The sequence below is a fragment of the Rhamphochromis sp. 'chilingali' genome, assembly GCF_963969265.1.
Source record: "Rhamphochromis sp. 'chilingali' genome assembly, chromosome: 11".
NCBI classification, from domain to species: domain Eukaryota; kingdom Metazoa; phylum Chordata; class Actinopteri; order Cichliformes; family Cichlidae; genus Rhamphochromis; species Rhamphochromis sp. 'chilingali'.
Genome location: NC_137938.1, coordinates 34,209,672 through 34,353,850, shown reverse-complemented (window position 1 = coordinate 34,353,850; position 144,179 = coordinate 34,209,672). Strand labels below are relative to the sequence as shown.

At 40.3% G+C, this 144,179-nt stretch overlaps 6 protein-coding genes and 1 long non-coding RNA gene across 14 annotated transcripts; 5 read left to right on the top strand and 2 right to left on the bottom strand.

Moving 5' to 3' along the window:
- Positions 1 to 20,655: 20,655 nt before the first annotated feature.
- On the top strand, positions 20,656 to 24,090 carry LOC308405781 (uncharacterized protein; the record flags this gene model as incomplete). The annotated part of the gene is made up of 2 exons (XM_080896525.1): positions 20,656 to 23,514; positions 23,740 to 24,090. The coding sequence occupies exons 1-2, from the start codon at positions 22,117 to 22,119 to the stop codon at positions 24,088 to 24,090; spliced, it is 1,749 nt and encodes a 582-aa protein (XP_080752651.1). The 5' UTR covers positions 20,656 to 22,116.
- A 10,967-nt stretch (positions 24,091 to 35,057) lies between these two features.
- On the bottom strand, positions 35,058 to 65,338 carry LOC308406323. Of its 5 annotated transcripts, none has more exons than XR_013973512.1 (8): positions 65,198 to 65,338; positions 43,622 to 43,676; positions 39,802 to 43,529; positions 39,195 to 39,260; positions 38,688 to 38,844; positions 38,143 to 38,235; positions 37,690 to 37,845; positions 35,058 to 35,818 (listed from the first exon to the last, which is right to left on the bottom strand). It is a non-coding gene; the product is annotated as an uncharacterized lncRNA (long non-coding RNA). The 5 variants fall into 5 exon arrangements; XR_013973513.1 differs by having other exon boundaries at positions 39,958 to 43,529; XR_013973511.1 differs by having other exon boundaries at positions 39,195 to 43,529.
- On the top strand, positions 53,399 to 62,641 carry LOC308405505 (uncharacterized protein; the record flags this gene model as incomplete). Its single annotated transcript, XM_080896179.1, has 3 exons — positions 53,399 to 54,115; positions 61,638 to 61,750; positions 62,536 to 62,641. 3 exons carry the CDS (start codon positions 53,399 to 53,401, stop codon positions 62,639 to 62,641), a joined length of 936 nt encoding a protein of 311 aa, XP_080752305.1.
- LOC308406321 (ubiquitin-conjugating enzyme E2 E2) lies at positions 65,323 to 104,275 on the top strand. Its single transcript, XM_080897261.1, has 6 exons — positions 65,323 to 65,462; positions 68,174 to 68,357; positions 70,723 to 70,773; positions 98,201 to 98,333; positions 101,065 to 101,212; positions 103,689 to 104,275. Exons 2-6 carry the CDS (start codon positions 68,182 to 68,184, stop codon positions 103,784 to 103,786), a joined length of 606 nt encoding a protein of 201 aa, XP_080753387.1. The 5' UTR covers positions 65,323 to 65,462; positions 68,174 to 68,181; the 3' UTR covers positions 103,787 to 104,275.
- A 4,053-nt stretch (positions 104,276 to 108,328) lies between these two features.
- On the top strand, positions 108,329 to 123,587 carry LOC308406322 (ubiquitin-conjugating enzyme E2 E1). Of its 2 annotated transcripts, none has more exons than XM_080897262.1 (6): positions 108,329 to 108,474; positions 110,507 to 110,690; positions 111,175 to 111,225; positions 116,677 to 116,809; positions 120,533 to 120,680; positions 123,288 to 123,586. In XM_080897262.1, exons 2-6 carry the CDS (start codon positions 110,536 to 110,538, stop codon positions 123,383 to 123,385), a joined length of 585 nt encoding a protein of 194 aa, XP_080753388.1. In that variant the 5' UTR covers positions 108,329 to 108,474; positions 110,507 to 110,535; the 3' UTR covers positions 123,386 to 123,586. The 2 variants fall into 2 exon arrangements, with proteins under 2 accessions (XP_080753388.1, XP_080753389.1); XM_080897263.1 differs by having other exon boundaries at positions 108,362 to 108,470; positions 123,288 to 123,587.
- Positions 123,588 to 128,871: 5,284 nt separating this feature from the next.
- Positions 128,872 to 140,025, top strand: nr1d2a (nuclear receptor subfamily 1, group D, member 2a). 2 transcript variants are annotated; one of them, XM_080896708.1, is made up of 8 exons: positions 128,872 to 129,569; positions 136,234 to 136,470; positions 136,557 to 136,645; positions 136,748 to 136,892; positions 136,993 to 137,687; positions 137,793 to 137,978; positions 138,446 to 138,656; positions 138,781 to 140,025. In XM_080896708.1, the coding sequence occupies exons 1-8, from the start codon at positions 129,539 to 129,541 to the stop codon at positions 138,978 to 138,980; spliced, it is 1,794 nt and encodes a 597-aa protein (XP_080752834.1). In that variant the 5' UTR covers positions 128,872 to 129,538; the 3' UTR covers positions 138,981 to 140,025. The 2 variants fall into 2 exon arrangements, with proteins under 2 accessions (XP_080752834.1, XP_080752835.1); XM_080896709.1 differs by lacking the exon at positions 128,872 to 129,569 and adding an exon at positions 135,975 to 136,103.
- On the bottom strand, positions 131,136 to 134,680 carry LOC308405911 (zinc finger MYM-type protein 1-like). Of its 2 annotated transcripts, XM_080896707.1 has the most exons (3): positions 134,359 to 134,675; positions 133,429 to 133,578; positions 131,532 to 131,644 (listed from the first exon to the last, which is right to left on the bottom strand). In XM_080896707.1, exons 1-3 carry the CDS (start codon positions 134,441 to 134,443, stop codon positions 131,634 to 131,636), a joined length of 246 nt encoding a protein of 81 aa, XP_080752833.1. In that variant the 5' UTR covers positions 134,444 to 134,675; the 3' UTR covers positions 131,532 to 131,633. The 2 variants fall into 2 exon arrangements, with proteins under 2 accessions (XP_080752832.1, XP_080752833.1); XM_080896706.1 differs by having other exon boundaries at positions 131,136 to 133,578; positions 134,359 to 134,680.
- Positions 140,026 to 144,179: the final 4,154 nt, after the last annotated feature.

Below are 144,179 nucleotides of genomic sequence, written 5' to 3'. Positions count from 1 at the left end.
TGACGGTGGATCGGGTCAGGGCCATGGCCACGAGGATACTCAGTGAGCTTTTTTAAACACTGCCATGGCTGTGATTTTATCCCCCAGGGTCAGACTGTCAATGCCAAGCTCTACTGTAGCGTCCTAAGAGAAAGCGTTGTGGCCGCAAACGACTTGAACTGTGCCCCTCACAACACTTTGAAAAGACACAAACACGACTTTCGCTCACAACCAACCCTACATGCCACATTTGTCTGCAACTTTGTCTGCTTCAAGTTCAGCGATCTCCATTTTCTGATCTAATTCAAACAGATGTGAGTGCAAGCGTTCAGAGCGGGACTTTCACAGAGCAGCAGTGCTGGAAGTGTTGCAGCGGTGCCCCAAGAGACAAACTTGAGGAGTGATTTGCCAATTTTTAATCAGACACAGTGTTTGCTTTTTTATAGGGTGTTGAACTTTTTGATTCCACTGCTCGTTTGTCTCACATAAAAGTGCAAATCTGGAGGGCAAGCTGGAGCCGGAAATATTTCAACTAGTCTCTATTTGTTCTTTAGAGTGGACATATTCTACTTTTCCTCATTTTCAGTCGAAAAATAAAAAATGCAGCATTGACAATGAGCATAAAAGCCACCCTTTAAACATCATCTTCAATGTTTATTAACATAGAAACACCAGAATTTCCCATAATCATTATTTCATAAAACTGTGTTTTTGGTTACTGTGGGGAAAAACGAGCCTGGGGCATTAATCAAAGAATTTTCAAAACAAAACACAGCACTGTAGCCACAGCATTTATCCTGAAATTAAACTGAATCCATCCATCTTTTCCTACTCTGGAGTTCAGGGGCACCAGGGATCACTCATACCAGCTAACTCCTGTAGGTCTTCACAGGAATGCCAGGCCAAGAGATGTAATATATGTCCAGTGTGTCCTGGGTTTACTCCAAGGCTTCCTCCGAGTTGGACACGCACAAAAGGCCTCATATGCCAGAATCACCTAGTAAGACATAGTAAATGTTTAATTTTTGTATCATCAAAAAGAAAATGCCTAATGAGGAGGTTTTAATGCAAGACTGTTTTTGAATGTGTTTGGGAGGTACCTCATATCAGAGCCAGTGATTTCCTGTTTGCTTTCTGTGCTCTTCCTGTTTTCTGTCTTCTGTCCAAAACCAGCTGATGGAGATTGCTGCCCTTGCCTGAGGATGGTTCTGCTGGAGGTTTCTAATATTGCAGGGTCTTTATATTAAATCATGAAACTCCTTGACAACAACAACTGTTGCAAGCTGGTGCTGTTTTTCTATGTGATTAAACACAACACAACTTTTAGTTTATTTATAATCTGTATAATGTCAACAGTTTCAACCTCACAAGGATTTTATTTACAGAAAAAAAGAGACAGAACACTGAACTTTTCCTGTGAAAGTCTACCAGAGGGGCTTTGTGATTAGCACTAAACATCAAAACAGCGTGTTTTTACCCGTGTAGGAAAATAAACATCAACATTGTCTCAGAGCATATCTCAGAACCAAGATCTGAGGATGCAGCATTAAAAAGTGAAGGGGAAATTTGAATGATGGAGGTAAAAACTAATCGGGGCAGATGTAACTTTCCCTGAGGAAAATGCCTCCCGTCTTCCCATCATCCCTCACCATGCACAGATGAATGTTTCCAAGGCTGCTGGTTGGAACACACCATGCTATCTGTTTTGATCATCAGATTTCTGACAGCACTACTGATTGTAGATCACATACCATGTTTGCAGCCTCACTACCTCCTCCGCTGCCTCGACTCTTGATTTGCCTCGCTTGCAGATTTTTCCTCCATATGCAGCACTTTGTTGGATGGCATGCATCGCCTGATGAATGGGGGGGAAGACCTTTGGCCCCTGCAGCAGTGTTTGAATACGAGTGGAAGCAATGAAAGTCGAGTGAAGCTGCAGGCTATAACTGGTATGCAATCATTCACCGCTGACATCAAATACACCCCCCTGGAACAAAAGAGGGTAAAAAATTGTTGCCTACAAAAAAATAATAAATGTGTTAATTATCAAAATTCAAACAAAATTATCTGCATTGTCAGTGTTCACCACTTGATAATAAAAAAAAACACAAACATGACAAAATAAAAATAAATACAGTTGCTCGCCTCATGTTGCCAGTTTTTGCACCGAGGCTATAAAAATCAATCTGGGCCTGTTTTCTCTTTGCATTGTTCCAAGCTAGGAACACTTTGCCAGATTCACTCAACCTGAACAATTAGAGCTGACCCGTAGTCAGTCGTAGCAGAGCATTATACTAGTGGTTTGGCCCCGTGCTTCAGCCTGGCTTTGGCACAGCGGGTAAAAACGAGAGAGTGCTGGTACTGCCCGGCTTTCCATCACCTCAGCTTGTTACAGCACACAGAATCACCCATATGGAATCCATATGCATGGCCGGCATTACTCTCAATGGGTTTATGCTGGTCATGGCCAGGTTGTCATACTTCAGAGGCAAAGAGGCTTTGATGGAGCAGCTTTTGGCTTAACAGCACAGCCGCCGGGAATCCGTCAGACAAACCCTTTCCTGGAACATCTGAGGTATGTTCAGAGCTTCAAGCTGTGATCTTGGAGGCATTGTGTTTCTTTTATGTTCTTGGCTTTGAGAGGAAATCTCCCCGCACACCAAAGGCCAAAGATAACTGCCTAAAGTTTTTTTTTTATTTTGGAGGTTGTTGAGATGTTTTGGCCTTTAAGTTTTGATCTTACAAGCATTTTTGTAGTTTTTTTTCCCATTCTTGTAGTTTTTCTCTTTGTCTCTGTATGGCTTTTTCTGTTTTTTCATGTCTCTGTTTTAGTCACTTTACTTTCACGTTTCAGATGTTTTTGTCTGTTCACCTACACTGAGAGTGACTGTGGTTGAATAGTCAATTTTGCTTAGGACAGTTCCTAACTGAGTGACGTCACCCAGAACTTTCTTTGTGGACAAAATAAAGGACAAATCAAATCCTCTAAATACTTTGGAAAGGTGCTTCACTATTTCCTGTCTTTCTTCCAGTTAAGAAAACTGGAACACCCTTTACAAGTAAAGTAGTTAATGACATCCCACAATTCAAAGAACCAAAAAAAAAAAAAAACACCCAACATAACTGACAAACGACACAGATCATCTTGTAAGTTACTGCTGCTTTTTTCATCTCATAACTATCTTATTTTCAGCAATCTCCACATTAACATTACACAGCTTTATTAAAGATCTTTTTTAATGGAGTTGTTCCCCTGGTGAAGCACTCTGTGACAGTTTTTATGCTCTGTAAATAAAGATAATTGGCTATAATTAAATAAAAAAATATATAAGTAAACCGAAGGCTGTAGTGTAGCTCACTTTGCACTGACTATGTTCTGATTTGGGGCATTGATGTATTGCCAGCTTTTGGGATTATCATAAAATTATTCAATTCCGAAGTCCTTCATAAATCCAGGAGTTAAAGTGAAGTCGTTTCTTAAACGTCATTTTTTCAGCGGGAACAAAACTACAAGCGGACAACACTCGCTTTGTTCCTGGGAAATAAGTTGCGTTATTCTTTGGGTTTTTCACATTTATACCACCTGCATAAAACAAGCCAGGGAAAGCACTTGGGGTGAAATATCTAAAATGACACCATTAAGTAGCCTCATGGCTCCTTGAACAGCTCTTCTCCTTATTCTCTCTCTCTCTCTCTCTCTCTCTCTCTCTCTCTCTCTCTCTCTCTTTTATTTATTTATATATATATATATATATATATATATATATATATATATATATATATATATATATATATATATATATATATATATATATATGTGTGTGTAATTTTTTTTTGTTTGTTTTTTTTTGTTTGTTTTACATTTCTTCCATTTAGGAAAAATAGAAGTGTCAAGAAAAAGAAATAGGAGCTCTTTTTTTCTTTCTTCACAGCATTTTTTGTTTTTCGATTGTTAGTCCTCCACTGGACTTTCTTTCTTTCTTTCTTTCTTTCTTTCTTTCTTTCTTTCTTTCTTTCTTTCTTTCTTTCTTTCACACACATGGTTCAACAGTGTTTCATTTCCTACATTCAAATCCTCTTTCTCATTAATATAACACTGCACCCATGGGTGAAAAGGAGCAGGAAGAAGAATTAATTCTTATTACCACTTCCTGCCCCCTATCTGCAATCTAATTATTCTTACAAGAGGGCACCAACAACCCAAAAATACCCTCTAACATGTATCAATATGTAACAATGCAAAACTAAACAACAAATCAGTATGATCAACAATATACAGCACTACTACATGGCAATGAAAATTATTCCTTCCACATTTAGCCCAAATTACTTTCATGTTCTTCATATTGATTTATCCTTTTAAGTATGTAACACATTTTAAAACGGTGCATATTTGTACAACTCTTGAGATTATTTTGAAGAGAATTCCATATTCTTATACCTTTAACTGTCGGACACATTGGCCTTTGTGTGGTCTTAGCAAACTGATGCTTAAAGTCAAACTTCCTTCTACTGTGCCCACTTCCTGAACACAATACAAACAAACTTTTTAACTTAAGAGGTAATGCATTACTTCTTGCCTTGAACATGAATAATAATGTCTGTAATTTCACTAAGTCTTCAAATTTCAACAATTTCGATTTTATAAACAGATTATTTGTATGTTCTCTGTATTTAACATTATGAACCATTCGTACCACTTTCTTCTGTAACAAGTATAAAGGATTTATATTAGTCGCATATGTATTCCCCCACACTTCAGCACAATAACTGAGATAGGAGAAAATTAGTGAGAAATATAAAATACGCATTGCCTTATAATCTAGTATATCTCTGACATTACCCAAAATATAAATATTTTTAACCATCTTTTTTCTAACATGTTTAATATTAGATTTCCATGTTAATTTATCATCCAATACTACCCCAAAAAAACGGAGTTCAGTAACTCTCTCAATCGGAATTCCATCAATGGACAGAGTTACTTCATCCTCTGTTACCCGATTTCCAAAAATCATAAATTTCGTTTTTGTCAAGTTCAAAGATAATTTGTTTACATCAAACCATTTTTTTTAGTTTTTCCATTTCAGAAACCATTAATTCAGCCAATTCTTTCAATTTTTCCCCAGCACAATAAAAAATTGTATCATCTGCAAAGAAAATGAAATTTAACATTTTGGACACATCATAAATATCATTTATATATTTGTTGCGCATGCTTCCTGCTTCCCTTTAAGTAATCACCAGCTTAAAACTACAGCTCGCTTTTTGGTTCATTTTGCTCCACAGTCCTGTGTTTGTTTCCTCAATCTGACTGTAATGCAAAGTGCAGTGTGTGTATTGCACTTTGCTATATTGTACATTTGGGGCCTTACAAATAGCGTTTATGTTGGTGTGATGCTCCTCCGTGGCCATTAGTTTTGCATGGAAAAACCACTCTGCTTTCCACACCGCAGTCTCGTTGCCCTTATAACTCTTCAAAAGAGTTCATGCGCAGCAGAATGGGCTAATTGGGTGGAAATGTGTTGACATTTCACCAACACGTCTCTCCAGTCCTACGGCAGTATGAGATGTATCCAATCAATTATTCAGATGATCTAAGCATGAAGAAGACAAGTATGCACCCGGGCTCTGCTGGACATCCACTGGCCCCCGCTTCAAAAACTAATGGTTCATTTAGAGAACGTCTGCTGCACCAGCCTGGTATGCTGCATGAAAACTCTCTCACCTGGAACATAGAGTTTAAACTCAGTAACTGCTCTCTTTCCATCTGGCCTGCTGCCTGTAGTTCACTGTTAATCCTGATCTCTTTATGTTGACATACTTGTCACGTTAGCTTCGCAGTACAGTTGAGACTAAGGCTAAAAATATCTTTGTATTACCATGGCACATGTGCATCTGTAGGTGGGGGTATAGTTGTTTACAAAATGTAATTAATAGAGGACGTCCAATTGGAGTAACAGGTAAATACAGGAAAAGCTTATCAGGATCTCGAGTACAAAAGAAATATGTGTAACTACTCCTCAAACTTCCTGTTTGCCAAATTCAAAGCAGAAAGACGATGGAGCCACAAGGCCATCACACAGTCTAGGAAGGACATGCATGCTGGCTGTTAAGCTTTATAGTGCTGTGTTGTATTCCAGCTCTAAAAGGTAACATTGTTGTTTGCAGGTATACGTGCAACCACAAGCATGTGTGCTTGAATATCTGGAATGCCTTGCCATCATGAGGGAAATTGATTTTATGCTGCACTTTTAGCTAATAAATGTTGAACAAGAGTTACTTTCAGTGCAATATAAGAATGAAAACAGACTTAAGAATCAACACTGATCCATACAGAGACTGTCAGAGCTTTGAAAATTGATCTTTTGAATGTTTTGCAAAAATGGAGCATGTCAGCACTGCTAAAACACAAGCTAATGCATAGCATAATGACTAAATCAATTATATCTTACTTATCTGCAGTATTACTGATCAATATACACTGGTTTTTACTGCCAAAAAAGTAGTAATAAAGATCAGCAAAAAGGCAACGGGTGTTTACATTTGTGGCAGGAAGCCTGTAGTCTGAGGCATACAGCATAAAGCTACACTGTAGCCTAGCTCACAGATTTAACATAATGCTATTAATCATTACAATGTAAAAGACTTTGGCGCAGACGGTACATATCAGTCCTATTGTGGGGATCAAGAGAAAGGGTTTTAAAACTATCAATATCAACGAGCAGAACAAGGTTGGTTGTAGCAATGCCAAATGTGGTATGAGCCAGATGTGGCCCAGAAATCATTAACTGGACTTGACATGGGTTTGGCCCAAATTCCACAACACACCTGACATTCAGCCTGTATAATACGGACCTTCAGCGTCAGTCGCAGCCAAATGAGACCCAAGCAAAACTGATTGTGCACATTTGTGCCAGAGAGTGATTGAGGTCTGTGTACGCTGAAAGGATGCTCACACAGGAAAAAAATGCAACTCTTTTAAAAGCTCTTCAGCTCCTCATTGTCTTTTCAGTTAAATACTGCATGTCTGTCCTTTTTAACGCTCCTGTCTAAAAGGCTTCTTCTTGTAGGCACGATCTAAAACATGACTGGCCAAGATTTCAACTTTCCCCGTGCTTCTGAGTGGGATTCACACCTCGCCTGAATGAGGAAGCTTGTTTAGTATTTTTTTAGTCCTGGTCCTGCACTGGTGTCTGTCAGCTTAACAATTTGCAGAGAGAGGGACTGTGGAAACTCAGCCTGTTCAGAGGCTATGGAGTCCTCCAAAAAGCCAGCAGCACATAGCCCGATGGCGACGATACTTGCTGTAGGTAAGGTGTTGATTTTTGTTTTTAAATTGTTTTTAACCAGATAAATTCTTTATTAGCTCTGACTTCTATCCTTTCCATCAAAGTAATAAAGCTAAAGGATCAGCAGCAGCACAAACATAAACATGAACAGCCCACATTACCAGGTCTTCCGCATATTTTTGACACTGCCCTCTGGTAACAGTTCACAGCTAAAACATGTAGATGTCCATCTGTAAAGCTCCGTATAGAGCCAGTGGATGCAGGGTGGGTCCAGAAAGGAGCTTTTTTGGAATTCCCCTTTTCACATTAGGTTAGCTGGTGATTCTTAAGTGTAAGTCAACGTGAGTGTGAGTTGTTGTGTGTGTCTGTGTCTGTGTATTAGCCCTGCAATGGCGTGTCCAGCGGGGTGGCCTGGGGGGGCACAGGCCACCCCCCCAACCAGACTGGCCACCCCAGGTGCCACCCCAAAGGTAAAACAATAAAATTCAATCAAATATCAAATGTACGATTATGTTTTCACGGTGAAGCTCAGATATCCGAGTGTAAGTGAATGCAGCATCGGCTTCTGCGCTATGCATCACGTTAGCAAAGGTAGGAGAGCCAAGCACGAAGGACAACACTGCAGGAAACAATTTTTCGGTGAAAGAAAATGAGGACAGAATAAATGTCCCGGTAAGTAATATCAAGTTTGTTGAGTTTAGTAAACTTCGGTGAAATTAGAATACCAAGGAAAAAATAACACTTAAAGAATTATTGCAGCCGTCGAATATTTCAGACAGTATGCTACTGAGGGCAGCTAACATAAGAGTTATGAGTTATAAGATGCAGGTCGATGTGTAAAAATAACTCAGTGGTTTGGTGGTGGCTATGGTGGGGCTTCCACAGAGGCCAGCAGGTGGATGAGGGAAGGGGAGGCAGGAGGAGAGCCCCGAGGCGGCCACCAGTCCGAGTGTCAGGTGAACTGAACTTCAGGTAAGAAGTTATGAGCTGCAGTCTATCTGGGTCAGATATAAACCAAGTTTAGGTGGAGTTTATTTTCGTTGTGCTGACTTTTTACAGTCAGTTACAATAACTCATACTGTGTGAGCTAGCATGACAAGTTTATACAGATGTTCGGTTGCTATGATGTTACTGATAGTGAACTTTATTTTATTCATAAGGTTAGTTAGTAGAGTTGCCAACAGCTCCTTAAAAATGGAATGGTCCCTCATTCATAGAAAATATTACGCGTTTGGTATTGAGCTGAGAAGAGACGCAGTTTGTCCCGGACTTCAGCTAGGATGGAAAAAGACACAAAGCTGGAGTTATTCTGTCTTTACGCTGCACAGCTGCCTCTTCTCCTCTCATTCTCTCTCCTCTCTCTCCTGTTGCTACTTCAATCATGAAACTGATCAATGATCAGCTGATCGTCTCTCTTGTTTGTTTATCACCCACTTTGAGCCAGAAAGAGGAAACCAGCAGATGTCGCGCTAAACAGCAGCAGCACGTTTAAGCTTGATCAGCTGTTGTTAGAATTTATTTAGTTAGAAGGTTTGCTGGAGCCACAGCTGTAAAGCTGCTGGTCATGATGTCGGTTTAGATATGTGGTGAGAGGGAAACATGAAGATGAAACCAGGAGATGTCCTTACTGAACCATCAGAGCTGAACAGGTGATGGAGAAACAGGTTTACCTTTTAGGTGACATGAATGAGTTGAAGTTATGAACTGTTTCTGAGAGACAAATAACACCAGGATCCTTTTTTTATGTAGCTGACAGCTGGTAACTGTGCAGGGGCGGGTCTAGCAAAGTGTTGCCAGGGGGCAGGTAGGGCATTAACAGGGAGAGGAGGGCATAAAGAAATACTTTTCTTTTTTATTCTCATTTAAAATATCTAGCTTTTATTAAATAATTATCTGAATCTTGCGAAGAAAGTTTTTATCTGACGTAAAATGTATAGAAATCATACATATACCAAAAAGACTATACATCACTGTCACAACAGCATTTGTTTTCATTCAAAGGCTTTATGGCTTTAATACCTGGTGGGCCAATCTGTAGTGAAAATGCCCAATTTTTTGTCCCAGTCCAGCCCTGCAGGTTATACTGGCAGTGTCACCATGCCAGCTGACTGCATTTCATCATCAGCCAGTGTTGTTCTCAATATTACCAAAGTAAGGCAGCATATAAAGTATTTACTTGCTTTCAGGTTTTATTCAAATGTTAGTCTTTTCAGTTGTTTCTCCACTTTTTTCCTGTTTCAAAATCAAACACCAGTTTGTGAGAAGATTATCTTCTTTTTTTTTTTTAACAGGCATTGGTTTTGCATTGGAATTGGCTAATTTGCCAATTGTATGTTAAAAATGTTCGTATTTTAATATTCAAAAATGTTTTTGCCCAAAACACATGTGCACTACATGTCAGTAAAAATACTATGCAAATATTGATGTCCTTGAATGCTGAATAAACACTGACTGATTGTATCTCTTGTACTTAATCAACACAGTATCTAAACACTTTGCACCGTAGTGGTTAAAATCTCATTCTAATAAGGTTACGGTTATTAGGTTTACAGGGTTATTGAATTATGGTTAACGGTTGGTAGAATTGTTTTTAACATTATCTGCCAATTACATCTGCCACCCTTCTCCAAATCTGTGCCCCTACCTGGCCCCCCCAACAAAAATTTTCTAGACACGCCACTGTAGCCCTGAGATGGACAAGGTATACAGGGAGTCCTTCGCCCAGTGACAGCAGGACAAGCAGTGGATGGATGGATGGACAAACGGACCTTTAAGCCTAGATGGTACAAAGGACCCTAGTATGGAGGTAAGAGTTAGCATCCCAGGCTAAACCTACTGGTCCCTGGCCTTCATGTCTTAAAATACTGATTCTGGTTCTCTTTAGTTTATTTTTGGCCACAAGATGTGTTACTGCAGTAGTCTAATGGGCCTTTTGGAAGTGTAACAGCACTACTTGTGCACACCAGATGGGCAAAAATTCATTCATCATCAACTTTTGACAAGGTTCATTTGCTAATTGAAAACTGTAAAGTTTCACAGCTGCATCACAGCTTTGTCTTGAGACAGCAGTGGCATTATTATTTGTTTTGGGTTTTGTTTTTTTTCCAAATGTGTATTTGCATAGTTCTAAGTTCTCTTAGATGTAGCTATTTAGCTTTTATATTTTATGTATTTTACTTACTGAACTGTCAACACTGTTTGTAAACACGGTTACAGTTCTTTCCACCAACAGGGGGATAATGATGCTGCTGCAGATGTGTGTTTTTGCACCCGATGCTCATATTTATAGCTTGTTAGATATCATGTAAACACGGCAACAAAGATTAAAGAAAATTCTTTTTTTTTCAACCACTGACTCCACTGCATAAATCTGCAAGATGACCTGGATGGTGGAGCCCTTCGTGCCTCTGAGAAGCATTTTCAGCACCTAAAAGTACCTCAGATTTCAAAGGCTGATATGAGTCCCAGATTTCTGCTCACATTTCTCTTTGAGCAGCAGTTGCACGCCGCCACATCGCCACTCTGTCCCCCCATCTGTTCCTGTCCCTTCCTGTTTTACAGCACACTGTCCTTGGATAGCCTGATAGGTTCTTAAAGTCCAATTTATCATTGTTATGCATTTCTGCGAACAGCCTCCAGCAATTATTCAAATGAGGACGGCGAAGAACAGACTCCTCGTGTGGGTTCAGACTCACTCTGATGGAGTCAGTGGAGAAACCGAATCTGATCCTCTTAAAAAGTGATTGTTTCCAAATGTAACTGCGATTAAAAGGAAATACTGTATATTTGTGCGTGTGTGTGTGTGTTAGGTGGAGAAGGGGTGGGGGTGCTGCTCATGGTGTGGTCATAAACAGGATGCAGTGTGGCTGGGGGAACGGAGGAGGGGAATTGGGCTGATGGTGACGTTCATTACACGCACTGGTGCACACGCATAACCCTGGCTGAGACACACAGCCATCATTCACACACACACACACACACACACACGAATACAAACTGGCCACACACACACACACATTACAGATATTCCTGCAGTTTTGGGTTTTGTTAACGTGTCCGCTCTTTGCATGTGACATTAGCTTTTGACTCACTAAAAGCCTGTTTAGTTGTGGGAAAGTGTTTAGTTTGAATTATAGTATGCTGCTACACATTAACCCTGCACAGTGGAAAAAACAAAGCTTTCCAGCATGTTTAAATAGAGCATCTGGCCCATTCCAGTACTGCCTTATTCCCAATGTCGCTAACTAATATTAATAAAACTGCAGTTTTTCAAGAAAAATGTACTCTATGCAATGTAAAGAACTGCAACAATGTGTCCTTTACTAAAGATAAACAGCTAATTGTTTGATGTTTTATACATTTTAAACAATTCAGATTGTGCTATGGAAATCTAAGTGGGCTATTTATTAAGGATTTTCTGGTGGTTTGTATCATTTTTGTGACCATGGTGCATACTCATCAGCTCAGTATTATTAAAGTCCTTAAGGGGACTTCAACATTTTAAACAAAGATCTTTTTATTTGAAAGCTGGTCAAACCAGACTGCTGTGATCATTAAGATAATCTATCTCATACACGCCTGGAGCTCGCTGCCTTCTTGAATCTATTGACCGTGGAAGGGGCCGGGAATTTTGTTGGTTTCCATCACTGCTCTGCTCCAACCCATTACAACAGATTCAGGTCAAGGAACATGACAAATGATTGGCTGTGTTTTGGTGACCCTCCAGGCCAATCAGCGCAGCACATGTGGATGAAATTGCAGGGCAGATAATGTTGCTGGCAGACTAATCATTAATTACTGCCCTTCTATCAATATCTAATTATACTGGCTGTCTGGCTGTGCAGTAAGGAAGATGAACCTCATACTGGAAGTCTGTATTGGCAATATAGCCAGCAATCTGTGATGCTGTCTGTCTGAAAGCAGCTGTTACCCAGCCAGGTCATCACTGCCCAGAGCTCTGCCGGATTTCATTTTAGCTGTTTAATCACAGACTATTTTACTCTTGGGATGCCAAGTGAATGCAATTAATTTCCATTAACCACCTTGCAGGACAGATAAAAAAAAGCAGCGGTGATGGATTGAGAAATGCCGCTTTAAAACACGCCCTTTCGCTCACAGCTCGTGTGTGTGTGTGTGTGTGTGTGTGTGTGTGTGTGTGTGTGTGTGTGTGTGTGTGTGTGTGTGTGTGTGTGTGTGTGTGTGTGTGTGTGTGTGTGTGTGTGTGTGTGTGTGTTGGGTTGGCTCCTGTTCATTTTCACCCTATATTTGTAACAGCATGACAAGTTTGAACTGGGAAAAAAGATTTTCGCACGGATGCTATCCTGCCATACGCTGCAAAAGATAGCAGCCAGAGTTTAATAAAAACAAGATGCTCTTTTAATATACTGCTTAGAAGATCATCCAAGTCAGAAAATAAAGCAAAGATTCCTGCTGAAAGAGGCCCATAGACTGGATTTTATGAATATTTAGGTCACACTTCCCTTTAGAGGAAACCTAAGAATATCTTTTGACTAGTAAGTAACCAAACTGTGTACATTATGTTGGGGATCTAACCACAAAAATGCACAAAAAACTATATAAAACCATTTTTTTTGGTTGCCAGTGGACACAAGATGCATAAGTAACCCTCTTTTATATATTTATAGATATTTTCCACACCGCCATATCAATCACTGATGTTCTCTGCTTCAGCTGCCCTGAAGTTGAGAATTTTTTCAACTCAGTACTTCTCTCTTCATATCACTGTTATTTGCCTGTCATCAGTACATGGAGCTGCGTTTCACTGAGATTGCATGTCTCTTGTAGCTATATCACTGAGAGTCTCTTTCAAACAGCAACCTCTGGAACTAAAAATAAAGCCACCGTGGACGTGCCACAAGTCAGTGATAGTTTGCCTCTTCATAACAGCTGTGACAGCTGGTTTATTATTGTTCATTTTCATCCATTTGGACACTTGTAAGGTTAGGGGCTTGGAGACTTTAATTGGTGGGTGTGCCCGCACAGGCAGCTGTAGCTGATTGATAGCTGTCTGCTAAGTCTCACCTCCACCAACTGGAGTCATTAAACTGGAACCCTCCAATCATGTTTGTGGTTTTGGAAAATTTTGGAAAATTTTTAACAGAAGAACCTGAAGAATAATATGATGTGGTGAGTGGTGTAGGCTGACAATGAAGACTTTAGTTTTCAGAAGTTCTAGTTTGTTTGTTTTTATTAGTCTTAGTTCTAATAGGCAATCAGGCGACACGGCTTTAATCAAAATGCTGACATTGAGGACTCAAACCAAAACCAAAGTCTGTTGCTGTTACAGTCTGTTGACTTTCTAAACCTAACCAGATACTGCAAGAAAAATATCTAAGTTCAAAACAGCTTAGAAACAGAACATGCTGACAAACGTCTGAGTTGCTCCACAGCTGCCGATCCACCATCCAAAGGCAGACTTTGACACTCTTTATCTCTCCTTGTATACAATACTGCAGCTGCACAGACAACAAAGGACACCCTGTGCATATCTCTGCAATGCCAGCAGCATCGCACAGAACTGTACTTCACACACTCAGATGACACTGCGCTGTATTGTTTTTCACAGAGAAGCCTAATAAATCTCCAAAAGTTGATTCTGTTCATCTGGACGTAGCGTTTTCAGTGGGAAAACGTTTCGTCACTCATCCAAGTGACTTTTTCAGTCTCAGCTGACTGCAGGTTTCCCCAGTCTTATAAACAGACATGAGAATTTGCATGATTATGATGAAGGTGACCTCCCAGTCCATTGTTCCTTCAGTGGGCTGGTTTCAGTCATTATGCAAATGTACTGTTTATAAGATCAGCTGCAGTCAGCTGAGACTGAAAAAGTCACTTGGATGAGTGACGAAACGTTTTCCCACTGAAAACGCTACGTCCAGATGAACAGAATCAACTTTTGGAGATTTACTTACCTGGATGATTGAGAATGCATCAAGACCTAATAAATCTAGATCCCCAGACTTTTTAAACAATATAATATTGTTAAATAACAAACTGAAAATATTCCTATAGATTTTTTGAGGGGGTGGAATTTAGGATGCGAAAGGTATCGATTTAAGATCTGGAAATTTGGAAAGAAAATGAAACCCCCTCTCACAAATGGTGCCATAAAGTCTTGAGGAGTTATAGCAGTGATAAACCTTAGCTATTTATTTTTATCAAAATAGATGTTTATGTGGTGTATAATTTCTCAGAAATACAGTTCTTTGTATATTACATCAATAAAAACCGTTGAGAAGAAAGGTACTGCCAGATGAAAGTTTGGACCTGCAACAAAAACACCATTAAGGTTTTAATCAGCGTGCAGTGGGCAGAGACACAGTGCATTAACTGAGCTACGTAGCACAGAGCAGGCCAGTTATTTTGGCAGTTAGATCATTGTTTCATTAATGTGTTTTCCTCAAGAGGACAGTGCAGCTGTCCTTGAGTAAAGCACTTAAATGCTATTGCTTCAATAAGCACTCGGCTACTGAGCATTCAAACAAGGGAAAAGACTACAGATGGACGGCCCTGCTGTTGTGCTATACACGAGAGTCGGGTTAAAGAACGAGAGCAGGATTTAATAATGTGCAATATATTTAAATCCAGATTTTATGAGTGAGCAAACGTGGTTAAACCTCATAGTTTCCACCAGAGATTGTCTGAATAAAATAAGCTTGAATAAATAAAAACATGCAGGGTGCCGCTTAACTGTTAGTACAAACAAACACCAGATTCTCACAATATGGTGTTATGGTATAGAGTCAAATTAAACTAGCTGGCGAAACTATGTTAATCTTATCAAAAGAATATGGTCTTCACAACATGACATGCTGACAACAGGTTGGAAAATACAGCAGTAGTAGGGTCAGCCTAAGACAATGCAAAGTTTCTCATTTTCTGTTGTTTTTTTTATTATTATTATTAATGCATTTAATCTAAATGTTTTTTTAAAAAGCATGAATAGGGCCTCTATAGATAATTTTCTCCTTTATGACGACTGTACAACAGTCATTTGTCATATATTTCACCTCTTTAAATGTTTTGAACAACAGCAGACTAAGTTGACACTAGTGCCTTCGTTAAGTGAATAATTTTGTGGGCTTGATTTCCTTTGATGCATTTTTAGTTCAGCTATCTGACTTAAAGATTAGTGAATTTCTTTTTATATATTTATTTAAAAAAAAATACTAGACAAACCCAAGGCTTAAGATGCCAAACCCAAGGCTTAAGATGCCAAACCCAAGGCTTAAAAAGGCGACAAACTACTGAATGCGTCAAGGTGGCTGTGTCTATCCTTTATATCAGTGACCTTGCATCGGGGGAAACGAGGCAATCGATGCTTACCCTTTAAAATCTGTGGATCTGCAATTTTAGGTGGTTGTGCTTTTATATGAATGTATTATCGTGTTGGTTTTTGATCACCATTTTTATGGATATGTCAGGGCAGGAACTCAGAGCTTTTAAGATTATGCAGAATTCGTGTTGGCAAAGCCTAAAAAGATGCATTGTCCTCAGCACTAATATAAATTATGATTCAGTTTTGGTGGCATCACAGATGACTCGTTACACGACCAATTCAACGACCACATTGGGCATTTTGCATCTAAAACAGCACTCTTGTCCTCTGAAGCTTCTCCTGTTGCCTGTTAGTAAATTACTGCCATCTTGTGGCTGCAGTTGGATCTTGTCTCTGGAAGCAGGTTTAACTCTGCTGTTCAACTGGGATCTTCAGTTTCGAATTTGTTAACAAAGTCTTGCAATAAAGTTGAATAAATCCTGGACGCAGCTCAAAAACTTTCAAATTCTCATAATAATTAAACAGTGCATGGATTAACTCATATGATGTTGCTGTTATTATAAAACATATTTTAAAAGCAAATAAACTATGGCTAAGGTTAAGGTTAGAGGAAGATAATGATTACAACTAAAACGATAAAAAGTCAAATGCTAATTTGATGTCTGTGACAAGACAGCAGCTATTCGGCTGAAGGTTGAAGTAACTACGTAAAGGGCACACCACTTCCTGTGTTGGCCAATATGGAAATGATTCCCAGGACACTTGGGCTGAAAATGTCAGAAAGGGAAAAACGCCCAAAGTGGCAGCAGTTTAATGTGGAAGTTTTGACCAATCAGCAGTAAGGAGCCAGAAGTTTCCGGCTTGTTGGAACATTTTCGCCCTTCAAAGCTGTCCTCTTACATGTGATTCAAAAACATTTGAATTTGCGTGCTTTTGAAATGTGTAGCTTTAATCCCACAAACATCTGATGCAAAATCATTGCACAACTAAATGTTCAACAGATGTTTCAAAAAAAAAAAAACATTCCCAAAATACCGCTGGTAAATTTATTATAGCGCTTGGTTCATTTGACGTCTATAATGTGGAAGGGCATCATTATTTAATGTATGTTTGCTGATATAGAGACAGGGTATCTGTGAATTTAATTCTACTAAAATTTCTCCACTTTCTTACTTGCCAGTAATCAATGCTGCTGATTTTTTTTTTTTTTTTTTTTTTTTTGTCCGAGTATCAAAATGGCAGAATGTGAAGGAGGGAAATTGAGAGCTGTAGCTGCAGGCGACTGAGCAGAGGATTAAGGTTCATTCTATTCCACTCGCTGTATAGAGAAAAATGTGAGAAATGAGAATCAGCAGAGCGGCGTTTCCTCGTCTGCAGGATTATCTCAGCCGGCCGTGTTGTATGAGGCACTCAGACGTGGTGTTCCTCGTTCTTCCTGCAGACACTTGACCTTAGGGGAAAAGACACACTTGACACCTCAAAATCCATGTCTTTGTCAGTCACACTACCAATCTGAAAGGAATTAAAGCAGCTCCGTATATATGACACATCTCTGTCTCATGAATTCTGGCTCCAGTGAGGATTGCCAGTTTGTGAGCAAATCACTGTAATTAGTGCCTGTGGGATGTAAATATAATAAGTCTTTTCTCAGCAGAGCACCAATGCCTCACTCAATTTAAGGTACAGTTTACCTTAAATAAATGCAGCCATCATAACTAGATTTTTTTCATTTTTAATCACACAATTTGCCAGCAGTCATTGAAAACTTCACGTTTCATGACCTGTTTTTAATATTTGCTGCCGTGATTATGTGTTATAATAACATTTTATTCCAAGAGGAGCAGAAAAACAATTTGAAATAAATTAAAACTTTTATCCGTGTTGGACCGAGTTATACACGTCACGTTTATCAGGGCAGAGATAATCACTGCATGAATTCAAGTTCACTGCATGTTGTTTTCACAAATCAGACTTGCGTTCTACATTATTGTACCGCACAATATTTATGAGCCTTGCATTTGCATCATTACGTAAAAGTCTCATGTAAATAAGAATATCATCTGTGTTACGCAATAATAATAATCGCTCTTGGGCTTCACTTGCCAGTGGAAAGAAATTACCTCAGCAGTAAGATCAGTCCTCAAGATAACATTTTAATGTTTATACAATGCAATTTTATTCTTAAATAAACTGTAAAAGCAGACGGGCTTGCTCACATGTATTGTTAAGAAAAACACTCAAAGCATGAGATGTGTAAGTACAAAATTTCCAGCATAATTCTGCAGCCAAAATCAGCATCTGTGCCTTTCCTTTCAGCAGCCACAATCTCAGACTGAACTCCAACCAGCATTAGCCTGCAGTCATTTCCGATGTTCAGATTTTCCTCTTGCAAGATAAGAGGGGAATGAGACGAGGCAATTTTATTTCCAAAGCGTGTTTCCTACACAGAGGTAGGTTCAAGGTACAGAGAAAAGAAAACAGAAAAGCTAAATCTGTAGTATGAAAAAAGGATAAAAGAATGAAAATTAATTAAAATTGTCAGGAATGCAAAATGTTACCTTAAAACCTTCTAAGTTAGTTAAAGGCATTTGAGAGATGTCTGGCTATAAAGGTGGACTTAAACTCCAGTGCATAGTAGCAACACATGTTTCAGAATAATTCATATATCTGTGTTATATTTTGTAATATATAATTTCTCATTTAAATTACAGTAAGCAGCATGTACAGTAGCTGTTATTTCCCAGTTTAGTTTCTGTAATCTACAAAATCTGTCAAACTGTAAATAGTAAAAACTATTATCCCCGTCAGCTGTACAGAATAGGACGTTTCTGTTTTTGTTTTATTGCCATATGCGTTCTGTTTGCCAATCAGAGACCAGCTATTTATTTTTCTTTGACCATTTATTCAATTTAGTGTCTTGGAGGAAGCTGGAGCAGTTTTTCCCAGGCGTGAGGAGGGTACACCCTGGAGAGGTCTCAGTCTGTGTGGCACACACCGGTTACCAGATTGTCTTGTTACTTTCTGCAATCAAACAGTCAAGCGATTTCTACAAATATTGTTTTTCCTTAACTGCCATCATTTCCCTGTAGTTCCTCTCGTGTATGACATTTTACCTGGTTTATAGATCATGCTTTGTTGCCCCTTAATGAAAGTGTTTGCTAACTGAACGCCTGTCATAGACCTCATTATGTTAAAGATTCTAATAAAAATAATTTATCTATTGATGCAGCTTCTCTGTGGTACCTTATCATGCCATATTCTGCCACTAGAGAGCTTCACTTTTAGATTTGTGAGTCCAAGAGTCTCCAAATTAAAGGCAAAGCTTCCAGGTCTCAGACACCCTCCCTAACTTTAAGATTAGATTTTAAACTTTCCTTTCAATAAATCTTATATTTAGAGCTGGATCATTCCTAACTATAGCATCCCTTAATTATACTGCTATAGCCTCATAGTGCTGGGGGACTTCCGATGATGCACTGAGCATTTCTTATCTGCTCGCCTCCTTTTTTTCACTCAACTAACAAATGCCATTATCTTTGTCTTATCTCTGCTATAGTTAATATTAGGTCCCTGTCTCCCTTTGCTTACCCCCACCCTCCCCCCTGTGTCTCATGTCAGATGGCTGCCCCTCCCGGAGCCTAGTTCTGCATAAGGTCTCTTCCTGTTAAAAGTGAGTTCTTCCTTCCCACCTTTGACAAGTGTTGCCAACAAGGGATTGTCTGATTGTTCAGAGTTTCACTCTAATATTGTAGGTATTGTATTACTTCGCAGTATAAAGCACCCTAGGATGACTGTTTTTGTGAATTGTTGTCACATAAATGAAATTCTATGGGCTCAAATTGTGGTCATAAATATTTTGTACTTGTAAATTAAATGCATAGTTGTGAACTGAGTTTTCAGGACCTGAAGCTCAGTAAAGCGCCCCACCGACAGCCAAACCCATCTGTTCTCTGACTGGATTGTGAAATTTGTGATTGACATTACATTGACCAGTCAGCTGAAGGAAGAAAAATTTGGTTAAAATTCGTACTTGTAAGTTGAAACTCACACACAGTCAGGGAACTTGAGCGCAGAGTTTTGCACATAACAAAAGAAAATTGTAACTTGTGTAAAAACATTTTTTTTTATCAAACACACAAATTCTCATCTATAGATGCACAAACATAAAATTTTCAGACATTTTGGTTTACAAGGTTACAAAACTTAGTTCTCAGCTACACTTTTGATTTACAAGTACAAAACATTTATGACCACAATTTGAGCCCCGTAAAATTCTATTTAATTTAGCCGAACTGAACTGACTTGCTCCCTCCAATTGCAAGGAGTGCATGTTTTAATACCATAAAGATGAACACTTGTTCTCAGTACCAAAAACACTAGAAACTCCGCATACTGTATATTAACAACAATCAAAGTGTAAACCCAGCATCTCTCACTGCTAAATTAATATTTTTAACTGCAAACATTCCGTTTGAGTCTTTGTTTTCGACAGCAGGAAAATGTTTAATGATCAGAGCGACTGCCCACCCCCAGGTTGCTACGATATGTTGCGTTTCTTTACATTTACTCTACACCAAATGATGGAGTTTTATATAAAATGATTTTGGTCAGATGCTGAATTTTGGTTGGATTCAAGCGACAGAGCAAGACTCAAGTCTGGTTTAATTGAAAACAAATGCTGCTTTATAGCAAGATTGCTATACAGTAGCTTGCTTTTCCTCGAAGGCATCAAAGTTTACGATATCCAGCTGTATTCACAAAGAACGGCACATTGCAGTACAAAAAGTACCATATTTTTACAGTAATTTGTAACAGTAAACTGTTGGAACATTTCAAAGACCATCCAGCAGTTCATTCAAGCATTGCGCTGCATCATGACTAAGAGCTGCTGCTCCTTCCTTTGATTTTGCTCAAGCAAAGCAACAGCATCAACAGTCCTCTCACACTTGAGAGGACTGTCAGGGCTATATTGTTCAAAGACACTGATGATGTCTTACAGTCATAGCTTGTCCCAGAGTCACCTTCTTTCCATTTCAGTAATACAGCAAAACCTTTATTACAGTGCTCACTGATAGGCAAGGCAAGGCAAGGCAAGGCAAGTTTATTTGTATAGCACAATTCAACAACAAGGTGATTCAAAGTGCTTTACAGAGACATTAGAAACAAGAACAAATAAAAAGCATGATTTAAAATTGAATAAAACAAGCAAATAAACTAACTAACTAATTAACAAACAAACAAACAAACAAACAACAGTATATAAAATCAAAACAGATAAAATCAGAACAGTAGATAAAATCAGTAGTTAAATGTAAGTTTTGAAATTTAAGCTTAAAGTGTGGATTTGGTGCTTTATTCAAATGCAGCTGAGAACAGGTGAGTCTTCAACCTGGATTTAAATAAACTGAGTGTTTCAGCTGATCTGAGGCTTTCTGGGAGTTTGTTCCAGATATAAGGAGCATAAAAGCTGAATGCAGCTTCTCCGTGTCTGGTTCTGACTCTGGGAACTGATAAAAGACCGGATCCAGATGACCTGAGGGATCTGGATGGTTCATACTGGGTCAGGAGGTCATTGATGTATTTTGGTCCTAAACCATTCAGAGCTTTATAGACCAGCATCAGAACTTTAAAGTCTATCCTCTGACGGACAGGCAGCCAGTGTAAAGACCTCAGAGCTGGACTGATGTGGTCCACTTTTTTGGTCTTAGTGAGGACTCGAGCAGCAGAGTTCTGAATGAGCTGTAGTTGTCTGACTGATTTTTTAGGTAGACCTGTAAAGATGCTATTACAGTAATCAAGCCTACTAAAGATGAATGCATGGACTAGTTTTTCCAGGTCCTGTTGAGACATCAGATCTTTTATCCTTGATATATTCTTGAGGTGATAGTAAGCTGACTTTGTTATTGTCTTAATGTGTTTTTCTAAGTTTAGGTCTGCATCCATCACTACACCCAAATTTCTCGCCTGGTTTGTGGTTTTTAGATGTATAGATTGAAGTTCTCTGGTGACCTGTAATCGTTTTTCTTTGGCGCCAAAGACTATTACCTCAGTTTTGTTTTTGTTTAGCTGGAGAAAATTGTGGCACAACCAGTCATTGATTTCCTCAATGCATTTACCAAGAGCCTGTACAGGGCCTCGGTCTCCTGGTGACATTGTGATATATATTTGTGTGTCATCTGCATAGCTGTGATAGTTTATTTTGTTGTTGTTTATAATCTGTGCCAGTGGGAGCATGTAGATGTTAAACAGAAGGGGTCCCAAGATCAGTGATGCCGGTAACGCGTTGCTTAGTAACGCGTTACTCCGAATATGACCCCTTTTTCAGTAACGACTAATCTAACGCGTTACTATTTCCATAACAGTAGTCAGATTAAAGTTACTTGTCCAAACCACTGTGCGTTACTATTTTTTTTAAGCAAAAAGATTTGGTTTTTTCTTTTCGTCTCAGCGGATGACAAACGCATACGTGTCGTGAAACGTCACATAAGCGACAGGTCACGTTTCCCGCTCACAAGCAGCCAGCGACGTAAAAAAGTGTAAACAACAATGGAGGGAGAGAGATGTTCGTTCTTTAGCTGGAAATATGGTCACTATTTTGAGTTTCTGTCAACTAAAGATTTAAATATTAAGGTTCGTTGTACACTCTGTGTTGGCGAAAAAGTGTTATCTACCTTCAAAAACACTACGTCAAACTTAAAGAAACATTTGGAGTCGCAGCACAGCACAGTCAAACTCACAGAGAGAGTCCCACCAAGTGGTCCGAAGCAGAGAGCCGTGACTTCCGCAGAAGGTCCTACACCCCCCAAACAACAAAAGTTGGACTTTGGTGCAAAACCAGTAAGTGATGAAGAATTGAAGAAGTTGGTCGCGCAGTATATTGTAGAAGAAATGCTACCTATAAACACTGTTGACTCGCCCTCGTTTCGTGCCATAATAAAAAAGATCCCTACTTCTGTTAATGCCGAGCTGCCTCACCGAACGACTTTTACTTCTTACTTGGAGAAGGAGTTTACAGAAATGGAGAGAAATTTGAAGGCCACACTGAATGAGATTGACTTTGTTTCAACTACCGCGGATATTTGGACTGCTAACAACAGAAGCTATATGGGAGTAACGCTCCACTGGATCAGTAGAACCACATTAGAGCGTCACAAGGTTGCATTAGCATGTAGGCGAATTCGTGGTAGACACACGTATGATGTCATTGGTACAGAAATCGAAAACATCCACTCCTCTTATGGATTACTCAACAAAGTAGTTGCAACAGTTACTGATAATGGATCCAACTTTGTTAAGGCGTTTCAAGTTTATCATCCTGTCACGGAGTCCGATGATGAGACGGAGGAGGAAGAGTCCAGCCCCAAAGACGATGATGTCACTTTTTCTGATCTGTCAGAAATCCTCTCGGCTGAGAATGAAAGTGATGGTCAGCTGTCTCTTCCCCTGCACCGCAGGTGTGCTTCGCACACCATCAACATAATTTGCACACGTGATGTGGAGAAACATTTAACAACCAATGCAGAGAGCAGGGCTGTGTATAGGAGCAGCACAGCAAAATGCACAGCTCTTTGGACCAAATCGAGTAGATCTACACTTGCATCAGAAACAGTGGAAGAAATCAGCAAAAGAAAGCTCCTAATACCAACATCCACAAGGTGGAATTCCTTTTTTGATGCTGTAAAGAGAATTGCAGAAATCCCCATGGGTGAGCTGAATACTCTGTGCACAAAGCTAGGACTGAAGTGCTTCAAAGATCAAGAATACCAGTTCCTGCATGAGTACTGCATGGCCATGAAACCTCTGACTGCAGCACTGGACATTTTACAAGGCGACTGTCCATATGGAACTTTACTACCAACACTTGAAGTTCTGATGCAGAAGACCCAGGCTGTGAAAGATGACCTCTCCAGGATGACTGCAGGCCTTCCAGATGCCATTGTACAGGTACGCTCTATCTTGAAATTAGTCAGATTTTTTGCTTCATACAATTCACAAACATGGAACAGAATATTAATTATCATTGAAAAATAAGATTAAAACAATTAAAATGTTTACAAGTAACCTAAAACAAAATTAATCCATAATACTGATCTCATATTAGGCATGGTTTGCAAATAATTCAATAACATAATAAATTGTAGGCATAAAAATATCAATTATGTTTTTTAGGCTATTCAGACTCGTTTCGCCGGTGTGCTGGATGACAAAGATGCCCTTCTTGCAGCTGCCAGTTGTCCAAAATTCAAACTCCGATGGCTGAGAGATGCAGGAAGGAGGGAGCGAGTAAAACAGCTTCTGACAGCAGAGTGTTGCACCACTGCTCCTCTGGCAAAAAACCCTGCCAGTGTGCCCAGTGCTACTACATCTAGCAGCCAAGGTGAGATGGACTTTTTCACTTTTGAGACAGAGCCAGAGGAGGAGACCTATTCTGCAGAAAAAGAAGTCATGGACTACCTGATGTCAGGCTACGACCTTCAGATTCTGCATAAATTTTCAAGCATAAAGACAATTTTTTTTTAAAGTATAACACTCCAACCCCATCAAGTGCTCCTGTGGAGCGACTTTTTAGTCTGGGAGGTTTGGTGCTCACGCCTAAAAGAAATCGACTTTCTGACAAAAGGTTTGAGAAGCTTCTGTTAATGAGGTACAACCACTGGTTTACTCGCTCCACTCTACTGTTTCCCCCATAACATGCGATGACAACATATACTGAAAAAACAGAGAATGGGGAATCCAATTTAAATAACTATTTACAAGTAATTGAATTAAGTTTATCAAAGTCACTTAATAAACTTATTAAAGTTTTCAAGTTGATTAACTTAAAACAATTACCTGCAAGGAAGTAAGGCAATTTAAGTTGGACCTGCAGTCTCTTTTTTTTTTTTTTTTTCATAAGATTAGTCCAAAGTTACAAAAGCGGACAATAGTGCTTACATGTGGATGGTATAAAAAGTATCTTAAGGGAAGTCAAGAAAGACTCTTTGTTTGTTTGTTTGTTTGTTTTTTTATAAAAAGTATTTATGTTAAGTGAAGTAACAAGACTGTCTTTATTTTCATACAAACAAGTATTTCTGTCAGGAAAAAAGTTTTAAGTTCAACTTCAAATGTCAGGAGATATATTGTTGACATTACTGTTAAAATACACTTCCAATAAAGTGAGTATTGGCAAAATCGGTTGATGTTTTTATGTTGAGGCAGTGGGGAGTGTTATTGGAAGCTTCTGAAAGTAACTAATAAAGTAACTAGTAATCTAACTTAGTTACTTTAAAAATAAAGTAATCAGTAAAGTAACTAAGTTACTTTTGGAAGGAGTAATCAGTAGTCCGTAATATATTACTTTTTCAAAGTAACTGTGGCAACACTGCCCAAGATGGAACCTTGGGGAACTCCACATGTGATACTTGTCTGCTCAGATGTGAAGTTACCTATGATACAAAGTATTTCCTGTTTTCTACGTATGTGTCATGGCTACTGAACGGACCCACGCGCAGACAGTTCTTTCAAGGAAACAAAAGGGGATTTATTTACAATAGGGATCACCTTAGTGCAAAATATATGTACAGTGAGTTGGGAGGGGGTCCAGGGCTCCAGGGAGAGAAGGGGGGGGGAATCCACACACACGCTTCCTCTTCCACTCAGTCACCGCCACCACTCCTCCGCACACACGCACTCCTCTTCAGCCGCACTCGCTCCAACACTCCACACACTGCCCCACTTGGACAGGTCCGGTGATTCGGTCCAGAATCTACAGACAGAAGGTCAAAGGTTAGTTCCACAACATAAAACACGTGTAAGCGATTCTTCTTTGAATATGCCGCGAGCACGAACTCAGGTGGTTCGACGTTCCAGCGGTGAGCTGCTCTGTGCCACTGCCTTAAATAGCAGCTGGGGAAATCAGCCAGATCAGCCGCAGGTGGACACCATCCACAGGGGTGCGTGGGCCAAGAGTGAGAGCCCGTAATGAGCTCCACCCAGGCAGAGAGGAGGAGGAGAGACAAAAAACTAAAACTAACAACAACAAAACCTGTAGCCAGCGTGGGCCAACCAGAGAGACACGGGGACCGTGACAGTATGTTTTGAACCAGTTTAGTACAGTTCCTGAAAGACCTGCCCAGTTCTCCAGTCGTTTGAGTAATATGTTGTGGTCAACTGTATCAAATGCTGCACTGAGATCCAGTAAAACTAGGACTGACATTTTTCCACTGTCTGTATTCAGACATGTCATTAAACACTTTGGTCAGAGCGGTTTCAGTGCTGTGGTTCTGTCTAAAACCTGACTGGAAGGCATCGTAGCAATTATTCTGTTTTAAGAAGTAACTGAGCTGTTGAGAAACTGCTTTTTCAATGATCTTACTTAAAAACGGGAGATTTGAGATCGGCCTGTAGTTGTTCATTTGTGTCTTGTCAAGATTGTCCTTTTTCAGTATAGGTTTGATTACAGCAGTTTTTAGTGATTCTGGAAACACACCTGATAATAAAGAAAAGTTGACGATCTGTAACAGGTCTGACTCTAAACTCTTTGAGACCTTTTTGAAAAAACTTGTTGGCAGGACATCTAAACAGCAGGAGGAGGAGTTCAGTTGACCTAAGATGTCCTCCAGGTCTTTGCTGTTAATAGGTTGAAACTGTTTCATGGTGTTTAAACAGTTTTTTGGTGGACACAGTACATATCCTGGATCTGCTGTTGATGTACCAATTGCTTGTCTAATTTTTTGGATTTTTTCAGTGAAGAATTTGGCAAAGTCATTGCAGGCCATGGTCGAATGAAGTTCAGCTGCCACTGACACAGGAGGGTTTGTTAGCCTGTCAACTGTAGAAAATAAGACCCGAGCATTATGGCTGTTTTTAGTGATGATGTCAGAGAAGTAGGACCTCCTTGCATTCCTCAGTTGTAAATTATAATTGTGAACAGAAAAAATAACCCTGAGTGAGTCTAGGTTAGCTCTTGGGGTTTGGTTTTTTCTGCAGCTCCTGGCCAGTTATTTAAATTGTAACCTACAATTGAATAAAAATCTTTATACAGACAATGTAGATAACACAGGCTGAGTAATACTCCAGTGGAATCACTGCACGTCCGACAAACATTATAACTCAAAATTGGATTCAAAACACAAAACACAGCAGCTATTAAAAAAGACAAAATCTGTTTCTCATAATGGCACAAAACATGGAATAAATAATTTACTGTTTCAAATCATATTAACCACATGCTGGGAGAACAAACTCAAAAAATAAGCTTGAACTATTACTGTCGGCCCACTTTTGCCATTTCCAAGCTGAAGATCACACTACGACGAGTTCTAGCTTGCTATTCAGTTTTATCCTTATTTTATTCTGCATTATTGTGAATAAACTCTATGTTATTGCTGTTATATGAGAGTTTATTTACTGTTACATTTAAACACTCATTGCTTCCCTTTCTGCATGACTTCACCTCCATTAACAGTTCTTGACAGACGCTGCAGCGGCTTTTAATGCAATCATTTGTTTCTGTTACTAAAGAAAAGTTTGGTCGCGTCAGTCCTCTGAATGTAAAGGCGCTCGGGAAGTCTGATGTACGGCCGTGTGTGTCACCAGCAGCCCGGTCTCTCAATGTCCCGATTCAACAGGCCCTCAAGGACAAACCACGCAAGACACATAAAGCCCGGAGCATTAATTATTCAGAAAGGAGACGGTTGTCGGAGGCAGATAAATGTGTTTTACAATTCCACTCTTGCTTTTCACTGCAATTTAAGCTGGAGGGAGGGGAAAACGGGGCTGTAGTTGTCCATTATCATGTACTTTATCTCCTGAAATGAACAAACCCTTCAAAACAAATGCAATTCAGTAAATTGAATGGCAGCAAATCCAGACAGCCATGAGATGGGAGGGCTTGGGAAAGTTAGCATGCACATGGGAACATTTCATGATCAGGAGAAAACACCTTGAAACTTTTACTCATGCGTGTTGATGTGAGAATTTTGGTAAACGTAGGTTTTTCTGAGCAAAACCTGATATTTTGAAAAGGTCCTTCCAGAGTAAAGATATTCAGAAAAGGCTCTGTTATTTCTGCATTTAAACGTGGACAAGGAAAACAAATTTGCTTCCGACTGTCAATAATGTGTAATGTGATTTTATTTGTAGGCTTCTGATTGGCCTACATTTCTTGAGAGAGGGTCATGTCAAACTCGTTGCTTTTATGTGTACTTGAGAGCTGCACAATGTTGTTTTTTGGGTGGGTGTTTGTGTAGACAGAGCAGATCTACATGTAGATTTGTTAAGACTTGAATTTGTAAAACCAAAAAATCTCAAAAGGCAGAAAATTCCTGCAAAGGCACAACCCTATACCATTATTATGGGCGAAACTCATGTTCCCCACACTGAAGCACCCTCGCCCTTTCCCCACCACTTGAGATTCACATCATACTGTGTTGTTGCTACTGACCTGGAATATGAGAAAATATGTTTGCAGTCTTTGAGGTTTCTCTTTCTACCTGCAGTCAAAGAAAACTACCAGTCAATTAAGCATAAAGTTTGAATAGTCTCCACAAATGAATGAGAGAAAACTGATGCCAAAGAGAGGGGATATCATTCATATTCTCTGGCTATCAGCTCAGAAGGCCCATCCACGTGCTGATCTTCTAATTGGGAGGAGCAGCCAATCACAAGAAAGTTGGTTTACAAGGGATGTGACCTGAAAGACAAAGGAGCAGGCTTGTTGCAGGCAGCAGATGAACGGGTGGAGTGCAGAAAGCCCCAGTATAAGGCAAAAATTATAATGAACTTGCAAAGCTACTCTAGTGCAGACCAATCATAAAGATACGGAGCTTTAAATGAGCACAGGCCCCCTTTGATGTTGCAGGTCATACAGGTGGAGGTAATCTTCTCTGTATACTGCTGGCTGTCTAACATGGACGTACTGAAAGATGTAACTACTCTAGAAAAGCTCAAGTATCTGAAAGGTGTACTGACATTTAGCACTTGAGTGTTTTTGCACTTTCCTGAAAACATGTGAAGCATGAGGCTTTGAAGTTGTTAAAAGCCACTTTAGTGTAACGTTAATTATGCCTCTGCTTTTGAGTACTTTAGCCTGCTCTTGTTACCCTGATATTTGCTGTTTTGTGTGACTCCTCATTTCCTACAATCTCTAGAACAGAATCAGAAAGTGCTAAGCAACCCTGGCCTTGACCCACACAGCCACAATAGCCTGATTAATGAGCAATACACCAGGAAGTAGACAAGGATTATCCTCCAAGCTGTGCCAGGTCCTTTATTTTCTGTCATTTTCATGCGACCACTTGTGGGTTCTCACTGTATCGTAATTCAGCTGCCTGGCAGTATTAAAAGAAGGGTTTGAGTAATCTTTTCTCCACTTTTATAAGTTCTTATAAATTTTAGCCCAAAACTAAGATCACTTTGCATAGTAAAACTCAGCGGTATTGAGAGCAGGCTGTGTACTAATCCCAGGGTTAGAGGTTTAAACCACAGCCACTCTGCATGCTGAGGTGTTGCTTCAGTCTTTGTGCCTTCTGTTTGAGCTCGAGCTGCTGAGTTTAAAGCTGCAGTTCAACCCAAAAGAAATCGTAATGCTTTTTCTTGCTTCTATGATGATATGCATCTCGATTATTTTGCTTCATAGTGACAAAAAAAAAAACATCCGCAGGCTTTGATGCGAGTAGTTTCACGTAAGAACTATTTTCTATTTTACTGAACTGCACTCATTAATCCTATCACTCTGCAGATGCTTGTGACAACATGCCAGGAAGTAAATACCGATAACATCACTCCCTAACGCCAAAGTCATTCAGGCCTAGAGGACATTGGGAAAGCTCTGTAAGGGGAAAATGTTGATGGGGAAAATGTGTGTTCCCCAAACGGTTGGTCAGTGGTTGCTGGAGGTTGATGGCTGGTGCTTGGTAAAATCACTTGTAAAGTGGATGTTACAACAAAAATCTCCTTTGGGTTGCTATGGTCACCCTCAGCTTGTTTGGAAGATGCTGACTTGTAAAGAGATGTTGCTGCTGAGTGTTTTTAAAGTATTTTTGGATTCTTGCGTTTGTACAGCTAATTATATTTATTCATTGTTTAGTTCTTTGATACAGCTGTGGTGTGTTGTAGACATTAGTATCAACTAAACATTTTTAAATATTGCCGTTAAACAGCTGGTGTGAAATAATAATATTAATAATAATATCCTCACTGTTTAAAAAAAACAGCCTAATATATACCAACGCAAACCTCCATCAGCTGAACCTACATATTTTAAACATAAACACTCAAATCTAGAACATCTTAAACTTAAAGGGGTGAATAATTATTTTAGGAATTATTTTGGGGTGCATTTTTCCAACATCACCATCAATCATACGGCAGCATACATATAACCCTTCAAACAGCATGCCTGCCATGTAACAGCCTTCCTTTACAGATCCTGATGAATTCCGACTCAAGCCACAGGAGACGATTCACTCTAAAAGTAGCACTTCCCATTACTGGTTAACTGGCTTTGACATGGAAAATTGATGGAGGTCTCCCTTATAAATACCACAATTCCACAATCAGAGTTAGGCTGTGAATGAATTCATTATTTAATGCCCAAGAATCAGAACAACTGTATGCCTACCTCTTTTAAGCCTTTCCCTCCTGACAGCAGTCATGTGTAGATTATGCCGTTGTCTGAATATGCACGGAAGAGTGTCTAAATGTTTATACGCTTTCTGATTAGCGCTGCATCTGCGAGCTGTTTCAGTTGTTGCGTGGGCAGTAAGATCTCAGCATCTCTGCATGCTCTGTCACAAAGTGCTCCACCTAAATGCCTCTACTACTTATCTTCCTCTGGGGATTACAAAGCATTGCAAATAAATGCCGAGTGGCGTAACTGACAACAGTCACATTATTGCAGCATGCCTGGCGATAAGGCCCACTGTGCACTGCGGGGCTCTCTGTGTGGCCTTTCTGCAGCTATTTAAAAGTGGAACACACACACACAAAGAAACGAGAATCTTTGCAGTACGAAATAGTTTTGATGTGATGATTAATGTTCCTCTCACAGCCGACTCACCAGAAGCCAGAGACGAAGAGCACAAGTGTCACTGGACCTACTCATTATTTTGCCTGACAAATAAAGCAAACGGGTTTCTCTGCCAGATGCCCCTCTCTACATATAATACAATTAACTCACATCTCTTCCACTTAATTTCCCCACCATCACCTCATCATTTTCTTCCTCCGCCCGTCGCTGCCTGGCCACGGCTCCGCCTCTGGCCACAACACTGGAGAATGCCCTCAGTAAAGGTTATTACAGAAGGAGACAAACTTACACTGTGATCTTTAGCAGCAGGAGGCTTATCCACACAGGATTTTACACAATGTTAAATCTAACACATGGGCGTCTACTTAGGTTATGATTAGCATTCTCGCACAGCCGAGGGCGCACAATTCTCTCTGTGGGAGGTGTTTTAAAGGCAGCTGAGGTTTTCAACAAAAAAATCACAGAACTTGTCTCTCTTTCCTGAATACTTTCAAGTAATAAAACATGGCTTCATCAGATGGCTTCCACTTCAGCCAGCCCAATAAAAGTAAACTAAAGTGGGTGATGTGTGTGACCTCTGGCTTTTAAAAGGCCCCCTTAAAAACCTCTTACACTCGGCAAATAAAGTACCTTGTTGTACAGCTTGTCACTGTGGTACTATCCTTTGTGGTATAGCCGTTATCCCTTTGACAGGGTGCACTTATGTGTATTAGTTTGTGCCTTCTGTGATACAAAAACTGACCTGGTGTAGTGCTGTCAGCGTTAATCTCGTTAAAATGACGTTAACGCCTTAACTGCATTAACGAGCTAACTGTGCTAATGCGTTAACACCATGCAGCCCCACGCACTGGGTGATCTGCGCTAACTCGCTAACGGAGATTTGCGGCGTTAATGCGGTTATGCCGTTAATGTCATTTTAACTAGATTAACACACTAGAATAAATATAAAATATTGTATTGTTATTATGCATATTTGTTATCATTCAGCTGCTCAGAAATAACACATTTCTAGCCTTACTGACCGCTCAAAGCCTTATCTGTCTCACATCTGCACCTACAGCTACCTTAGAAACACCAGTTATATTTATATTGCTCATTTGGGGCCATCTGACTGTCGGGGCTTTAGCTGAGGCAACTGTTGTTGTGATTCAGCACTATAGAAATGAAACTGAATTAAAATTTGAAGTGAATTGAAAATTTGCACATCTGGGAAGAAAACAGAGCAACCAGAGAGAGCTCACCAGGCACAGGAGTACATTTAAATCTACAGCCTAGTTGATGTGACAGATTCATAGTTATTCATTCAATTTAATAAAATAAAAGAACATCCATTTATTAGTTTTCTTCAGTTCTTATGAAATTCAAAGGTACCTCAGCTGTCGCTGGTGCACCTTGGACAGATCACAGAATAACAAGACAGTAAAACTGTACTTTTATCTTATTTTATTTCCTGTTTGCTTAAACACAGTCTACCTTGTCAAGCACTTAAAAAGAAGAAGAAGAAGAAACATGCACAAATGTTCACTTTTTAATGCTTGGGAACACTTATGTACCATTTTGGGCCTCAAAAAGGTCCAATTGGGCTAATCAATTAAACTTCCAGTTGTAAAAACATACATTTCTGTAGATTGTACCCTTAAGGAGAGGAATGGCCTTTACCCCTACTTCTAAGAGTGTAGCTGTAAATTGAACTGCTGTAAGTAATCTTTTTGTCTGCTGAGTTACCTTACATGGCTGCTGCTGTTGCCGTGGAGAGAGGAAAATAACAGCCAGCTGCTCCAGAGGTGGAGCCGGTACGCATGAATGTAAGGCAGGCTGTCACTGGAAAACAACATGCACGCTCAGCATAAGTCCTGGCCGGGTGAGGTAAGGTTAATAAAACCTCACAGCTTCCCAGAGCAAAGTCATGAAGGAACCTTGTTCTGTGCCGGAGGTTTCTACCAATTATATCAGATTATCTGCACTTGAATGCATTGCTCTGTGAGCAAAATCGCAGAAAACTCCCCAGTATCCCAGTTACTTGATGCAAACCTCTGTTTTTCCCTTTGTTTCTCCCCCTTTTGAGCCAATGAACCTGTCAGAAAACATCTCCATGAGCTTGTACACAGAGAACAGAGAGGACCTAATTTTACATGTCGCTGTTTTAAACCCAAGGGGGAAGTCAGCAATTTCACTGCTTTCCTGCAGCGGAGAAAAACACAGCTTGAGTCTGGTGAGAACAGCAACAGTCAGGGGGGTTAGTTGCTCCCTTCAGCATTTCAAATCTCAAAAGACATCAATGGGGTTACGCAGAGCAGTGAACGAAATGTCGTCTATTTTGATTGAGATGGATTTTTCCCCCCTTTGTACTTTTCCCAGATCTGCTGTAAATTTGTTTTTCATGGTGACGTTCATTCTGACAAAAACCTCGGTGCTGCAGGTTCAACAAAAAGGGCACAGAAGAAAGCACAGAGCACTAAGCTGGCTGAAACACCGCTGGTTTCTGGAAACAGCTTGCACCAAAGCTAATCAAAGTTTTGTTTGTGGAAGTCTGGAAATGAGCTAAAAACTGGCCTGTTGAATTTTCATCACATTACAATAAAGATGATTCGGTTCTCCTTATTCTTCACGGTGCACGTGTTTGCATTATAAATATGCTACTGCTGTCACCTGCAGGGCAAACATAGCACTGCATGTCATCCTCTCTGGGTGTCGATTTGTTTTCCTGTACCAGAAAAAAGTCAAATTCATTAAAAATAGATGGGGCTGGAAAAGAGCAAACATCTTCTCCTCTGTCACGAATTATGTTTGCACAGATTTCTCTCCGCAAATAACATCCAGCGGCTTGTTAATGACAAGTCAGCAACAAATTCAAGTTTCCCTGATGGGTTCCCAGAAAACAAATTTACTGCAAAGAACAGGATGTACGGCTTTAGTAATGCAAAATGCAGCAGAAGGCAGACTTTAGATGTTAATCAGGAAAATTAAGACGCACGAATATCCTCACTGATCCCAGTTAATCAGGACGAAGGTAAAATAAATTTAGATCCAGGTGGATTGTGGCATTTTGACTTTGGGCTGCTCCACTTGTGTTACAGTCTTTGAGTTTGTTTGTTTTGTTAAGCAGCTCTAACATTTAAATATCTGTAACTGACTGGATTAGACAGCTGCTGCTGAGGCTGCTGCTGATGATGAAACACATCTGAATCCACCTTCTGACAGAAACACGTTTGCTTGACAGTGAACGCAAACACCAGATTGTTTAGTGTGCAGATATCGCTGCCATTACTTGATAAGACGATCTGTCAGGCAGCGCGGCTGAGAAACTCGCATGCACCTGATTGTATCGCCCTGTTTTATTTCAAACTTTTATCCAAACAAGTTGTGGTGTTTCTTCTCCGTGAATATAAAGCAGATTGCGATTATAACTTATCATCTTCTTCTGGGTCTTTGCTTCCAATTAAACGATGTTTTGATGATGAAAAAATAATTTCCTTTTGAAATACGGACTGATGAATTTTAGATTGTAGAAATTAAACCTTTCCCTTTTCCAAACACATTTATTCACTGATCTGCTCTTTCATTACGCAGATAAGCCAAATAATTAGCATGTAAAGCTACATCAAGACCGTTCTCTCAGTCATCTTTTTTTCATTCATCGCCTCTTTCAACAACTGATACCAATTATGTTCGAATTCAAAAGGGGATTATGATCATGTTGTTGGGCTTCAAAGGTTGATGTCACTCTGTCCTCGGGGGCTAATGTGCAAACTAACCAGCTTTCAGCAATGAATAAACAAACATTTCCACATCTTCTCCTGCCAGACATTTTGCTTGGTTTCAAAAATAACATCATTTGAAATGATACTGAACAGCTTCTGCTCACCTACCAGGCTCTCCCAAAGAGACCAGCGGAGCAGAGTCTGGAGCAGGATTTGGAAGGGGGGGCTCAAGACAGCCCCACAGTCATGAAACTTTATTTCAGTGCCATATCCCAAAAATAGCACAGCTGAATATGATTTATTATCCTGCCAAACCACACGTTTTGAAAGTAAATACTTTCATGTGGCTCAGTTTGTTTTATTGCCAACCAAATAATTTTTGCTATAATCCAAAAATATAATAATGGGACAGAAATCTCTGTGAAAACTGCTTCCCAGAACCACCTTCCCCATGACGGTGCTCCATTTCTGAAACTACCGCTCTAACATTTATATCCACCTCAGATGGTGACCGGCCATCTAGTGAAGGCGAGGCCGGAGCTCCGGGCTCTACTGGCTGTTTTATTTATCACTCAGCTATCTGTTTCTCTTTAAACATAGATTGCATATAAAAGATGGATGTAGGCATCATTAAGACCTCACGTGGGTACTTTTGGGGGTATTTCCTGTTGTCAACTCAAGTTTTTTTCTATCCAGACGAGACCACAGTTGGACGAGAGGACAGAGACATAAAAGAGGATAAGATAAAATACAGTTTATTTATCCCAAAAGACCAGAAATTATTCACACAGCGCACAACAGTTAAAACATTGAATACACCCTATAACAAATAAAGCTTAGACACATTAAATAAGCTCAATAAAAAATAAATACAATATAGATATAATACAATAAAAAACACAATAAATATCATCAATCAAAAACACTGGTATTCCCAGTGGATGTATGTTGAGCCCAACGCACCATCTGCACCTCTGATTCCATAATTAATCATTGGCTTAATTTCTTTTTAGGATGAAAACAGCTACAGTCTGGCAGTGGACCATCTGACTGAGTGCTGTAGAGACAATGATCTGGCCCTAAACACCTCAAAAACAAAAGAGATGATTATTGACTTCAAGGGATCTGGGGTCAGGAAACAAAATCTCCCACTCCACATTCATGGTGAAATAGTGGAGACTGTAGAGAGCCTTAAGTACCTGGGAGTCACCCTCACAGTGCAGCTGACATGGTCCACTAACATCTCCCAGCTGGTCAAGAAGGCACAACAAAGCCTCTTTATCCTCAGAAAGTTAAAACAAGCCAAACCTTTACAGAAAGTGTGCAGGAGTGCAGTGAAATCCATCCTGACAAATAGCAACAGTGTGGTATGCCAGCTGTGCTGCTGCAGAGAGGAAAGAGCTGCACCGAGTGGTGAGAGCATCAAAGAGCATTGTTGGGACGGAGCTCGCACATCTGGACTCCATCTCTGCCATCAGTTTGACGAAGGCAGACAGTATCAGCAAGGACAGTACACCCCGATCAGTCTCGAACAGTTCTGAACAATCAAGACAGAAACAGGAACAGTTTTTACTCTAAAATGACAACTTCCACCACACTACACACTTTACTGTAAACATGGCACTGAAATACACACTTCAATACAAACACATATAATATGTGCATACACTCAAAAAAATGAAACGTTGACTTTAATTAAAATTATTTTGTCAACAGGTTCCACGAAATTGAATTATGTTAGTTTAAAGCAAAAATCTTTAGTTCATCTAATTTAAAAAAACTACTTAAGATTAACAAGACATATTTAAGACTAACTAAATCAAGTTATGTTGTATGAACATAGATGATATATTTTCAGGTTAGATAGTTTAGATTAGTTACTTCAACACATTTCTTATTTGTGGCAGTAAAATGTTAAATTTAAGTTAGATTAATTCAAATATTATATTTTCAGCCACCTTGTGCTTTATTAATTAGTTTTACATAAATCTATTTTGTCAACAGGTTCCACACAAATGAATTAAGTACATCCAACTTATTTTTTAAAATTTATTTTATTGCCAACACATTCAGTGAGCATTTGTGTAAACCCAGTCCAAAATAAAACACAACAGCTCATTAGGGTTAGTAATTAACAGTATGTAGACAGATGCAACATCAAGACTTTAAATTAAATGTCTGTATCTACCAGAAATAGAAGAGAAAAAAAACGCATTGAAGATCACATAACACATTGATAAGATGACACTTGAGTTATGCACATGTGATGCTAGTAAGGTCTGTGAGTGTTTTTTTCTTTTAGTGTCTAAAATGGATAGCAAAGTTGCTATTTGCAATGATTGCTTAGGGTCAGTCCAGTAACACAATGCCAATGAAGTGCTTTCCTTTAACAATGCAAAGTGAAGTGTCCACCTCAACAGCCACAATTTAAAAAAAAAAAATGTAACAACAACAATAATAATAATAATAATATTAATAATAATAATAATAATAAATAGTCCACTGATATTAGCAATCAAAGAAAATTACATCACCATCCCAAATAAAACTTTAACAAAACATGCCAACATTATGGTCTAACAATAAAACAGCTTGTCAGCGTTCAGTTTTTTTGCAACAGCACAGCAGTAACCACTTAACACTCGCCACTGTCAACATTTATTTTACCAGTGTTTGGGCAAAAAACTTCAGATGTAAACATTTTAACATGGAAACAATTGTTCGTCTTTAAAAGTCCACAAAATATACATTCATCCTGCATTCCCAACTTGGATGATCTGATATCCTCGTGTTGGTGTTGTTCCCAGACCATCATGAAAATGTTGTTCCAGGTTCAACATTGCAAGTGACCAATCACATTGTTGTGACGTTATTCTATTCCAAGCCATTCGTGCATTTATGAAATTCCAATGTTGCAAGGACAATATCAATTCTGCTTACTGTTTATTAAAGGGTTACGGTTAGGGTTAGGGTCAGTTGATCGGCGGACAGAGGCGGTTTCACGCAGCTTAAGTACAGTTTTTTGTTTTACGCCGGTTTTTCCCGAAGTCGCAAAAGTATGACGTCACAACATTCTGATTGGTCACTTGCAATGTTGATCCTGGAACAACATTTAGTATGATGATCTGGGAACAACACCAACACGAGGATATCAGATCAACCTCCTAACTTACCCTTATTTTTAGTATGTATTGCAATTACCTTTACAATGCACACAATGTAACACAAACTGAATATGAACATATTTCCACCTCATAACAATATGCCTTGAACGCTAATATACACACCACCCTTCAACATTTCTGGTGCAGTATCATCTCTCAATTAAATCCTTTAAATCTCAATGCTTTTGATTGTCTCTTAGCTTTAAGTCTTGAGGTTAACTGAGATTCAGTGCATATATCCTACCCATTAAGAGTGCACATGCAGAGGCCAGGTCTTCCAGGTCATGCAGGACACACTAGATGGTTATACCCACATCGGCTGGAGGAGTGCTGGCATCAGCTCTTTCGATGGTAAAGATAGCAAGGGTAATTTGTTCCAGCTCCCTCTGAACAGCTGTAGCTTAGACACAAAAACAGAGAAAAATGGCATCCAGTTTTAAAAAAAGAAAGAAAAAGGGCCAAAGCTACCCTTTAATGACGTAAACACAATATTAGGAACATGCACCCCAGTGCGCCACTATTTTAGACTACAGATTCAACGATAAATAGAAATAGTTTGGGTATACAAGAAGATTTCCCAAAACATTTAAACAGGTTCCATGCAAATTACAACAACAACAACATTACAACATGCAACAACATTAGTTATTCAAAATTTGGTTTAATACAGATAAAAAACTAAACTAAAATTACCAACCAATTATTCTTTGAAGAGGATGCTTGGGTCTTCATTCAGGTAAAAAGGTAGTGCCCTGAGGACACACTCCCTCCCCTTTTCAATGGTTTCCTTCTGTAGAGAGTGGCAGAGATACAGGAAGAGAAAACAGATATACTTTAGGATGACAGAAACTCACATTATACGCAAAATGAATGACATATCCACTGCACAGATAGACATGTACACAAGACCAACTAATCATCACATGGACATGAATAGTTAACCTGTTGGGCAGGGTTTCCACCACATTATATATGTCCATAATGGAGGTAAAGACAAACTAATACATCATCTTTTTTGCATTCAAAACATAACATAAAAACATTCACTTCTGGTTTAACCTAAATCAAGGGATCAGATTTTACATATGTTTAGGTAATTTAAATTTTCCAACGTTTTGAGTACCAAACTTTGTCTTGCTTAATATAAATGTAAGTGCACTGTGCAGCTACCATACACTAGCTGTTTAAATTTGAAAATGATCTTATTAGCCATAATATTTTGCTACCAACAGAATAACGCACCTGTGTGGCTGGGGCCAAAGTTTGTCTAATTTTCTTCCCTGCAACGCCTCCTTTTTTTCTTGAAGACTTTTATGAGCTGGTCAGTGTATTGGTCAAGTTGTGTAAAAAGCCTTGTAACATGTGCAGCAGTAGTAATCCTCACATATTCTGCTTCCACCTGAAAATATGTCAACAAACACAACATACTGTACTGTAAATATACATACTATATGTACACATATACAAACTAAAACTAATGTAGTAAGACCTCATTAAAGCTATAATTTTAACACAAACATTTACACAAAATGCTAATGGAGCCATTACAGCTTTTATTGTTATTTATCAAGTTCCAAAAAATATTGATCACAGCTGATCTGAAAAGAATTTCATGCCTCAGGCCCTTGAACTGCAACCTTTACCATGGTTCAGATGTGGAGAAGAAATAACAGGGGCATGGGATGGGTCACAAAAGAAAACTTAACTTATAAAACAGTTTTGTTTTTAAAAGTATAACAGTTCACATACCACATACAAGCTCAGCAATACCACATACACCACATCAGTATAGGAGGGAGCAGGTAAAGGCAGGATCTGAGATTTATAAAGAAAAAAAAAATTAATTCCTTAATTTCAAGAAGCAAATTATTGTTTGAATTACAACTAAATAAAATACTACTCAGAAGAAAAGCAAGAGATTGACACTGCCATGTGCTAACTTTCTATAGAAGCAATTATCACCAGGTCTGTCGACCTCCATTGTCTGTCCACTCATATGTCTTGAATAATTTTATTAAAAAAATTAAGTGTGTACTTTCACAAACTGTAATTTATAACTACATTGATATGTATAACTCCGCTAGGAAACATGCTGTATTTACAGACCATTTTTACATAATACAGATTACTGATAGAGCAGAACAATGGTGTCACAGTGGCTTTCGCCCTTGACTTTTTGGATTTTAAATGTCACTTTATGCTATCCTTGCTATCCTATTCGATATTTCCGACTCTCGGATTACAGAAAAGGAATCCCAAGAAAGCAAATGGAAAAATAACCCCTTGAAAGAATAACCCCATGAACCCCTGTAGCTAATCCCTTAATAAAACAAAAAACAATAAAAATGTTTCTTACACAGTCCACAAAATAAGCATGTCCAGGACCCAGTAAAACTAATGTAAAACAAGCACACGCAAACGATATAACATGTCTTGTAAGACAAACGCAAAATATAACCATGCTGGACATATAGATACTACACAACATAGTCAAAGAAAAAAGTGGTCTTACCTCTCAAAGAAACAGCAGCTTGGCGCCAAAACAGCCTTTTTCAGTTAAATTTGAAGTCTTGTGCATGAGCAGGCACAAGCCGTGAAACCTTCTTGTTCTGCGCGGTTTCATTACAACTGTTTTTGCATTACTGCCACCTTGTGGATATACAAGGTATATCGATCCTAATTGACTTAACTTAAATGTTATGCGATCAAGTAACACATTAGTATTATGTACAGGGGCGGAGCGGGGGGGTGGCTTACGGGGCTTAAGCCCGGGTTGTTTTGTCAGAAGCCCGGGGTATTTTGGAGTGTAATTTTTTCATAGTTAGATGCCTGGCTGACAACTGTATAAAACAAAAAGTACACACAATATTCGAAGCACATAGTGCACACTGTGGGAATTTACGACTGTGCGTGAATCCCCCCCTGATATTGGTATGATCCAAGCTCAGGCACTAAGCGACTGAGCGAGGGGGCGGGGCAGCTGCTGCCCGTGAGTGCGCTGTTGGAGAGACGGAGCCAGCCATACTAAGGAGAGCTTAAGTTTGACCAGGTACCAAAGCAAATCATTCGTACCGTACAAATAATGTAAATATGACGGTGCATCACGAAAGATTGATATCAAACTGATCACTTGACCAATATTACGTTACTCGCTCTTCAAGTGAATCAACAAATGGCAAAATGAAAAGCCGAACAAATGCTATTTTTTTTTAGAGTCTTAGCTTACGTGTGTTTATTTCATATTCTCAGTTCTTACCCTCCCGACTAAATCGGTTTCAGTTATGTACTGAAACATAAGAATGGACATTCGAGGGTTCTTTCAAAGAAAAAACTCAGGTAAATGTTATTTTATATATTATGCTTTGTATGTTGTTCAGTATATTTCTATGCAAAACAAGAGGGATTTCAGTACACAGCAGGATATTCACATTTGTAACCAGATATTTACATACACTTTAGGGAGAAAACAAAACATTTTTACTGTACAACAGAGTAAATTTTTGTTTTAGATAAATATTGAAATATATTTTGAATTAGTTAAATTTCAGAATAAAGAGAGACAGAGCTATTTTTATCACTTTCATCAAATTTAGGAGTACATGTACACTAAATTTATTGTTAATTAATAAGAAAACTCCAGACGATTCCATTCTGAGCTGAAGAAGCTTCTGATAGGTTAGTAGAGTCCATGTGAGTAAACTGGTGGCACAGCTGTGGATGCATATAAGGCAAAACACAGAGCCTGTTTCTTTGAAATGGGAAAATCAAGAGATATCAACCAAAACACCAGGAAAAGAACTGTGGAGCTCCATAAGTGTGGCTCAAGTTTGAATACAATTTGGTGCCATTTGCAATTAAGAAATACAGATAGTTTCTCTCTTTACTCTTAAAGTTAACAAATATGTTTTTATATTTATCAATCTAAAGAAATAAACATTTAGTCTGATTTGATGTTACAATTAAAAAAGTGTTTTTATCTGAAGAGTAAATATCTGGTTTCAACTGTATATTTGATGATTGTCAGCACAAAGAGGGAGAGAGAGGAGAACGAGGACAGACAGGTCCTCATGTATCTCGTACCTAGTGTTTCTTTTTAGGTTTGTTATTTTTCAAATTCTGTATTTATTAAGTTCTGCAGGCTTGTTTGCACAACAAGGCTAAATAATTATATAAACTTTTCTCAATCTAAATAGTGGACTTTGGTAGAATTAAAAAAATAAGTGTAGTGCAGGTCTATGATGATTTTTAGTGCTATCATCTAGTTCTGATTCTGGTTCTGTCTTGGTTAAGTCCTCAGTAGTCCTGATTTTGAACTGTTGTAGTCCTGTTTTAATTCAGGATCAGTTCTGGGTCTGGTTGAATTGGGGTTTAGTCCTCGTGTCTTGATGCAGCCCTGACCTTGTTCTGCCTTGCTGCTTAATTAAAAAACTAGTTTAAGGTGTCCTGCACATGTGATATATATTTTTCCCTATATGAAGTCATTCTTTTTTGAACAGAGCCTATTAATCTTTCAGTCATTTCTACACCCCCCCCCCCAAAAAAAAAAAAAAAAAATCCCACATGCATACTACTCTTTGGGCTAAGCCCCGGGTGTTTCAAATGTCTGGCTCCGCCTCTGATTATGTACGTTGAATAATAGACACAATTACGTAGACTTGATTAGAAAAACATATGTTAACTTAACAAAAACATATATTTTAAGTAAAATGAAAATAAATAATTAATATACACTGAACAATCCACCTCATTCATTTTTTTGAGTGTAATGCTGCTGTTTCCCTCCTCTTTTGGTTGTTTTTATTCATTCTATTTACTTATTGTTTTTATAATAAAGCCTTTTTACTATGTTTATTGATAATAAATATTCATTCAATCATCCGTATGCAGTTAAAATATAAAAAAAAACTTCAAATGCTGTCTTTTTCCAAATAACCACTTGAATTCCTTTATTCTTATCTCTTTAAATTTAGCCTAAAAAAACAAGCACAGAAGCCTTCATCAGGGAACGAAAGTGGGACTCCGTGGGAGTCCATATTCACCACAGCTGCAGTTGTTTTGATGACCTCAGTGTCAGACTCAGATTATCATCCCTGTCTCCCTAAAAGTCCCAAAGCCAGATGCTGTAGCCTACAAAGTGCAGCATCATCTCTGTGAAACACACTGTACTGCATACTGTAATATAATGCATAATATAAAACCACATAATAACTATATGCAGTTTTTGTGCTAGAGAAAATGAAAATTGACAAGCAAAAAAAAAAAACTTTTGGAAAACTGATGACGGTTGACGGTTGGAAGGTCGGGTAGTCGGGTATAGTGCTGCACCAAAAGTCTCCCTGTGACTGTTTAGTTGTAAGCAGGTTGCTGCAGTCGCCAGTAGTTTGCATGGAAGACGCCGACTTGTCTGCAAACACTCACTAACAGTTCAAAAGGTAGTGAAACTGAAAGGTGGTGAGAAACAAAGACCATTTATATTTAAAGTAAACATTATGCTTCTTGAAATATGTTGTTTGCAGCAGTAAAGCAGGCCATTTAATCTGAAGGTTTCAGGGTTTTTGCAGGTTTTGTCTCAAGTGTTTGCAGAAAAGATGCCGTCGTCTATGCATCGTCTAACGGCATCCACTGCAACCTGCTAGAGATCAAAGTAATCGTAAGGACGTTTTTAGTGTTGCAATATTTTTGGGGTGTTTTCATCTGATGAACAACATCCAGCAATGGCTCACCAACCAGTCCAGGAGTATTCAGTACCCCACCCCTTTCCAGGCCTGCACGACTGAGGCCCAACATTCAAATTTGGGTTGGGATCAAGCACGATTTTGTCACGGCACACTGAGAGGACTCAAACTCAGAACTTACCACGATCAGTTTTACAAGATTTAACAAGGAAACTCAAGAATATTTTATGATCCCAATGGATCCGACTGCAGACAGGCTAAATACACAAACAGTGGTTTCCAACTTTCTTTATTCAGCTTCAGCTCTGAATAAAGAAATGCCAGGTTTTTTTTTATATTTAAAATCTCTTTATCGCATCCTCGTCAAGTCTTCCCAGCTCCCAGCAGCAGAGTCAGGGGCTGAACAGCTCTGAAAATGTGAGAAGAGAAATTCAGTCAGAGTTCACATTTTCAGTTCCTCCCCTGAGGGACCGCTTCACTAGCTTCTGTGCTCTTCATCACCTGCTGATTATCGCAGTCTGCTCAGTTCGTCACCCAAATGTCCAGAGGTCAGAAGCTAAACACACAAATGAAAGAAAAATAACTGTAATGTGAACATAAACTCTAATTTTATGACCCATGTAAACGGTAAATCACATTTACACAACTTCCTCCTCCCTGCCACTTTATCTTTCATAATATGTCCTGCATGTATCACCATCACAACACTGTGATAAACAGCATGCAGGGAATGCAAACAAACCATTAATCTCCTTCTGCCAACAGAAAAACAACCCACACCGCAAACATTTCCTAAATAACCAACTCCTGCTTATTTACACTGCACTATTAAGGCTGCGAGGATGATGCAAACAATGAGACAGCGGTGTGTTTGCTTTAAAAAGGAACTGGAAGCAAAACCGTTTATGAATATTTTACTGTGGAGAGCGGAGAGCGACAAAGAGGACGTCTGGAGCCAGCTTTTGATAGTTTTTAAACGGCCCTGTGTGTGTTTGTGCGGCGTATGAGTAAATAACTGGAAGTAGCTGCGGCACTTTGTCTCCCTCGCTCTCTCTGAATACCTGCTGCCAAAGTACACAAGAGGAAATAATAAATAGAAATGCAAAAAGAGAACATCTGGTGGGAACAGTTAAAAAAAAAAACACATGAAAAATTGTGATTATACTCAGGGAAAATACACAGGGGCCTTACAATAAACGCATGTGTTTTCCTTTGTTAAAATGCATTGGATATTTCTCTCCGAGTTATGACGCTGAAATCTGTCTCCCACACACAGAGCGAGCATTTTTTTTTTTTTTTGGAAAGTGACCAATGCAGACATGAAAAGCAATCAGATGTGATTGTGTTTGTAATTGGAGAGGAGTTCTGTGCGGCTCCGTAGCAGAACATGGTTGATTGTGTTTGAATAGTTGCTGATTGACTGTAGCTCTGCTGCAGCCAAGCTGTGCACACTATGTGTCCAATAGTTTTCTTTTTCTTTTAAAAAAAAAAGGAACTTGAAAATTGCTTCGTAAACTAAGGAGTTAACCATTTATTCCCCGTGCAATCATATTGCTCCTTAGGTCACAAATTCAGCCTGACTGCTGGACTGAAATAACTCTGGTGAAGAGTCGCCACTGGAAAGAAATGTGCAAGGATGGGTTTTGTAATGAAAAATTAACAAGCTGTGCTGTGTGGGAAATAACACAGAAGTATTCAAAAGTGCTACTCTTGTGGAGAGGTAATTATTGTCTTTCATAAAAATAATATTCTTAGAAATACGAGTCATTTTTGGGATTGTACATGCCACATTTCTGGAAGTTTCCTGAACAATAAATAATCTCACATGCAATAATATCACATAATCTCAATCAAATTGTAGCTCCACGGTTTAGCAGTCAGATTAAAAGAGTTTAGACTGGGTATGTCTGAAGACAACTACACAAAAGAGGAGTGTAAAGGCAGGTAAACACTGTGAAATTTCAGATTAAAGACAACCACGATGGAAGAATCACAGTAAAATTTCGGTCACAGTTACAGAGACACAAAGTGGGTGTTATAATAATATTGTAACCAATGAAAGCCTGGGACAAAATTATGTTGTACCAGAAATTTTGTGTGACTCACAACACTTCATCCTACATCTGCATCATCATCACATCGAGAAAGAATAAATAAAGTGGAAAAAAAGTGGAGGAATTGTAGATCTGCCTTCAAGTCCAGCAGAAACCTCTGGTGAACTCAAGCTGTCTCAATAAAAAATGAGAGCCCTCACAGACTGTATATAAAAGATGGGCAGAGCTTCCAGAGGCCTGCGCTATGAAGCACGATTGAGTCTTATCCAGATAACTTCATGGTTAGGCTACAAACCTATGCTGCAAAGCTAAGATATCTAAGATATCAGCATGTATGAAATCTGCTCTTCAGAAAAAATCATCACCATTCCTGGAAGAGCCCTCAGACCTCTGTGTGCAGGTAGTGGGAGGTTTATCAGTAATAAAGAGATTCTGAGGTGCAACTTTATTCCTTGAATTTTTCCCTGCTGATACAAACAATTTTACTAAAACTATTTTTCTATAAGCAAACATGACATCTATGCTGCTGACCTTATATCAAATTTGCACATAGACTAACCTTAGGTTTGAATTCTGTTCAAATGATCGTGGCTCAAGAGTTGGGAGTTTGCCTTGTAATCGGAAGGTTGCCGGTTTGAGCCCCGGCTTGGACAGTCTCAGTCGTTGTGTCCTTGGGCAAGACACTTCACCCGTTGCCTACTGGTGGTGGTCAGAGAGCCCAGTGGCGCCAGTGTCCGGCAGCCTCGCCTCTGTCAGTGCGTCCCAGGGTGGCTGTGGCTACAATGTAGCTGCCATCACCAGTGTGTGAATGTGTGTGTGGATGACTGGATATGTAAAGCACTTTGGGGTCCTTAGGGACTAGTAAAGCGCTATATAAATACAGGCCATTTACCATTTTACCATTTCTGTTGTTACATGTGAAACATCACTGAGGCTGTTAAATATTAATTTAATGGAATACTCAATGATAACCCATCCATTCATTTCATTAAATGATACAGTTGTAATACTGTTAACTCGTAACCAGCTTTGTGCGTCCTCTTATTCTGACCAATGTTGGGGTAAGTGAATCCAGATAACAGGAAGACTTATTTCATAGTATGGGCAAAGGTCTTAAAAGTGCAATCAATGTTGTCTTAAACATGCATTCTTAATAACAGCCAGCAGGTGGCAGCAATTCTGGTTGCAAAATAAAACAGACATTTTGTTCAATGGCTGGAAATTGTACAAAGTATCTTGTAGAGGAGATCAAAATGGCAAATGTTTCTTTCGTTGAAAGAGATCCTTCCGTTGTTTCTGACATCAGTTTCAAACAGCTCGTTCAGTTGTAACCTCACCAGTTGCTGTTTGGTTGGTTTTGGTAAAATGTTAGATAAATGGAGTGGAGACGGTTAATTTACCTCAGTAAAGAAACATAACTAAAAAATTATGCATCATAATAAAATCATATGTTCAATTTGAAATAACTTTTTTCTGAAATTAAATCCACTGAAGTCTATTTTCAGTATCCCAAAAACAATTTATGTTTATTTTTCATAGACTGTTACAAATATCTCCTTTATGGTTGTAACTGTACCCAGCAAGACAAAGGTCTGTGTTTACAGCACAGCAGGGCATCGCTGTGGTCTCCTTTCCCTTTCAGTGATGATCTGCCCTCTATCTTTTTTCTCCTCTCCCCGTTTCTGCTATTGTCTGTGTTCCCTCCATGGAGCCATGACTGTGACTGGTCTCACCTGGCTCGCTGGTTTGCACACCTGCACTCAATCTTTAATCAGTCTCCCTCTGCATTTAATCCCTCGCCCATCCATCCAATTTTGCCAGATTGCTCTGCTGGCTAAGTAGAGGTACCATGCAGGGTTGCTAGTATTTGCACTGTAATCTTTCTGGAGAGTTTAACTAAGACCAGAGCTTTTCCCTCTGGACATAACTCTGGGTTTTCTGCCTTTACTCTGACCTTCTCATGTATGCCACCAGCCACCCTGCCTCCGTTCCCTCTGCCTGCTCCCTGTCCTCACTATCTCTCTGCTTTAGTCATTTCATGTTTCTATACTTCTCTGCTTCAGTTCGCCACTCCAGACCTGTAACGTTAACAGAAATGGTCACGGTGACAGCACCCGTTAGTTGCTATGCTCCTTATTTTGAAACATCAGTGATTGTGTTTTAGACTCAGCTGTTGTTGCTGATGTTTCCATATTTGGCAGGATGGAGCAGTAACTTATCTTTTAGAGTTAGCAAGCCTGGTTAGCAACCTGCATTGTGCAACACGCGGCAAAAACAACAGATTTATTTGCACAGCCTGTACCTGTAACATTCCTAACTAAAGCAGGCACATCCCTAGCCTCAGGCTTCAACCAAACCAAATGGTTTTGTAATTTGTCAGTTGTTATGAATCAGCTACAGAGACGGATCAGGCTATTAAAAAAAATCTTAATTTCATGCCAAGAATTGGACGCTTTAATGTGGGACTCTGAGGAAATACTTAAAATGCTTTTCAAGCCACCCTCAAACTAGAGAAGCTGCAGTTGTTTGACTTCATTTTTCAGCCAAGAAGATTGCCACTTGGTTTACAAGAAAACCGATGTCATCGACCACTTTGGGGAGGTGACGGTCTAGACATCTGTGGACTTTTCTTTGAAATAACTGAAAGATAAGTAGTTTTGATTGGAGCAGGAATCTTCAGGAGGGCTCTCATCTGAGTCATATTTGGGGTCTGCCTCTTCAGCATGACACCAAAGAGGAGGTAGTCCAGTAACTGATAAAAAGACCACTGATTGGTAAATGGTCTGTATTTGTATAGCACTTTACTTGGTCCTAAGGACCCCAAAGCACTTTACACAATCATCCACACACACATTGGTGATGGAAAGCTACATTGTAGCCACAGCCACCCTGACAGAGGCGAGGCTGCCGGACACTGGCGCCACTGGGCCCTCTGACCACCACTAGTAGGCAACAGGTGAAGTGTCTTGCCCAAGGACACAACGACAGAGACTGTCCAAGCCGGGGCTCGAACCGGCAACTTTCCGATTACAAGACGAACGCCCAACTCTTGAGCCACGATCATCCCTGCACGCAGTGAAGAGCTGGTTTAAAATAAGTGAAGGACGGTATAAAGGGTTCAGTCAGGCAGCTCTGAGGGTTGTGGTAGTTCTTTCTAGATTAAGTTTTACTGGGCTTTTGAAATATTTTCATATTCTTGAGGCTAAAGTCAAAGAGACTTTATTTATCCCCAAGGGGCAATTCAGATAGATGACACCTTGCCGACCATACATACAATACACAAACATCACATTGGGGAGACAGGTCAGGCTAGGTAGCACTGGCCGGTCGACCACATGAGCAGCGACCCCGAACCGAAACCATAGAAAATGCACAGCATGAGGAAAGACGAGGAGAAAAAAAAGAACTCCCCCCAGACTGAGCTTCAGCAGGGAGATCAGTTTGAGAACAGGAAAAAACCACCTCAGCACATGAATCATCACATCTCACAACATAGAAGACATAAGCTTCGAAGGCGTTTGGAGGGGTCACTGTACATGCGTATGTGTGCGTGTGCGTGTTAAATTGCTGTGATGTGACACAACAGATGTGGGACATCAAAGGGAGGGTCACTGGTTTGCATCCAAAGCCCAGCTGCTCTCAGGAAAGACACAGACTGGCTTCCAGGGCTGAGGAACACCCAGGTGTGCTTATATGCTGAGCACATAAATGAAAATCATTTTCTATTGTGTGCAACATAAACCTGCTCACTAAATACATATAGGTAAACAATGTGTTGTTCAATGATGTTAAAACAAACCTCATGCTCATTTTTTGCAGCAAAGTCTTCAGCTCTGACTCAGACTGGAATGCATCCAGCTCTGCTTGAAAATAGACTTGCACGGGACTGATCCTCAAACAGAACAAGACAGCAATAAAAACCTCCCCTGCAGCCTTGAATTTGATTTGTTTTGGTGCTGTTGTGGGGAAAAGTCAGCTTCATAGCATTATGTGAGTACTTTATTCTGAAGAGAGAAATCAACATCATCATCTCTGTTTTGAACTCACAAATATCACAATGGAAGTCACGCAGGCAGACTAGACTCAATTTTCCAACCTCCAGCTCAGTGAGATTTCTTTTTTTCTGCTGACACAAGGTTTTCATTTCACAGTAAAGACATGCTTCTTGCTTCAGCTATTACCTGAGAGGTGTACCTTTTCTTCTCTTCCAGCTAAAATCCACTTTCATACCAACTTATAGCTGGTTTTAAGGACTCAATCCTATCAAAGAAACGCTATAAAAGTCCATTAGGACCAAATGCCTTTCTGTGACATTTCAGGAGGATGATTACACCTGGTAAAACAATTTAAAGCCTCAAAGGATCATTGAGCATCAAACGATTCTGGACCAGGAGTTCATTTTTCCATGCTTATGGGACTATAAGGAAAGCTTTTAAAGAACCTATCCTTCCCATGCTCCGCTGCCGAGCGGCTCTCACTTCTGAAAAAGAGAGATGATAGCTTTGAATGACCTTGACACGCTTTGCTTTGTCTCATCACTGAGCTGCAATTCCAAGCAAATCAAGCACTGCCATGCCTGAGCAAGAGAGAGAAAACAAGACCCTCAGGAATACACACACGCACATGCACACACACAATCTCCCAACCCGGTCACACCTTCTTCACTTCACCACCGTGACATTAAAGATGACAGCAGCACCAAGAGGAAATGAGAAACATGAGAGTGGGAGGTCGGGTGATTAGTGCAGGTCTCACAGCCCCACCTTGTGTTCAAAGGCAGGAAGTGACACACATACAGACACATAATAGGGATGAAATAAAGATTATTCAGTTGCTGAACACATTAAAATAGAGTCCTCATAAGCAGATGGACATAAAGACAGTGGAGCTACAGTTTGCTGTAGAGAACTGGAATCAGGTTAGGCTGTGCTGGAATTGCTACACTGTTATCACTGACGCACTGGTGCACGTGTTATGCTGCTGCAACCTGTTTTATACAATAATTCTCATTTTTGGCTCAAGAAATGGACTCATCATCCTTACAGTGCACATAAAAAATGAAATAAACATTGCAAACAATCTGAAAATAAAGAATCCCTTTGATTTTACCTCTGCTGAATCATGAGGTCTGAATGAAACTAACTAGTAACTAATCGAGGGATAACCATCCAGTTCTGTTTCTCACAAGCTGATTTGCAATTACTTGAAGGTACATATTTTATTTCACTGTTAATCAACCTATATGTAAAGTGCTTTTCAAGTTATATTTTATTATTTATTCATCAGAAAAATATTTCCAGTGGCATAAGCTTAATTTTATTTGACCACATGGCTAATTTAATCCTTCAACATGGAGACAGAAATTAAGTCAGACAGAGCAGTAAAAGCAGGACCTCGAAGAACAACTTAAGGGAAGCTAGAGGAGCTTAAACAGGGCACCGTGTATGACAATCAATGGAAATTCTGGGATTGTGGACAGAAACTAACTGGTTGTCTGCTTGATCTAATGTTCATGTTTGAAAATCCAAGACTAACAGTGCCATAAAGACCAGTTACTTAATGGATCGAGACTTCATCCGTAAAGATTTGCAACAGTATCTTTCATCTCAAAAATGGGCAATCAAAACTACCTTCATGGTTGTTCCTCTTGCAGAAAGTCGGCGCTTTCCCACAAGAACTTTCACACAGACTCACAAAATACTAGCAATAGAGAAAACAGACTTTTAAATTGGATCCACTATAAGAATACTGTGCATGTGATCAGTACAATCAATCAATAATAGCCTAATATGAAGTAACAGAAATCAATAGTGCAAATCAGCCTGTTACCAGTAATTCAGAAACACCCCAGGGTTGTTGTTTTTTTAGAAATCTCTCTTTTTAAAAGCAGCATACATTAAATATATGTTGTAGTACGCCTCAGAGCCTGCATGTAAAATATGTGCAGTTCCCATTTTGCATGCTTATTAGCCACATTAGCATTCAGTTAAAAGCACCGCTATGGCTAAGTGAAGCCTCACAGAGCTGATAGTCTCTTGTTTTCTGCTGCCCGTTTCTGAAGCAGATCATATCCCAGTTTTCAAACGTGTCATTAAACAGTAAACTGTCACTTTTACAGACACGCAGCCTGAATCTCTGATTGAATGCTGATTGCAGAACAGAGAAGAAGATCACGATGAAGCAGCAGAACGACACAACAGATGAATCCTGCTTGTTGGCATGAAAAATATTAAAGGCAGTCAACTGACATGGAGCAGATTAGCGTTTAGATGAATAATGAGAACGTACGGAGCTGGTAGATGGGCATATTCAGCATTGATGGTATGATTTCTCTCTCTCTCTCTGCACTATAAAAGACGTGGCTACTAGCTGAGCTCACGTAGGCTGAACCAGCATTAATCTCATAATTTAATATTCAGTCTAAGCACAGCTCTCAGAAAAGGGGAATGAGAAGAAAAGCAGCTTGGCCTAAGGGGGACGGTGTGATTCCGAAATGTTGACAGTGGCCTCTTGCCATCAAAACCACTGAATCTTATCAGTTTTACAGACTTGTTTTTTGATTGTCGACTTATTTCTGCAGATGAATGCAGATTATTACAGATGGATTTCGTTCCCCCTCTGTTCCTCCACCCCCGTGCCTTTTTCGCTCACAGCAACATCTGTGACAAATATAAAGAATACAATGAAAACCCACTTAAGCTCACTTAACACTCATGCATCCAATCTGCAGGAGGGTCCGATAACAAGGCTCTGCCACAGGACTTGCAGCCTACTGCTTCTGGATTGGAGCACGAGGGGTGAACGAGGGAAGCTAGTGAACATGCAGGACCAGGTTTTGGATTGTTCTAGGGGTTAAACTTTATCCACTGGATTTCCATCACAAAAGCCTCCTCAGCAGTGAGCAGACGTGACCTTGGGGCCTGCCAGGGACAAACTGAGGAAGTGAATTCAATGAAGCGTCCTCCATTCACGTGTAGGCCTAATAGGTCGCTGTCTATCACACCAAGTACCCGACCCTAGGCACACCTCCTCCTCTTACACTGGTCAGAGTCCCTTTATTATGCTGATCTAATGACTGTGGAGGGTAATCCCAAGGACCTTCATTTGAATCAGGGTGATGTGTTACGCACTCAGCCAGATTTGAACTGACACTGGGCCCCATACCTGCCAACTTGGGTGAGCGTTAAAGTCAGCCGTTGCAGTACCAAAACAAATTTATCCTTCTACAATTTGTGCATTCGTTTATTCTGATCTCATAGTAAAATCTCTTGATGCAAAAAAACAAATACCTGCACACAAAGAAAGCAGTGGTAGAACGTGTGCTGCAGAGATATGATATTGCTGGAAGGATCTGTCTTGTTTGAACAGTAATAGAAAATATCTCAGTGAGTCCAGTTTGACAACAAAATACAAATTATTTATAGAAATATTTGTCTTGATACTGACCCTAATGATTTAGTTTCAAGAATATCGACTTCACCAGCTCACCTCTGTGATCCCTATAACTTTCTTATCATGATAAATAGCCGACTGTATGGTTACACTTTTAGCTACACTTCGCACTTTTGCTCTGGAAAGCTCCTGCCCTTCCCCTTCCTCATGGTCGGGGATTCCTGGAACTCAAGATTGGGGTTATCAAATTTTTAATACACAATTATCATGGGCAAAAGAATCTCTAATAATGATATTATTGTCATAGCTATAGCAGGAATGCGTAGTTGTAATACTCCGTATTGTGACCAAAATCACAAGAACTAATTTTGGAGAATAATCCAGTACGATCATAGAGTGCATATATTTAATTAACGTAGAACAACAATTCTGAAGTCTTGAACTTCACTGTCATCATTGTGGGGTTTTTTTTCCTTTTTTGGACCATAGTTGTATTAGTGGAGACAAGACATTAAACATATTGCTAAGCTGGGCGAGCAAGAAAACAGGCTAAACAGAACAAACTTAAAACTATCAGACAGATGGAACAACTGCCACCTATGTGTAAACCTTTAAATGTTTTTTGCCTTTTAATACACTGAAAAAGACCAGACAGAACCTGCCTGTCACTCGAATTGATCACATCTCTAATAATGCAAAACTTTAACCCTTAATACAAATTAGAGGAGTTATACACATTAAAAGAATACGCAAAGTAGAACAGCCATGAATGAGGTATCAGCCACAGGAATTAAAACGCCTTTATTTCTTCTGTAAAGTTGGGTACTTTAATATGGGAGTATATAGGAGCAAAGTGAAGGAGGAGATGAAAGCAGCACAGCGGGAGGTGAAACGCTGCCTGAGGGAAGCAAAGGACACCTACAGGAGGAAGGTGGAGCAGAAGTTGGAGAGGAACAATATGAGGGAGGTCTGGAATGGTGTGAAAACCATCACAGGCCACAACACCAAGAAAAGCACAGTGGGGGGGACTGTGGAGAAGGCAAACGAACTCAACAACTTCTTCAACAGGTTTGACCAGCCCACAACCCCCCCACCCTCACCCTCACCTTCACTACAGAGTCCTCTCCCCACTCTCCTGCCTCCCTCGCTTCCCCCCCTTCCTGACACCATGACACCCCCCTCCTCCAATCCCTCTCTCAGCAGCAAGACATCTCCCCCCCTCCCCTCCTCCCAAACATCTCCCAGTGTCACAGTGGATCAGGTCAGGAGGCAACTGAGGAAGCTTCGCCCCAGAAAGGCAGCAGGCCCAGACAAGGTGTGTCCTAGGATGCTTAAGGCGTGTGCTGCTGAACTTGGGGAGCCGCTACAACGAGTCTTCAACCTCAGTCTGCGACTGGGGAGAGTGCCCGCCCTATGGAAGACATCCTGCATCGTCCCGGTCCCCAAAAAGAACCGGCCCAATGAGCTGAATGACTTCCGACCGGTGGCACTGACGTCACATCTTATGAAGACTCTAGAGCGGCTCTTCCTCAACCTCCTCCGACCACAGGTACAACATGCCCAGGACCCACTACATGTTCAACAAATAGACAAAGTGCTAAAGACGAAACTACTATTAACCACTCTGGTGTTTTGGAGAGGGGAAAAGACGGTACTGGATGCGATGTTTGCCATTACCATGATTGCTGACATGGTCAAAATAAATTGATGAGATTTAAATTTGTGACGTACAACCTGTTTACCTTTTGGTATTCAGTCAAATACATCGCTAACTTTATTCATTGTGTGCTCATTTTTGGCTCTTGAAGTGCAGGGAAAATAAAAGTATTTGAAATTCTGGTGAAGATTAACCACAATGCACAAAAAATATAAAAAATGTACAAGTTTTTACAAGTTATGAACATCTTTCAGTTTGTAAACGATCATCAGTGCTGCTGTACCACAAGGTCATTGGTCTAAGTGAAGGTGTTGATCCGATTTACTCATTAAGTAAAAACAAAACTGTTTTTATTTCAGATTTATATTTTTCACTCATGAGAATTTATAACTCAGAGAGCTGCTGAGAGAGATGCAGACTCCCAGTCTTCTTTAATTAATGCTCAGCACAGTGAACTTCATAAATAAGTATTTTCTCAGACTTGGAGCCAACCCTCTTCAGCCCAGCAGACGATTTGGTGTGTCCCTGCCTGCAAACTCGTGTGAGATTATTCAAACCCAGAGCACAATTTTTAATTCTAGCCTAGATCCCAGAGTTTCCCAGGACACCAAATATGTTAAAGTGAATTACAGGGTAATGCAGTGAAAACAGTGCAGCAGAAGCCTAAAAAGAATCCACGTAATGAAATGCTGCAGTCATAAAAATATTCCCTCAAATTACACAGAAGTTTAATACAGCTTCATTAAATGATGCAAAATCTAAATATATATATATATATATATATATATATATATATATATATATATATATATATATATATATATATGTGTGTGTGCTGTTTTCTAACTGTGGAGAGTGTTTTTCTTTTTTCAAGTCAAAGAGACATGGGAATAAAAGATGCAATAAAGCCTAATGTGTTGCCTTACCAACAAGGTTACAGCCTCAGGGCTCCAGCTCCCCCGGGCCCCATATTCACTCTGTGTCAGTCGCTTTATGAAAAATGCACCATTATATTCCATAAACCAACTGACCATTAAATTATAGTGTCAGCTCAAATGATAAAGCTCTCTGATAAGGCATCTTCATTTCCACACAGCCATTTTACCTTTGCTCTGATGTGCACGTTGCATATTCCCAAATGAATTTATGTTTCAACAAATTACCATAAATAGCGGGTAATCAGGGACTGCAAAGAAACTGTTCGCCCCGGGGCCCCTTTTCAGGGTTCATGTTTATGGGTCAAACAAATGAGTCATTCTCTGGTTTAAAAAAAAAATCGGAGCTTAAGCAAATAAAACGCTGTTTTTTTTGTCCTTCCCTACAAGCAAAGAATGTAAAGCATCTACACAGTGTGATTTTTATGAGGACTGGAGACAAACTGGTGTAAGAAGTCGATTTAAACGTCCTCTTTAAGATCCTTTAAAGCAACAGGAAGCCATCAACACCATAAAAACACTCCAGAGAAAGTTGCAAACACAGGCAGAATGTTTGGTGCTGGCAGTAAATTCAAAATAATCACTTTTCTTTGTTTTGTCCATCATCTCAGTACAGTTATGGTTAAATGCAGGCTTCCATGATTAGTAAACCATTTAATTTATTTATATTTCATACAGCTTCCCAAGTTGTTGAATTTGATCCTACATGGAAAATCTAATATTTTTATAATAATGGATTGCATTTACATAGCGCTTTTCGGGACCCCTCAAAGCGCTTTACAATACCACTATTCATTCACTCTCACATTCACACACTGGTGAAGGCAAGCTACAGTTGTAGCCACAACTGCCCTGGGGCAGGCTGATAGAGCCGAGGCTGCCATATTGCACCATCGGCCCCTCCGGCCAACACCAGTAGGCGGTAGGTGAAGTGTCTTGCCCAAGGACACAACGACCGAGACTGTCTGAGCCGGGGCTCGAACCGGCAACCTTCCGATTACAAGACGAACTGCCAACTCTTGAGCCACGATCATTCCTTCCTTGTAAAAGTTCATATTCTAGTTTGTTTAATTATTGCACACCTTTTACAACCGAATAATATAAAAGCTATTATGCCAGTACACACCTTCAGTGCACGTGGCAAATTCTCAGGCTATACATTTTCCAGTGAAAGTAAACAATCTGAATCTGATAAATCTCTGTGTAAACAAAACATGAAAAGCCTGCTGCAATCACAGACTGAGCCTTTACGTGTTTTATTGATTCTTGAACAGTCATCCCACGGGGATATGAGTCTGCAAAGCATATTGGATAAATCATGATTTATTATTTTTCTGCATGTGAAGAAATGCTGCCAAAATATGCATAAATGTAATTAACTGACATTTCACTCAGTGAGTTCCCATCAGGCACTGGTTATCAAACAATTTATTTCTTGTAGTTTACGACCGAGCTTGCCCTCAGGCGTGCCCACAGATCACTGTGGATTGACTCTTGGGGAGGCAGAAGAAAAGAACAGTGCTTCCAAGTAAGCCATTACCTCTGCCTATGGGGTTATTAATCCACACAATAAAGGTTTTAGCTCTCAGCAACCCAGAGAGAGAGTTACAGTGATTATGGCCAAACCAAACAACTTTACAGCAGTGAGAATGAGGCTGAGTTTAAGTACTGCCTGCTATGTGCTAAATATTCCTTAAAGAGATTAAGACCTTTGTTCATATCATATTCATATCAACTGTCTAACTCGAAGTTGCACATATTATTAAATCAATAAGTAATATAAAATACACCATGCTGAAATAGGTCATTCTACACAGTGTGTGCTATAATTGTATAGTAAGTTTGCATTTATATGCACTGTGTCGTTACTGCCGTCAATTAAATCTCATAAAACACCTGCATATAAAATGTCACTCAATTGAAAAGGAAAGAAAATTGTCACCTTTTGTTTTCTTATTATGTCCTCTAATAAGGCTATCGCTACTGATGAATTAATCGTTAATAAGCACTTACTTTCTAAAGCTGGTTTAAAACGACATCTGTCTTCCAGATTTTATAAGCATGTGTTTGTGTTCAATTTGAAAAATAGTAGAATGCTGTAATATAAATATAATGGCTTTTAGAGCAGAATATTTCTCTCTAAATTGTTGCATATAAACTGGTATTACATGAAAATACTAGTGCAAGTTCAGGCATTAAAGACTCTTTAGAAATGTAAGTTTGACTTTCATTTCCAGCGATCACCTTTCTTACATAAGGCACCGCATTCTCCGGGTTTACCTTTTATCCTCTATGAAACTATATAATAGTACTTTACTACAGACAACGTTTATGTTCACTCACCCTAACACATGGACGACTTAATCTGACTTGGCAGTCATATGGTTGCAGTTACCTTGCTTAAGCTGTTTTGTGTTAAGCATAATGAGAGCCATCAAACTCCGGTAAATGCGAGACACTCCTCAAAGACCCTCCGCTGAGGACTTTTCAAATGTGCCACGGTAACAATTACATGTAAATCAGACCAGCAGGCTGGAATTTTAAAAAGTTGAAACAAAAGAGATGGATGAGAGCAGATGAAACTTTAATGGATGTTGGGAAGGAGTTTGGTTATTTTAGCAGCATTTGAGCCAGAAAGAAGAAAATATGTTAAATCAGATAAATAACTAAACCTGATGAAGTAAGGCAAATATTTTTCTTATGATTTTCTGTTCCTACTTCATTTCAAGCTTTAATCCAGTTTTTAAAAGGTGATTTAATATCCTTTTAGTTATTTTCTGTAATTTGCGTACAGATACTATTACAATGGCTGTCTGTGAAGGTTCTCAGTCATCCAGGTCGTCGTAGTCTAAAGAGCCTCGAAAGAAAAGCGTTTGAACTTCTTTAAGTTGCTTAAAGACGTTTCACCTCTCATCCGAGAAGCTTCTTCAGTTCTAGGATCAAATGGCGCAGAGTCTCAGATTTAAGCCCTGTGGGAGGGTCCCCCTAAGAGGGACAATGGACCCCCTAATGATCCTCTACAAAATCACATGAGCCAAGGTGTGAAAACAGGTCACAATCAACCAGGGTTTCGGGTGAGCTCATTGTGAAACCTGGCCCCACCCTATCATGTGATTTTGTGAGATCAGATGGCCCAGGATGTGAGTGGGCGTTAAGGCGTCTGGGAAGGGATCTCAAAACTGGATTATAGATGGCAGAGAGTTGGTGTCGTAAACCACCGCCTCTGTTCAAAGATGGCCGTTCACAGAGAGTGGACTCTTTCAAACCGTCTGTTTATTACAATGGTTGGTACTCATATTAAACACGGATACAGTTTTAAATAATGAGGTCAGAGTATGTACAAGTAATCCCCGTGAGACTGCTTTAAAAAACTCAGTTTCAGACAGTTTTTTTCTGCACTTGACTCTTTATAGATATTTCTAACTGGGTCATCTTCCCACTAAAAGCCTCAGTCATATAGACCTAGAGACCAGTCCACCACACCCTGGCAACATTCAGCCACTTGGGGGAAAAAAATCTGTATTCCCCAACCAAGTTCCGAGCAGTTGCTGGATGCTGCTGGCTATATGTAAATAAAATCAATCACAAAGGGGATGAGAAAAAATAATAATTACATAAGTATAAGAAATAACAATCATACCAGCAGTGTAAGGATTCACAAATGCCAGCAAACTCTTGGAGATTTCTGAAACTATCGTAACGGATTTGAGGGGATGTGGAAAAATATGTTTACACCTGAAAAAAACACGACCACAACAAAGACTGAGGAGGGAAAAAAGTGCCAGTATTTTATTTGTTTCTGTCGTTTGGCCGGTGTATAAAACGCTGGGACACGACCACATGGTAATTGCCTATGCTGTGCCAGCACAGCATAGGCATAAGTGCTGGCCACAACATCAGCCACCTACATAGGTTACATCCTAGACTCCACAAAGATCTCCCACAGAAGCCTAAATCAGGCATTTAGCCTGGCTTTAGCAATACATTTCACAGCAACTGCCAATAACCTCTAGAAATCCCCTTTTAACCTGTCAGGGAATACTAACTTTTTCCCCATGAGCAGTGGTTACCAGGTGGTTGCCAAGAGGTCTGTAGACCTGTGTGGCCCGAATGCTGCTCAAACCCTCTGCTTATGTGGGACAGACAATTAAGAGAAAATTGGTTTAAAAGGTGAGGTAGAACTGCTTGTGTAAAACAGAAGATGAGCAGGGATGAGAGTGCATGAATAAAAATGTGGAAATATTCATACGAGGTCCCTTTTAATAACTTAATGTTCCAATGAAACTACTATTTTACCCCAGCCTTCAGCACAAGCAGTGTGTAAGTGCCTTAATGCAGCCATAAAATTCTTTAATCATGCTTCAGCTGCTAAGCTGAGGGTTTTACCATGTGTGGCTATAACAAGCAGTTAACACTATCTAGTAGCACCAAAGCTGTGATTTTAATAATGATAAATATGCCCGCTAATTCAGTAGTCAATTATTGTGTGGAGGTGTGTTCATATTTACACTATGAGACGCAGATCTTGTGAAGACTGCAATTATCTACCATCTATATGGAATTAAGGCTATTTAAAGATGGCAAATAGCAAGAGTAGTGTCTGCAAAATGAATTCATTCTTATTTTATCTGACCAGTTGGCAGTTATTTAACCTGAAGTGAAATGGGGATTGGAACTGCTGTTTGAGACTGAAGAAGTGCTTTAGTGCTTCACGGATGCTCAGCTGTGTGGATGGGAGAGTTTGCACGGTTTCACAGCGAGTGCACCACACTTACTTTCAATATTTCATGAAAGTGCTGCACGAGCACAGTGTTGTTTGAACGGAGTGAATCACTGAACAAAGTATTTAATTCATGCATTGACTTTTCCACTACAGTTAAAACATCACAGAGCTATTTCTTTGGGGTGTGGTTGTTCAGCTCAGCAGCGTTGGGTTTAGTCGATATTATCGTGCTGCCTGATGCAGAGCCTCGGGTCCTGTCCGCATTTGTTTCACCAAAAACGGTGATGTCACAGCTCCAGATATTGATGGATATCACGGGTTAATGGAGTGCAATGAGAGTGTCACAAAGAACTCTATCCAAAAAGATGCCACTAAATGTCATCCGCCACCACCGGAGTCAGTGCGTGGTTAAATTTAGGTGGGTGAAAGCTTCATGTAAGCGATTCCCCGTGGCTACGTCGTGATTCACACGCTGCCTCAAAATGATGCTTTTTTTGGTTGATTTTCCAACTTCTTGCAACAGCTGTGAGGGCGATAATTCCAGCGTTACACGGGCACTGTGAGGAAATTAATTTCTCCACAGCCTATAAAAAGAATGAAAAATCACCTCTCTGTTTCAGTTACTTATCTTAAGGCGATACTGTACCAGCTGGAGTCTAATGAGCACGGTCACGCTGTAATTTTGGAAGTTCACACTGACCATTCACAGCCCAGCTTTTTGTACAAATTAAATTTGAATTCCCTCTTTTTTCCCCTTCAGTTTGTGTTTATAAGACACACAACATTTCAGGCTGCACTGACAATCATTCGGGCAGTGGGGCTCTTTTAAATTAACGCTTCTCACAGTTTCTTGTAGACAGACTCACAACAATGAGAGACCCACAGCAATATTTGTTAAACATGAAACAAACTTGTTGCTCTTACATTGTCCTCTCTGACTCCAGTGAAGCGTAATCTGCCTTTTGTGCAGACTCTGTTTGTGTGATTCCTTCACTGTGCTGCGGTGACTGATGGATGCTTGTACACAGACTAAGAAAGAGCGAGAGAGACCTCTCAGCTGAAATGCGAACAGGGAAAAAGCATCTTGGACAAAGGTCTTAATCTCTTTGGAAATTAGACAGTTATTATGTATGTTGCAGGCCAACGAGGCCTACTTTGACTTTGCTGTGTGGGCGTGTTGTGTTGCTGTCTTCCCAGCCTTAGGTGCCACCCATTTTCCTGTATAACCAGGAAATGTCTTAGTAATTAACCCTGAGAGTGCTTAATCTATGTGTTTATTCTTGCTTGAGGGAGAGTGCGCGTTAATTCTCATCATTGTTTCCCAGTTTTATTTCAGCATTTTTGCTCTGTTTTTTTTTTTTTTGTTGAAAGCAGGTGCTCGGCTGTCCCTTTAAGCTAAATTATCAATTAAACCCTTTTTTAACTCCCTGCCTCCTTTTCCTCGTATACGTTTATTGTTCCTTCTCCACATCTGAAGCGTGGACTCTCTGGAGAGCGTAACAAATGAACACTCATCTGGGATTCAGACCCAGGACTTCTTAAACGTGTTATTTTTGCTTAGATTTCTTAGTTTTTGCTTAGTTTTCTAGTAAGCTAAACAATTCACAAGGACTACCAAAGTAATGCATAGTCATAAACATGTGCATAGCTATCTGTTATCGCAACTGCACACGTTTAAATGTGTGCTGGCTTGCAAGTGACACGTCAGTCCTGTTAGGTCCAACATTTAAAGATTTCTGTTTCTGCTGTTTTACAGAAATTGACCAGGGTACTCAATCAGACATGCAGCAAACATAGAACAGAGGAACAGAGATGTTTCTGGATTAATGGAGAGGAGTGCACATTTGAAAGCAGCTTTAGACAAAAGATGTGACATTTACTGATGTAAGTGGGTCTCTTCTCTTCTCACGGAGGGGGGGTATGTGTGTTAGATCTTTGGGTACAGCATTTGTAACTCTTTAATCTCAAATACCCACTTACTATCTATTTGGATATGCAATTTCATTGTGGAAATCACCATTGAATCATGTAGTTGAAAGCTCCATTAAAAATGCTGGTAGGTGAATGTATGAGCTCAGATTTTGTTGTTACGCTTCAATTCTCTTCTTTTTTTCATCTTCACTGTCTTTTGCATGTGCCCCTGCTGCTTATGTAAAATCATGATTTTCACATCAATTGGCACAGAGCAGGGCGAATCTGTTATTGTTTGCTTGCATGCATCTTCAAAGCCACAGATTTCCACTCTTAGTTGGATGTGAAAGCACAGTCACGGCTCTGTGTTCAAGCTGAAGCCCAATGTCCCCTCTAAGCTCTAAGCGCTGAATGTTCACAGACTTCAACTGACGTCACCGCTCCTGTCGTGCCACGATCGGTGATGAAACACCAGTTTGCCAGGCTTGAGATTCAATTCGTCACGTTAATTTATTAGGAATTTGACATTCAAAAGCAGATCTTTTTCACTTGAAGGTTTCTGCAAAGTATTCCAATCAGTACTCATGCTTTTAGACTGTGATTAAAAGAAAAATAACAGGCAAACTTGATGCATAAGAGCACTGGATCAGACTGTGCTAACAGGACTACACCATGCACTCAAAAGGTTTACTTTACTTTATTGTTTACTTCCCATATTCCTCTGTTTTCTGGCTCTTACCCAGGTCGAGGTTGCAGGGGCATGCTCTAACCACCTCGCCTACGAGGCGTCAAGGAGGCATCCTGGTCAGAACCCTGCACCACCTCAACAGGTGGATGACAAGCTCCTAACCCAGACACCCTTTTGAGGAACCTCATTTCTGTTGATCGTATCAGCGATCAACAGAAATGAGCTGTCACTTCCCACAGCTCATGGCCATAACACAGGAATGTAGATCGACCAGTAAATCTGCCTGCCTTCATGCTTACTTCTCTCTTTACCACAGACTGGTGCAGCATCCCCATCACTCCAATTCATCCATCAATCTGTGGCTCCACTCTCCCCCCACTCATGAATAAGAACCGAGAAACTTGAACTTCTCCACTTGAGACCCCAAATGATTCCCAAACCAAGAGTGGGCCCTCCACAGTTTCAAGAACCATAGCCTCAAACTTTTCATCCCAGCCATTTAACACTTAGCTGCAAACCACCACCATGAAAGCTGGAGGTTTTCACTCAATGAGGCCAACAGGATCTGCAAAAAGCAGAGACGATGATCCTGAGACCACAGACATGCCACCCCCCATCTCTTGGATTCACCTAGAAATTCCTTTCATAAAAGCAATGAACAGAATCGGTAACTAAGGGCAGCAGTAGCGGTTTCTCCCAGAACAAGTCTGACTCGTGTAAGCTGCTGTGTGACTGAGAATCTTATAGCTGTGTCTAAACACGTCAGATTTCTTCAGTGTAAATTTGTGTGGTCACTGGTTGATGACTCGGTTCACGTAAATAAAACCACACGCATGCATGCTGCAGGCTGTTTTACTGAACCAGATAATCCCGTTCGGTGCAAGGCTCATTCAAACCACCATTATGAAACACCTCTCAGTTCTAAAAACAGCAATATCATAAGATTAGTAACACATGTTTTTATTTAACATCAAAACTTCCTCTGTGTGGACTCACACAGTCATCACTGTACAGCGCTAGAGTGCTGTGGGCTACGCATTCTCTCAAGCAGACTAAATGGAAAGCGTATATAAAGGGACAAAAAATTCAATCAGAAAGACCTCGACTACATACTGGTTTCACAGTGGGACGGCGCCGTCCTCTCACACGTGCATGTATCAAAGCCTGTGAGCGCGTAAAGGGAGAGCACTGGAAACAGGCCTCTCAGCCACCGTTACAGCAATCCCTCATTCTGACTGAAACATGTTTACACAGAGTTAACAATGCGAAAGATCGAAACGTCAAACAAAGAGTTTCCATAAAATGTTGTGTAATAATGAACACCTGTCAACTGTGGCTTTCATTTCCACAACATATTAAAATGTGAGGTGCAATTGGATTTTCTTCCACTGCATGGTTTAAAAATAGGTATGTATTTCAGAGGAATGACTGCTTTCAGCAGAGGCAAAACTATCACATCTTCCTAAAGATGAATATATCTGAGTTTTGCACTTAATGATAAAGAAATTCACATCAGCCAAAGCCTATTTTTCAAGACATTTAAATGTGTATGGATTAAAAACAAACCGTCCCCTTTCTGTCCTAAGCGCCACTAAACAGGGAAGTGTATATTTATGCAACTAATTACATTTAAATGTATTTATATAGTGCCAGTTCACAACAACAGGAGTCATTTGTAAGGTAAAGACCCCATGTGCACACAGGCTGTGACTGTAAGCAGCTGCAAACATCCTACAGTGGAGGCTGCAGGACGACAGGACTGTAAGTTGGACGGGTGAGATGCTCAATAATAAATAAATAGACATGTTTTAGCTATTTATTTACTTATTTGTAAATCTCCAGCAAAAAAAGGGAAAAGTATCCATGTGAATGTCAATAACTGGTGATTTTCCACAGATGGGAGGTGGGGGAAATACATACTGTGTAAAAAAGGTCTGAACTATTAATTATGGTCAATGCCACGAATCCTAGCTTAAGTTACAACATCCTGACAAACTGTAGGGTTTTTTTTTTTTAGTTTGTTTGGGGGGTTTTGTCCTGAGGAGCCAAAACCCCTGTAGCTTTAAACTGAGTTATCAATGTCCACCATTTCTGAACTACTTTACACTCATAAAAGTGTTGATTATACCAAACAAATGTATAATAAATACTCTGTGTGTGCACAGAGTTGCAGGAGTTGGGGCTTTAAGCTGTGTGCAATTCAATAGGGTAGAGTAGGAAAAATATAAAGGAAAAACATTTCCTGCACACACGGGGCTCGTAATTTGTGGCTCCGCTCCTGAACACACTCAGTAAAATCTGATAAAGACATTTTATATGTTCCTTTACAACATACTGAAACCTTATTCAGATTTTCCCCCCAGAGACACCAAAACATGTTCCCTACTGCAGCTTTAAATCCAGCTTTATTGTGATACACACGATTTCAAACCAACTTTGCAGTCTTACAAGTGTCTACCAGAATAAGCAAACACATCATGCGCTACAATGTGTGTACATATGCTGCAATTGGGCTTAAATACCCGTGAGCTGTGTACATTGCAATAGGGTGGAGTTGGGAGGGGAAGTAGTGGGGCTGCGGGGTATTTCTTGCACACATGGGGCTCATAATTTCTGGCTACGCTCCTGCACAGGCTGATAAAGACATTTTATATGGTGACTTATTGTTACACGACTAACGTATTTTATTCCTCGTATTAAAAAAAGAAAAAACTTACTCATTAGGCCCTTTACTGCTTTGGCCTCGCGTAGGCTACTTCTCTCACCAATGCGGCGCACGTGCACGAGCGGTGTGCGCAGACCGGGAGCGCGCGCGGAGGCGGTCCGGGGCTTCCTCAGTTTTCTGTAATCGCTTTTCTGCTGCTGCTACCTCCAGTTAAATAGCAAGGACACGGGAGCGAGCAGGCGGCCGTGAGAGGATATACTTTTTTCGGTACCTTGGGATTACGACGCGGAATTGCAGCATCGACGGCCAGCTGTCAGGTAAGGTCGACACACGCGTTCAGCCGCCGTAGATCCGCGAAAAGTAACTAAATGTCCCGTAAAAAGTGTCGTTTTCCAGTGAAGAAGAAGGGAGGAGGAGGGAAAAGAAGGGGGAGGTGGTGGTGGTGGTGGATGTGTGGGACGAGCCTCCCTTTGTGCCGAGGCAGGGTCACTGCTCTTCACCGCACAATGTGGACACTCCAGAAACGGCGAGGAGCCACACGTTTACCCCCCGCACCGCCACCGCACACCGCTCCGCTGGCACTGCCGCCGCTCACCGTCCTCCATCAGCCTCGCCGTCGGACGAGTCCGGCATTAACGCCTTCTCCTATGCGCATTTTCATTGAGTTTAAAACACCGAGGCCTGCTTCTGCTTCTTTTTTTCCCTTTAAATACCCCCCTCAGCGGTAATATAACGCACCCTTCTCCTCCTCCCCCCGGCCTTTTAACGTTAGCTAGCTCCCAATTATGTTTATGGTCGCTTTTGTTTTAGCCGGCCCCTTTTGTGTGCTTCACCCCCACAAATGTTGACCTCCTTGCTCTGACAAAGCAATGAAGTGATGTCTTATGCCACACACACCTCTTAACTTGTGTCCGTTGTTATTTTTGAGGGGATATACGGACCCTGGCATCTCGAAACCGGGTACGTTTCAGCCGTTGGTGTCCTTACCGTCACCGTGAAACGCCCCCCCCCCTCATAGAAAGACGACCTATCCCCCGCTTCAGTTGATCGCTTTTATTCATTTCGTGCCTATCAGAGAGCTTAAATCTATCAGTTTTGCTTTTAAAAAATAAGTTCATGGTATTTATTCAAGCCCAGGGGCGTTTCCAGGATTTAGAAAAACAAAACAAAAAACAGGTAGCATATTGGGGGGGGGGGGCAGAAAAAATCTGAATCAGAAAAACGTTGAGAAAAACATGTTGGGTACCAATTTCAGGCTCATGGTGTGACATGAAAAATGGTGCTTAACCACAGATTGGGATTTATTTTAAATTTTTTTGTAAAGTGGCAACACAGTCAAAGGGTAGCAACTAACAGCAACCAGACACTGCTGACAATCAGCTGCATTCAGTAACTTCAAGAGGACAGATGCAACTGTGAGGCTTGAGATTGACATTTGAATGTGGTAAATGCATTAGAGGATTACCTTGCTACAAAGCATTTTGCCAAATTGCAGTATTTGCTTGTTGTCCGTTGCTTTGTCACTGATGGTTTGTTGCTATTGGACATTCCCATCTCTGGTCAGTCACCTCTACCTTAGAATGTCCACTTCGCACCACCCCGTCTAAATCACTGGATATGGTTTTCATTTGCCATGTTGCTGCCAGTTATGTTCTTTTTTTTCCCCCTTTCTTTTTTGGGCACCCCCTGGTGCATGCCCGCCAATTTCATAACTTTTAATGCAACATAATTACATGAAAAAGTAAGGGCTTGAATAGAGGTGGATATAGAATAGAAAATTAGCTTCACTGTGCACTGTGAAAACCCATCAGCTGGTATTCTCCTGACATCACTGATGATCAGAAATGGAGGGAAAGTTTACTGAGATCATTTGAAGGCAACTAGCTCGGACACTTTCTTTGATGCTTTTTAGATGAAGAAAAGAAAAGAAGCATAGGGCCTCTGCAGGACTTCATGTTACTGTAATTTGACTCGCGCTATCGGCCTTACTCCTTATCCTTTTGACTCCTTGGGGTGAACACTCATGGGTTTTTAACGCAAATGTATTCATGCAAGTAATGCAAAACTTACATCACTAGCTTTACTGCGTGTAACTTTTAACATGAATTTAATCTAAAAGGTCATTATTATTATCAGTTTGGGTTTTTTTAAATGGTTTAAAACCTCCCAAGGTGAGCTCAAGTTATCAGCTGAATCATCTGAAGTTCGGCAAGCACTGGGCAGCACTTTCATGAAATACCAGCTATTGCCACTAGATGAAGCATTGTAGGAAATTCTTAATTATAAAGATTTCCTGGCAAAAGCACAGGCAAGTTTCTTGAGGAAATGGAGACTAGAGGTACAAAGAATTGCCAAAAGTAAAAAGAACAAAACATTTTAAGTTGCCCAGAGGTAAAATGATGCCCCCTGGTGGTAAGGTTTTAGATAACTTACAAAACGTAACATAGCATAGGAAAAGTAGATTTATTTGTTTAAAATCTGCAAAAGAATATGTAAATAATTTTCAGTCGGGGCTGAAGCCACCCCACGGCCCCCACTCTGGACACACCCCTGTTCCTGCGTTGTCTTTGTCGTTTGTAAACAAATGAGCAACAGAACCAGGGTAGTGTATTGATATTTATATTTTTCATCCACAAAGAGCTTTCTGTGTCTCAAACTACTACCACATTATCCAGTAAAGAAGAGGAGAGAGTATGACACAGAGCAGTGACAGGACCTCTAGTTTGTTTTAGAAATCTAGGCCAGTGGAGTCTACCTAATGACTGCTCTGTCTGTAACCCCTAGCAGATGATTGGGTGAATGTCTCATTATATTCTTAACAGGGGCCTTATACATGTGTAATCTGCTGCACTGTAAGCTTTGACAAATGTCTTTTCATCAGCTTTCACTCTGCACAATTTTAACCCTCGCCCACACCCAGCTTTTGATTTAGATTAAGTACATTTTGCTGTCCCCAAGTCTACCCAACTATCAGACATTGTGGAAACTTGCAACCTATTAATATTTGCATGTTCATTTATTGCTTTAGGGCCCACGATGTCCAGCGAAGTGCAGAGACCAGACGACAGCCCCAGCACAAGCGGGGGAAGCTCGGATATTGAGCAACGGGAATCGGTACCTGCTGAACAGGAGCGAGAGCAAGCACAGCCCAAAAAGAAGGAGACTAAGATCTCGAGTAAAACCGCTGCTAAACTTTCAACTAGTGCCAAGAGGTAAGAAAAGAAGAGAGGGCTTGAATCTGGCTTTGAGAGCCGAGCGTTTACACAGGAGTTGTTTGTTAAACTGAAGGCCTCTCCCCCTTCTTGTGCCCCAGGGGTGTGAAGTAATATAAAAAGACTGCAGTCCCACAGGCATTGTCATTTCAAACATCCACGCGATTCAGTGTGCCGCTTAACCCACAGAAAGGAAGAAACTCACCCAGCTCTGCGCTGAGGTGTCACTGCTGTCATTTATAAAGAGAGATTCTCGTTCCAGCCTGTTTGTTCGACTGGATGCGCCTCGTGCTCCACAGCCTACACCACCACCAACACTTACCTCCAACCAGTCTTCGCACTTATTCCCAAAAAAGACAGCCGATGAGAGAATTATGCAACCACTTGGCTTAGGCCACTGAGTCTTTTTATAACAGAGACTGACATTATGAACATCTCTGGGGGGGTTTTGTAAGCAGAAAAAGCCAAAACATGGGCGGACTTCAGCGTTGTTTTTGTGCAGCAGTGCCTGAATCCCAATTTTCTGGTTATCTGTAGCAAATGATCAAAGCTGTCTAATTTATCCTCGTGCTTAATAAACAGATAATAGGAGTACTTAATCTGGTTATATTTGCGATCTAACACTTGAAATCTGCACTGTTATAAACTGTAAGTAGTTTTACTTTTACCCAAGCAAGCATGACTGATTTGCATATATTTAAGGCAACTATCAACAATTGTCCAAAACCGCAACTTCTGTTCACTTCTCAGTTTCTTTTTTTCTTGGTGGTGTGGCTGATGTGGAAGCCGCTGGCCAATAATTGACTTGTTTTAAACAGGAGGGTGGAAAGAAATCACACCAACGGACTAGTCTAAAAGTAAGAAAACATTTGGCAATCAAAGCTGAGCACAAGCTAATGGACAAAATTACATGCTCTCCATAGACGTATTGCATTTTTATTATGAGCTATTTGAAACAGTTAATTGTATTCTTAAGAAACCAAATCATATTTTTAATATCACTAAAATGTGTGGCACAAATTAGTAATTACTTCTTTCCTCGCGCGGATGTGCCGAATAAGGCTGCACTTGGCAATAACCAGTAGTATCACTGCAGGAGCGGAAGGAGAGGAGGTTAATGTGCACCTACTATTGTAGCACTGTCCACCCTCCATAATGCACGTGTGGCCCAAGTGGGTGGATGCTGGAAGTTAGAAATAGTCTAACTTCCAGCATGAAGAGACTTTTACATGCTGACATACAATTATGGCTGAAAAGAAAAGTGGGTGGATATTAGGTGAAAGTGAAAAGGTGGAATTACATCATGACATATTTTGGCTCTTTGCTTCCTTACCTTCTTCACAGTTCTACTAACTCCTTCAGCCTGTTTTTAGATGTTTAAAATGTTGCACCTGCCTGTCCTCCACTCTTCATCATGCCAAACAACACACAGCAGCTTTCCACTGACAAAGCAAGCGTCTCTCCAAGTACAATCTTATTACTCTGTAACTCAAAAATCAATCAAACTGTCAGAAATATCCTTCTGTTTTCTCCCATGATGCTGATAAATCAGTGTAACCGCTTCCCACACACACACAAGCATGAGCTTGTCATGTCAATGTTGGTTGTTTGTGGAGCTTCTGAATGAAACTATAGTGAAGCATGTTCAGTTTAGTATGACTCTCATGAAAATGATCATATTAAAGCATCAATAATTATATCATCATCAGTGTGGAGAACTGTATTGCAAAGCCACACTGTTATTACACATATTACATGTCAGCAGGTTAAATATCAGGGCTGACATACAGCCAGTCATTGTCTATATGAACCTATTGCAGAACTTTCCACCTAACTTGAGGGGAAGTTCACATCTTCCCCTGACAGGGAGGGTGAGGAGCACCGCAGCCCCGATTAGTGGTGGGCACGATTGTAAAATCACAGAAAACTGTTCCCTGGTGTTGGCATTTAATAAAATAAAGACAATTAATATAAACAGTTAGTATTTTAGGTGCAGACTATCGAGGGCAGCAATGTCTAATTGCGTAGTCGACCACAGGTGTGGACACTTGATTATGATTTAAGCAGACTCGACATCAGTACTGTAGTATCATATTGAGTTTTTAGAATCTCATTTATAAGCCATTTAATAGGGGAAAAAAAGGTGTTTTCTAGTTGAGTAAACGGAATCCTAATTACAAGAAAAACTTTCTTTTAGGGGAAAGGCCAGAACCTCTTTGGAGGTCGTCTGCATCTCTTTTTCCGTTAGAGATTTGGGTTAAAGGCAACCACACCTCTTTGAAAGCTTTTGTATCACTGAATAAATGCACCAAGGAAATCTCCACTCTTTCAGATGAATTTTAATTTGCAAATCTTTCTTTTGCAGGATTCAAAAAGAGCTTGCGGAAATAACACTAGACCCACCTCCCAACTGCAGGTAAGGAGATGTTACACATTCGGAGCATTGCTGTAATGACTCATAACCCTGAGTGTAGATGGTAAAGCTGATATGGGCAGCAGCAGCAATGTGCTGCTTTCATGGCTTTTCTCTGGGAAAAAAAAAAGGAGATGTAATGCAGTTGTGTTTTTGTAACTCACCGCATACTGCTGCTGTTTGTTTGTATTTTTTGTTTGGTGTATTCGAGTGACTTAAGGCCACTGTGGAGTTGTTGTTGTTGCTGCTGCTGCATAATGCATGCTGCCTTTTTTTTTTCTTTAGATGACAGTATTCTGGTCTTCTGAAATGGTGGAAAACAAGTGTGCGGTGTGACTTTAAAACCTGTTTCGATTCTCGTGTGGGCCCCCCCCCCCAGCTCGCTGCGCTGGGGATTTACCACAGACAATGGTTATTATGTGCCACTGTCGCGGCTCTGAGCCCTTTGAGGAAGAGATACGGTCGCGAGCGAGCGGCAGGCCACATGTGCATCGGTCTCTGCGGACATGACAAAAGGCATACCTTTGGGAGGAAGCCAGATTTTATTAACCCAAACCACACAAAGTGACACTGTCATTGATTGTGCCTGTGTTTATTACTGCACAATAATTACTCTCTGAATCAGCACTCGACTGCAAATTAAGAAAGAAAATGGACGCCAGTGTTTGTTGACACTTGTGGGAGATGCTGATGTTTTCTGACCACTGTGATTGGCTATATCCGTTCAGGCACCTGCTTAAAATGATTAAGGAAAACCGCTTTGTGTGACTCATCTGGCAATTTGAAATTACTACACCCTAGACGGCCTTGTTTATTGCATGAATTAATCACCCCTGCTGGGTCTCATCAGAAGCCCACCATCATTAACGATAAACATTGAGCTAACCTTTTCATTTCAGCTCATGGCTCGGTTTTGTTATTGTACCGGGGGCTAAAAGAGATGTTGTTTTTTTCCTCGAGGTCTCTAATCTATTTCACCCCCACCCCCCTCCGTCTTAAAACTAGGTTGGCTCACATGAAGGATTTAGCTTGAGGACACAGCTAAGTCATTTGAAAGTAAAATAATCGCTAGCGGAAATTTCACAGTCATCGTCTTAGTGGGGGAACTAGTTGCCTGGGAAACAATTAAGCTTCTTCAAGATAATCCTTTGTGTGTGTGTGTGTGTGTGTGTGTGTGTGTGTGTGTGTGTGTGTGTGTGTGTGTGTGTTGCCTTTCTGTATTTAAGATGACACCAAAAACCTAATAATGTGTTTTTTGTTGTTTTTTTTTCACGTCTGATGTAGTGAACTAGATTAGCCCTGTGTTAACAATGACGGGGGGGTCAGGTGCATCAGAAAAGCAGACGATCACAGCACAGTTTATATTCTCGCACGACTGAGCACCCAGCCGCTGCGTTTATGTCGTCATCATTTGTATGCCACACACTCATCGCTCCTCCTGGCCAGGTTAGCCTGAGAGGTTATTCAATTCATTCCCCCCGCGACAAATGGAGGCACAGACTGTTGCCCCCCTTTCATGAGGCAGATAGAGACTTGTGTCAAAGAGATTCACTTTTGTACTTTCAGTAAATGCAGCGTTGGTGGCCATCAACTCAGGAACCATCCAGATTATTCCTCCATTTGTGTCAACGGTCAGAGAGAATTTCTCTTTTTCTATCGTACAGCTAAAAATCTGCAGTCTCCTTTGTTTCACCGACAGTCTTTTCACCTTCAGGGCAGTGGAAGGGATCCCGCAGCTTTGCTGCCTGCAAAATGGAGAGCCCGTCTTTGCATATTTAGCCTTCCTTTTTTTTTAAACATGCACAGCAGCTTTGAACTTTTTAGGACTTAAGATTAATTAATAGTACCTCATTGAGTAGGGCCTATGCTGTAGTGTATTTGAGGTGGTCTGGGCATCTGATCAGGATGGCCTCCCTTAAAGGGTTTTCCAGGCATGTCTAAGTGAGAGGACACTTCGGGGTAAACCTAGAACTCACTGGACACATTATATCTTTTGCCTGCACTGGAACCACTTCAGGATTCCCCCATGAGGAATTGGAAAGCAGTGCTAGGGAGGGCGAATACCATGGAATTTGGAATACCATGTTTAGTTGGAGTAGAAAATCAACAGATGGATGAAGAGTTTTTTTGCTTTCCATGTTTCTGGTGCTGTGTGTGCAGAAAACTGTGAAAAATATTCCCACCTGATTATCCTGAAATTATCGAGTTCATGTGTAAAAATGGCTCATCAGTGAAGATGTGTGCTAAGAGTCCAAATTTACCTTTCACATCTTGGGAGGTGTTGAAGATCTAATTTAGTGAAGCATCTATGGCAGGAGGTTCCCACTAGATAAATATAATAAAACACCCACACATTTTCTTCATTCCACGTTCCTGTGATAACCCTCAAAATGTGTTGTTTAAATGAGCTGCCTGTCTTGATAAATCTCTCTTACTAATGTTTCCTGTCTTTCTCTGGCTGTAGAGAGGCTGCAATATTAATGCTTAAGTTGTTTTAAAACCAAAAAATCAATTCCTATGCAGTGTGAACAAAACTGTCATACCTTCAGTGCAATGTCACCACTTGGAAATCGCAAGCCGGTATTTAAATGTGTCTCCAAGCTTTATCTCACCCTCGGCTTTGTGACAGTCTGCTTGTCACCTTGGCAGTTGTCATGCATCAAACGAACAGGAACATGTTGAAAGCCCAAGAGGATTTGACATGGCAATTATTCTCACTGTCATACACTTCAAGTATATTGTACAGGCAGCTTGTGCTTTTACACCTATTGAAGCGTATAAAGCAGCTTTTGCGACGAATTGTTTTTTTGTTTTTTTTTTTGGGGGGGGGGGGGTCCCTCTCTTTCCATCAACATGTGCAAATATTGCATTGATCTTACTAGGATGAAGTTTTGATTAGATGGGCTTAAAGCGAAGCATGAAAGGCTTATCACTAATACCAGATTTTCAAAGCCACAGAGATTCAAATGTATGCTGCCATCATCTGAAAGTGTTGCACATCTTCAGACAGTTAATCAGGTTTACAAAGGCTGCTGACCCACTGAAGGCATTTTATTTTTCATAAGCCCTTTACTCTCCAGTAACAATACAGATTATTTTCCCCATTATTTGATTCTTTAAAACGGCAAGAAAAGGTCTCATCATTTCCTAAATCCCCCTGTAGCACACATTTCGTGTGATGTGCAAAAGGTACCACTAATATTCTGGTGCATTTAGTGCTTAATCAGATTTTAATCTCAATTGTGATTCTGGCTTCCAACGATTATGCAAGCAAAATAATTGGTATAAAGTGATTACCGACTTGATTTCACTTTAATTGAGTGAAAAGGTGTGTCATGAATCAAGCGCACACCTCTCCCTTACAGCGGTGTGTTTTTGCTGCTCCCTGAAAGCCCAGATTCATTTGCTGTTTGGCTAAGCTGAAGCCAAGGTGAGTAATGTGGGATTTATACTTCAGCTTTAAACCCTTCAGAAATCCTCCATCGTAGCCAAATAACATCCGTCCGACTGTGATTTGTGATTGGCCTGTTCGGTACCGTAGTGTCCTCCAGCACACTTCTTCTGCTGCTGCCATTTTTTTTCTTTTTTAAATCCGCTAAGAGAATTTATAAACTCAAGGAAAGATATTCCACCCCCAGCTAGTGTTTTGGCACAGAAAATCCAGAACAACACAGGCGTTGTGATGGTTACATCGTAGGCTCTGCATTAGGCTCGAGGCGGGGATTATACTGCGGCGCGAGCGTGGACAGCTGCACCCACCACGGACGAGTAGTCATTTGTGTTGCGCTCCTTCTAAGGCTGTAAGGACGCATGTGGAGTTGGTCAATCGTCGTCATAGTGTAGACTCCACGGGACTACACTACGACGAGTCATAAAAAATGGGCAGGTGTGCAGACATCTGCAGAAATCACTGCACTTGCCATCTGACAAAATTTACATCATGTGAGCCCAAGCACACACTAGCATACTCATGAACATGGAAATTATAGCCAAGTGAAGCATTTGTCAACAAGATCAAAGTAGTAAAGTTTTTGCAGTTGAACCCTTGGAAGGACTGTCGTCTGCCTGCAGCTGTCTTTGTTTCTGGATCTTTCGGCGTCTCTTACCCAGTCCACTTTTGGTAGTACACGATACTTAGCTTGGCTTCAGCTTGTTGTCACTCTTTTCCCCCAAGGCACTCAAGCCCATTGCTGCCTTAGGCTCTGTTCGCCCTCATCTGCTCCCACAGTGGAGACAGGCTGGCAGGGATCAGCATTTGCCCTTGCAATAGGGGATTTTCTGTGAAAAACACCCACTAGTCAACTCCCTTTTAGGACAAACCTGTGTCCTCCACGCCTGCCTCCTTTTTTTTCTTTTTTCTTCAATTGAATTATATTTTAACGTTCAAGGAAACATACAGTAGAAACATGTGTTTTTAACATGAAATAACTGCATGTCTTTTAAGCTAATGAGAAGGTGATCATTATTTTGCTTATGATCAGCAGCTTTACTAGTGAGTGGGTTAGGGCTGCCACGATTTGTCGACTAGTCACGATTACGTCGACTATCAAAATCGTCGACGACTGATTTAATAGTCGACGTGTCGTTTGAAGCTTTGTAAGATCGCAAAAGACGCAGGAATAATAGCAGGATTTAAGAGTGTAATAACGGACTGAAACAGAAGATGGCAGCACAGCATGTACAAGGATGCCAGCTGCCGTTAAACCCCGAAGAAGAAGAAGCAGCTGTGTCCCAGAATTCATAGCGCGGCCCAGCTTAGTTTCCAACAATGGCGGTAGCTAGTTAGTTTTAATATTACTCTTATTGTTCTTTCTGGGTCACAAAATAAACGTTTAACATATTTTCAGGCGAGAATGTAGCTGTGTAAACCTCAAATATCGGCTCAGTTTAGCAGGACACCACATATTTTCAAAAGCGCTCCGACGTTTTCGGAGACGTCTGTTACCCACTAGCTCGATAGCTAGCCGGGGGCTAGGTCACTAGCGCCGTGAGAACACCGGACTCCCGGCAAATTGTTTTCAAACCCACCGCTGTCTTTCGCGACTCAGGTTAAATATATATGAGTCACTTAGATAAATTAAAAATGTTGTTGTTTGGCTTTTTTTTTTATTTTTTTATTTGTTCCTGAGTAAATCGGTTTGGCTGAGATTAAAGTTATAGTTTTTACACAGCTGAATAAACGTCAAGCAGACAGCTGATTATCAGAAGTGTGAGATGCTGGAGAATATACTCCGGTGTCCTGTTATATTTTAGATAGCAAGGAGTTTATTAAACTTCACCGAAACAATCTGCAAATTTCATTAAAATTGAATAAACTATCATCTTGTCTTTATTTTTAGTTAGCACCTTAAAAGCTTAAAGCTGTAAGCTAATGATAGTTATATAAGAGCAGATGCTGCTGGTGCAATAAGCTGTAGTTTTACGTCCAGTGGATGATGATCTGATTAGTCGACTAATCGCATAAATAATCGGTGACTAGTCGACTATCAAAATAATCGTTTGTGGCAGCCCTAGAGTGGGTGTCACGTGTCCTGCCTCCTGCACGCTCAGTCCAGGTAATTACCTCATCCAAACCACAGAGTATTTTCAGCAGTGCAAACTCATCTGAGGCAGGCTATTTCCTGCTTTGTGAAAAAATGGCAAATGTGGAAAATATCCTGACTTAATTCTCCATAAACTGTCCGAAATTCATGTGCGAAAATGGCTTTTGGCACAAATATTACAAGTTTGAGCTACAGCTAAAGACGTTAAAACATAATGCCCGTCCAAGGCTGCAGGAACAAAGTGGAATCATTTTTATCAGCTTTATCTGCTAAATCCCTTTTCATCATCATCCCCCATCTTCCTCTTCTGCTCTGTTTCTTTAAAATACTCTGGCCAAAAACACTCTGTTCTGCTTCTCAGCTTATTCCCTGACCGATCCCTTCTTCATTTCTATCAAATCATGAGTTGTTACTACTCAGCACAGCAACATTTCAAAGAAAAATCCAACCGGGGTCCAAAACCTGCTGGTCTGGACACTGTGCCATTTCATCTCACAGTCAGTCAAACAAAAACTTCCATTACACCCTCGGAGGAGTGATAGCCAAATAATGCTCAGCTGCTTGAAACGTTAATATTAAAAGCCAGCTTTTTGTGTTAGCTCATCCACACTCAGAAACAGCTGCTATTGTTCAGCAATCACGGCTGAATAATCCGTTGCTGAAGAGCTAGACATACCAATTTCTCCTCCTGAAGCAAATCGAATAGATTAAAAGCAGGGCAGCCACAACCTACGGTGCACTTTGAGTAACAAGTTCAGCTCTCTTTTCTGTCAGGACGCATTCAGGGAAATGTAGGAAACCACTAACTGAAGTAGATAAGGTTGAGGGAAGCTTAATTAAAAAGTAGTTTAAAACAGAACAGCTTCTGTGCCGATTTTGCCGATTATAAACTAAGAGCACTTAAACAGTGTAAAAACACCCACAGTTAGTACACATTAGTACTGTTTAGTAATTATTCTTTTAACCAGATTTCTTAAAATGTTCTTGCTGCTTAAGTATCAGTTTAACAGTATGTCTGTGTTTATGCAGTACATCATAAAAGACGTCATAAAAGCAAAATCTAGGAAACCATTTGTTAACCAGACGGCGGGCTAGGTTAGAGACTGAGAGCCACTGCCAGTCCAACAGCTAGAGATTGCTAACCTATTCCTAGAGCTCCTTGCCACCCCTATTGTGATTTACAGTTTCATTATGTATTTAAAATGCTGATGGAGTAGACTAGTCGCACACAACCGACCCCAACGTAGGCCTGGGCATAAAGAACCATACCTGCTATGACCAGGTCCCTCCTATATTTTCAGATCATCTCCCTGCACTTTGCTCTTTCTCATGGTAAACTCTCAAAATTTGTTTGGCCATAAAGCCTTATTAGGAGTATTTTTATGAGTAACTTAACTTACAAAAATAGGTGCACGTGTTTATCTATGAAAGTCACCGCACTACACATAATTACAAATAATCTCTCAGCGCAACCTGGCAATGCACACCCTGATTCAAGGGGTCTGTGTGTGTGTCTGTGTGTGTTCTCTACACCGGCAAACACATCAGTTATATGCTCGCTACCTCAGCAGCTGTTGTTGATTCACTACATCAGATGTCTTTACTATTAGAGGAAGACTTTAAAATACACTCAAATGAACGATTAAAATTAATGTCGTCCTTCAGTCTCAACAGAATCTTTCTGTAGAGCCAGCTGTGCAACATAGGAGGTAGGACTGTCTATAAAGATAATAAAAATATATGGTTTACACAGTTTGTTATGTTAAGCAAACAAAGACACTAAAGCAAAGTTTTCCTGGCTTTTCCTGCTTGCTTACTTAAGAAAAGTTTATGTACCGTAATTGTCGGGCTATAAGCCGCTACTTTTTGCACAAGCTTTGAACCCTGCGGCTTTTAGTCAGGTGCGGCTTTTCTATGGATCGTCCATGAGCGGATTTGTTTTGTTTGTTCCGCTGTTGTACGGCACTACGTTGCCTGGCGGAAGGATCGGGGTTCAAGAGTGGTATTTTGATCACATGTCCATCCGCCAGGCAATGTAGTGCCGTACGAAGTAGCGCGAAAAACAAACTTCAAAGTAGCGCTACGCGTTCAGCTGGAGGCGTGGATGATGAGCGGCGATAAACTTGCGAAAAGCAAGTTATGCTCAACTCCACCGGTGGATTCTGACAGCGTGGAAAAGTGTGAAAACATCCACGATCACCAACGGATTTCGAAGGGCTGGACTGCTGCATGATGGAGAGGAGGACACCGCCACGGCCCTTCTGAGGGTGTTCGACTCCGACACTGACAACGAGGATTTCTTTGGTTGGTTTTGAAAGTGACAACGAAGGAGAGAAGCGGAGAGTGGATGACGAAGCCATCCTGAACCTGTTCGTTTCCTGGAGAAGAGGACTTTGGTGGTTTTAGTGCGCAGGAAGAAGAGAAAGATGGTGGTGAATGACTGACTTTTCTTCTTGTTAAAGCTGTGTCACTGCACCTCAGCCTAAAAGGTAGTCTGAATCTATTTTTCTGGTGTGCTGTAGGTTATTGTTATGTACTACATTTGTTACTCATTTATGAAGCACAGTACATGTTTTGTACTTGTAATTACCGGTACTTGTACATATACCTAAAAAGTTATGCAAATATGTACCCATAACTTGTTTTTCAAAATATTAATAAAAGGGGTGTGTCTCCAAACAGCCGTCTCTTTCCTGACAATTCCCTTTGTGCATATTCTTTTACATATGATAAGTCAACATTGAAACACCTGCGGCTTTTAGTCAGGTGCGGCTAATGTATGTACAAAACAGGATTTTCCCCTGATTTTAGCTTGTGCGGCTAATATTCAGGTGCGCTCTGTAGTCCGGGAAATACGGTATGTCCCTCATGTTTCTTCACTTTTTTTTTTTTTTTTTTTTTTTGTTATAAACAAAATGTTAAAAATGAATAAATCCTGATAATTTTCCTTCTGTGAAAGGTGGAATGTCATGGAATGTTAAATTACTCCTTTTATATTCGGATTAATATTCTTGCTGCAGCTTTGTTTCCAATTATACCAACAAGTATAACTGATAATTATAACAAAACATCTGCTATTCTTAAATGTTAAAACTTCAGCTACTTTCTTGTTATGCAGGTTTTACACTGTTTTCTGACACATTCAAGACTAGATTAACGAAAAGGTTATCACTAGGTTAGTAAAAAAAAAAAAATCCCGTCTTGCAGGCCTTGTTTGCTGCTTGCTTGGAGCGTCAGCTAGCTGCCTCACGTCTTTCTTCCTTTTGTTTGGGTTTGAATTACAGATGTATTACATGGCTGACCTTTGGAACAAATGGTCTTCTTTGGTCTATGCATTTCCTTTTGTGTTGACATGATTCCAGAACTAAGCTGTCACTGCTTGACGATATCGGGCAAGCTGTTAGAAAAATGTCCCTTTCGCACTGCATCACATGCTTGCTGGCTCACAGCCTTAACACGAGTACGCACCTCCATCATCATCAAGACTCTCACAGAAATGAGGCTGCTGTTCTTGTAGGTTCTGACCTCTAATTCTCTTCTCGTCTTGGTGTCTGAGGTGGCTGTGCATTGGTTTTTTGCCGTGCCCCTCGGGGGATTATGTGTGAGTGACACAGCCAGCATAATTTTTCATGGCGTTAACATTAAGCACAGCAGGGAGGGCTTATCAATATTCATTAAGGGGCGGAGGGACCAGAGGAAAAGAGACCGGGGTGGGCTCCAGGAATACCTCCCGGGTGTTTGAACTGATAAACGTATTGTGTCTGGAAGCATCAGTGAATTATTATTGGTGTGATTTTAGTGCTATGATGTGCAGCAGATAAACAAGCACCTTTTCTGTGCTTCAAGGTGTTTCCACTGCTTACCTTTATGAAGTGTTTCTTCACTGTGTCAGCCGCCCAAATACAGAGACAGGCTGGATGACCGAGGAAAAAAGACATATACACACACACACCATCTGTCACTGGGGTCGGTCATTCACTCTGTGATGGATTTGTTGTATTTCTGTGCTAATTTTGCATGCAGAGTGTTTTGTTTTTTTTATGTAGATATTTGCATCCTCCGGTCAAAAAAAAATACATCATCCTTTTTGCGGGTTTTCTTTGATGTTCACTTCACTGTGGAAACTGATGCACGTGCTGAATTTCTCACCTTCATCTGCCATTTATACTGGTGTGATGCACGTGAAAATAGGTACACTGAAAATAGGCTTGTCTGTGAAATGGGAGACATCTCGAGCTCAAGTGTCAGTTAAAAGTATCGCGATTGATGGAATTTGTTGTTTAGAAAAATATAGAGCACAGTTTTCCACAGTTCTGTCTTCGGGTGTTTTTCCTTTCTGTCTAACCAGCAGTCTTGAATAAAAGGCTATTTAATGCACAGCAAACTGAAAAAGTTTATTTTTATATGTCACCAAATGTTATCGACTTTATGTCCTCTGGTCATCGTGTTTTCTGTGCGAACACAGCTGTAGATTCTCCACTTCTGCTTTGTTTTTTTATTCGGTTTCTTTTCCAATAACAGTCACTGACAGTAGTCACAATTTATGTTTTTAATAAAACAATGGCAGTTAAAAAACAAACTTTTCTTTCACTTAACTGAATGTCTAAATAAATCGCTTTCTGAAATGTTGGAGCAATCTCCTTTCATATGTCAGCTCTGTAATTACACCTCCAAAACACTGGTTAGTGGCAGTCTTGGTAGATGTTTCATCTTTTTATTGTTTTCTGTCTGAGAGAATAATCTTCTGTTATCAGTTTCCTAGTGGAAAAGTTTATTGACCGTTAACCATCGAGCACAAGCGTTTTTCATCTCGTACCAGCTCGGGCAGACTCCGGGTCAGTGGTCTTGGAGTACAGCTGGTGATGCCTGCATGGCAGTTCAGTTGTAGGCTGTCTACAGGATGAGAACCTTAACCTGCAGGGATGAGAACCACTTGCCTCATAATCTGTGCGGTTTGATTATTTATTTAAGGGAGTGTGTATGCACCTACATGTACATCATGTTGACACAAACTGAACATCATGTGGTCCAGACTGTATAATCTGTTGCTCATATGCACAAATGAACCAAGTGCTCTCAAAGACTATCAGAAAAATGAAAGATATCTTAAGTGTGCATCCGTTTTCGTGTCCCTACATAAAAGCTCCTGAAACGAATAGTTTTTCCAGCCAAACAAATCTGTCCTGTTTTTTTTCTCCTCACAAAAAGTTTAATGTGCGAAGGTAATAAGTTGTTTCCTATAGATTGCAGCTAACATATGCTCTCCCTCTGACACAATCCACAGTTTAATTCATCCTTAATGTTTTCCACTACGGCACTTGTTTGACAGTGAACATGGTCCGCCTTGATTCATGTGTGTCATTGAATTCTCAATGTCCTCATTTGTGAGGTAGTTTTCTGGCAAACATTTGTCCGCAGTGTTATTAATGGGTTTGCGGGGAAGTCGAGCATGAAGCATGGAGTGTGGACATTTTGTGGTGGATTGTTGCCATTACAGCGCCGCTTTCACACAAGCAGTTTAGGTCATTGAGAATGACTGAATGGTAATCTGAGGCTGGCAAGTAAGCAAACAGAAGGAATCTTTTGGCAAGCGAACAAATACTGTAACTCACAAGTAAACAGTTGCTCTTAGATCCCATTACCCTTCTGACTGGGATCTTAAAAAGTAATAGATTTCCCCCTGAAGTCACAAATCACAGCTCCTGCCAAGAAGCTTTAAAGTGTCTTAATGACATATTTGTGGTCTCTGGGATGAAATGTTAACACTCTTAACGTTCTGTTGTAAGTGATGAAAAGAAATGAATAATAACCAGGGAATAAAAACGTGCAGCTTAAAAATAAATAAATAAATAAAAAATCTTGATACGTTTCTCTACCTGCAAACCTTGGGGCTAACACGGTGTCCGGGGAATAGACCAGAGAAATATCGGGCTGTGTAGCAGATGTGGCAGCTCAGCTTGTTCTGATCACTGACCTTTTTGGTAATAAGTCCACTCCCTCAGCCAGGAGACTAAATGGCTGCCCAGAGTAGCTTTGTGGAGGGTGCAGAGAGGCTGAAGAGACGGCTCCAATTACAGCTGAACAGACTTTAGTGGATGGCTGTAAAATGAAGAGTATTAACATTGCACACTTGACTAATTTAGTTCATAAATTGCAAGAGGGTGCAGTTTTGTCTCGGAGGCAAATCTGTTTTTTAGGCAGTTTTCTTTCCTGAAGCAGTGTTCCTGCAAGTCCCTGCCCAGGCAACCAGTTTGCATGTCAGCACAAATTCTAGCTTATTTTATTCAAGCAGAGCAAACGTTTATAATTACCCCATGATAGAGTTCCATGCTCATAAAGCAATTATAAAAAGCTTCTGTACACACCAGTTATGATTTAGATCTCGGCATGTTCTTTGAATTTTATTTATTTTTGCCAAATTGTGCACATTTGGTTTGTCGGGCCTCATTTTAGGGAACCGAAGTTTCTCCTTAATAGATCAGTCACCCTTCACTTTAGGTACACAGCATGTTCTTTGTCGACTAAGTGGTATTTTTATGACTTGTATGGCTCTATGCTGTCGTTTATGCAAAGCATGTGTGCGTTATGCTAATGATATATGCTCTGCTTTATACATTTTTAGCTTGAGGCAAACATTTGCACTGCACCAGATGCTGGCAGCAAGCAGCAGGAACATGGAGAGGGAAAATGCTTACCACACTGAATTCTGTGTCGTACCTCAGAAGCATTGTGAAGAGATCAGATCCTCTGTTTATTTACAGCTTTGTGAACATGGGAAGAAAAATGCACATTTATTAAGAACAAAATAAATCTGTTTTTATGACTAGTAAAACCAAAGATAAGATTCTATGCAAGTCCTGCAATCTGCTGTAAATTGCCTTTTTTGTTTTTTTGTTGTTTTTTTGTTGTTTTTTTTTACCAATTCCTATCATCACTAAGTGTTTATTCTATTACTTCCAAAGTATATATCCCCAAGGCTTTTACTGTAAAGGAAAAGACAGGAAGAAGCTCTAGCTGCACATGTGTAGAGCAAACGGGCTTTCTAGTCCAGATCTGGCTCATTTCCCTTAAGCAGCCTTGCTTATGATTGGCTGCCGCTCACAAATGGAGGGTTTTATTTCCAGTGGGTGAGGTTTCTCTGCTAGCAATCAGAGCTGTACTTTTAGGAAAAAATAATTTAAAAAAAAAAAATTTGCTCTTGAAAACACGAAATAAAACAATAAGTTAAAGGTTTGATTTCTATGCGAGTGCTGTTTGTGATATATTCTAAATAGCCTTTTTCTTCACAGTAATTGAAATACAGCTGCATGAACATGACAGACTTTTTAAGTAAAAGGCCTCTCTCATAAAGTATACTTCCTCAGTTCAACACTCACAACAGTGTGTATTGATTGAACCGAGCGCACACACAGTCGTCTCCCTGTGGGAATCAAACTGTATTATTCCCTTCGACTTGGAAACGCATGCATCCACCTACTCAACCATTTCCCTTGTTGCTGTATAAACCTTCCGGTCAGTAATTGCAGTATTCATTGTACAGACTAACAAAAAAAGGCTCGATTTAAAAAAAAAACAAACCATGTCATTTGAGACAATAAAGACGAGAGAACAGAGGAAGGAGGTGTCACCCCGGCTGTCGAGCTGCACAGTAATTGGTCTTGGGGCTCTTTCACGGTTGGGGGGAAAGAAGATTGCTTCATTATAGTTCCTCTTCTGATAACCGCCACAGCCGCTGATAGAAAAGAAGATCTTAACTGAATGGCGGTGCTGTTAGGGGGGGGAAAAGTGCCTGTGGGGAATGAACTGGAATGGCGAATAATACAGATAATAGCTTTATTTGTGCTTAGCGGTATTCACAAGCTCCAAAACATACTGATTCACATTCAATTACGAGTTTACCTCCCTGTTTTATTTATCAGCCCCTTGGTGCAGTTTGTGGCTCAGACAGCTATTTACCTGCCGCTGTAAACAGCTCTGTGTGTGACAGTCTGCTTCTGGAGCTCTCTGTTTTTGCTCTTTGTTTTGCTCACACACAGCATCACGTTTGATTATGTTTGCATGTTTCTGTCGGTGACCTTTTAGATTATGTGCAAGCAATATTGGATCCAACAGCATCTTTTCAGTGTCACACTCCCTCACCCTTTTTACGCTTTAAAGGTGGCGGTGTAGTTTCTCGTTTCGGTGAGAGTGCCAGCTGTGGTTAGCTTGAAGTCATCGGCTTCCTGTAGAGACCAGTTTATACAGTGGTTAGAGGGAAATAAAATCCATAGAAACCTTTAATAAAATTCCTGCAGCTCACAGCTGTACGTCTATATGTTCTGTATATAAACAGTCATATTTTCAGAAAAACATTTCCAGAGTTGTTGAAGATATTAGTGACTGGGGAGCTAAATTCATCCATGTGTTTTTAATATAAAAATCAGCTGCAAATGCTGGGAAAAAATTCTCGAAATATGTTGAAACATCCTTTCATGAGGAAAAAAGCTGAAGACCAGCACTGAGGCCCAGAAATTTCACAGATTGCTCAACTTTTCACATAGTTGGTTAAAGGGGTTCTATTATTATATCTATTTCCAGCTCCATATTTTTATTGTTGTAGTTTTGCATAATTCAGTCAAAAATCATCCCAGATTGTCACATGGTTTATTTTGTAGTGAGCTTTGAAGTTTTGTTCTGTGTGTGTTTTTGTGTGTAAATTTAAACAGCTCCCGTCACCACTGTCCTTTAAAATTTGTAGTAAATAATGTTTACATTAAGAGTAGTGTTAGTGTATAGAAACAAACGTGGACACTACAAAGTAAGATGGCTTTCCATTGCCAGACGCCTTCTTGGATGCATCTTGTGTTGGGATTCTCCTCCTTCTGACGCTCAGTTTACTTCAGCTGCACTCTGTTTTATCAAAATACCAGTATTCGTGTGGGGCTTGGCCCTAAACATGCAGGTGAGGACTCGGTAAAAAGAATAGTTAAAGCTTTGAGCCACTCACCTGCAGCAGTTATGCACTTGCTTAGATAACATCTACCCTTCTCATTCCACATAATATAGACTCCTAGTGGCAACTGTCATCACCACAGCAGGCAGAAAATAAGCTTTCTGTTGTTGTTGTTAAATTTTGTGCCACAAGAATACCAATGGTGGGTTTTTAACAGAAGAGGCGTTTGCACCGGCGCATACCATTTGTAAATCTGGCCCTGTGTCTCAGCGGCTTGGGAACGCCTCGTTGTTCTCCAGAAGAGCTGCAGGAGGAGTCTCAGCTTAAACTGCTACCCCCACAACCCAGATAAGTGGCAGATGATGGATGTTTAGCATGAACAGTATATATGACAGGATCAAATTAAAGCATAATAGTTCCCCTTTAATCTGATGGCTGTTCACATGCAGATTTATTTGATTATGTTCTGTTGACTGCAGCCTATGCACTGGACAGTCTGGCTTTAACATGGTGAGACCAGTAAAGAAGCCGTCTTTGAAGCCTTAGCGCTGTATTTGTTGGATGTGTTTCAGTGATGGTGAAGAGGGAATTTGTGTATTGTTTGTCTTAAAGTCTGTTTCAGAAAGACTCCATCACCACCACGCAGTCCTTTTGGCACACATGGCGGATGTTCTTGCTGTTTCCCTGCAGCTGCGCTTTTCACTCGTGCATTCTTTAATAGTGGTTGCTTGCAGTGTTTTCTTTGATGTAGAAAAACTTAAGTTTATTCTGGTCTGACATTTCAGTTTGTTCCAGAGCATCCTCAAGTGGTATCTGATGTTTATCAATTCCCTCTTTAAGAGTCTAAGAGAAGCTTTTTCCTGTAAACATGATCAGAGCAGATAATTTTACATCTGCTTAGAAATTCAGAAGCATGTCTCATGACCAACAGTCTTTCATCAACTTAACCTGATCCCTGTTGGCTCTAGGTGACAATAACCATGAGATGGGTCAGCGATGTTGCAAAGATTAGTCCTGCTCTCATGCTTTAAGATAAAGGTTATCTTTTGCCATTGGCACCTATCTGTAGATTGCTCCGTCTATGAGGTGTGGTAGTGTGGGTGATTAAATGTGTGAAGGACTCTCTGGTTGCGCAGGCCGAGCCGTACCATGGGAAAGAAAGGTCATTTAATATATATGGAAATGTTACGGCTGGCTGTGATTATGTGGCGCAGCTTGGATAGTTTTTAGGAACTGAGAGTGAAAGGTAAAAATGACGAGGCAGGCCTGTTGTACAGTGTACTCTTTATACGCCACAAAGAAACTGAAACCTCAAGACGGTTTGCAGAGGAAAAGGAAACTGTCCATTTTTATTTTCTCCCAGCTTTCAGTTCACTTGAGGATTTTCGTTGAGGCAAAATACTGAAGGCCGGTGTGAGGGGTCATTAAGTTGAACATCCTCACAGGCAACGCTGTCATGAATTCGTTGCAGGTTTCATACATGCAGAAGTCGTAAGCTCTTCTACAGATCACCCAGCTGAGGCGAATGTGAGAACACTGAGTTTTCTTACAAGGTCCATGGAAACCTCATTGAGTGTTGAAGCAGACTATTTCCTGCTGTGCTACATCTGAAAACAGACAACTGTGGAAAATATCCTGACCTGAGAAAATGACCAGAGGTTTGTGTGTGTGTGTGTGTGTGAAAACGGCTTTGGTATTGTGCTCATTGTTGAGGTCAGTGTGAGATTTGATTACTCGCTCCTTCTCACAGACACTGCCAGCATAAAAACATGACTGAATCGTGTCAACTACACAGCCTTCTGCTGCTAATATTAGCCATGCTCAACAAATCATCCTGTATGCCTTTTACAGGAGATTTATGTGAAGGTTAAATAAATTTCTTATTTCAACAAACAAATATCTAAAAATGGAGCAAAGAGAAGCAAAAATGATGGCGTGAAGAGGGTTGTTTATTAAGGGGTTAGGGCCAGGGTAGGCTGTGTTTTTGATCATGAGGTCCATGTCAGAGGACATGGGCCTTGGCCAGATGGTGAATTCACAGAAAAGATGCCTCAGAATAACTGTGGGGTAGTGGTATCCGTCATATGTCACCAAAAGAGGTGAAAGGCCCTGAGTAATTAGGACAAAGACAGAAACCTTTTTGGTATATGAATCTCACTGAATAAGGGCTCTGTTTTACTCATTTTGTCTGGAGCTGAACTAAGCAGTAAGTGAGTTTAGGTTTCCTGTAAAGGAAAGAGGTGTGTTTGTTTTGTAACCAAAGCAAAACAAGAGAGCTGTGTCCCAAAAGTGGAAGCGGCCTATATAACACCTCATTTTCAATTCACGTCACTGGAAGACAGAAATTTGATGTAAAATAAAATGTTTTTAATAACACAACACTCATGTATGTATATTTAACCACATCCATTAGATTTTGGTGCTGTTTTTTCTGTTCTGTTTTAATCAACTACTAAATTAGTCACCAGGAAAGTCCCTCATTCATCCCTAAAATAAATGTCCGGAGAAAGAATGAACCAAAAAGCAGAAGCGGGATGAATCTGTGTTGAAACGTCATATTGGGGCTCTGCTGTGTAGGAAGCAGCACAGCTGTCAAAGTGGGTTCCTCCGTGATCATAATCTCTGAGGACAAGGCAGTGGCAAGTTTCTCACAGACACCCGCACACTAATGCATCCCAGACCCCTCAAACAAATGACCCAAATACTACATCGAGGCGTTTGGCTGACAGTGCACTGCAGATGTAGCGTGTTATTGACCACAGATTATTGTTATTTCAGCCTGTAACAAAGCCTTTAAATAGCACTGTTAAGGTGGTGAACGTCATGTAAGTGTGCAGAGCTGCTTCTGTCTGCCTGAAGAGAGGATTGTTTTCCCACAGAGGCAGAGAAAGACAGAAGGGACGGAGAATATTTATGACTGTCACTCCCCATTTCAGGGTTGGTTGTAAGATTATTGCGGGTTAGCTTTTTTTCAGTTTCACAATTTCACTTGATTATTTTTTTTTTTTTTTTTTTTTTTTGCCAAGGCACCAGCCAAGCATGATCACACAGAATCCAAAATCTTAAGTAAATATGTAAAATATTATGTTTTTTCAAAAAAGATTTTAATTACATTTACTTTAAAACAAAAGCCTCACAGCAAGAAGCTCCTGGGTTTGAACCACCATCTGTCCGGGGCCTTTCGTTGTGGAGTTCACATGCTCTCCCTGTGCATGTGTGGGCTCTCTCTGGGCGCTCTGGCTTCCTCCCACAGTCCAAAGACATGCAGTTAGTGGAGTTATGTTAACTGGTAATTCTAAATTGCCCGCATGTGTGATTGTGAATGCCAATGGTTGTCTGTCTCTTTGTTAGTCCTGCGACATGCTGCAAACCTGTCCACGGTATACCCCACCTCTCACCCAGTGGCAGCTGGGATAGGCTCCAGCCCCCACCCCTCTCCATTAGGATAAGAGGAACATGCATGGATGAATGCAAGGAGGGGAAAAAAAACACCCGACTACAACGATTGCACTGAAATTTGTTTGTGATCAAATTATTATGGAGTCCCAGGTTTTTAGACTGGTAACACATAATTCAATCAAACAGATCTTATTTTTTTTAATATATATTTTTTGAAACAAAAGAATTCTTTGAGCTATCAAAATGTTTTTTCTTTTCTTTAATTCTTTTATACATAGAAAGCAAGGATGCATGGAGACCATAAAACACATCTACAAGCATGTGTGCGTATTGAAAAGACTGAGCCCAGGCAGCTTCTGTTTTTCCCAGCAGCAGTGAAGATGACACTGCGGTAAATTATGGTGAAGCTGGAGCCTCTCTGATATGCACACAGCGAGAAGCAAAGCGGAAGCTTCGTGATTGGATGGAGTGAAAGAAAATGGAGTTGCTTTGGAGGCGACAGTGACAGCTCTTGCTGCTGTAATCGCTATCACAATAGAATTTGAAGAAAAAGTGATCGTTTTGAACAAACCCGCATGCACTGTGGGTTAGTTTTCACAGTGACAAAGCTATAGAAGAAGTCTGAATAAAGGCTGCCTGGTTGTACATAAACTGCTAGCTTACTTTATTTAAATTTTTTCCTGTAAATTTTGCTCAAAGCTGGCAGCAGCGAGACCCTCTTTGTTGCGGGGTTTGACTAAAGGCTAGATTAATTGCAGAGCTTATTATTATGCAAACACATTTTTTGACTATTAATTTAAAATGGACTATTAAAATTACTACATAGTCATATTGTGGTGTTGCTGCCACAGTCTGATGTAGTGGGCAGAGGGCGAGCCTTCCTCAGTGTGTCGCACCCTCTCTGTGGTCATTAGGAGTTAGGTATAGGGCTGCCACAAACGATTATTTTGATAGTCGACTAGTCACCGATTATTTATGCGATTAGTCGACTAATCAGATCATCATCCACTGGACGTAAAACTACAGCTTATTGCACCAGCAGCATCTGCTCTTATATAACTATCATTAGCTTACAGCTTTAAGCTTTTAAGGTGCTAACTAAAAATAAAGACAAGATGATAGTTTATTCAATTTTAATGAAATTTGCAGATTGTTTCGGTAAAGTTTAATAAACTCCTTGCTATCTAAAATATAACAGGACACCGGAGTATATTCTCCAGCATCTCACACTTCTGATAATCAGCTGTCTGCTTGACGTTTATTCAGCTGTGTAAAAACTATAACTTTAATCTCAGCCAAACCGATTTACTCAGGAACAAAAAAACAAACAAACAAACAAACAAACAACAACATTTTTAATTTATCTAAGTGACTCATATATATTTAACCTGAGTCGCGAAAGACGGCGGTGGGTTTGAAAACAATTTGCCGGGAGTCCGGTGTTCTCACGGCGCTAGTGACCTAGCCCCCGGCTAGCTATCGAGCTAGTGGGTAACAGACGTCTCCGAAAACGTCGGAGCGCTTTTGAAAATATGTGGTGTCCTGATAAACTGAGCCGATATTTGAGGTTTACACAGCTACATTCTCGCCTGAAAATATGTTAAACGTTTATTTTGTGACCCAGAAAGAATAATAAGAGTAATATTAAAACTAACTAGCTACCGCCATTGTTGGAAACTAAGCTGGGCCGCGCTATGAATTCTGGGACACAGCTGCTTCTTCTTCTTCGTGGTTTAACGGCAGCTGGCATCCTTGTACATGCTGTGCTGCCATCTTCTGTTTCAGTCCGTTATTACACTCTTAAATCCTGCTATTATTCCTGCGTCTTTTGCGATCTTACAAAGCTTCAAACGACACGTCGACTATTAAATCAGTCGTCGACGATTTTGATAGTCGACGTAATCGTGACTAGTCGACAAATCGTGGCAGCCCTAGTTAGGTATTGTTTATACTTCCTAATAATTCTCTGATGAACAAATCCAGGTGACTTAGTGGTATTTTGATCCTTAGTGGTGTTGCTGCTGTTGTTATGGATAGGGTTGCCAACCGTCCCTTAAAAAACGGAATCGTCCCGTATTTAGAAACAAAAGCACACGTCCCGTGTTGAGCTAATAAGGGACGCACTTTGTCCCGTAATACAGTGAGAATCAAAAGTAGTCTATAAATGTTAATGGAATTAACGCTTTGTTTGAAAGCATAACTCCCAGCCCCTCTCCTGCTTTGTGACCAATGAGCTGACAGCACACTTATGACAATTCAGATTACCGCTCATCTCATTGGTCGAGGAAAGGTCGCTTGCGGAGAAAATACCGGAAGACAACAGATGACCACAACAAGAAGCATGGCCAACAGGGAAACAAACGCCGACACTGCGGTCTCGGACGACAGTACACCTAAAGCTGGGCAGACACTGTGTGATTTTTTTTTTTCAGTCGCGTTATTCAGCTCCTGCTCAAACTGCACGATTGACTCGCAGGGGTTAGAAGTTGGTAGGTCACGATGCAGGTCTCACACTATACCACCCGATGCTCTGATGCGACCCGAGTGCTCACACTGTGCCTCCATAACATGAAGGTTATAACAGAAAATCTGTCGCTCTGTCTTTCACTCACACAGACACACAAACCACCACCATCAACTTTGCTAAATTGCTAATGAAAAACATTGATCAGGCAGCTGTGATTGAGCAGCATGTAAATCCAACTATTTTCACGGTTGTTGTGGTCGTGATAATTTTGTGATGCCACATCGAAAAGGCTCGGATGAGCTTTCCGAAGTTCTACAAGTTGTGCCTCCATCGCTTGTGTCCAGATCACACGCTGCACAGCCGTGCTGCTCCGTCTTTTTCACCGACGTTTACGTGTTTGCGCGTGAGCAGTGTGAGCGGCTCACGAGCGATTGATGATCGGGAGCTGCTCGAGGTGTTAATCGCTTCTCGTTACCCCACGTATACTACACGATGCACGATGAAGGCCAAAATTGGGCCGATCACCAAATCGGTCGCACGACTCAAAAATCGTCTCAAAATGGGCCAGAAATCGCACAGTGTAAGCCCAGCATTAGAGCAGCAATGTTTGTTCGCTCAGAGAAAGGAAAAAAAGGCTGCAAAAGCACAGGGAGGAATGGGAAAAGGGAAACACCTGGCTGGAAAAGGTCACCATAACACCTATAAAGCGCACTGCACTGTGTGCCGGCGCACTTTTTCCATAGGCATGCTTCTAATGGTGGGCACATGAAGAACATGAGGGGCGTGAAAGCTCAGGGAACCCTTAACCAATTTCTTGTCCACCAGGCCACGGCAGAAGCAGATATGGTATGTAAACACTGGTTTGTTTTTTAAACCCTCTGGTTAAGGTTAATATGGGCATGTGCAGTGAATATCAGCGCTATGTGGCCAGAAGTGTGATAATATAATTTATTTTGTGTAATAAACAACTGCAAGGATAGATGATTACAACAAATAGATGACTAATACATAAAAGTAATACATAGATGAATAATGATGATGAGTTATGATGCGTAATCATGGGAACAAGTGGGTTTACAAACAGGAGCAGCTGATTAGCATTAGAAAAGCTGAAATAATACCTCAACTGAAGCCAATTGTACTAAATGCACTAAATGTGCACAGTTACAAGAATATTTTTCGTTCTATTGCTTTCTATTAATTTATATAATTTTAAGTTAAGCAGGACAGAGTTCTTTTAAAGAAAGATTTACTTTTATTCTCAAAAGTTAAGCATGACAGGCTTCTGTTTAAGAAAGAGACCTGTTTTACTGTGTTAATGTTGTCATTTTGAGCTAAAAATAAATTGCTAAATGATCATTTGTTTCCCATATGGTCATATCACAAAGAATATGCATCTGCTTAAATCAAATTCAAGTCAAATGGTTAAAAAATAATTTCACACACACAAAAAAGAGCTACCACACTGGGAAGGGTGAAGACAACTAGGTTGCCCGGCCCTGGCCACGAGGTGTCCCTTATTTATTTTTCAGGGAGTTGGCAACCCTAGTTATGGAGCACTTTTTAAAATATATATAATGTCTCTAAGTCATCGTTGGGGTTTTAACTGACAGTTGCTACATCCGAAGCCAGTGTTGAACTCTAATAAAATAAAAATGGTAAATGGCCTGCATTTGTATAGTGCTTTACTTAGTCCCTAAGGACCCCAAAGTGCTTTACGCTACATTCAGTCAAAATAGAAATATCTTGGTCACTTGAGGTTTTAAAGGTGTATTTGCTGTGTTGTAACTCAAATATTGCCTTGGTTATCTGCTAACTACTCTATAATGTGTGGAACACAGAAAGTCAGGCATTTTAACTGATCACCACAACAGCCTGGTGAAGGAAATCTCTTACAAACACTTAAAATCGTGCATCTGCAGATGAACTGAACCAACTCGAACTTTATGACGGCTGCAGCGCTCAAATCTCCCAAAACTAATAGCCTCTGAGAGAGAGACTGTCAGATCCTGAATGAGCTGGCCTTCAACCAGCTGCAACAAAGCACCATGGGAGCGCCGGAGCCGGTGGGGGGAGGAGGTCTCCAAGCAACAGCCAGTGGTGGCATGCACATTCAGCTATTGACTTAGCCTTTATCCACAGCCCTTGTGCGGTTGTCAGCTCCCCTACAGCAATCTCGCTGCTGAGCGCGCACCTCTGCCGTGCCCTATCATCACTATCTTTCCTTCATGTCTGAGTTATTATCGCCACTACAATCTCATCACCCTCAAAAGAAGTGAGCATCTCCTTCTATTGGGGATGCCAGAGAATGAAATAGTCACCTCTTTTATTCACCGCGGTGACACAGAAGCTTTTGAATAGATGTGATAAAAGTGTTACCTTGATATGTGAGTGTGTCTGTGTGTATGTAGCACAGAAATGTAAGCTAAAGAGTCACAGAAGGAAGATATCCTCAAGCAAGAAAAATAAGCTGTCTTTGTGGTTCTTTCCCAGCAGGAAATGCAGAGTAATGTTGAGCCAGTGAGTGGCTCAGCTCACTCGTCCACATTTGAAAAGAACTAAATCATTTATTTATCAGTCAGATTTACACTAAAAGGCCTGCGTTTGAAAGCCATACCCACTCACAGATAAAGGTGGGTGTATGCTTGGAATAAGCTAGATGTTATAAAGCATCATTTGACAACATCTGAAGGTTGTTTTGAACAGTTGTTCAGACTAAAGGATGAGGTAAAAACCTGCTGTTAACAGCGAATGAGGCACAAAATGAGTTCACATAAAGGCAGGCGCTGACATAACGACTGCGGTGCCAGTTATGACAACATGTCCGGACCAATTTGGACCGAGTCTTTTCCAGGGTGGCTCAGCTTGTGTTCACATTCAGCGGACAAACTAAGTGGTGTGTGATGTATAAAGATTGCAGTTGTTTTTGTTGCTCCAACATCAGCAGCCACGCAAAGAATTTTTCATTTTTTAACTAAATTTTATCATTCTTTTTTGTTTTTAAGTTAATCAAATCATTTGATTACAGATCAAATACATTTTCAAATCCACTTGTGAATAACCCTTTCAAATAGTTTTCCGTGTTTTCAAAAAAGATCCAACCTCCAGTCCATCATAGTATGTTAGCCTTCCACGTAGTCTCAGGCTACGTGGAGTATTTCAGACATCCTTCTCCCAGCAGAACTTCTGAGTTCCCCCCTCTAGATGAGCGTGCATCCTAACTTGATGGCCAGACCAGCAGTAGCAGTTCAGCTGTTCTCCCTATCTCTACCCTACACTGGAAACTCATTTCAGCTGCTTGTTTTCGCAAACTTGCTCTTTTAGATCTCATGACCACGGGAGGGTTGGAATAGGGATGGTAAAGCCTTTTGGCTCAGCTCTCTCTTCACAACAACAGTCTGGTGCAACGCCTACATTACTGCAGGACTTCCCAGGATACTTGAACTCCCTCGCTTGGGGCAGCCTTTCTTCCCCCAACCCAGAGAACCATAGCCTTCTGCTCCTCAGGCCTGAAACCCGTCCAATTCAGCTACTCGCCGGTGGATTTCACTCATGACTCAATTGAATTAGATTCTCACAGTCTGGACACTCTGCTCAGTCAGCTGTGATTCTCCCTGTTCTGTACAGGCTGCACTGCTGTTTTTTTTCACTTATCTGCTCTGGCTCAACATGCTATCCCCGACCACAACTCCTCCCTCTTTATATTTATCTGTTAAAAAAATCAAGCTAGCATTTGGTCATCATATAACATGCATATCAAAATGACAGCATTTAAGTAGCAGGAACTGGAAATGCTCAGGAGGAAATGATGGTACCAAACCAGCCAATCACAGCTGTTCTTTCCTACATTGATTTTGAGAGGTGCTCATCAGGTTTCAGTGTAGGATTTTAACTTTTTCCTTCAAAATGCCAGTGGATTCAATTGACCCGCTTGTTCTAGTGTTGCCCATGTTTGACATTTCTTACTCTTATGATTGACATGTTACACTAAACAGATCTGCTGTCCTGAAAGCTCTAGTCCACTAGTTCTCTGCTCTGATTTAACTTCTCTTTAGAAGGGATAGTTGGATGAGAGGAGCAGTTCATAATGTGTGTTTTTACTCACTGTATATTGTTATGACAGGCCCAAACTGCTGGCTATCAGATGTCAACATCTGTCTCTGTGTGCCTGTAAATCCTTCTTCTTTGTGCTCACTGCCTACAGTGGCTTTAGCTGTTGTGCTCAGTCCGAACGTTTGTTTGGAGGCGAAACGAAGCCTGAAATTTTGGGGTTATTTGGTGTCTTTTCAGCATATTTAGACAGCACTGTTTGTGCCTGCCAAAACAAACTAAACCAGTGTTGTAACACTCCACGGTTTAAATGGACCCTCTTACCACCCGTGTGCTGTTTAACACCACCTGTGTCCTTTATGCGACAATCACTCATCCAGCAGTCACCGTGCACTGTTTTAGATATCACACTTTAAAGTTTACAGATACAAATGACTAAAACCACGATTCTTTTCAAAGTCAGATTGTTTTATTATTATATCAAGTGTATTCTGCTGTAATTCCCCAGAGAATAAGTAGTCATAATGAGCTAATTAAAGAAGGCTTAAGAGACGGGCAGTGTAAAAGTAGATTAGTGGAAATTTGTGTGTGTTGACACTGGAAGGAAGAAGGAAATGTCTCAAGTCTGATTTCTATTTACGGAGAGTGATCTATTGTCAGGGGCATGCTTGGAGCCAGATGCTGCTTTTAACAGTTTAACGTTGGAGGCTGTTGCAGAGTCTCTTCCAGGAAATATCTCTCAAGCTCTTGGTTTAAATAAAAGTGCTCTCACAGCCCTGTGTGCCTGCGCTTCATATGCACACATTTGTTAGCACATCTGCCAGACGCTAAGGTTTGGCATTAAACACCATCCCTGGTAATTACATGAAATAGGAGGGATTGTTCATTGTCCCGGGCTTTGTGATCTGGACATTGTCCTGGTCTCTAAATGGCTCTGTGCCAGATCAGGGTCTTATTGTAGACAATGGTGGTTGGGGGGAAGGAAGCCCTTAATATGGAAATGGTATTAATTACGGCGCCTATACAACAGATGTGACCTTCAATCTCTGCGCGACATAAATACTCCTCTAATGAAGACAAAAACAGCATGAATATTTAATCATTTTGCACCAGTTGGGCTTTTTAAATATCTCATGTAAAAGTCTTTAAGGTCATATTTGTCTTTTTTTTTTTTTTTTTTTTTTTGTCATTTTTCAACAAAAAATAGAACAAATAAATCCCACAATCATGGCCGTCAGTGGTAAAATGAAATGCGTATGGTGTCGGGACTAAAAGTGAAGGGCACACATTCAACAACGGAAAAGAAAACGTGACAGAAAAAGTGCTGGAATGTGTAAAAAATCTGGACACAAAGTACACCAGATTGTAGTGGAATTAAATGCTTTATATATTAGAATATACACCTAAATATAAGATTTACAGATGCAGAATCAAACACAAATATTTTTGTTCTGTGTACCTCAGTGAGGCAGTTTTCACTTGCTCAAAGTTTAAATCGAATGAATGGTAGAAAACGAACTCTGCTAATATTCATTTATTTATGAGAATATGTTTTATGACCCATGAGCTTTACTCGAGTGGGTGGCCCCACTATCAAGAAAATCTCCACACTCTCATTTTCAAAATTCAGTCTGCTAACCAGTCAGCCCCGGCCCTTCTCTCTCTTCATGTTTCCCTACGGGTGGGCTCATTTCCAGCTCCACCGTCTTGGGCTACTTGTGGTGACGGCACTACTTGTTCTGTTATGGAGATTTGCTGTGAGCTGGTGGTCCGCTCTAACCAGAGCTTACAGCAGGTGGAGAGCTGGCTGAAGTGACCACAAGGCTACAGAGCAGAACGAGGACTACCATCACAAACTGCTGTTCAAGATGTGGAGTACAAGTCTGTCCACAGGAAGAGAAACAAAATGAAGAGAGGCGATAACCTGCTCTTTTTTTTTTTTTTTTTTTTTTTTTATTGTCAGAGTGTATATATTATGATTTATTAATGTATTTAAGTGTGGGTGCACCTCCTTTCATGCTCACACACACGCGCTCCCTGCCCAAGCTTCATGTTTTATTGATGATTATAGCGGTGGTTTAGTTTTCCTTTTAGGAGAACTAAACAATCATATTCTGGGCCCGTGTGCGTAACACTCATATCCAGAGATCTGCTCCATTAGTTCTTCCTAAAAAACAAAAAAAAACAAAATAAAACTAAACAATAAAACTAAACCTGCAGAAAAAAATCATTGCATTTCATTTCAGTCGGATACGATATCCAGTGTTTTTCCCAGCTTTCCCCAGATGTGTGTAGTTGTGTAGTCTGAGAGAATATCAATTCTTCCATTTCACACGTTTCCTGAAGTATTTTTATCCATTCAGGGAGAGCTGCAGAGTCTTTATGCAACTGTTTCTTAGTTATTGCTTTATCTGTCTTATTTTTAGAGCCCAGTTGGCACATTTTCCAAAAAAGTGTCACCAAAATGAATCTGTGAGCTGATTATTGAGCTTATCTCTGTTACCACATCAACCAGTGAGAAGAAACCACAGGACAAAACCAAAGAGCACTCTCTCTAACACTGGCCATTACTGTTTTGTTTTTTTGTTTGTTTTGTTTTGTTTTTTGGAGCATTAAAGCCTTTTTGCAGATGAATTATTTCCATGTACACGTGCGTTGCTGGTCTTCTTCTGTTAGCTTTTTGTGTGTCTTTCATTTATTGAGGTCTCATGCTCATGCAGTATCATTAGTGTGTGTCAGTTTTTCAGAAATGCTTCACTTCCTCGACCCCCCAGTGGCAAGAAATCCAATCTTCTGATCAAAATTTTGAAATATGGTGTAAATCCTTCAAAAATAGCCTTGAACTAAAAAACCCTCAACCCTCCATGGCTTCAGCATTCCCCAAATCTCCATCATTAACTTGTCAGAAGCAGGCATTTCACCGCCTCAGCTGCCGCCCCAAATCTCTATCAGCCCGCTGGCAGTATGAACACCAGGATGTCGATTTCAATGCTCCGTGCTGATTAACATATTAACCAATCTTTTGTTTCAATTTTCCAGCGCCGGCCCCAAAGGAGACAACATCTACGAGTGGAGGTCGACCATCCTGGGGCCACCGGGCTCAGTGTACGAGGGAGGGGTCTTCTTCCTGGACATCGCCTTCACACCAGACTACCCTTTCAAACCCCCCAAGGTCAGCAGTCAGAAGACGCAATTGTTTAGTCGTTTGGATTTTTTAGCAGCGGGCCAAATATTAACTACACACTGCACAGACTCTGGACGGACTGTGGGGGTGTGGAGGATATATCTGGCTCATTTCTTAATCTGGAAACCAATGATTAGCCTGCAGCAGTGCACAAAGCATGACCACATATTTCCTTTCATAATAAAAGCGCATTCGTGTGATATTTTCACAGCAGTAAGGTAAAGACCAACATCTGAACCTGCAATTCCCAAATGTAGACACCCACGTCCCATTTTCAAATCTGAAAAGTAAGTTTCCTTTGTTTTGTTTTCGCTGGTTGATTCTCCAGTAAGAGCTTAACTTCTGCTCTATTTGACTTCCTTTGGTGTTCAACATCAAACATGTTGTTTGAGGAATAAGTGCTGCAGTTGAGTTGAATATTTGACCCGTCCTGTTTTCACTGTATAAAGGACTCCCATTCTTGTAATATGTGGCGTTGTCTGCAGAATACTTTTAGTGATGTCAAGTTGACGGCATTTACTGAACATGCAGACTGTTGGGGACGATCTCCTTTAGTCTGTAGTGCTCCCGATTATACTTTCACTTGGCCTTCATTCCCCCCCACCCCCACACACACTCTCCATGTTAGTTACGTGCACCCCTCCCCGTGCTCCCTCACCCTCTTCTCTCCCTCTTCCTCGCTCTTTGTGCCATGTAACCACCAACTCTGTGTTTGACAGCAGACTCAAACAAACCCAGCTTTCTGTAGTCAGAGGGAGCTCGAGTGTTTCCGCCCCCTTCAATACCGCCAACCCCTCCAACACACTGTGATCTACAGCCAGCCAGCCCCCCCCCCCACACACACACACACACACACACACACACGTCTTCGTCCTTTAGCCACCGTACACTCCTCACTGCAGAAACACTTTCACATCTGAGGCTTTACAAGGAAATAAAAAAAGTCAACCTAACAAGTTCACCAGGTGGATGTGTTTGTGTTTCTGAGCCAGGAAAGAGGAGCGCTGTGTCCGCAGAGGCGGTGGGGGTGAGAGGGGTTGGTTATTTATAACGTCCTGCCTTGTGTGTGATTTTCAGCGCTGGCCCCAAAGGAGGGGATAGGTTGGGGGGGGGGGGGGGGGCAGCGCTCATTAGATGTTTCCTCTGGAGGGTCAGGGTCAGGAGGGCCAGATGTTCATGATTGGAGAAGCAGAGGTGTCAAGTGTCCGGACCATACAGATGTCAAGCTCGAATCTGAGCGAGACGGCAGACATAAACAGCTCTGTGTTTGGAGGCTGTTAGCTGAGAGGGCGTGTTATGCAGTCTGTGGTTGCAGGAGCCTGTTTGCTGAGACAGGTAAGCTGATCAACTCTCAATGTGCTCGGTTGTTTTTACACCATGCTGCCCTCTGTTGGCCAGCCAGTTTCAGCAAAAATATAAAAATGTGAAAAATTCCAGAGGATAAAACCAAAAATAATCATGTTCACAATAATAAAAAACAGCTGTTTTAGATTAACTGTGTATTTATGGCTCAGTATTGATCCAGAAACTGTGACAAATGGTGCAGAATGGCCCTCAGTGAGGCGATCAGGCAGACCCATTATACTAGGCCTGATGCTGATACATCGGTGTTAATGTGAGTAACGGAGAAAAGCTTTTAAGCTGCCCTCCTCTGTCTCACCTGTTATTATCACTGAAAGTATCAGACTACATGGTAACATATTCTTTTTTTAAGATCTTTTATTTTATCCCACTTACAGCTAACATGCTGGTTTTACAGGCTTAATCATTTGTTGCCCTTTTTACTCGTCTTCTGCTGGGTGGTGGCTTTCAGTGTTGGTTGAGTGTTAGTGTTTATGGAATTAAAACGGACTTCCACTTATCTGGATCCAGGTGCCGGGGGGTGGGAGGTTAACAGTGTAGGCAGAGATGTCTTGATGCATGCTCAATCATCCAGGTAAGTAAATCTCCAAAAGTTGATTCTACTCATCTGGACGTAGCGTTTTGTGGGAGAAACGTTTCGTCACTCAGCCAAGTGACTTCTTCAGTCTCAGCTGACTGCAGGTTTCCCCAACCTTATAAACAGTACATTTGCATAATGACTGAAACCAGCCCAGTGAAGGAACAATGGGCTGGGAGGTCAGTGCCTTAATCTTAATTGTGTAGGCAGAGATGCCTTCCCAATGCCACTGCTTTTAGTTTCTCTGGAGAAGAGACAGAGGTGTTCCCAGGGAAGCCAAGGTCCTGGTTCTGCCCCAGGGTCTCCTCCCAGTTGGTGTTGCACAAAGCATCTCACCAAGCTGGCATCCAGGAAGCATCCTGATCAGAAGCTGGAAGCATTTTAATTGGATCCTTTTGGAGGAGTAGCGGCTCTACTCAGAGTCCCTCTTGCATGACCGAGCTCCTCGTCCTGTCTCTAAGGGGAGCTCTTTCATAGGTAGCTCATTTCCACCCCTTGTACCCGGAGTCTTATTCTTTTCTCCCCAGAGCTCACAGTGATATTTGAGGGTGGTTACATAGAGCAGCCAGTAAATCAACAGCTCTTCCTTGACAATCAGCTCTGGATTCACCTGGTATGATGTCCACAAGGCAAAGGGAAAAAGGGATCTCATGTTTTGTTTAATGCAGAGATCACCAAATAAAAACATAAACAACACTGATGGGAAAATCTCAAATATTTCTCTTATTTTCTTTTTTAAAGCCCTTCTTCTCTAAAGTGCATTTGTCTTTGTGTCTGCAGGTAACTTTCCGTACCAGGATCTATCACTGCAACATCAACAGTCAGGGGGTGATCTGCCTGGACATCCTGAAGGACAACTGGAGCCCCGCCCTCACCATCTCCAAGGTGTTGCTGTCCATCTGCTCCCTGCTCACAGACTGTAACCCAGGTATCTGTTTAATGCTGTTTGTTATGGCCAGAGACTTTTTAATGTAGGTAACTGTTCTGTCTTCATTTCCTTCTTTCTGTCCTTTGAATGCAGTGTTTGTTTTTACTTAACTCTGATGTGAAATGTGGTCTTATGTTTCCAGAATGCTAACTATTCCTGTGTATTAAGGAAACCACAGCCAATTCAAGCCCTCATTGTTTCCCCAAGGCCGTCAGATGCTGACAGATATTTGGCACAATTAGAAGCTTAAAGTTGTAAATACCAAAACCACATTTCGCACCAGGAAAGAACAACTGACCCACAGTCTTATAAGAAAAAACACAATGTCATGTTAAAAAGCAAACCAAAAAAAACACTGGGCTGTTATTAGCTTTGTGGCTTCAGAGCAAGATGTTATGTTTGCACAGTGTCTGCAACCATTAAGCAGCTACACTTGAAGAGGTGAGACAGGAAGTAGCAGAAACTCAGGACTTTATGTAGAAAAATGTAAGGTTATCAAATGTTAACGTTATTTACACTAATTTTAAGCTTAATGCTTTGAAATTGAGTCATTGTTGGGTGTATAGTGTATGATGAGACCCTATTAAAGAGTCTTCCTCATAGCTATACTGCAAAAAAGTTATTCGGGTGAGGTTTGGCCAGCTGCTGGTCCAGTGACTTTTTTTTTCCAGCAGCAGCTTGAGTTCACAGGCTAAAGTGAATGTGAACAACAGAGATTTTAGTTTGCTGTTAATACACTCAGAAAAATAATTATTGGCCCTCTTCAGCAGTAGTTTTTAATAAAATCAAATTGATTTTTTTTTTTTAAGCTTTTTATTATTCATTAAGGAAAATATGCTTGGTATAAACTCAATCTATATGAGTCTAGTAAATTTTATTTGACCCAATTCCATTAACTTTAACATTTTACTTGTGTAACAAAATTACAAGGAAAGTCTAAATGTAATTAAAGTACCGAAAGTCAGAGGTTTAGACATCAATATTTTTTCAAGTGTATCCTGTTTTCAAATACAGGAAGTGTTTACGGTTACCAAAATAAGAGACTGTTCTTACTCCTAGTTTATACTTGCCTTTGTTGCCCTGGTGAATGGCAGCACTAGCCAAAGTGCAGGTGCACGCCTTGCTTTGTACGGGCAGCTTGGTCTTTACTGCAGTTTCACTGCTCTCGTACAGAAGCTCAGAGAGTCTCCGCTTCAGCATCTTCAAAAGACGAATCACTCTGGGAAAAACAACTTTAAAATCTGTGTGACTGCTTTCTTGACCGTACCAGTGTTGGGCTGTGTTCTGTTCTTTTTGTTCTTTATGGTGACACCTACAGAGCACCAGGATAAATGGTTTATAGGGCTGTGGTGATGTTACACACAGTAGCAGAGCGTAACAACGATGGCAATGATTCTAAGCACAGCAGGAAGACGTTTGCGGCTAAAAATAGACATGTGCAAAGTGTAAAACAGGAAACCTGTTCATGAACTTGTTCATGAATCAGAGTTATTAAGGTCCAGCCCAGGCAGCCTTAAGTCTTCTCAACAAACAGATTTATAACAGCAGCAGTGAAGCAATCAAAACTTTGCAGGCAAAAAGCCACTGAAGATCTTATCAGTCCACCTTATCAAGAAGCTTAAAAGCTAAAGGAAAAACATCTTTTCAGCTGCTCTCATCCACAGCGGGTTTCTTTTACAAAGCATCTAACTTAAGGTTCTGAGGTCTAAACCATCATCAGTGAGGACCCTGACTGTGAGCTATCAGATAATGTTGCTTTTGTTCTCTGAAGCCAAAGACACACGTCAAAACCCATTTACATTTTTAACCAACAAGTACTTTTTGCTTTTCTCCGAAACATAGGATTAGGATTAAGAACTCGCAGGATTAAAAAGAAAGAAAGTCTGTCGGTGTGTGCAGATAAACAGCTTGTTTAGTTTGCCAAATTTAAAGATTGAGGCAGTTTCCTTGTAAACGTTGCTGCCATCTGACAGCAGCCCTCCAGCATGCAGGGATGTGTCTAAACCGGAGAGCAGAGTGTACTCATCTCAAGAGCTGGAATAAATATTGCTGTTTTTGGTTTTCTTGGCCAGTTAAGGGAAAACGGTTACTTTGGAAACCATTTCTTTAGGACAGTTCGTTTATTTCTTTATTCATTAGGACTCCCAATGGCCGTAACACAAAGCACAGCTAGTCAGCATTAAATACATCCAACAACTTTAACCGTGCACTAAAATTAATGAAAGCAGGCAAAGTTCAGTGATGAAGAAAGATTAATCAGTTACATCAAAATAAAGATCCACAGGTTTTCCTTCAGTGACTGCTTGAATGAGCCTCTGTTTGATATTGTTTGGCAACCAGAGCGCTCAACCATAATGATCTACATTCTTCTGTTATGCTGCATTTCCATTGCTTATTTTATTTGACGTGTTGTTTGTTTTACATCTGGACTTTTGAGTCTGTAATAAAGATTTATTGATCTCTCTCTCTGTTTCAGCCGACCCTCTGGTGGGAAGCATCGCCACACAGTACTTGACCAACAGAACAGAGCATGACAGAATAGCCAAACAATGGACGAAGAGATACGCCACATAGACTCCCTGCCGTGACCCGCCCCCTCCTTCACCTCCCTCACCCCTCACTGAACCTCTCTCTACCTCTCTCACCCCTTAGTCTGTCAAAGCACACTCACTAAGTGCAGCGGTAAATCTGCCCTCCTGTCACCCTTCCTCTTCCATCTTCCTCCTCTTTCTCCTCTTCTTCTTCTTCTTCCCTCTTTTATCTACCTTTTCTGTGTAAAAACAAAAAACAAACAAAAGAAAACAAAAAAAAGTCCTTTGTTCCTTGTTGACTTGAAAGCTTCTTTTTTATACAAAGAGTAGATTGGGATTTTTATTTTCCAATATCTGAATGTTGGAAGTATTGTATTGGAGAAAAAAAAAAACACAGAATATTATAATTATCATAAGCATTGTCCTTCAGCTATACATTATGTATTCTCATTTTCTTAGTGGCACCTGGAACAAACATGCAGAGTATGCTTTTACTTTGTTTTTCTCGTTTTTATTTTTTTGGTTGTCACCAGTATGATATCTGCATGGAACAGGAAAGTGGCTACTTCATGCTTTTTAACTTTCTCTGATTTTGTTTGTACTGTATGTATTTTTTCAAAGGCTTTTGAGGCAGACCGCAAAAGTATAGGTCTGCCTGTGAAAGAGGCAGGACTTGTATATTTACTGGCTACCCGCCACCTCTGCAATTGCAGAGTGGTTTGTTGTGCACTTGTATTACTGAAGCACCCAATAAAACACACTGTGGTTGGCTTGTGAGAAAACGCTCTGCTCTCTGTGTGTAACTGCAATCTCTTCACCCTTAAATATTTACACTTGTTCATTCAGTCGCGCACCCTCCTGACTGCTGATGTTGCATGTTTCACATACGCGAACACGCCTGATTATGAAACATTACAGTCATAAACATTACAGCACTTCTTGGCACACACTGGGTGAGGGGTAGATTTTATTACCCACATGAATGTGATGTGAAGTTTTTAAGTTAGCTAGTCTTACACCTCAGAAACTCAAAATGGGCCTTCAGTTTGTGGACAGAAAGACAAACCTTTTGAAGATATTGCAGAGACTGTATACAAAAGATGGATGTAGTCCCCGATTGGTTTTCATTTTATGTCATTGAAGCCATTAGAATTTTGTCTCCTGCTGTGCTGACTTTGTTTTCTTTTTTTTTTTGTTTTGTTTGTTTTTTTTTTTTGGGGGGGGGGGGGGGGGTGCTTGTAGGCTAATAAAATCTGAGCTCTTGACCCATCAAAACTGAAAAAGACAAAGATCTTAGAATGTCTTTGTCTCATAACAGGTTGTGTTACTTATCAAATATTTCCATTAGACTAGTTCAATAACTCTGAATATATTGCTGTTATCCAGATGGATGAGTATAAAAACATAAACAAATAAATTACCCCCTCACTCCCTCGGATGTGTGATCAAGGGGAAAGTTAACTATAGAGACCCAAGCCCTTTTAGTCCAGACTGTAAAAATATTTATTTCTGCTGTTTTGGAACCAGCCTCAAGTGGCCACTAATGGAACTGCAGTTTTTCTGGCACACTGGCTTCTTCTTTTTCCTTTTTCTTTTTTTAGCTCCAGAGGACGTGACTTAATTAATTAATTTAGTCAACTGAACTAAAAACAACTTTAGAATTTATTTTAAAAAATAAAGTTTGCTTTTATTGAGTTACCTGTGCTTTTAGCCTGTTTACGACGACCAAAACTATTACACCATCATTTAACCATAGGAATTCACATGGACATATTCATATGGAGACCAAAGGTTGAATAACCATAATAAACATGAGCTCATCTTTAACTTGATTTATTATGAGGTTTGTCACTTGTTCAGCAAAAGAAAATAAAGTGCATGAAGGTGGAGAGACGAACCAGAAATGTTCAAAATGTCATTATGTTTCCTTCCTTTCATGCCAGGAAAAAAAGAACATAAAATATAACAAAATATTCCTGGAAAATGGTGCGAGTTGAAAATGTCTTTTTTTTTTTTTCCGGATATATTTTTTTTAAGAATAGAGGTGGCCATGTAGGGGGGGGGGGGGTCACTAAAAACAGAACAGTACAGGGAGGGGGAGGGGTGGCGACAGGAAATCGTGAGGGGAAGTTGTATATGCAGAAATAAATGACTTAATGTTTCAGCTCATTGTAGGATGTCTCCTCTCTCTTGTGCTCACATTTATTTAACATATTACCAACATAGGACCGTCTTGCCAGGGAGCCGCTGGGGGGACCAGCAAATGGTGGCGTGTACTGTCATTTCAAAGGAAGATTACTGTTTTAAAACACAAACGCATCACGGTGGCTCTTTGGCGTAACCACCTTAGTAGAAAAGTTATAAAGCTGCAATGACCCATTCAGAAAAAAAAGCTCTCCTGATGCGAAATACAGCCAAAAGTTGCCCTTTGTAATTTCTGCACTCTGAAAAGGCCTCCAGTGGGCCCGATTGGACCTTTCAGTGTGCCATTATGGCCTGGGGACCTTATATTTGATACCCCTGGTTTATACCGTTCTAATAAAAAGGTTAATGTACTTTTTTTCTCTCTCCATTAAACGGTCAGTACATCCCTTCTGCTTATTGGTAGAATTGATGATGTTTTCCAAGAAAATAAATATCCAGTCCTTAAAAAGGATTTTTTATGTATGTGAACTGGGGTCCACAGTGAGTCCAGAACTATTAAAATATTCAAAACAAAAGAATGGACCTGAAGGGGGATTAAAAAAAACACAAACTAAACTTTGTAGTACTTCACACAATATATTTTGGCGGTGTGCCATGTTTGAATCATAAATGAGTCATAGAGCAAAAAGCTTTTAAGCCTTTTCAACAGAACAAGAGCTGACTGATCCCTTGTTTCTTACAGATTTTGGTATTTCGCTTGCTCTCCTGATTAATGCTCCAATTGGCTGGTGCTTTGCATAAGTAATAATGTGGCCATTAGACTGTAAGACTGGCCAGAAGGCTGCTCGCCAAACGAGATAAAGTCTCCATCTCAGACTAAATTGGTGCTTAAAACAACTGCATTTTTTTTACCACACATTAGATTACAGGATTAGGTTGATGTGTTGCTTTTAAAACAGCAATCTAACCTTTGCTGGCTCCCATGCTGTTCTTATTGCCCGCGTACAGTACATGTTTTTTTCCAAGATAATAAAGGAGAATTGTATTCCAATTTCAGTCCATTACAGCATTTTAGGCTAAATTTTTCCACTCGATGTACTTTATAACTTCACTGAAGTGCCTAAACAGATAGTCAAAAACCTTGAAAACAACACTTGAAATTGGTTAAAGAAAATAGTATTCCACTGTCAAAGCACAGCAGTAGTCACCGTTTGACTAAATTACCCCATTAACCTCTTAAACCTGCGCACCCTCCACGGGTAACTGCATCATGATGTACTTCGTGGGTCATTTAACAGCTGCAAGGCACGTTTCCCTTACAAATCTATTAATATGTAATTTATCAGTAATTGAGCCACGGTCAGCCCAAATAACAAGGGCCTGAATTTTTTGTTTGTTTGTTTTGTTTTTTGCACATAATGGCAGGCACAAGCGCAGAGAATTGATGCGCCTTTAACACAGAAATACAAACTATTCGCCATTAACCTTTCAAAACTGTGAAAATGTGCTTTCGTGCCAATTTTGGTTGCAATACTTTCAACTCGTGGTCCTGCAATAACACGTTGTGAGTAATTATTGGATGAGTCCACAGACATGTGGTCAGTTTAAGTGGGTTTTTTGTCAGTTTCTGTGGCCGATGAGGCAGCAGCTTAGTCATAGCTAAAGATCTGTTAAATAAGACCTCCTGAATACAGCAGACAGAACATCACACTTTTCAGATTATCTGCTTTAGGTATTGCAAATGTGACCAGTGTGTAATAATCACCTCACATACTGTTTGGTAAATCTAGCCCATGCACTTTAGCTGCCTTCTGTGATCCTCCAGGTCACATAATGTGCTAGATTGTTGATTTGGCTACTGCTATTTTTTTTTTTTTGCTCTTATTGCTTTATTGATTTTTTTTCTTCTTCAGCCTCCTTCAGCTGTTGGGTCTAATATTTATATCCTAAGAGACGTCTTTGAGATCTTTCATGGAATAATAAGGGAAAGGCCCATGTATGAAACGGCTTCTTGGTCAACTGCTTTTAAGCCTCTAAAGCGGTGGTATGTATGAGACACTTACTTCAATACTTTCGTTAAACCCCTTCAAATCAACCTGGAAGCCTGCACTTCACTGCACAGTTACTGGTGTGCAGGAGAAAAGACAAAAGCAGTGTCATTGTCCAAATATGCACGGCCCTGACTGTGTAATGCTGCGTTCGGGATTTTGCTCAAGCTTAAAATGCTTTAATGAATGTGCTGATTAATTAAAGGTGCAGTAATGATAGCTGCAACTGAGCCAACTTTAAGATATTCCTCCTGTTTCTAGAAACACAGAATCAACTGCCTGTTTGTTTTCTAATCATTACTCTTTCTTCTTGTGTACTGAATTGGACTGCAGCGCCCGAAATAAACTTTTTTTAAAATTATTATTAATATTATGTAACCTGCGTGAAGCACTCGCTGCAGGCCTGTACTGTTTCCAGAGTACGACCGGTGCAGTTCAGCCCACTGCAGCCGCGGTAGGCTACTTCCGTTCCGCAGAGGGCGACAAGCACCAGCCAGCTAGCCTCTACTGTGGCGGAGGTCCAGACACAATAGAGTGGGTAAGTTTTATTAGCGAATAAAAAATGGCTTAATGGCATTTATTTATCAGACTCATGTGAACTGTCTGCGTCTCTGCGTGTGTTTTTTCAGTCGAAGTCGATGGTTTAAAAAGAGAGGAGCACACGAACGAGAAGGTCGCGGTTATCACTTAGTCGCACGGAAAACGGGCTCCGACTATGTGCTGGAGCGCAGCTGTTGCTCCCGGCTAGTACCTAACGCGTTTAATGTTTCACTCTCAAACTGACACCCTTCATACGACAAGTTTGATATACGAGAATACGATGCAACCATGTGTGGTGCTACACAACCCGACATTTAAATATATATTACTGCAGAAGGCCAGAGTCTTTGCTAGTTGAAGTTGGGGTAAGAGTGGGGAGATCTGAGGGGACAAGGGGGGCGTTAGCCGGTAGCATTAGCTTTGGAGGAGGGTGTCACCACAGGGATAAACTTAAAATCATCTGAATTTTTTAGCATTGACCCCTCGTCAGGCACACTGAGCTTCTTGGCTGTGAAATTATTCGTTTTAGTGTACATAGCGCTAGCTAGCTAGCTTGTTCGTCTGCTAACGTTAGCTAACGTTTTCCGTGACGCTAACGTTAAATCAGCATTCGCGAACGGCTTTGTTTGCGCTACCTCCTCTCCCACACGCGTACCCCCACAACCTGAACAGACAGTCGCTAAATATTGCTCACATTTACGTGTTGTCTTTGTTGACTTATTATGTAACCTAAATTACTTCAACTGCATCCAGTTAATCGAGTCGAAGCGACGTTTTCGCGAAATCGAGTTCGCTTAAATCGAAAGATTTCAGCCGCAGCGAAACGTTCGCATCGCCGCGTCTCGAAAACCGATCAGCTGGTGCTCTTCTGAGGCCACCGTCGATCAGAGGCGGAAGACCAGCTTAATTACGCCCTCTGAGGGCAGCTGGAGCTGAACGGTTCGTTTTCGCTTCGGATTTGGTGAAAAAAACTCCACGGGGCTGCTGTTAAATAAACACTTTCACCTCGTTTTGCTGATCACCTTTCCTACCCCCCCCCCCCCCCCCGGGATGTTGCTGAAGTCGACCTTCTGTGGCGAAACTGCAATGTCCAGGAGATGGACTTTAAAATGCATAAATAGCCCCTGAAGTGAAACCAATTCCCATCAGTGATCCAGGACAACTCTGACCTTTATAAAGACAAAGGGTCTGCGTTAACTTGCTTGACAGAGCTCGGTGACTCTGTTAATTCTGATCATTTAAAAAACAATTTTAAGTTTGAGTATATTGAAACAGACTTTAAAAAATGCCAGGAAACCCCTGTTTAAGACACTTTTATACTTCAGTAAATAAAACACATATATATTTTATCACCATCTAGGTGATCTTTTTTTCTAATTTTATTTTCTATAAGTTGTATTGGTCAATTAAATATGAACAAATTCTTTGGACTGCAATGAGATTTTGTGGTACAATATCAAACATCAAATATGCTTTGGATCATTTTGAGGTTGAAGAAAAGCTCAAACAGAAAATGTTGGAGGCTGTAGCTCAGGGGGTAGAAGAGGTCAGAAGATATTAACACAAGTTCACATTCTGTTAGATAGAAAGCACTTAAGCATAGAAAAAAGTGCTGGTGTGAATAGGTGAACGAGGCATGTTGTATAAAGTGCTTTGAATGCTTCAGTAGAGTAGAAAAGTGCTCTATAAGAACCAGTCTATTTACCAGAACTAGTAATACTTTTATGTATAGTCTCGGTTCAGACTTGGTTATGAGCTTCTTTCTTTCATAAAGGATGTTCTGGCGTCTCCTCTGCTTCAGTATTTGGAGAATTCAGCCAGTTCTTGTTAAGTCTGCCATACATTCACATAAAAAACCTTCAGCTGCAAATGAAGGTGGTTTAAAGCTCTATTTTTCTTCCTCAACCCTCCGCTGTGCTTCTAAACATTCACAACATGGAAGTGGCTTATTAAATGGCTGCTTGGAGGTCAAATTAACAAAAGCCCCATTTAGAAATGACTCTGAATCTTTTTGGCTTTCCACCTTTTAGGTTCCGGCTCTTCTCCAAACCAAACCGGTATGTCGGATGAAGACTCCCGTGCCAGCACCAGCTCTTCGTCATCGCCGCCTTCCTCCAGCCAGACCAGACAGAAGGACACTTTCTGCAAGAAGAAACGGGAGAGCAAAGCCAGCATGAGCAAGAACTCCAAGCTGCTTTCCACCAGCGCTAAACGGTAAAAAACCTAAACCATAAATCAGAAGTATCTCAAGGACATCCCCGTAATTCTCTTTAATCTCAAGAATTTGATTGTTGGGGGGTTTCTGTGTTAACAAAAATTCTGTGGGTTTATTTTTAGGGGTAAATTTTAACATAATTTATAAGAAGAAGTCCATTAGAGACATGTGTTTCAGCACACCACAAGATTGTCTTTTAGCACTTCCCTTTTCTCTTCTGTGTGTGTGTGTGTGCGTGCGTGCGTGCGTGTGTGTGTGTGTGTGTGTCTGTCTCTGTGTGTCTGTCTATATCTATATATTTGCACTTTCAGTCTCACTTTCACCAACACTTGTTCTTTTACACAAGGAATTGTAGCAGAAATTACATTAATTAATCCCTAAGTGAATATGTAAATTTCACATTTAAATAAGAGGGTCTGAGTCGTAAATTCTGTGATTTCTGGAGTAATTATTACTGTAACTGACTATTTCTTTGATGTGCAGGATTCAAAAAGAGCTGGCTGACATTACACTGGACCCTCCACCAAACTGCAGGTGGGTTTCACTCTGTACCACATGTCAATTATCTACCTAGCTGCACTGGTAATAAAACCCATCACTGTATTTTTCCTCAGATACCAGCCGCTGTAATATACAATACAGAGCAATACTGTGGTCAAATCCAGATCATAATTACAATGGTTAACATTTTTTCAGAATTTGTCCGCTGTGGAGATAAAATATGTTTGTTTTTTTTAATCTAAAACTAATAATTGGCTGCTGTTTCCAAGATATTCCTTATATTTAACACCTGTGTACATTCTTAGAAAGCATTGCAGGGTTATTTCTCCAGAATTCACAAAGTTGCTGCACTGAGTTTATTTAGAGCTCAGCTTGTAAGGTCAGGTCAAGATGCTGGGGCTAGTTGGGAAACATCATTTTCATCATTTACTTAGAATATTATGAAATGTAGATATGTGGGTTTTTGCTGCATGTCATGTATGTCTCCATAACCAAACGTATTTATTCACCGACTTAGAGCACCAATAGGGGAAATGCAAAGTTAGACAAATTAGTGCATATTTAATGAACTAGGGCCTCTAATGCAAAAAAGTCTTTATGTAAGTAATCAACTGGTGAAGTTTGATATTTATTACTTTTTTAAGCAGTGAATACTAGTGTCCAGTTAAAATGAATTCCATCATGTGCACATTTTAAGGCTGTTTTCACAAATTGTCTCATGCTCTGATCCTGAAATCTTCTATTCAGCAGCTCTTAGGTCCACCAGGCTTAGCAGTAGTATTCCTGCCTATACACTCAGAGCTTTGGCTGAAAAGCGTGTTCTTTTAACACCTTCAACTTGATTTATTGAGCATTTTATTCCTGAAAAAAGTGAAATGGTTTTTTTCTGACTGATGACCGACGTCAGATTTATGCAGAGATGGGATATCCAGAGTTATTTTTATTTATTTTTATTTTTTTAAACACTTTACGATGCGATATCTGAACATTACCCAGTGTTCACACATCTCTATTTAATGCATACTTGCATGCATTTCCGTATTTGCATATTTAAACACAAACATTTCAGAGAGCTTGTAATGATTAGTGTAATTATGTCAAATGTTTGTAATTACTAAATACTAGTTTCTAACTAAAAACTTCTAAACATATACGATACATAAGGACTCTTTTTTTTTTTTTTTCTTTTTCTTATACTTTTAACTAGAAATCTTCACTTTAGACACTTTACAAACTGCACACACACAAATCCAATTTTAATCTTTTTATTCTGCGGTATTTTACATTAACAGTCAGTATACTAAATATACCACTTCAGATTCTCGGGGAAAAGTAGTGATTATTTAATAATTATTTTAATTATTTAATTGTCCTTAAATGTTAAAAGTAGCAATGCACCACTGTGATCGGAAAGACTGTGCTTAAAACTGACATGTTTGAGTTTAGCCTTTGCCTGCAGTGTCCTCAGGCAAATCACTGAGCCCCGCCACACTCCAGGTGGCTGTTCGGCAGCTGCGTCTGACCTTTGACCTCTCTCTGAAAGGAGGGAGAGAGGGAGAGGAATCTGTCCCACTGTGGCTCAGCAGATCAGACAAACAACCTCAGGCTACAGACCATCACACAAATGAACACTGTCTGGATGTTTGCAGATAAATGAAAGAAACAGGAATTGGTGTCAGTTCACAGCCACAGTCCTAAAAGAAACGGCGGTTTCTGCTTTGACTTCAGTTGTTACTGCTGCCACTTTTCAGAAAACAGCAGCTTCTCGGGCTCCTTCAGGCATCAGACAGAAACTGGCCACTTTCATGTTGTTGCCTCTACCTGATTCTCGCTTTTGTAGATGTCCAGCTGTTTTCAGACATTTTATAGACAGGAGAATGAGGTCAGGATATTTCCCACAGATGCTCCTTTCTCACATGTGGCAAACAGCCGAAAATGGCCCCCTTCAGGCATGTTCACATTACTTGACGTGCCATGTGTTTAGAAAAGTTTCAGCCTGTTTACTAAATCAGACTGTTGGCTACAGGGATGCACACAGCACAACGTTTATCTAATAGTCACCCTACGGTGTGTTGTTTTTGTTTTTTGTTTTCTCTTTTAATTGTTGTTCAGTAGTTTAACAAGTTTAGAAGCCACTGCAGATGTTGTCTATGTTGTGAAGGCAGGAAGCATTATAAGAGCTGTATGTTTGTTTCAATCCTGGCACAGAATCATCAAATGAAGATAATCTAGCTGTTGTCTTAACTCGTGACTTTTACATAGTGAAGAAAAGTCTTTTTTTTTTTTTTCTTTTTTTTTTTTTTGAAACAGGTGACTTAAGGCAAGGTGCAGCCTGCTGAATTGTTGGTTGATTGATTTTTGGCCTGTACAATCTGAGTCAATAACAATAATTCAGTATTATCTGCCTGCTACAGGTGACAGGTTTACATCTTATTCTACAAATCATGTTTTCAGGCCAAATCCACCTCATTAAAAAAATCAGAATATTTAAAATCATTTAAAAGGTTAATGTAGTTTAGAGCTCATGATAGAGTAGCTGGCCCTGTCACTTCCTGTCCTATAAGGTCATTCTAGTTTAAACAGTACTGCGACTGTTTCAAAGGTCCTTTTTGAAGACACTTTATAGTGCAAACATGATAGCCATCCTGCTGTTTTCAAACTATGCACCACCTTGTTTTAACCCATAAAAGAGGTAGGTGGAGTCCAGTTATCTTAGACCAATATAGCTCAAGTAAGTCATATCCTATATGACGGCAACATTAATGTCTCATAAGGGTGCTACTTTAAGCTGATTAGCAGTGTGGAAAGAGTCTTATAATTAGAATTCATCCACTTGAAAGTCAGAGCCTTTCATCTATCACATTTGCTGCTATATCTTTTAACATCCAGATAATTAGTCCAGATGGTTCTCCCTGGATCGATATTCCATGTTGTCGTTGGCAGTGAAGCTCTGTGCTAACCTTGATTAAAAGCGAACAGAAGAGCGCAATATCTAACCCTACCCAGCGTCCCTGCTGCACCACAGGAGCTTTCAATCAATACTGATATTATGGCTCATAGCAATGAACCCTGAGGGGTTCACAGCCGCATGTTCTACATGTCAGAGGGATAAAGGCTGGGCTGCTTTGAGGAAAAATCAATACAGATTACAGATCATGAGGCATAGATGCATCACTGGGGATTTGCTTTCAACTCTGGCATCTTCTGAATGATGCTCAAGGGAAAAAGCTTCGACTCTCTATGTTTGAAGGAAAATATGCTACAAGTACAGTGCTTCTCTTTTTTTTGTCCAGTGTTTGTTAATGGAATTTACAGATGTTTCCCACACGTGTCACATGTAGGGAAGTCGTGAAGTTGCAGTTTTCAAGACAGAACAGCCAAACGGATACATTTGCTGAATGTGTGTTCGATACTTTGGTGTCACGGTTCGATATTTTTTCGATACAAAAAAATGTTCATGCCTTTTTAATTTGTCATTTATTAAAATTATAAATATATATTTGAACTCAAAAGTACAGTTTTTAAATTTAATGTTGCTGAAACAACAAAGTAATAAAAAACTATCTGATCGAGAAATCACTCATCTTTGGAAAAGAGAGTTTATTACAGAGAAATGGCTCTTTCCAAAATAAAAGCTATACTATACGCTTCTTCTGGGCTATATTCTCAGCAGCATATTAAACATATCAGGTCCCCATAATGAGAATCATGTGCTAACGGCTGTCTAAATGACTCGGGTAAAGTTTGTAGCATGTGTGCTTGTTGTTTTTGTCTGCTTCCACTTGTCTTTGCACTAGGATGATGTCGGAGTAAATGTGCAGTCATATTCGTTGTCTTCCCACTAGTGCTGTCAGCGTTAATCTCGTTGAAATTACGTTAACGCCACAACACGGCAAATCTCCGTTAACGAGCTACCGCGGATCGCCCCGTGCGTGCGGCTGGACGGCGTCAACACGTTAACAAGCTAACTGCGCTAACGCACTAGTTCCCACCAATGTAATTGAGCATTGCGTGGCACATCCGACATAGTGTTTTACATTTGTCCATGACGCGCTTACCTTCAGGGTCATACTTCACATGAAAACCAAAATAGTTCCAAACGCCTGAATGAGGGTGGGGGAGGTTCAATTTGCCATGTTGCAACGAGCTTAGCTTCTGTCTCGCTAGCTTGCGCTGCGCTCAGTGGATCTGCGCTCGACAGTGCAGCCTAGGCAGATAAGTCGAACGCAGATCCACTGAGCTCTCAACACAGACAGCATCGTCAGAAGAAAAGTTGATAAAATAAATAAAAAATTTTGTATTGTTCGATACATATGCGTACCAAACCAAAAGCACTGTATCAAATGGTTCAATATCGATACGAGTATCGTTGCACCCCAAAATACAAAAAGTTTTGTTTTCCTCTTTCCCATTTTCTCCTTCTCTGTAACAGAGTGTTTCAGCTACACATTTTTCAAATTGGACAATGTAAATTAGCGTCAACAATGACGAATTAAATATTTATTTTCCAGGTTCATGTGCATGTAGTTTTTTTTTTTTCTCTCCTTCTGTCTGGGCAGCAGATGGAAAGTTGTAAGTAAGATGACCATTAGTAAGACAAAAAATTTGCTTTTAAAATGGTTAGGAGTGACTCTTGAAGCTCTTTTCTGAACTGAGAGGTTTCTGTCATATTTCAGGTCTGCTTATAGAACAGAATGATTGGCTGTGCATCAGACATTAGCGAGGGAGGTCGCTGCCTGTGCAGCAACCTTTAGAAAAATCCGGATACTATTCTAATGGCTATTAAAACCAGATCTTTACTGAGATGTTAGAACTAATCGCTAAGGTTACAGGAGGTGTTGTCAAATGTCGTTTTTACGGGGGGGGCGTTACTTTGGGTGGGATTTCCCTTTAACAGCCCACTGAATTCATCTGTCGAATTACAAACGCGGCATTTATCATCAGCTTTAGCTCCTTTTTGACGCCTTCTTCGGCGTGCTGCCAGTAAACGTGAATTTTATTGTGATTCATTGTGTTTTATACACACAGTATGTGAATGAATGTGACTTTCATACTGTAGTACACACTGCTTTGATCACTGCCGCTGATGCACATCCACTGTGCAGCTTGTAATCTACAGTCTGTGTGTGGGTGTCTTTTTTTTTTTTTCTTCTTTGTTTCTTTCCTCCCTTTCTGACTTCATTTGCGTCGGTGTGTCTGCTCTGTGGATGTTGTCTGTTTGCAGATGAGATTTGTATCGGCAAAGCTTTTTCCCCCTCCTTCGTTATTATTGATGTAGTATGATAAACACCAGAGATGACCGACAAAGATTAGAACTTTCATTCTTTAAAATGTGACTCATGGCACAGCAGCAAATAAATATTGTATTTTAGGCTTATGTGGGTGGTGCAATAAACTAAGTGTACCTTGATGTTTTCAGAATATTTTTGTGGCTTCACCAGAACATAAATCCAGTTTAAATGAATTTAATCCTTCTGATTGCAGTGCTGGTCCAAAAGGAGACAATATCTATGAGTGGAGGTCGACCATCCTGGGACCGCCGGGCTCTGTGTACGAGGGAGGCGTCTTCTTCCTAGATATCGCCTTCACACCCGACTACCCCTTTAAACCCCCCAAGGTACTGATACACAATACTAGAACCTCATGTCTGTTAACTGTACCTCAGAAGCAGGCAGCAGGTGCTGAAACTGTTTCAGCTGCAGGGTTTTAGATAACAACATCAAATCGAGTTCAAGGACTATATTTGATTTAAAAGACAAGGTGTACTATGTTTAACCCAAAAGTTGGAAGGTTGGGTTATTAAATGAAGCAAAACAAACAGATGTCACCTGATATAAAAGTAGCTCTGCATAACGGTGTAAAGTTTGACAGTGCAGGGTTGGGGGAAAAAAAAAAAAAACCCCCATCTGTTTTCTCAAGTCAGTACATCTGTTAACTTGAGAAAACAGATGTGTTACTTTATGAAGAATCAGTTTTATAAGATACCAAGATGGAGCTTTATTAGCTACACATTTGCTCGCTTCTTATCAAGAATATTTTTATTTCAAACAGCAGGAAAAGTAGAAATATACAGTGTGCTCCTTTTAATAAACACACATATCCCAAAGGGATTTTTTGTCATAAATAATTTCCAGAAAAATGGGAAACAAACAATTAAGAAAAAACTGTTCACACTGACTTCCAGTTAAATCTCCATCCCCACACTGTTCCAAAAACACGTTGGTGTTTATTTATGTTTTCAGTTCAGTTTCAGATTGCTTCCAGTGTGGGCTTGGTTCTTTCACTTTATTTTTTCCTGTGGTTTTACTTTAGTTTTTAGTTTTTACAAGGCAAAACTGAGCATGTTCAGAAATATATTGGACATAGTATAATTTAAATTTTTATTTTGTCTAATTAAAATGTTTTTCACATCGAGTTTTAGTTACCTTTGCTAACCTCTCACTGAGACACTGTACAGTTTCATAATACCAGGATACAGGACTTTACACAAAATATGTTGTCTCATTTAAAAAAAAAAAATCTTGACACAGATAAGCACTGTGGTTTTCAGTCATTACTCAAACAAGAGTACCGTATTAATCATCTGTTGGTCTGTTTTTTTTAAGCTGTAGATTTTGTGCTTCATTGCATGTTGCTGAGAGGTTTTAACATTGTGAAGCTCTGTAGTACACACGATTTTCTGACAACCAGTCCTGTGAATGTGAAAATCACCAGATCATTTTATTTTTAAAACAAAATGATGCTCCAAGCTTCAGTAAAACTTAGCTTTATTCTTTATTAGCGACGGTGACTATAAACATGGATCTCTTAAGAGAAAACACGCCCTCTCTAGGCACACTGTATTAAATATGCTATAGAATACATGTTCAAATAGCACAAAAAAGCCTCCAGCTCCACTCCCACACACAACACAAACACATTGTACAACCTTTTGTTTGCCAGATTGCTTTTACTGAGACCCTGCTCCTCTTGCTTTTGTAACAACACAGCAGCTCATGATGGTCACATTTAACCTCTAAAATTACAGCCTAATTATCCCAAACACAGTTTAAAAAAAAAAAAAAAGTGGATTCAGTCCAGATTTCTGGGAAATCGGTGCTTCTACTTTCCAATTCAAGCATTTATGCATTATTCTTTTTATTTTGTGCTAATGCTAATGTTTGCAATTTCATGTTAATAATAATGAATTGGATTTATATAGCGCTTTTCAAGGCACCCAAAGCGCTTTACAATGCCACTATTCATTCACTCTCACATTCACACACTGGTGGAGGCAGCTACGGTTGTAGCCACAGCTGCCCTGGGGCAGACTGACAGAAGCGAGGCTGCCATATCGCGCCATCGGCCCCTCTGGCCAACACCAGTAGGCGGTAGGGTAAAGTGTCTTGCCCAAGGACACAACGACCAGGACAGAGAGCCCGGGGATCGAACCGGCGACCTTCCGGTTACGCTTCCCAACCCCCTGAGCCATGGTCGCCCCTTTTGTTTCCTAAATGGAAGCGTTTTCTTTTTCCATCATATAACTGCTTCAGCTGCTTACTCTGGATCAGCATCACACATTTACAGAGTTTACAAATGACTGGACGAGTGTTTCATTTGTTTTTCCCCAGAGGATTATTTGAATGATTTAAGCAGCATTTTTTTTAAACATACAGAGTCACAGCGGTGACAGTGAAAACTCTCATCCCAGTGGATGTGTATAGTTTCATCAAGTCCGTTTCCCAGTGGAATGAAACAAAACAAATACATGGTAAAAAGCCCAAACAGCAGTGGGAAACAACCTGTTCTGATGGGATTACAAATTAAGTAATAAACCACCACAAAATATTAAATGATGCTAAAAATGGACTAATTTAAACCCAAAGCATAGCCCTTTATACTTAATTGGCCCATTCATTACATTTAGTTTTAATAAAATAAACATCTGGTCTCTATGTTTGAGTAAAATTTATTTTGTTATGTAAATATCAACAGGAAATCTGCTCTGTTAAACAAAAGCAAAACTGAAGATTAAATGTAAGCACATTTCTGATAATCACAGTGTTTTACTATTCATGTCTGTGTAGGTGGTTTTTGTTTGGGGTTTGTGGTTAGGGACACTTGACGCAATCAGATTTTAATTTCGTGCTTTTGCTGCTTCAGTTCATGATGGAAATATAAATTCATGTAAAAAGAAAACACATATACTGGCTGTTTTCATAAGTAAGTTATTTGAGGAGAAAATTTTATGACCATGCGAGTCATTCAGTAAAAATTGGTCATCGTCTTTTATCTGAACCCTCAGACTCCCAGATTTTATTTATTTATTTATTTTTTTTAAATAACAATTTCAAAATCATGCAATATTTTATTTTCATACTATGAAAAAACTGAAGTTACAGGCCCTCAAAGTACACAAATAATTACTTTCTTTATGGTTAGATGATGAGCCTGGTGTCAAATGTAGATCAAAATGAGACATCTCAGAAGTTCTGTTCTGAGCAGTCACCTGTTCATCGTGGTGACATGACCTGTGAAAGCTTTCCAGTGAATTATAATAGAAAAGAAGTGCTGGTTTCTACTCCTCCACGCTACACACATTGAGTTATTGCAGTTTTGCTACTGAACAAAGGTAATCATGAAAAAAAGCAACATTAAGGGTTTAGATTGTGGCACTTCAGGTGGGTGTAAAATTTATTTGGGGGAACCCCACCATCACCCTGGTGGGGTTCTCTGTGTGTTTCCTGTAATTTATTTTTTAGTCTTAGATTATATTTAATGTCTGTGAGAAGTGATACAGCATGATAAATACCAGAGATGACCAACTGAGACAAAAACCGATTATCATTCTTGGAAATCTTGAGTCACGCTACAGTAGCGCATAAACTGAGTGTTTTCGTCTCTTTGGGGGGGGGGAAATGAGTATTAGACATTGTACGCTGAGATGAAAAGGACTCAAATTTCCTCCAAATGTTTTCCACACTTCACTTGTTCCACAATAATTTTGCATTCAGTTTTGACACGGAACATTTACTGTAAATGACTCACTGTTTATGGCTGATTGTTGTACTGATAAGGAAAAGTGAGGTTTCCTTCCAAGACAGTTAAGATGACGTACTTCTTTTCAGCCACTAGGGGGCTTTTGTCTACTGAAGAGGTTTCATTGCAGTCCAACACTGACTGAAATTCTCTACACAGAACAAATATTTTGTCATATTTTGAGCTGTGTGAGTGCTTAATTTTGTTTTTAATAACACATGTGAAAGTGATCAATACAGGAGTGTTTGAAGAGAAATGCAGAACACAGTACAGACTTTTTTTTTTTTTAAGTGTTTTTCATGCAGGATCTTTGTGTCTGCAGGTAACTTTCCGTACCAGGATCTATCACTGCAACATCAACAGTCAGGGGGTGATCTGTCTGGACATCCTGAAGGACAACTGGAGCCCCGCGCTCACCATCTCCAAGGTGCTGCTGTCCATCTGCTCCCTGCTCACTGACTGTAACCCAGGTAAGACATGCACGCTGATGAAAGCTGCATCATTTGAGTACTCAGAAAGCAAAGATGTATTTTTGTAACAGCTGTAACATCTGACAATTACTCATTAAGAAACATGGATTTATTTCAATGTAATCTGATGCCCATGAAAAACAAACGCAGTGAAGGGAAAACTGGGTCATCCAGGCTTGGGCCAGCTGGTGTTTTTTATTGAAAAACTTTATTCATTGTTTATGGTGTAGATTTAATGTAAAAGTATAACTCCTATATGTAGCGTCTTCATGTAAGGTACAGCAGTGGTCCCCAACCCCTGGGCCACAGACCGGTACCGGGCTGTGAAAGTTGAGGCTCGGTCGTGAAATTTATGATTTTCAGGGTTTTTATCGTTAACTCTGTTTCCCTGGGTCTTTTCCTGTGTTGTAGTTGTTTGTCTTATTTTGAAAGAATTAATTATGCATTACCATAGCGACCAGAGAGCATTAAGGGGCAGAGAGGAGGATGTTACTCTCGATGTGGTTAGTGCAATTCAGGAGGACGCTGCTAATAAAGTTACACATTTACACAATACTTTTTTTTTTTTTTTTTTTTTGTAATTTTGGTCCTGTCATTTTATTTTGTTGTATTTATCCGCGACACCTTAAAGGCCTGTCCGTGAAAATATTGTCTGACATTAAACCGGTCCATGGGACAAAAAAGGTTGGGGACCGCTGGTGTAGAGTAATGGAAGAAGCTGCGTTACAGACAGACTGGTCCTCAAAACACTGTCCCGCTGAGCTGTAATGAAAATGAGAAGTGCGATACAAACAGGAGGAGGGAAGATAAAATGTTGCCCCTTTTTGAAAACATGTTGGCTGAGAGCTGAACTTTTTCCATTTCCAGTTTGTAAAACTTCAGGTTTTACCACCACTCGGCTAATCATTAGCAAGTATTTGCAGACAAACTTGAAAAACTAAAGGTAACCATGGCAATTCGCCACCAACTGTCACATTCAATATGGCGGACAACTCTTGAGCAATGCCTGCATCACGTCATGTGACAAACCTCATTGCTGCCAAAAGCAGAGAGGTGAGAGACCCTCAGATGTCAAGTCGTTAATGATCTTTTTACAGGTTTACAATTGTGAAACGCGCACTCTTTCCAGTGCATCATCAAATCAACTGCATCATTTCTCTTTACAGCAGTGGGTTTTTGTACCTCCAAAAAGGGCAGACTCACTGGACAGAAGTAAAAGCCGTGAAAGTTTTTCAGATTGAGCCTGTTAATCGTGGCATTGTCAGGATCGCCGCTGTCAGCTCTCTGTCACTTGTCCCGTCACCAATGTGCAGGTCTCCTGAGGCAGTAAAAAAAAAAAAAAAAGTTTATCGTCATTGGAAGCCAAAGGAGTGATTAAAATAAAAATAAAAATTAGATGAATGGCCCTTCTCTAATGCATGTCACACTGGTTTTATTGGTATCTTACTTAGTGTGAGACTGAAGAGTCTTTGGTGAATAGCAGCACTGTTTCCAGTTGGCTGCTTCAGGTCAGGGATTCTAAAAATGAGGCGCTGCAAAGTTTTCCTCTTTTCCTCACCCTGCTCAGTCACTGACATGCGCTGTTACTGTCACACTGTGGGAAACTGATACAAATTTAATAGCCTGCTGCTCCACATTTACTGCAGGTGTGCGTGTCGCACCGCTGCTTTGACAACCATTCGAATTGATGACCCCGTATTTTTACCACATACCTTCCACAGCTGTGAACTCTGATCTCATGACCCCAAAGCTGCACATTGTAAACGCGGTCAGATTTTATGTGCTCAGCATGCTGCTGCAGGCAGCTAGCATAAAAGTTTTACTCTGATTCATTCACCAGTGAGGAGAACCTGTCTGAAAGACAAGACAGCAGCCGTGTTGTAAAAGAGAGGGTGTAATTTAGCTTTTATGCAGCATGAAGCATTAAGAAAGAAGGCAGAGTTCAAAGTGAGGTGCAGTTTTAGAAATGTGATGTGAATTCCAGCTGACGGTCCACCTAAACATTTACATGATTTCATAAAATGGAAACATGTGACTCAAGTTTGTGTAAACCATCAGTTTTATCATTTTATTTTTTCCAAAAAAGTAAATTGCAGTTGTATGAGAATGACTAATCTTTCAAAATAAGAGCATGAGGACTGTACAGTAGTCAGTGTCACTGAGAAACTGCTCAGATCCAAATGTTCAATAATTAAAAAAAACAAAAAACTTCTTAAACAATTGAAACCTTTTAATTTGCTTCAGTTTTTTGTTTTTGTAGCATTCATGCACAGAGATCATGAAAAAGTGGTGTCGAAATGAATGTTTTCCAAGTCTTAAATTGTTGCCGACCAGCCTACGAGCTTTTTTTTATTTGAAGTTTTTAATCTGTATTAAAGAGACTATCGAACCTTTTCACCCTGCCATGAAGACGCTTCCGGGAGCTCTGAATTTTAATTCCAAACATGGTGGAATGTTAATTTATAACTTAAACTGTCATTTGGAGGTTTTAGATGGCAAATCGGAAGAACAGATTTGAATGTACTGCACATGCATTCCAGACGAAATGTTTCTAAAGTAATTTATTCCAATTTATTCTGATTATTCCCGTTTCTTCTGTTCACCCAGCCGATCCCCTGGTGGGAAGCATCGCCACCCAATACACGACTAACAGAGCAGAACATGACCGAACAGCCAAACAGTGGACAAAGCGATACGCCACATAAACCCACAGAGGACGGCAGCAGCAGGAAAAGGAGGAGGAGGGTCAAAGGGTCGCTGGGTTGCTTGTTTTGGGGGGAGGGGGTGTTATTTCTATCTCAGATTTTTAGTACTTTATTGTCTGGTATATTTTTTGCTTCCTGATTAAGTTATCTCCAGAAACGTGGTAATAAAGGAACACAATGGAAAGGAAGTGATGAGTCTGCCTCTTTTCTTTTTAAAAAAAAAAACATTGTTAATTGAAAACTGAATTCCACATACAACTCTGTGCATGTTGAAACTTCCGCTGCAAGCATTGTAAAAATATTTGTGAAGGCACAAGAATGCACCGTGAAGCATGCCACACACCCATCGGCATTTATAGCCTAAGAAAAGCTGCCAAAATAAATGAGATATACAGTAAACAAAAGCACTAGTACAAAGCATAAACTGTAGTAAAGAGAAGCTGTATACACGACTGCAGTGCCGACCCTCTTTAAAAACTGAAAACGTACATTAGGGGACTGATAGTCAGGCACCCCTGTTTAGCTTTTATGGAGTCATTTAGTTGAAAGTAGATGCATTTAGTGTTTATATATGCTAAATAAGTGTTTAGCTTATCCATAAAAATGCACATTTTTCTTTTTGTTTATACCTGTCATGTTTACCTTTACAACTGTAAGAAGAGCACCTGCTAACATGCAGGATTAACCATGTGTCAGAGAAAAGTAGTGTCCTAAGAGAAAACATGCCTTCCATACCTGAGGGAACATGCCTAATTTTAGTGTTTGTCAGTTGACAACCCAACCTGTCCAACAAGGCTTTGATGGACATGTGTGACATTATGGACGTTTACATGACTGTGAGCCAGCAGCCTTCACAAATTGTTGTCTTTGTATTGTAACACCTGTTCTGAAACTCTTACATCTTGCTCTTGAAGCAAACACGAAAACAGATGGAAACTAAACTGAAGTGAGCAGACATGCTTGGGGAAACTACCGAAACTGAATTCAAAACAAAAAGTCAGAATAGAAGAAAAACTGATCTGAAAATACGAAACTACATTAACTCAGTGAGTAATTCAGTTGAAGCCTGTATGTGCTGTTACAGGCCTGTATTAAATCATATCATTAGCTGCTTTAGTACATTTCTATGAAGTAGTATTTTTTTTTTTAAACAGACACATAAGTATAAATGAAACTTATCATAAAGGGTTATATTCAGCCTATGAATCCTGAATAGACTCAGAAAGTTGTGATATTTTTGAAGTGGTTATTCAATTTAGCTTAACAAGTGCATCGGGTAGTTTTAACTCCCAGGACACGATAATTGCTCTTTGTGACCTCTCTCACTTAGAGCTGGTGTTGGATTAAACACAGAAGTCTGCAGACTGAAATTAGAATCTACAGTGCAAAAGTCTTGATTACCACTTATCCTTTATATTTTGCTTCCAAGGTGCCAGATTTTGTTGTAGTTTTTAAAGCGGTCTGGAGTAGTAATTCTCCAGGCTGTCTGAAGGTTGTTGCTTTTAGACATTGGCTGCTTTTTCACTCGTTTTCAAACCAGTCTTTAAACCTGACTATTTTCAGTTGAATGAGTTTTGCATATCCAGTCTCTTACCACTGACCTATGAATCATATGTCAAGCATAAAAAAAGCACCTAACTCAAATGAACCATGTTGTGTCAGACAACAAAGAATTAGCTTTAGAACCTTTGTTAGCAGCCTGTCTCAAAAACACGATTTTCCCCCCATTTATTTAGTTGAATCTATGAAAAATCCCAAAGAAGACAGACATAAAATGGTATTAAAGTCATTAGCTGAAAACTTCAGCATGATGTGCAGTGTGTCTTTAAAAAAAGTCACTGGAAACTGAACAAGTGGGGGACAAAAGAAGTGGAAGTCCTAAAAACCTTAAAACAGTCTATACCAGATGAACAATGATTTAAAGTCCTTCAAATAACAGGAAGACATCCAAAAAATACCTGATGCAGAACTGAAAGATGCATTTAGCCCTTCAGATGATTCATCTAGCCCACATTTTCGGCTGCATTTCAGCCTGTGGTGTTGGGATTTTGTCAAATGAACACAGAAAAGTACCATCAGATTTTGATCTGCCATGGATCTGATTGGCAACAGCTTAATTTTTAATGCCTTAATTTTTCCAGCATGACAGTGATCCCAAACATCCAGAGAGGTCCTTCAAGAACTATTCCTGAAGACTACTTAAAGTATGAGAACACTTCCTCAGAGAGTTCAGGCAGTCTTTAAAAATAAAGGCAGTCATATGAAATATTGATTTTCAAGCTCACTAGAAACTCTGCTTTTGCTTTATATATTGTATGTTTGGATGTTTTTCAACAAATCACTGAATCTATTTCCCATTTTCCTAGTAAAATATAAAGAAAATGAGTGGCTGAAGACTTCTGCACAGCACTGAAAGGTAAAAGTGGTTTGTTCTGCCAACGTGCAGAAGCTTTGACAGTTAACTAAAGATGAAACTGCTGCTGGCTTTTACCAAATATAGAAGGTCTCTGATGTGGGTTTTAGGTGAGTGTCAAGTATGTAGATCACAGAGGTCAGGTCAAACCCAGGTCACCACCGGGGATGCCATGTTCCAGATTTTTCTGCACTGGGTCAGCATCACTTTGGAAAAAAAGAACAGTGCTGATCATCATGGTTGCAGTATGAGCAGGAAAAAAAAGATTAAATACATGCATGAGTAACAAGAGGGCGAGCTGTCAATTGTTTAAATGTTGTAAATGCACTAAATCAAAGCAGGGAACTTATAAGAAACTGGAAATCCAATATGTGTTCAGCATTTATTATTTAATTTTATTATGATTTTATTTAAGTCATTTGTAGTTTTAGGCTCTTGTTATGCACTCAGCTGTTAACAAAATGTGTGTCAGTCTTCTTAAAATACTGGGGTGATGGGGTGTGGAGCATTGGCGACCTGCAGAGTGAGAATCATTCCAAGGATGCCTGAACGCTGGGCAGAAAGACAAATCTGGTCAATGAGCACTTAGTCACACAGTCACTGTGCATGTGTTTGCACGAAAAATTTTAAATCATGACAACTTCATATAAACTGGCTTTTTGTCAAGAAACCAGTGAATCAAAGTTATAATTTCCAAAACAGCTGGATTTGTACATGCTCAAACAACAAATTCCAAATTCAGGCAACACTAAATCCATTGAGCTAGCTATAAATGTTACTGTATAGTATAAATGTTAATCATTCATCTCACTCAATCTCATTGTAGATATCGTGTCAGTGTAGCATTCAATGCTACAAGTCATTTATGATATGGTAAGCATATTAAACATGGTTTTATTGCATGCCGTTGAAATGAATAATGAATATCAAGGACACAGTCCTCGAAGGGTTTTGTTAATAGTTGCCAAATATGCAAAAACTGATCAGTTCGATTACAATGTTGAGTTTGTGTTATTAGAAGTTTGTAAATTACTGAAGCACATATATGATTGAGTTCAGTTTGAATGTAAGTAAACATTGCTCATTGATTTGACCACCTGTCTTCACAATATTATAATAAATCTTGTTCAGGGGTTGCCACTATCATCTGCCCCCCTCTCTCTCAACAACTCTCTCCAAGTCCTCCTTCACTCCATCATCTCTTTTTTCACCCACCATCAGGTCCATCTTCAACATCATTTGTCTAATTTCCTCTGCAGTTATTTTTTCTCTGCACAAATACGCATGTCAATTTAAAAAAGTTACATATAATTTCAAAACCATTTCCATCTAAAAAGTTATTTCACACTTTACTAAAAATTAAAAGGAAAAATAATCCTGGTTCATAGCGAGCATTTTCCCCAGGTAATTTGCAATAGCTACTCCAAGACTACTGCAAAAAAAACCCACAGAGACCAGCTGGGTTCACTGACAAGTAGATTGGTGCAAGAACACAGTGATTGAATTACAGGCGTTTACAAAGTGAGCATGAGTCCAGCGCCATAATCAGAGGTATTTCCAGGGTGCTTTACATGGGGACGTGGCAAAGGGAGGATCAAGAAGTGGTCAGCCCTGCTCTGAATCCCCACTGCTGTTGACGATGTCACTTTTTGCATATATGCTTCTGTGTGGGCCTCATCATAAGAAATGCTGAGCTAAATATATGGTGGACTTGGAGCTCATGAAAGGTTTACTCGATAGAGAAAAGTCTTCAGAACAACTGAGTGTATACACACCGTCAGAGCTATGAAAGCAGCACATATACACACTGACAGTGTATCAGCTAATGCATTACTAGTGCATTAGCATAATGAACAAATGAGATACAATTACAGCATAACACACTGCCTCATGGGGCCATTATCCTTGTGCTAATCGATATACTGTGTTTACACTCCACATTACTACCATAGCTCCATATTTTAGTGGTTTACACAGTTACTTTGCAAAAAATTTGCTAGTTCAGCTGCACGTTGTGTCAGGAAGAAAATGTAGAGTTAAAAAAAAAAAATCAAAACATGAAGAGCTATCTGCCTGAGACTCCTTGTGACAAGGAAGCAGCTCAAATTAGCTTTCTATTACTAACCACCATATTCTTTTAGCAATCTTTTGCAAACAGGGATTGGGCTGCCAGGGCCTCCTTCAATGACAACCAATCAATCCAACCTCTACAGGCCTGTTCAGGGTGGTGGGCTGGCTTAGCTCTGTGGGCTTAGGCCTGAACAGCAGACGCTCACCCTTGAACCCCAGGACAGGTTAATTTTGTCCCTTGCTTTCCTCATTGACAAGGTTGCAGCACACCTCTCAGGGCAAGCAGAAGGTACAATCCACTAGACACCAGTCCAAGATGGAGACAGTCATACATTCACTTCACAAGGTTCTGCAGTAGTGATAAATTTGAGAACCTGACCGATGCAGATAGAGGGCGAAGAGCAAACTCCAACAAGGAAGCTTAAATAAAGAACCTTCTCACTGTGAGGTGACAACACAAACCTGCACCTGTGCTTGCTTAAGCCATGTTTTACAAAAATATACATTTCTAAAAAGATTACCTTCTTTCTGAGTGTTAAACAACTGAACTATGCAAAAATATTAACATTTAGAGACAGTTAAGGAAACTTCTTTCCTTTTACAGTTTTTTTCCTTATAGAACCTCCTGTACATACTTTTATTGTGACCTTTTTTTGTCTAATTGTAGTTAAATTGTAACTAACATTTGTTTATTTCTATCAATTACACTTTACAACTACAGCTTTAAAGTTTAAACCTCAGCCCAGGTTTAAACAGTTAGCGAAACAGTTATAAAAGAAAAAAAAAGTATTCCACATTTATAAACTGCAGATATCACAGCTGGAATCATGCGAGGGACAGATGTTTACACTTATAGTTGTCTTATTTTAAATACATCGTTAATTATTAGCGTTAGGACGCAACAGTGGCCACTTTTTTCCAAAGCTTGTTTTGTTGGTTTTCATGGTGACGCCTGTCCACGGAATGGTCTAGAAAACACGCTGGCGACAGGAAGCAATTTCAAAGTCGTGGTGACTGACTAGAAAAACTCGGCAGTTGGCGTCCGTGGACAGAACACGGGGCCGTGCATGTCTGGTGGGCTGTGAGGGGAAGGAGAGGCGTTATTCAATCAAACCTGAATAACTCAACGGTTCGCCTGCAGCCGCAGCGTGAACTGCAGAGCTTTTTGGGGCTTCTCCACTTCACGTTGTGCTTTGCAACGTGACCGCTGTTATCCAGTCCTCTGTTACGTCGACGGGGCGCTTGGCTCCGCCCTCACCAGTGTCCTGAAAGTGTGTCACTGGGTTAAAGTGGCTCGAGCAGCCCTGGCGGAGGGGCGTGGCTGACAAATGGGTCACATGGGCGAGCCCACTATTGAGAACATTTAGTTCTCTCCACGAACCCGCAGTCACAAACACGGCGAAATAAAGAGGGGGGAGTTCCTCCCGATTCAGCTGCCTATACTCGACCTGCTCTTTCTCAGACGCGCCTTCATGACTCACCGAGTTGGACCTGCAGAATTTTTCCGAAATAGAAGCTCGATGTGAGCTCGTGCACCGTCTTTGACTATCAGAGTTCAGTACCATTCGTTGATCTGTGAAGTGGCAGAATAAATCCTGATAGACTGTGCGAGTTAGTCAGATATCTGTTGGACATTTTTTTTTAAAATTTTCTTAATTCATTGATCAGAGATGCCTGAGGACATTGGGACAGCCAAGCCTGGTAAGTTTGTTTTTCTTTAATAGTTAAAGTAATAGATATTTAAGCCTGTCACAACCATTGCATGCACTGTGCAGAGACGCTACTGCTACTACTACTGCTGCTGCTGTGTTTTTTGATTAACGGTGTCAGCTGCTTTTAATATATTTATTACAAAAAAGTTTATTTATATGGGCTTTTGACGGTTGTGGATGGGCTTCCCATTAAAGGTATGCGTGACATTGACTTGTACTTGTGTGTACCTGTGTGTCATGCACTTATTTAGTGAATAATAAGGAATTTAAAGTGTTTTAAACAGCAGGAGGTGAATGAATGGCGTCCTAGCGAGTGGACAGTATTTTAACGCAATAATCAGACTTAACGTTTGAACACCATCGTGTTTTTTCTATAGACTTGTGTTACGTTAAGTTGTCGCAGGTTTTAAAGTGTGCTAATAGACGTATTTTCGCTGTATTACCGTGTTTTAAAACGAGGTTAGGAGTGCCACTGAGGCGCTGCGTCGTTTACATTTGACACAACAACAGTGTTCCACTTCCCCGAGCCCTCTCACATGGACAGCGTATCCTGGCCATGTGCCTCTGTGTACGCGCTCCCAGGGAACACTGCTCTGATTGGTCGAGGGGCGTTCCCTTCTTGGGCGCACGCTTCGGCGGTGCTCTACTCCGATTGGTCGGGACGAAGCCCGTGACGTAGGGTGTTGCACAATCCACTCCGAATGCGGCTCTCCTGGCTCGAGGCTCTCTTGCTGGGTACACGTGAGCCGGGGAGAAACAGCAGCGAGCTGACCTAGATTTTTTTTCCTGTCTTCTTGGCGTTTCGCTTTCACAGAAATTCATGACAGGTCCACGTGTGGGAGGGCCGTGAAAGAGAGCAGTCATGGCTCGGGTTAGGTAATCGTCTGCCGCGGCCTCTGGCACTAAGGGGCTTTTTAAAGAAAGGGTTAATGAAGAAAAACAGTTTAGCTTTCACGCAGGTATTCCAGTAAACCCCGACTCTTCACACGTACACGTTATATTCGTGGAAATTTCCCAAGTATGTTTGGCAGGGGCGTTTCGAGGAGTTTATAGACGGGATGGCCAGGGCCGTTGCTAGCCATTTGGGTGCCCTAAGCACAAATGCTTTATGGTGCCCCCCCCCCCCCCCCCGCCACTGAAAAAAAAAAAAACAAACATTAATACTTTTGAATTTCTCAGTGGAATTTGTTTAATTAAATAACAACAAACATGACAGTTAAACAAATAAATAAGGTTAAAGGAGGTTAAAAATACTGTTACAAATAAATACTGAAACAAAAATTGAACATTGGAACAAGAACAAAGAGCCTGGCAATAATGTGTAATTTTTTTTATAAAAAAATAATATATATAATATAATAGTATTATTATTAATATATTTACAAATAGTTTCACAATAGAATTTAAATAAGAAACTTAAATAAGAAAAATAAGAATTTGAACACAAAAGCCACATTCCTTAAGTAACTATGTTAAACATTTTTACAATTCGTTGTCAGAGTATGCCCTAGACTCTAGGGCATACTCTGACAACCAGAAAATGCAGGCGTGGTGTGCCTCTCTAGGGCCTAGAGAGGCACACGCCTGCATTTTCTGGTTGCAAAATCAGCTATAAGGTCATCATATGATAGCTTCTGAGCCACGTCACCATTGATGCTGATAACAGCCAGACCACTTAAACGTTCCTGCCCCATTGATGAACGCAGGTACGTTTTAATGAGTTTGAGCTTTGAAAAGCTTCGCTCAGCAGAGGCAACTGTGACAGGCAGGGTCAGTGCAATACGCAGAGCAATCCACAGATTGGGATATACCTCTTGAAGCTGATTGTCATGTAAAAATGACAGCATTTCCAAAGCAGACGTCTGTGGTGGCAGCTGAGGAAGGTTGATGATTTCCTGCATCATCTCAGGTCCATCAATGTCAGCTACTCCCTTATCTGTCAGTGTCTTCTGTACTTCAGTGCAGTGTTTTTTTTAAATCCTCCTTGGACATCCCATTCACTTTGCTGAAATCAAGCAGCACTCCATATTTCTCCTTCACTTGATTCATGGTCTCAAACCTCTCCTGTAGGGAGATTAAAGCAGAGTCCACAACACAATTGAAAAATGTGACCTCAAGCTTTTTAAGGGCATCATGGAGGGGCTCATCAACAGCTTCATATGCAAACTGCCTTTTTGTGCTCCTGAGCCTTTTCTCCTTCAACTGTGGTTCTATGTTCAGGGCCTCACAGAGTTCTTTGGCAGCTGACACAGCCTCATCAAACCCAGACTGTCTGTATTTAGAGAGGTTACTTTTGGCAGTGTCAATGAGCCTGACAGCAACATCGAGCTGCATGGAGCTGGACTGTAGTAACTTGTTCACCTGGTTTGTGATTGTAAGAAGTTCACACCACACGATGGAGCAAATCAAAAATCGAAATGAGGCTACTTCCTCAGCAAGCACTTGAGCCTCCACCTTTGCGACTGCATCACTTACAGCTTCTCTGGCCTCCAGGAGAGCATCCCTCACTTCTTTTGTCTGACTCCGGACAGCAGTTACACTTTGAAGCCTGCTTTCCCATCTAACGTCACTCCAAGATTTAAGTGTCAATTTCACATGTTTTGTTAAAATGGCCCATCGCTGGGTGGCACTGGAAAAGAAATTGAACAACTTCTGCAAATACCCAAAGTAGCCAGTTGCATCTGGAGAGGACTTGGCAGCATCAGCTATGACCAGATTCATCGTGTGAGCTCCACAAGGCACAAACAATGCTCTCGGGTTTAATTGTAGCAGTCTGGCCTGAACACCTTGCTTCTTCCCCTTCATGTTGGCCCCATTGTCATAGGCCTGTCCTCGACAGTTTTCAAATGGAATGCCAAGCTCCTTCAACTTGTCAAGGACAACATTGGACAGGTTAAGGCCAGTTGTTTGCTCCACATTTATATAGCCAAGAAAGTATTCTTTAATATCTGGTTGTGCTTGGAAACAAACAATGCGTACTATGACTGACATTTGTTCAGTGTGACTCACATCTGGAGTACAGTCAAGAATGATGGAGAAGTATTTTGCCAACTGGATTTGCTTCACAATGGCGCGGAATGTTTCTGAAGAGATAATCTGAATTAGTTCGTTCTGTGTCTCAGGGCTGAGGTAATGTGTGTGGGAACCTTCATCTTTTATGTTGGCCAAGTGATTTGCCATTACAAGGTCATATGTTGCCATAAGCTCTACTTCCTTCAAGAAGTTGCCATTGTCCGGCTCATAAAGACAGTCAGAAGAGCCCCTAAAAGACAAATTTCTGGAAGCCAGTGAGAGAGTTATTGAGAGTAATCGTTTGAGAATCTCTCGCCACTTTTTCCTTTCTGCCTCTAGTAAGGTCAACTCCTGTTGATCTATTGCCATGCTTTTCTTTAGCCGTGTGTCCAGTTCTCTCCACTTAAGCATGCACTGTATGTGGTCTTGGCTACACTCATGACCCCTCAAACGGATGTTGATGTTCGACCAGTCACTGAAGCCCTCTGTACTCAGCTTTATATCCTTCACACTGAAAAGCTTACATGCAAAGCAGAACACAGCATTGTTCTGCGGTGAGTACACTAACCAGCTCCGGTGAACCTTTTCTCCATTGGGAAGAATTTTGAACTTAAGGCTAGTGTGAAATGCTCTTCCATCAGGCCCCTTTGGAAAATTAAAATCAGAGCTGACATTAAAAGGACCTCTCCGCACAATTTCAACACGATCAGCATCTACAATGTGAGCTGGCCAAAGAGCAGGATCGGTTGAAGGGGGCACACATGTCTCCACAGTGTCACTTTCTGATAGTCTCTCAGTGACAGGACTCTCAGTGGTACTTGTGTATGGAACTGTACCTGAACTGGTGGTTGATGGTTCTTGTTCTTCTTGGCTAGGGATTGTTGCAGGGTCTACAATGGCTGGTGGTTGATGTCCAGGGATGGCACTACTACTGGATGGTTCATCCTGTCCTTGAGATCCTCCTTGAACATATTTAAGCATTGACCCTGCATACAAGAGAAAATATTCAGGGATTTTACAGAAATACAATTTTGAATCTACAGTAGGCCTACGAAAGATTGCATTATAAGACTAATAAATTAAGTAAGTCACTGGTACATTTAAAAATTACTAACTATATTTTACATGTATAGATTTTCATAATGGCAAATGGCAATATAAACATGCTGTACATAATTTGATATAAATGCGCAAGTAGGAAATCTATATTACTGGAAGATATAGGTTTCATATTACAGTTTCACCAACAGATGTCGCCCTTGATCTATGAACCTAAAGAAAGACGAGAACTATTTATGTGTTCAGACGTCAATGGCATAAATAAGATATGCGTCTTTATAGATATCCTGAAATGCAGCAACATACAAAGTAATCTTGTCTAATCTGATAATAATACTTGACTGCATCACTGACCTATCCCAAAGTTAAGGTTAATCAGTAGCATGCATGACGTTAGCCAGCTAGCAACCTGAGGAGGGAAATGCTAGTCTCACGAATCACGATAACGTTAGCAATCGTGACTCACGATTGCTAACGTTATCTGAAAACCGTCAATTGAGTGACCATGATGAGTTGCTTTTAGTAGTCCATTCTATATTCATATCCACAACGTAAACAAACTACCCAACATCAATCATTTGCAACATTTGTTAACACAGTATGAACACTGCTAACAGGAGCTATCACAGAGTTGACGGACATGAGCGTGCAAGCAAGGGCTACAATAATGAACTTTTTTTATTATTATTATTTAAACATTGCCTTACCGGCAAGCGACGCCTGAGTTTCATCACGCTTCCTCTTCTTCTTTCTTTTCTCCGCTCCCGACTCCTGTTGCCGTTTCGAGGCCATGTTCAAACAGGTGTTTACCAATTATAGAACAGACCACTGGGAGTGGGGGGGCACCAGGAGGAGACTGGAGACAGGGCACAAAGCAGATTCACCCCTTTTCTCGGGAAAATTGTTTTATGTTGCTTTTGTATTGTTTAACCATATTAATGCATATGATATTTATAGTATTAATATGGTTTACTTTTTTTTTTTACGACCCTGATTTTTTTGGTGCCCTACCGGCCATTTGGTGCCCTACGCAGTGTGCGTTATGTGAGTTTGCGGAGCTACGGCACTGGGGATGGCACTGGTGTGACCCAGAATGACTTAGCGCAGACGGTGCTGTGTGAGAAGTAGCACAACACACAAGTTTTTTTTAGTTGTTTTTTTTTGTAAACGTTTTGAATATCTGCCACCAGTCATACTCAGTACTACAACACACAGCTTCAAAGTATATTTATAAGGTACATGAAGTAAGAAGTAGAAGTTACACAGAATTATACAATATTGGCTCTTAACTAGCGACTAGTTTTATACTTTAAAACTTTTAAAGTTAGTGGCATAAAAAGGCCATGGGCTTCCAAACTGAAGGGTCTCTAGAGCTTTTACAGAAGACCCGCAGATGCAGTTTTCTCAGTAAACCGTGTTTTTGAACTTGATCTTACAAAGCATGTTTGGCATTTAACATCCGCATCACCCTACTTCCCATTCATTCACTTCAACAAACTGGCGTTTGCCCTGAGGGAATTAACAGGTTATTTGAAATTTGAAAGACTTTACTGAACACTTTAAGCAGACCTGTCTGTGGATCTGTTGGCATAAAAACTGCGGGGCTAAAACACGGGGCCAGCCCGCTGAGATTTTCTTGCTGAACATGTCATTACGTAACACACGGTGGATGTTTTCCCTTTGTGTTACTTGCCTCCTACACGTGTTGCCTTGCTCTGGTGCTTCACTGACCCGTCTAGTCGTTAAGTCATTGGAGCACGCTGCCATGGCACAGAGACCCAGGCTTGTTATGTAACAGTGTTATCCAACCAGCAAGCATTGGAGGTGATAAAACGGGTCATCACAGTGTTGAATAAACCAACCGGGAACAGCACATGCTAGACTGCTGTGCTGCCTGGGTGTGTCAGAGGCACCTGTTTCTACTGTAGATGTTTGTGTTATTGTTTTATTCCCGTTACCGTTTCTGTTTCACAATAAGAGTTGGCACGCTTGATGTTTTGTATGTCAGAAAGACAAATATCTGGATCTGCTGATATGGCTGCAATGCACCATAATTCTTGGTATCAGGTTTACATGGAAACGGGCTATCACAGGTCCACAGATAGCAGTGTTTACCTTGTGTGTTTGCACTGGTTCACTTTTGTGTTAGAATTAGGGTGGACCACCACCGCCCAAAGGCTATTCTGACAGGCAACGTAAGCAAAAGTTGTAGGTTACAGTGAAAATAATGCTGAAAGCAAAATCCACCTCAAATGCCGTATGAACATTTACATTAGCCAGTTTTTTTTTATATGCATCTCTGCACAGGCCAGTGAAGAAAGCCATTGTATTGGAATGAATTTAAACAGCAGTACATTAAAGCCATTTTGCCTCGAGAATCCTAAGGATAATGTTGCTTCTTGTTGATTTTTCCAGGCCATATTTTGCCCATGTGTGTATTAGAACAACAGCAGTAAGTTGCGTCTGAATTTCTATGTTGAGAAAGACTAAATTCATGGTTTTCGGATGGAGCAAGTATATAAGTAAAGAGCCTTTCCCTGATTTTAAAGTGACCCTCTTGTCCTCTTTCTTTCTGTCTGCAGGAGGTGTAATTGCCTATATTTCCTCCGGGTCTGCCCCCAGCCCAGAGTCCTGCATGAGCAGCAGCTCCAGCAGCGGCTACCTGTCGATGTCACCAACTCCTTCCCGCCCCTCGCTGCCTAGCAGGGCCGTAGGCATGGTAGTGGATATTGCTCCACCAGCCAAGAACGGCAGCCCGCGGGGACACGGCGGTGAAAAGGCCGGCCGCTCATCTGCGTCTTCAAAGAGCAGCATCACAAGTAAGCACTAAAGCCTTCATTTTATGATCAGCACGCTTATTTATGTGTCACATGTGGTGAACCCCTGTTCATCTTTTTCTTTAAAGAAATCAACGGCATGGTGCTGCTCTGCAAAGTGTGCGGGGATGTGGCGTCAGGCTTCCACTACGGTGTCCACGCTTGCGAAGGATGCAAGGTGAGACGCATCCCTAGAAGGATTCATTTAAAATTAAATTCACATCCTCTTGTGCACATAGCTCATGCTCAACACTGGGGGATCTTGGGAAATTGTTTTTAGGGCTTCTTCAGGAGGAGCATCCAGCAGAACATCCAATATAAGAAGTGTCTAAAGATGGAGAACTGCACCATCATGAGGATAAACCGCAACCGCTGTCAACAGTGTCGCTTTAAGAAGTGCCTGGCTGTTGGGATGTCTAGAGATGGTGAGAGTTAAGATTTATTTACATTCAGAAAGCAAAAAACACCCTGTGATTTATGTTTACGCTAAAAGCTTAGTAAACTTAATGACTGGTTCTCTCTCAGCTGTTAGATTTGGCCGTATCCCAAAAAGAGAAAAACAGAGGATGCTGCTTGAGATGCAGAACGCCATGAACAACATGATGAGCAACAACAGCCAGTTGCACAGCATGCTCCAAGGACACCAGAGCCCCCCGCTGCCAATGGAGGCCATGACAAGTGACTCCAACTCCTTTCCATCCTCTTCCTCCTCTGCTTCCGATTCGCCATCGTGTTCCAATCCGTCCTCCCCGCAGTGCCCTCAGGACTCAGAGTCAGTGGTTTCTATGGACACCACCTCAAGCTCATCCTGCTCATCGGACAGCGGTGAGGACGAGGCACTTGTCACACTGAACAGGCAGCACCAAGATGCCTTAGCGTTCACCCAGCAGAGATCACCAATGCAAGGTCAGACCTCACCAGCCACAGTCTCCGTGGAGATGGGGTGTGAAAGACGATTGGAGGAGCAGCAGGATAGGTGGAACTGCTGGAACAACAGCGTGGCGGTGAGAGATTACCAGAACTGTCCTTACAGCAGCGGCCAACACGTCACCAACCCGGCCTACAGGGAGGAGAGGGGAGGTTGCCAGCAGCAGCTCAACAGCACCCCTAGCTGTGAACAGTCAGAAGACAGCCAAAGACAACAGACAGAGCTCCACACACAACCTGCCTCACATGGTTATAATGGACCAAACAGCTGTGTGAATAACAGGGCACACTTGGTGAGTGATTTCATTTCTCCCTCTTTGAAAATCTTCAGAGTCCAATGAAAAGAAAAGCTGGATTAATTTTCATCACACTGACATCTTTCTTGTTTGTTTTTCCAGCTGTGCCCGATGAACACCTCACCTTACGTGGACCCCAGCAAGCCCAGCCAGGAGGTTTGGGAGGAGTTCTCCATGAGCTTCACACCAGCCGTGCGAGAAGTGGTCGAGTTTGCCAAAGTGATCCCGGGCTTCCGCGACCTACCCGAGCACGATCAAGTCGGCCTGCTGAAGGCTGGAACCTTTGAGGTAAGAAGGCAAACAGACTGAACACAAACACTCGTGTTATTTTGTCCTCGCTTTGAAGTCAGACACTGCAGGCTCGTTAATACCAGGAATACAGGAGCCACAATACAGGTGCACACAGGCAAATATTTGTTCTGATAACAGTTGGGATAGAAATGAAAGAGGCTTATCGAATCTTCTGTTTCAACTGTGTACCAGTAAATTCTTGTCAGATTCTTCGAGGAGCTGAACCTCAGTTAATTTAAAGAAAAAATTGATACAGTGCAAAGTTGCAGATTCTTGGTCATATACCAACTACAGTATGCAGTGAAATGACCCTGCTCTTAAGTATGGTGCCAAAGGTTTAAAGTGGGATGAGACTATGAGGCATTTATTACATTATAAAGTGAGAAGTGCAGTTATTCGTATATTTCTGTTGGCTTGATCAAAGTCTTTGTCATGGTCTAAATAATTCCCGTCTTTGCTTCCAGGTGCTGATGGTTCGATTTGCCTCTCTGTTCAACATCGCCGAGCGGACGGTGACCTTCCTGAGTGGCAAACGCTACAGCCTTGACACACTACGCTCATTGGGTGCCGGCGAGCTCCTCAACTCCATGTGCGAGTTCAGCGAGAAGTTGGCGGCGCTGCGGCTCAGTGCAGACGAAATGAGCCTCTTCACCGCTGTGGTGCTTGTCTCAGCTGGTGAGTAACATACACCATACATATATGGACAACAGTTTAACAGCACAACTAGCAGTATTATCACAACGGAAGGAGTTCTCCAGTAATAATGCCCTCTCTCTTTGTCGTCTTTGTTCCGGCTCAGACCGCTCAGGGATCCAGGACCTAATATCAGTGGAGGCTCTGCAGGACAAACTTATCCGAGCACTGAGGAACCTGGTGATGCAGAACCACGGCGACCAGTCGGCCACCACATTCACCAAGCTGCTGCTCAAACTTCCTGAACTGCGCTCGCTCAACAACATGCACTCGGAGGAACTACTCTCGTTCAAAGTGCACCCTTAAAAAGCTTCCTGAGCGGGTACTCGTGTAACTTCCACTTCCTCCACACACACCTTCACCTGGACCTGCCTCTTACCGTGCCCTCTCAGCCCCCCCCTTTCCCTGCAAACTGACCAACCCAGTTGTGTGTTTGTTTCTAGAATGTATGAAACTGTTTTGTTTTTTTATTCTATTTTTGTGGAAAAGAGAACAATTAAAAATGTACTGTATTTATAGACGACGTAGCTTACGCTTGTTGCACACAAACACACGCAAGTGCTCGTGTGTCAGAGGTTTATAGTTTTGCAGTTCGATGCAGTTTTCTATTTTTAAAAGCACGAAGAGTATTTAACTGGCTTAATGAGAATATAGAATAGAAACGAATTAGTCCATGATATTGATTATTTTTTAACATGTTTCCTCCAAAAGCCATTTAATTCCAAAGTGTATTCTCTAATGAGCGGGTGAATGTGAGAGATTTTATATATATATATATATATATATCTATATGACATATACTGTACCTTACACACATTTTGACTGCTACATGTTTGTTGAAGAAAACAAGCTATCAGAAAAATATTGAAAATTGTGTGAAGATTGCTGCTAATGCATGGCTGTATTAATGCAAAACTACTATTATCCCCCCCCCCCCCCCCCCCAAAAAAAGCATCTGTTCAGTTAATTGACTCGCTAAATCTACAGTTATATGCTTTGTGTTTAAATTTGGTTTTCATACTCATGTCCATGCCAACTGCTGGTTCACCTTCCAGTGATTTCTGGGCAAAGTCAATAAGGCTATTTGAAGCAAAAACACTACATTTGCACTTTTGGGAGAGAGGAATTTTTTTTTTTTTTTTTTTTTTTTTAAATATATGTATGCTTTCAGCACACAAATGTTTTTGCCTTTTTCCACCAAACTGTTTTCAGCCCAGCACTCAATTTGAATTTGTTTTTGTCAGCCGTTTTGTTAAAATGTTTCTTCTACTGGCAGCACTGCCACCTGTAAATAAATATAAATATCTGAGGAATATAGAATATAAATATGATATAGTATAAATAAAAACAATGGAAGAATAATTTGTGTGTGTGGTTTTTTTTTTTTTTTTATACTGTACATGTCCAGAAATTTTGGGGATGTAATGGTTGTTATCTACCACTAGATAGAGCAATGTGCACATGGTGTCTCTATTTAAACATGGAAACATCACTCTTGAAAAACAAAATGTTATTTATCCTAAAAGGAACTGCTGCCAAAGTGCCTCAGGTAGGAACGGAGACAGTAATTAAGCAATGAAATATTGTAGACTTCACCCCTGACTGAAAAAGTCTGGCCTGAAGGGCAGCTTCAGAACTCAAGCACTAGATTCATAAAGGTAAGGGTCCATAAAGTAGCAGAGAATGTTGCAAAGAAAAAAATAACATTGTAATTTTTTAATTAAACCCCACATCGACTCATAACTTAAACTTCACATTAGAGCCACAAGGGGGCGAACCACTACATCAAGACGACATAGGACCTTAGAGATGCCCTTTAATTGATCTACAGTCCACTGAATCCTCATCAAAAATGGAGTCTATGGAAGTGTGGCTGTCAAGAACCCATGTTTTAAGAGGCAGTTTTTCATGATTTTGTTGGATAACACACAGTGAAGATTAGACAGGAAAGCATGGAGTCAGGGATAACACACAGCAAAGGGCCTTGGGTCAGACTCAAATCCAGGCTGGTACATCGCCTGATCAACCTAGTGAGATAAACTGGCACCCAAGAATCCATTCTTAAAGAAGGAAAAGACAGTGGAGGCTCTGTCATGGCCTGGGCTTCATTTCAGCCTGTGGCTTCTAATGAATGCAGAAAAGTACAGTCAGATTTTCATCTACCAGACAAAAACAACTAGAAAGCACCAGACTGGCAGCAACTTCATTTTTCAGCATGACAATGATCCAAAACACAATGCTAAAAGAATACCTGGATAGAAAACAATTACCATGGATCACCATTACTAGCCTCCCAAGAGCCTGGACCTCAACATTATTAAAGCAGTGTGGGGTGGAGAAAAGAACTAAAGACATCCAACATTCAAAGAAAAACTTTGAATGTCCTTCAAGAAGCCTGGAGAACTATTCCTGAAGACTACTTAAAGAAAATTCAAGAAAACTGGCAAAGAGAGTTCAGGCTGCCAAATTTGGATTTTTAAGCTTGAGTAGTTTCAAATCTGAAACTTAAAGTTTTAAAAATAAATAACCTTGAACACAAAGTACGATACTTTAATTCAAAATATAGTTGAATAGAAGTAGAAAGCAGCATGACAGAAATATACATGAGGTGCAATCAACCTGTACTTTAGCAAAATAACTGAGTGGGTTTTTAGGTATAATTTAAAGATTAAATTGTTTTATTGTATCAATATGTTGTTTATTATGAGGTATTGTGTAGACATTTACAATAATTTAATATATGTAACGAGATAACGCAGTGTGTCAGGGCCAGACAGTTTGATCGTGCAGCTGATTATCCTAAACTACCAGGATTTTTCTTATTGTTACATTCAACCACTGACGTTTTGTGGTCCAAACATTTGAATGAATCATTAATGGAGGTTTGAAGCTTTCGAGTTGCTTGAATGTTTTGTCAGTGCTCAGGTACCTGTGTAATGACAATCACAAACAATGAAATATCTACCATGTTTTAGGAATGAGGAAAACTCAATGTAAGCGCACATTTTTACAAGGAAACTCCAGCTTTAATCTATATAGTACAGTAATTGCACAACACCTAAATTCTTGAGAGAGAAATATGCTTAAGAGAGCTTAGATATATGGCGATTTTATGTTGAAGCTAATTTGAATGTTGTAGCTTTCTTTTTTCTTACGTCTGAGCTGGCATTGTGCAACCCTTTGGATTTGAATGATACCTCAAGGGAGCTTTGAATGCAAACACACACAGAAAAAAGCTCAACCAAGCAAACAAACAATTAAAAAACTAATTAAGAAAAAACAAACAAGCTCCACACTCATTTTTACTCATTTTATTAATGATGTTATGTCCTCAGGCTCATTCATTGATATGCATTTATTCAAAAGTAAAAATTTCCATCACACTTTTGCAAGTCTAAGATTTTCTGTGTTCATTCATAACTTTTCTTGCTGTGAGGTATTTGTTAAATTCTAGTTCATCAAGTAATAATTCAGTGCTCTTTCCCACCTTGAACTTTCAAGGGATACGATAACTGACCAATAAGACCACAACACTGCAGAATTTTCCTTTAAATGACATTTGAGGACATCTCCAAATCATCATGGTATTTACTATCATTTAATAGACGAAGCATAATCAGTACTGTGGGGATAATTGTACATCTCTAGTTGTATTGCAGAGTACTAGTTGACTGAAAAGTTCATTATGTTTAGTATATGGAAGCAATATTTTAAAAAATTACATAAATACCTTTGACAAATTAATTCAGATCAAGCACAGAAATATTACTGTGAAATATTACTGAGCTTCAGTCTGTTTTCAGAGGTCACAGTTAGTTCAGTTCTTTAGTTCAGTGTGGAGAGGTTGGCATACACTCATAATCGGCCTAAAACATTCCCCCAAATCTATCCTTAAAGTGTCTGTAGAAAACCCGGGATTCATTAACACGTTCAGTCATACAAATTTAGAATTGACTTGGATCATTACTCCAGCAGGAAGGAAAAACGTGCATTAACCGATGAACTGCTTATCTCATACTGACAGGGTACTATGCTCCTTTATTACAACCTTAATTAAAAGATCTGTGGTTTCATCTGTGGTTTTCTTTTATAACCCACACGCAACAACATGATATATACACAAAGTATCTACATAAGCTTTTTGTGGCTTTTTGTCATGATGTTGTTTCAGTGCAGTAGACCCACGACAGCAACATCCTCCATTGCATTATTGAAGAGCCTTCTCTAACTGCAGTCACAAGCTCCTGTCCCGAGTGCTTATGAAAGTCTTTTCCACACAGTTTCTGGATGTCATGATGTTTTTTATTGAAATTAAGTGATTAGGAAAAGGAAGCCTTTCATGATCAAAATGTCAACATTTATACTGAGCGCTGTGAAATTTTGGCTTTACATATAAAACACTTTAGCATACATTCTTTTGAAAAATGGTCTTTCAGCCCACTTTAAAGCCATTGTTTCCACACAAACCATGTTTGAAAATTAATATTTCACAAACTAAATGTAAGCGCCTAAAATTTTCCCTGATCTTTCTTGCCATCAAAATAAATCAAGAGCTGTTTTGGGACCATTACATTAAAAATGTTCAATAGTTTAACAGTTTAAATTGATAAAAAACATTTAGATGATATATAGTTACATTTTACAAAATTGCTAAATAAAGCACAAAATACTTTATAGCATGAAATCAATAATCCCAAAAATGAAAAAAAAAAAAAGTCATTCAACTTTCATGCTGCACTGCTCAAATATGAAAAATTGTATTAAAAAATTGTACTTAAAAACAATATTGGTAGATTGTGCTATCCAAATAGATCAAAATTCTGGAGTTTCCAGTTTGTACTTTCATGATAATTGAGAAAATAATTTCGTTAAATAATTCTCATGACCTACAATTAAGTAAAAAATTAAGTGCAATCATGGTCCTATCACATTAGTCTTATTTTTATTCTTGTGAGCCTCTTTTATGACAAATATGATCAAAAAATGTTATTCTTTTATTTGTTTAAGGGAAATATAACTGTCACTCAATAACAATACTAATGTTTAGCAGCTATGAGCTTATGTAATATTTACATGTTCATAATCATAGTTATTATTATAATAACTTGTTTAAACTACAACAAATTCTTAGTTGTTAGTTCTTAGTTTTACGTGTATGTGTAAACAATGGACGGATGCTACTTATGTTAACTAAAAAACTCGGTTGTGACCCCCAAATAATTTTAAAAAACAAACAAACAAATAATAGCAATAATTGTTGAAGTTGATTCAATTTAAAATCCTAATGAAGAAAAAATAATGATGCAAACTCTATTTACAAACCAATTTAATTTAATTTCCTCCAAAATTCCTCACACATCAGGTGATGCTTCTGAAGACTTTTCATATTGTTACATTTCAGCTATCGTATTTGGTAATGTAAAATGGATTTTGTAATAGATTTTTACATTATGTGGTCTGAACATTTGAATGAATCAGTGGAGGTTTGCATGCACAGCCGCACAA

Coding starts and splice junctions, on each gene's coding strand:
- LOC308406322 (XM_080897263.1), top strand. CDS start 110,536: ATGTCGGATGAAGACTCCCGTGCCAGCACCAGCTCTTCGTCATCGCCG. Junction 110,691..111,174: donor CTTTCCACCAGCGCTAAACG/GTAAAAAACCTA, acceptor TTTGATGTGCAG/GATTCAAAAAGAGCTGGCTG. Junction 116,810..120,532: donor ACCCCTTTAAACCCCCCAAG/GTACTGATACAC, acceptor TTGTGTCTGCAG/GTAACTTTCCGTACCAGGAT.
- nr1d2a (XM_080896708.1), top strand. CDS start 129,539: ATGCCTGAGGACATTGGGACAGCCAAGCCTG. Junction 129,570..136,233: donor CATTGGGACAGCCAAGCCTG/GTAAGTTTGTTT, acceptor TTCTGTCTGCAG/GAGGTGTAATTGCCTATATT. Junction 136,471..136,556: donor TTCAAAGAGCAGCATCACAA/GTAAGCACTAAA, acceptor TTTTCTTTAAAG/AAATCAACGGCATGGTGCTG.
- LOC308405911 (XM_080896706.1), bottom strand. CDS start 134,443: ATGGCCTCGAAACGGCAACAGGAGTCGGGAGCGGAGAAAAGAAAGAAG. Junction 133,579..134,358: donor AACTCAGGCGTCGCTTGCCG/GTAAGGCAATGT, acceptor TCTTGTATGCAG/GGTCAATGCTTAAATATGTT.
- LOC308406321 (XM_080897261.1), top strand. CDS start 68,182: ATGTCCAGCGAAGTGCAGAGACCAGACGACAGCCCCAGCACAAGCGGG. Junction 98,334..101,064: donor ACCCTTTCAAACCCCCCAAG/GTCAGCAGTCAG, acceptor TTGTGTCTGCAG/GTAACTTTCCGTACCAGGAT. Junction 101,213..103,688: donor GCTCACAGACTGTAACCCAG/GTATCTGTTTAA, acceptor TCTCTGTTTCAG/CCGACCCTCTGGTGGGAAGC.